Source organism: Lithobates pipiens, unplaced genomic scaffold, assembly GCF_037356315.1.
Source record: "Lithobates pipiens isolate NorthernLeopardFrog02 unplaced genomic scaffold, aLitPip1_a1.2 Scaffold_19, whole genome shotgun sequence".
NCBI lineage: Eukaryota > Metazoa > Chordata > Amphibia > Anura > Ranidae > Lithobates > Lithobates pipiens.
In genome coordinates, this window is record NW_027507764.1 from 42,839,618 (window position 1) to 42,983,796 (window position 144,179).

Here is a 144,179-nt window from a genome sequence, read left to right on the forward strand (position 1 = left end):
TGGCACTGCTTTAAGGCCATTTTTGGTATTTTACTAACCACCCACCCAATAGGAGAATTTTTCAGTAAGGTCCAATGGAAAGAAGGTTTTTTAAAAGAGACATTTCTGAAAACCAATTAGAAAGGAGTCATATTAGGGGCCACCAAACCCCCACCAGTAATGCAGAATTACAGGAGATACTACAGAGTGACCATTGGAACAGGTGGCAAGTCACGGCCAGCACTGGGATTAAGGAAATTAGGAATGTGCTACACAAACTTCTGTCCATCAATTAGAAGCAGGACCAGGACAAGGAGTGGGCAGGAGGGGGGCAAGTTGCCCTGGGTATCATGTGAGGTGTGGGGGAGGGGCACAGTTTGGCATGTTTACCCTGTTAGCACTGATTAGAAGTATTGAAAACCATAGAGAGGTGGCTGGGGGGAGCCTCCATCAAATGATTATTTTGGGGCCTATCATCTCTGGTCTGTTCAGATGTATCCGGAGCCCCCACCAATACGAAACGTCTTGAAATAAAATGATTAATTCTTGTTCAGCCAACTTGTGTGTTACATTGTTCACAATTCTTACCTTTGGACGTATACTTTGTTCTATTTTTGTAGAAAAAAGGCCGGACCCTGCTGAAGAATGACCGACATCTTCCCACAAAGGTGAGAGCCTGCTGGGCAGGGTGGACAGATTCAGTGCAGAGGTGGGGCGCGTCCTCCGCAGGTCCCTCTGGGGTGGTCCGTGAATGTTCTGAGGCAATGTCTGTGCCCTTGGCAACCTCAGCCTCGATTTCCAAGCCTGACACGTTGTCTGTGGCCTTGGTGGTTTGGATCGTGTCTTCTGAGTCCAACACAATGTCCGTAGTAGTGGTGGTGGTGGTCTCAGTCCCGCTTTCTGGGATCGACACGGTCTCTGATGGGATGCGGATGTGTATCCCAACTATTGGGGGAGCCACAGTCTCTACAGAACGGGGGAACTCAGACCCCTCAGCTGGAACACGGATCCTGTCTGAGCTGCTCGTGGTCTGAGTCCCCCTTTCTGCGATGGCCACGTTGTCTTCATGGTTGGTTGATTTGGGAGGGATCACAGCTATTTCTGGAGAAAAAAAAGGAAAAAAATTATTAACTTTCTTTCATATATATTTGTTTTCTATCAACGAATACACAATGATTTAAATAAATCACGAGACTGGCTGAACAGAAATAAGCCCAAGTGTCTGGCTGACGTTTTTTTTAAATCAGTTTCTATGTTCTGTTTGTAAAGCTAAAACTAGAGTGGGAAAGGGTTAAAACCCTATTAATATTATTACTATTATTATTAGTATTATTATTATTATTATTATTACTATTGTTATTATTATTATTGTTATTATTATTATTATTATTATGAGTATTATTATTATTATTATTATTATTATTATTATTATTATTATTACTATTACTATTAGTATTATTATTGTTATTATTATTACTATTAGTATTATTATTATTGTTATTATTATTATTAGTATTATTGTCACTATTGGTATTATTACTATTATTAGTAATTTTTCTGTAAGTTGCAAAAAAAAAAAAGACAAATGTGCTTCCGACTGTCACATCTCCTATGCAGGTTTTAAATATATGGGAAACATGATATATATATATATATATATATATATATATATATATTATATTATATTATATATATCTGTCTATATATACATAGATATATGCATATATATATATATATATATAGATAAATACTATCTATCTATCTATAGAGATATGTGTATATATATATATATCTATGCATATAGATAGATATATATATATATATGCATATAGATAGATTTATTTACTGTAGATGTCTATAGATAGATAGGTAGATATCTATAGATAGATAGGGGTAGGTAGGTAGATATCTACCATCTACAGTATATATATATATATATATATATATATATATATATACATATATATATATATATATATATATATATAGATGGATAGATAGATAGATAGATAGATATATGCATTAATAACACATTTCCGGTTCTGTTTGATGTGACACCTTTAAGGTCATGTTTGGCCCATCTAGAGAGGTCAGGGGTGACGTGTGTAATCCTGGGTTCACACACATGCGGTGCGAGAAATGCAGCGATCCATGCACGTTTCCCGCACATTGCAGTCGTGCGGTATTTGCGATCCGCTGTGGGCGTCAATATAAATTTTAACAGCGCCCCAAAAGGATCGCAAACGCGGTGCGGTTTGCCTTCACTTGATTGCACGGTACAAAACGACCATGCCATTCAGCTGTAGTGCGGCTCCAAAAAAAAAAAAAAAAGGTGTCTGCTCATTTGTGGTGCGATGCAGTGCGATTTGAGCCCATTCAAAGCGAATGGGCTCAGATCGGAAGGCACTGAATCGCATGTGAATTGCAGAGGAATGCGGTGCGGTTCCTGTGAGATTCACATGCAGTTCATCGTGTGATCCGGGGCTTAAAGACCTTTTTCCTCTTATTAAGAATATTTTCTTAATACATTTTTTTTTAAAGGCTTTCCTTTATTTATTTTCACCTAGTGATCTGCCCAGTAAGTCTGTGGTTTTTCAACAGACCAAGCTGTCTTGCAGATTAGAGGTTTGAGTAAACCATTTAACCACTAACAGGGGTGCATAAAGTAATCAGCTTGTATTCATTTATGTAAAGATTTTTATTTCTTTTTCTTTTTTTTTAATCCCAAAAGGGGAAAAAAAAAACAGTTTGCTGTAACTACCTAAAGTTGTGTTAAACCCAAAATAAAAAAATGTCATATATTTCAGCTTTCCAATCATTAGATGTGGTGGCTGCATTCGTTTTATTTTCTTTGGCTCCCCCCCCCCCCCCGTGTTTTTACCTGGTGATCTGTCCAGTAACACACCTCCTAGAGACAACACTCTGGAGGAATTAGCAGAGGACACGGCAGACAGCAGGAAGAATGCAAATGCGTTTTTAAATGTTTTAGCAGATTTGAATACACTAAAATATTGTAGTCAAACTCCCCCTCACATGGGATTTATATGAATGGAAATCTGATCATTGTAAGCACCCCTGCCAGTGGTAAATGGAAGGGTCTCATCCATGTAAGCTGATACATACTGCTGAATCAGAAGATCAAAACATAAGAATGAAAACGAATGCAGCCATCGCATCTAAAAACTGATAAGCTGTAATATAATAATGGTTTGCTTATGGGTTTAATACTACTTTAAAAAGTGTGAGCTGGAATTTGGCTTCAATGTGCTTAGTGTATCTAAACCTGGTAGTACATCTAACGCTCCCCTCCACCATAGAATGACAATGCTGCTGTCCCAAAGGGTAACTGACCCAGAATGGAGGCACTTTAATACTGGAGGTGTGTTACTGGCCAGATCACTAGGCGAAAACAAAGGGGAAAAGGCCTTAAAAAAAATAGAAAGCGAATGCAGCCACCACATCTAATGATTGGTAAGCTGCACTATATTACATGTTTGGTGTTGGGTTTAATCCCAGTTTAAATTGATAGATTTCCATTTTTAATGTCCATAGTCTGGGCACAGGCTCGCATTGAAGTAAATCTGCACCTGATAGGGTTTCCACCTGTCCGGGGTTCAGCCGGACAGTTCGGATTTGGAATAATGCATCTGGGTTTCAGACTGCCTGAAACCCGGACACATGATTCAGACTGGACTATGGCTTCCCAGCAGGGTTGCTGGCTGCAGTTGTCTAAGCTGAGAGTGTCTGTTATGCCGCATACACACGTAGCGGACTATCCGACGGACTTAGTCTGGCGGACTTCCCGTCAGACTGTCCGTCGGACTTTCCCAACGGGCTACTTGTCCACACACGGCACTTTTTCAGCGGACTAATACGGCGTACTAAGTCCGCCATACTATCCACCCTACTTTTGAAATGAACGGACTCGCCCACGCACGCGGAGGAAAGTCCCCTCATTTTGAGTGCGTCTCCAGGTAGGCGGCCCCCCTTCCCCAAGGCACCCCCATGATGAGGGCACGCGGCCTGGTATGGCTCAGGAGGGGGGGGGCGCTCGCTTGCCCCCCCCTTTCCTGGCCGGCCGGGTAGCGTGCTCGGACAAGGGTCTGATGTGGACCTGGGGGGACCCCCACGCCGATTTTTTTCGGTGTTGGGGTAACCCTTTAAGTCCATACCAGGTGGCGGGGCCAGCGATGTCTCCTTCACGGGCCCCGCCTACCTGGAGACCCGCTCAAATGAGTGGACTTTTCTCCGGGCGGGAAAAGTCCGCTCATTTCAAAAGTATGGCGGACTGGCATACACACGGCCGGATTGTCCGCCGAAATGCGAGTCCGGCGGGAAGATTGGAGTGCAAAACTACTTTCTAAGTCCGTCGTACTTTCGGGTCATAAAATTATGCCGGAGGCTACACACGGGGGGATTGTCCGGCGGACTTGAGTTTGCCGGACTTTTCCACCCGATTGTTTGATCGTGTGTACGCGGCATTACACTCTCTTTCATGCTGCCCAAAGCCAGCACTCTCAGTTTCCCCTCCCCACACACAGATGGGAGAGGAGAGAGGGCTTGATCTGCACCTCTTCCTCTCGGCCCTACCCCTCTGTGTCTGCCCCCACTCCTTAGAAAAGGAAAGTGCAGGCTGGAAATTTGAAATCCAGCAGCCTCAGATACATCTGCATGAGAGGTGCTGACTGCCAAGGGGTGAGTGAGCTCACCATCCATCCCTGTCTGTGACTGAAGTCTCCCCCTTCTATCTCCTGCCTCTAATTGAGTACACTAAGGTAAAGAAGTTTTGCTCTTCCCTCAAATGGAATCCTTCTGTATACACTTTGATTTTGCTCATATAAATTAACACACTAAGATGTTGCTGTTGTTGAAAACTTTTGGTATTAAAAAAAAAAAAATTATTTGAAAAAATTAAAAAATAAATAAATCCCATCTTATGAACCAGAAAATAATGTAAATATAAAGTGCTATTCGTAAGTGCCGGTGTGATACCAATGGGATTTATGATTACAGCTCAGTACAGTACTGCATACTCATTGGTGGAGAATCATGGGATCTATACAGTGGAATTATATCTGTTATCAAGCCACTAGGGGGTTAATAGGATGTCATTCTGTGTATAATTCATGAGATATATATACTGTGTATGTGTGTATATATATATATATATATTTATTATTATACACGATTTATATAGCACCAACAGTTTATGCAGCACTTTACATATATTTATTGGCACTGGCGGTGGCACTGATTGGCAGGTGGCACTGGTTTGGAAGTGGCAGGTGGCCCTGGTTGGTAAAGGCAGGTGGCCTTGGTTGGCGGTGGCACTAGTTGTCACTGACAGATGGCACTGATTGGTGGTGGCACTGGTTGGTGTTGGCAGGTGGCACTGGTTGGCGGTGGCAGGTGGCACTGGCTGGCACTGGCAGGTGACACTGGTTTGGAACTGGTAGGTGGCACTGGTTGATGGTGGCAGGTAGCATTGGTTGGTGGTTGCAGGTGGTATTGATTGGCGGTGGCACTGGTTGGCACTAGCAGGTGGCACTGATTGGTGGTGGCAGGTGGCACTGATTGGCGGTGGCACTGGTTGGCACTGGTAGATGCCACTGGTTGGTGCTGGCAGGTGGCACTGGCAGGTTTCACACAGAGCACTCTGTTACTGAAATGTAACAGAGGAGCTGTCAGAATTGAGCTTAATGTCGGAATGGGCGGGACCCAGCCGGGGTGTGAAACTGACAAGTAACAGAGAGGCGGATATGTCAGACTTGAGCTTGATATCGGGGTGGGTGGGACCCGGCCGGGGTGGGCGGGTTCCGGCCGGGTGGGCGGGACTCAGCAGCTATCAAACACCGGCCAACCATTGGGCTGCTTAAGAAAAGGGGTGGGCCACATACACGTAGCGGCCCGCCAGATTCCATTGGCTGGTGTTTGATAGCTGCTGGGTCCCGCCCACCCCGACCGGTTCCCGCCCACCCTGGCCGGTTCCCGCCCACACCGACATCAAGCTGAAATCTCTCCATTGCTTGTCAGTTTCACACACTTAGTGCGGCGCTGAGTGTGGAGGAGGGAGGAGGACGGCAGTCAGTGTTAATGCTGCTGCATGTCTGGGGCATCAATAGTGAGTGGGCTGGTGGCAGCTTAGGCGCCAGGTTGTGATTTCTGGTCTCATTGGCGACCTGGCGCCTGGGGTTTGTGGAGCCCTGGTGTATGTCTTGTGTTGATTGTAACTAAAAAAGGTAATAAAAAACATATGTACCTATGGCAATGTGACCCAAAAAAATGTTTTTGAAAAAAAAAAAAAAATTTTTTTTTTTACATTTTTTTTTGAAAAAAGAAAAAATCTTTTGAAAAAAAAATGTGAAAAAAAAAAAATTTTTGAAAAAAAAAAATTTTTGGAAAAAAAAAATGTGAAAAAAAATTTTTTTGGGAAAAAAAAACATTTTTGGAAAGAAAAAAAATTTGAAAAAAAAAATTTTTTGGGGAAAAAAAAAAAAATTTATGAAAAAAAATAATAATCTTTGAAAAAAAACACATACCAATCTCTGTGTTTGTATCCTGGTGATGTCCATTGGCTTTACAGCCGGAACCGAAACATCCAATGATGGCTCTGAAACAGCCACGCACAAACGCTCGGGTCCTCTTCATCTTGGAGGGCTTTTTGGTTGGGGTATCTGCAGGCTGCTGACTAATACCTCCTACCATGGCCCTTCCTTTGCTGGGTTTCTCTTTGGTGTTTTTCAGAGAAAGAATCTGATTACATTTAAATCGGTTCATTATTAAGAATAAACACGCTTTAAATGTATGACAATAGAAATCGCAATGAAATTGAATTGAACGAAATCAAATCCAATAAAATCGCAAGGTAACTCTCAGGAGAGTTAAAAAACCACGTCCTTACTGGTCAGTGGTCAGTGAGCTTCTGATGCCTTCTGTACCTGCGGCTGACTATATATGGGACTCAGCCGTTTTTTTTCTTGGCTCAGCCAATGAAATCACAGTGACTTTGGCTCAGCCAATCACAGTGACTTTGGCTCAGCCAATCACAGTGACTTTGGCTCAGCCAATCACAGTGACTTTGGCTCAGCCAATCACAGTGACTTTGGCTCAGCCAATGAAATCATGTGGGATTTCACCATATAAGCTCCGTGTTTTATAAAAAGTGTAAAATGTAAAACTCCGGTGGGTGTAAAAAGATGTCCGCCTTCCCCCCCTTCTCGGTCTATCCTCACAGTGGAGGAGTGCGGGGTGTAGCAAGATGGCAGCGACAGATCGTCACTTCCGTTACTAATTCTGAGGGGTTGCGGAATCTGACAGAACACCGGAGCCAGCGCTGCAGCGGTCAGTCCACCCGATTCTTGTATGAAATCTTTGCTCTCCACCCTTCATCTCTCAGCTCCTCCCCCTATCACACAAGCTCCACCCTCCTCTCATTCATCTCCGTGGTAACCGTACACTGCAGGGGGAGGAGATAAGAGACGCAGCCCCATCCCTCATTCCTCCTCTCTGTTTACTAATATGGAGGCTTCCAATCAGCGGCGGGACAAGTGACCAGCAAGGAAGGCGGGGCCGGTAGCGGAAGGGGCGGGGCAGGGATGGAAACGTGCAGCGTCTGGTAGTCATGATCATCTCTCGCCAGGTGAGACCCCGGAGCATCATGGGGGTGAGGGGAGTGTCCCCTATAGAGGGTCCCCCTCCCCCAACACACACAGAGGGCCAATCATAGGCTGAGCTCTACTACCATCCCCCATCATCCCAGGAGGGACACAGGGGCGGACTGACCATTCGGTCACTCGGTCAGGGACCGAGGGCCCGGCCGCTAGGGGGCCCCATCATGGTTGTCAGCCATAATAGAAACCAGGGACAGTATGTAAAAAATCTGTGTTTTTTTTACTTCTGTCCCTGAAATGTCCCTTACCGACATACTTTTAATGTAAAAATCTCGAGATTGTAGTTGCCCCTCCTCTCCACTGCCTCCTCAGCCAATGGGAAAACAGTGCACCCGCCCCCTTCTACAGCGCGGCTTATTTGAGATATGAGCAGGAGATGCCGACAGCTGGAGGAGAGAAGAAGAAGAAGAAGGAGGAGGAGGCGGGGGAGGGGACAGCCTGCAGCCTGATAGAAGGTAAGTAACTGAGCTGAATGTATTATTATGAGTGGTTTACCCTTGTCAGCAAGGGGGGGGAGGGGAGGCTGTGTTTGCTCAAGCAGAGCTTCTCCTGTCTCTGAAGCAGTTAGATGGTTTGTCTGAGGAGAAGTGAACTGCTTCTGGAGGATGTGCTGAATATCTCCCCCCCCATCTCTGCTACACCTCCCTACTCATTACCTGCCCCCCACTACACAGGCACAGTCCCCTCCCATGCATTACTACTTCCTGTGTCTGTGAGCTGCTGGGGTACTACAAGTCCCAGCATGCCAGCAGATGGAGGCAGCAGTGTGTTCCATTAGACTTTTTGGGTAAAAAGTGCTGGTGTGTGTACTGTGTATATGTATACTGTATGTGTACTGTGCATGCTAGTGTTTGTATACTACGTGCACAGTATACTTACACACACACACACACACACAGTATACACACACACACATGCCTGCACAGTATATACACATACAGTATATATATATATATATATATATATATATATATATATATATATATAAAATGTATATACTGTGCAGGTGTGTGTGTGTGTGTGTATACTGTGCACTACTGTGTGTGTGTGTGTGTGTGTGTCTGTAAATATACTGTGCACGTGTCTGTGTGTTACTGTGCATGCGTGTATGTATACTGTGCATGCAAGTGTTTGTGTATATACTGTGCATCTGTGTGTACTGTGCATGCGTGTGTGTATACTGTATGATCCATGTGTGCTCACTGCCACTCAACAGAATTTGATCCAAAAATCCTGTGGCCGTGAAAAATGCCCTTGTTGCCATTCGGAGCCATCTGATTGGTGCACTGCTGAGCTCAACCTCGGATCAGGCAGCGGGGCAGGTCCGGGTGCACACCTGTGCAGTGATAACATGGTGCACAGCTTTTATTCATATGCCCCACGGCCCGATCTGAGGCCAACCACTGCAGTTCACTATTCCGCTGGCTCTACGACAGCAAATGTGCAGTTCAGAGCCTGCAACATGTGGCTTTATTTTTTTTTTTTTTTAAAGGCCTTGCCCGCCAGCTGCCTACCTCACCAAGCACCAAGGTGCAAAGGTGTGTGTGTGTGTGTGTGTGTGTGTTTGTGGATATTCATGGAAGGCGGCACTCTGGGGGCTCTGCTGTAGGGCATGTCAAAAGTGTCCAATCTGTCTGCCATAATGTCGCAGTCCCGCCGTCATTACTAGTAAAAAAAAAAAAATAATTATAATAAAAATGCCATAAATCTATCCCCTATTTTGTAGACGCTATAACTTTTGTGCAAACCAATCAATATACGTTTATTGTGATTTTATTTTTTAACAAAAATATGTAGAAGAGTACATATTGGCCTAAACTGTGGAAAAAAATGTATGTGTGTGTGTATATATCTATGTATCTATCTTACTTTTTTTTTATAGTATAAAGTAAAAAATATTGCTTTTTAAAAAAGATTGTCTGCCTTTTTTCGTTTATAGCGCAAAAACTAAAAATCCCACAAAAGAAAGCTCTATTTGTGGGAACAAAAGGACATCAATTTTGTTTGGGTACAACCTCGCACAACTGCGCAATTGTCAGCTAAAGCGACGCAGTGCCGAATCGCAAAAAGTGCTCTGATCGGGGAGGGGGTAAATACTTCCGGGGCTGAAGTGGTTAAGACTCTCCCATTGACCATGCCCATTGTTCGCCTGGTTCACTATGCATGCCACAGATCATTATCTCCCTGGTATTTTGCCCAGGGGCCCATGATGTTAAGGTGGCACTGCCCATGAGAGGCTCGTGGTGCCTTTACTGGGTCACCAGCTCTAGGTCTCCTGCCACCCAGCATGTCGCCGAGCTTGGTGCCCCTCCTCTACAAAAAAAAAGAGGGTGCCACGTGGCAGCCATCTGTAAGCCTGGGGGCCCCATAATCTCTTATTGCCCGGGTGCCCCATAAGTTGTCAGTCCGCCCCTGGAGGGACCCCAACTCTACTCAGCTATACAGAGGGGGAGGGGCAGTGTGAGAGGGAGGGGTGTCAGGTGAGGGTGAGTGGTGTAAGGTGAGGTAATGAAGAGTATTGATGGGAGGTTCTCTGTCGTTCTTCAGGTGTTGGTGCTCTTCGATGAGGTGGCGGTGTATTTCTCAGAGGGGGAGGGGTGTGATGAGGAGTATTGATGGGGGGTTCTCTGTCGCTCTTCAGGTGTCTGTGCTCTTCGATGAGGTGGCGGTGTATTTCTCAGAGGGGGGGGGGGTGTGATGAGGAGTATTGATGGGAGGTTCTCTGTCGCTCTTCAGGTGTCGGGGCTCTTCGATGAGGTGGGGGTGTATTTCTCAGAGGGGGAGGGGTGTGATGAGGAGTATTGATGGGAGGTTCTCTGTCGCTCTTCAGGTGTCGGTGTTCTTCGATGTAAGGGGTACTCTTATGGGGGCACCTGATGTAAGGTGGTTCTATTACTTACAATGTGGATGTGATTGGCTGATGTTTGTGTTCTTTCTTTGTATTCCGTCTTGTTTCTGGTACAGATAGTTGTTGGTGGAAGGATGGAATAAAAGGGTCCAGCCAGTGAAGGTGGAAGAGCTCAGAGTAATGGAGAAGAGGAGTGTCCTGCAAGGCAGAATCCGGGGCTCAGAGAAGACCGCTCACCATCAACATCTCCAAGGCCAACACACCACTGGAAGCTCTGAGGATCAGCACTAAACAGCTGCCCCGCTAGGAGGTAAAGCCTAACCTACTAACAATGTCTTTGCTACAAGTCACCCCCCAGTATCTGCTGATACCCCACATAGTTACAGGTCACCCTCCATTCTACCCATACTCTAGGCCACCCTCTGGCCCAGTCTGTAAATACTACAGATCACCAGTTATCAGGACCATCAATAGGGGGTACAGGCAGCACTTCCCATTGGGTCAGCAGGTGGTGGAACAGAAGCTGTCTGTGGATAGGTGGGGGCTGTCAGGTCAGCTTTCCAGTGCCCCATCATTTCTAATGGCAGCCCAGTCTTCATCCGGAGGGTTCAATATTGAGTTTTCCCTTTGCAGCTATAACAGGTTCACCTCTTCTGGAAAGGCCGTCCACAAGGTTTAGGAGGGTGTCTATGGGAATGTTTGACCATTCTTCCAGAAGCACTTTTGTGAGTTCAGGCACTGATATTGGATGAGAAGGCCTACCTCGCAGTCTCCGCTCTAATTCATCCCAAAGGTGTTCTATGGGGTTGAGGTCAGGACTCTGTGCAGGCCAGTCAAGTACCTCCACTCCAAACTCGCTCATCCATGTCTTTATGGACCTTGCTTTGTGCTCTGGTGAGCAATCATGTTGGAACAGGAAGAGGCCGTCCCCAAACTGTTCCCACAAAGTTGGGAGCATGAAATTGTCCAAAATGTCTTGGTATGCTGACGCCTTAAGAGTTCCCTTCACTGGAACTAAGGGGCCAAGCCCAACCTCTGAAAAGCAACCCCCACCATAATCCCCCCTCCCCCCACTCCAAAATCCCCCCTCTGACACCATAATCCCCTCTCCACCAATTGGTTTGGACCAGCGCACAAAGACATTAATGGCTGTGTGTTGAGTTATTTGGAGGGGACAGGAAATTTACACTGTTATACAAGCTGTACACTCACTACTTTACATTGTAGACAAGTGTCATTTGTTCAGTGTTGTCACATGAAAAGAGAGAAGAAATGTCACTGGGGGGTGTACTTACTTTTGTCACATACTGTATATTTACCTAGAAAAATGGTGAGGTGTTCTATACTTATTTTACCCGCTGCTACCCACCTCAATACCAGGCACTTACACCCCCTTCCTGTACACACCAGCTTTCAGCGCTCTCACAGTTTGAATGATAATTACTCAGTCATGCAACACTGTACTCATATGAAACTTGCGTCCTTTTTTCCACACAAATAGACCTTTCTTTTGGTGGTATTTAATCACTAGTGGGGTTTTTATTTTTGTGCTATAAATGAAAAAAATGTAACTTTTGTGAAAAAAATGCTTTTCTTTGTTTCTGTCATAAAATTTTGCTAATTAGTAATTTTTCTTCATAAATTTTCACCAAAATTTATACTGCTACATATCTTTGGTAAAATCAGCCAAATGAGTGGATATTATTTGGTGTGTGTGAAAGTTATAGAGTTTACAAAAATTAATGAGATCTGATCAGGCCTTCAGTACATCAGGTGAGTCTCATTTCTGGAGACACCAACAAGTCAGGAAAGTACAAATCCCCCCCAAATGACCCCTTTTTACAAAGAAGACATTCCAAGGTATTAAGTAGCATGGTGAGTTTTTTTAAGTTGTCATTTTTTCCCACAATTCTTTACAAAATTGTCATATTATCAGGTTATTTCTCACGCACAGCATATGCATACAACAAATTACACCCCAAAATACATTCTACTCCTCCTCCTGAGTATGGCGATACCACATGTGTGAGACTTTTACACAGCCTGACCACATACAGAGGACCAACATTGAAGTGGCACCTTCAGGCGTTCTACCAGCAAAAATGACACATCTCATTTCACAACCACCTATTACACTTTTGAAGGCCCTGGAGCACCAGGACACTGGAATTTCCCACAAAATTACCCCATTTTGGAAAGCAAACACCCCAACATATATTCTATGAGGCATGGGCTGCAAATAGGTACTCGGGTACTCTGATGGGCTGAGACAGGTACTCGTGTACTCTGATGAGCTGGGACAGGTACTCGGGTACTCTGATGGGCTGGGACAGGTACTCGGGTACTCTGATGGGCTGTGACAGGTACTCGGGTACTCTGATGGGCTGTGACAGGTACTCGGGTACTCTGATGGGCTGTGACAGGTACTCGGGTAATCTGATGGACTGTGACAGGTACTCGGGTAATCTGATGGACTGTGACAGGTACTCGGGTACTCTGATGGGCTGTGACAGGTACTCGGGTAATCTGATGGACTGTGACAGGTACTCGGGTACTCTGATGGACTGTGACAGGTACTCGGGTAATCTGATGGACTGTGACAGGTACTCGGGTACTCTGATGGGCTGTGACAGGTACTCGGGTAATCTGATGGGCTGTGACAGGTACTCCGGTACTCTGATGGACTGTGACAGGTACTCGGGTAATCTGATGGACTGTGACAGGTACTCGGGTAATCTGATGGACTGTGACAGGTACTCGGGTACTCTGATGGGCTGTGACAGGTACTCGGGTACTCTGATGGGCTGTGACAGGTACTCGGGTACTCTGATGGGCTGTGACAGGTACTCGGGTAATCTGATGGACTGTGACAGGTACTCGGGTAATCTGATGGACTGTGACAGGTACTCGGGTAATCTGATGGACTGTGACAGGTACTCGGGTACTCTGATGGGCTGTGACAGGTACTCGGGTACTCTGATGGGCTGTGACAGGTACTCGGGTACTCTGATGGGCTGTGACAGGTACTCTGATGGACTGTGACAGGTACTATGATGGGTGGTGACAGGTCCTCTTTATTTGGGGGGCAATCAGTGTGATTGATGTGTACTGTAAGCGGTAACGATTGGTGTGTGAGGAGGAGAACCCGGTAACATCTCGTTACCGTGGTTTGTTTACATTTAGTGATCGGCTGTGAAAGGATGAAAGGATCACAGCTGATCACATGGGTAAACAGCTGACCAATAGCTGTTTACCAGTGTCGGTGCCGAGCAATGTTCCCGGGAACATGCCACCATCGACGTGCACGCGCATCGTGATCGAGCGCATGCGCCGCGCACAGTGGGGGTGGAACCATCTGTGATCGGCCGTGACTTCATCACTTGGTAAACAGCCATACCCAATGGCTGTTCACTCCCCTCTGTGGCGAGCGGTGTCTCCGTGACACGCCACCACCAAAGGAACAGGGATGCGCATGCACGATCGCGCACATTTCCTGTTTAAATGGGAGGACGTCATATGACTCCCTCCCGCCACAAGAGCCGCGCCGCCTGGCCGTCATTTGACAGCTGGCGTTTGGCAACCAGTTAAACAATATGGCAATTATTTTTTAGCTGGGAGCTTCCTCCCATTCACTAGACTCTGGGGAAAATGTTTTTGCAAAGTGCAACTTCCCTTACAAAGTGAACAGCCTTTAGTAAATTAAACTCAGTGACAATGGTGTCATCCATAAAATAAATATATGTATATAAGCGCACACAGTCTGCATTCCTACTTACAACTGCTCTTGTTCCAGAACAATACACAGGGATCTTTTAATAAGCGTTTTCACCCAAGATTCACACATCGTTCCCCCAAAATTAAAACATTTTTGCAGAGTGAGTGTGGATTTTGAATGAAAATATTGATACATTGGGGTTGATTTACTAAAGGCAAATAGACTTTGTACGGGAAAAGTGCCTATTCCATTTATTTTCCACTTCTCATCAGTCGCGTATCTCTACTGCCCTCTTGTGTTTATTTGTATTTATTGCATGCTTTGTACAAAGGCAATTTTGGACAATTGTTTTGTACAAAAGCAATGAAAGGCAATTAGACCGGTCACTTTGCAAGGAATTTGCCCCAGAGCTAAGTGAATAAAGGTGAAGCTTTTAGCGCTGTTGCACTTTGAACGACAATTGCGCGGTCATACAACACTGTACCCAAATGAAATTTTTATCTTTTTTTTTTTCACACAAATAGAATTTCCTTTGGTGGTATTTGATCACATCTGTGTTTTTTTTTATTCTTTGTTAAAAAAATAAAAAAAGACAGATTTAAAAAAAAATAAAAAAACATTTTATATTTTAGTAAATTTTGCAAACAGGTAATTTTTCTCCTTAATTGATGTACGATGATGAGTAGAGCTATGCGATTTTCTCCCAAAAAAAATCTGCATTTAAAAAAAAAAAAAACTGGATTCACAATTCGAATCAAGTTTTTTTTTTTGTTTTTTTGTTTTTTATGATGGACACTGCATCGGTCCTGAGGAGCTACGGGCAGGAGATTTTAGGCAAGGCCGCGGCTTTGGGCCTACTCTGCGGCATCCAGCCTCACGAACTAGGCCGAAGCCACAACCTCGCCTAAAAACTCCTGCCCGCAGCTCTTCAGGACCGGCACGGTGTCAGCGACGGTCCGGGTGAATAAAAAAAAAATCAATTTTATTCCCCAGCCCTACTGATGAAGCTGCACTAATGGGCACCAAAAGGCTGCATTGAGGGGCACTGGTAAGGCAAAACTGATGGGCACTGATAAGGCGCCCCTAATGGGCACAAATAGGTGGCACTGATGAGGTGGCACTGGTGGGCACCGATAGGTGACATTAGTGGGCACTGAGAGTTGGCACTGATGGGTGTCACTGAAGGGCATTGGTAGGTGGCACTGATAGTTGTCACTGAAGGGTGGCAGTGATGGGCACTGGTAAGTGACACTGATAGGCAGCACTGCTAGGTGGTACTGATGAGACACAGGTGGGCATTGATAGGTGGCACTTGTGGGCAATGATAGGTGGCACTGATTGCTGGCACTTATGTACTGTGAGCACTGATTGGTGGCACTGGCAGTTGGTATTGGTGGGCACATAACAGGCTCTTCCTCTTCGGGACAGATGTCCCTTCAAACAGGAGCCGGTGATCAGCTTTTTTTTTCTCCTCACACTGTAAGCGTGAGAGGCAAAGAAAAAACTATTACTGATCTTCTGTTTACATCATGTGATCAGCTGTCATTGGCTGACAGCTGATCACGTGGTAAGGGATCTTGGATCTGTGATCACCCAAGTCTCATTGACTCGGGTGATCACAGTGCGCGCCCTTCAGGGGGGCATGGCGAGCCTGCAAAGGGGAGGACCTCAATAGACGTACTCCCGGCAAAGCAGATCCGCGCTGTAGCCGTCATGTTTTTTATGCTGTTAATATATCCATCTTCTTTAGCCTGCAAAATCCCGAGCGCCACCCTCATTATTAGTATGAGCCGGGGCATGTGGCTGGGCATGTTCACAAGTCTGTGCCCGAGCCCGCAAGGAAGCTGACAGCGCGCAGCAGCGCCTCCGCCAATCACAGGCGCTGTGACATTTCCCCGATCTCTGCATCTGCAGTCCGCAGATGCGGGGATCAGGAATAGACACGGTGCCTGTGATTGGCGGAGGCGCTGCGTGCTCTCAGTTTCCTTGCGGGCTCGGGCACAGATATGTGAACATGCCCAGCCACACACCCCAGCTCATACTAAGAATGAGCGTGGCACTCGGGATTTGTCAGGCTAAAGAAGATGAATATATTAACAGCATAAAAAACATAACACACTCGAGCTTTGGGGGCCACAGATGTGTATATATATGCAAATTCCAAGTGGGGGCTACATGAAACCGGAATGCGGACCCCAAAATGGCCCGCGGGCCAGACTTTGGACATGCCTGATATAGACAATCGGAAAAAATTACGAAAAATATATTAATACAAAGTACATAACAGAAAAGTTAAAACAAAGGTGACTTTGTTACTTCCTTTTTATAGGATAGGCGCCTGAGATCTGTGCAGCTGTGAGACTGAACACGTCTCACTTTCTCCATCCAGCACTTTTCTCTATCGCCACTATTGGTATCCATGTACAATACTACCAGCGGGACACCTCTGGGTTCCAGTGGTACTTTGCCAAACGAGGTACTTATCTTATCACTTGTCACATCGGCACCTTAGTCTCCTTTATTTGTCTTTTTTTCACTCCTAATGCTGCGCACACACGACCGGACTTTCCGGCAGAAAAGGTCAGACGGTCTTCCCGACAGAGTTCCGACCGAACGGATTTGGCCACACACGATCCAACCAATGTTGTTTTGAACGCGGTGACGTATGACGGGACTAGAAAAGGAAATTCAATAGCCAGTAGCCAATAACTGCCCTTGCATTGTGTTTGGTCCATCGGACCAGCATACAGACGAATGGCTTTCTCAATAGGAATTGATTCCGTTGGAAAGATTTGAAACATGTTCTATTTCTAGGTCCGTCTGAATTTTTTTTAGAAAATTGTTCGGCTTATCCCAGACACGATCGGAAGATCCGACGGAATGATTCCGTCAGAACTTTTCTGCCAGTCGTGTGTACGCAACATTAGAGGCACTTCCCCTTTCCCCTCACCCTGGATGTACAGTTCCACATACCCTCTTTTTTCACTTTGTTTCCCCCTATTTTTTCTTTCCCTTTCCCTCTTCTTCTTCCCCCTTCTTGTCTTCCCTCCCCCCCTTGTTTCTTCCTCCCCTTTTCCTTCCTTGGCTTCCCCTCTCTCCTCTTCCCGCTTTTCCACCTCCTTCCCTCCCCCTTTTTCTTCCTTTTTTACCCCCCATCTCTTGATTTCCTCCTCCTCGTTCCCCACTCTTCTTGGTTCCCTTCTGTGTCCTTTTCTTTCACATCCCTTTTCCTTCTTTTCTTGCTCTTTGTTCACCTCTTTGCTCTCCAGTTTCTTCTTTGGTTCCTTTTCTTTTCTTTTCCCTTTCCATGCGTTTCACCTCCCCTTCCCTGTGTTTGTTGTCCCCCCCATCTTGTTAATTTTCCCTTTCCTTTTTCCTTCCCTCTCTCTGTCCTTTTCAGAAGTGCGCCAATTTTGTCTTCTTTTTCCAGGTTTTTTTTTTTGCTCACCATTCATTCACGGGTTGCACCATCTTTCCTGGTCACTATCACCCCACTTCAATTCACGGTTTCAGCACCTCCCTGGGACACCTTGCCCTCTTGGCATATTATAGTTTTGGCATTCTCATCTCCTGTATTTCATTTCACCCAGACTACTCCGGCCTTTTGACTTATTCACCCTCCCCCAGTTGCCGCGGGAGGCTCCACTGGGTACGCCCCGTGCCTCGATTGCACCAGATTCTGGTTAAGCAGCCTTATACTTCTATTAATCCTTTCCCCTTTTTCACTTAATTGTATAACTTTTTACTAATGTATATATCTCTGATGATATCGCCATTGACCTTATGTCTTATTTACAGATGTATTTCCTGACGAAGCAGTTTACTCCACGAAACTAGTTGAAGTACTATGTATGACCAATGTCGCGTACACACATAGCCGACTACTTCCCGCCAGACTGTCCGCCAGACTTTCCGAACGGGCTACTTGCCCACACACGGCACTTTTTCAGCGGACTAATACGGCGTACTAAGTCCGCCGTACTATCCGCCGTACTTTTGAAATGAACGGACTCGCCCACACACGCGGAGGAAAGTCCGCTCATTTTGAGCACGTCTCCAGGTAGGCGGGGCCCGCGAAAGAAATGTCGCTAGCCCCGCCACCTGGTATGGACTTAAAGGGGAACCCCAACGCTGAAACAATCGGTGTGGGGGTCCCCCCCAGATCCACATCAGACCCTTGTCTGAGCACGCTACCCGGCCGTCCAGGAAAGGGGGAGGACGAGCGAGTGCCCCCCCCCTCCTGAGCCGTACCTGGCTGCGTGCCCTCAACATGGGGGGGTGCCTTGGGGAAGAGGGGCCAAGTGGCCCCCCCCACCCCAAAACACCTTGTCCCCATGTTGATGAGGACAAGGACCTCTTCCCGACAACCCTGGCCGTTGGTTGTCAGGGTCTGCGGGCGGGGGGCTTATCGGAATCCGGGAGCCCCCTTTAATAAGGGGGCCCCCGGATACCTGCCCCCACCCTATGTGAATGAGTATGGGGTACAATGTACCCCTACCCATTCACCTGTAAAATAAAGTAAAAAAAAACACAACAAACAAGGGTTAAAATAGTTTATTGTACAGCTTCGGGGGTCTTCCGTCTTCGGGGGTCTTCTTGCCGGACTCCTCCGCTATCTTCTTCTAGCTCTTTTTTACTGGCGCTCGGACAAGGGTCTAATGTGGACCTGCGGGGGACCCCCACGCCTATTTTTTACGGCGTTGGGGCTCCCCTTTAAGTCCATACCAGGTGGCGGGGCCAGCGACGTCTCCTTCGCGGGCACCGCCTACCTGGAGACGTGCTCAAAATGAGCGGACTTTTCTCCGGCGGGAAAAGTCCGTTCATTTCAAAAGTACGGCGGACTGGCATACGCACAGCCGGATTGTCCGCCGAAATGCAAGTCCGGCGGGAAAATTGGAGTGCAAAACTACTTTCTAAGTCCCCCGTACTTTCGGGTCAAAAAAAGTCCGCCGGAGGCTACACACGGGGGGATTGTCCGGCGCACTTGAGTTTGCCGGACTTTTTCACCCGATTGTTTGATCGTGTGTACGCGGCACAAGTCACCTTTGTTTTAACTTTTCAGTTATGTAATTTGTATTGATACATTTTTCGTAATTTTTTTACAAGTGTCTATATACTTTATTTTGTGCTTTTCCCACACTGTACTGAGACAGTCCACTTGTTCCTTGCCCCCGGTGAATCCTGGTTGGGGACCAGGTTCCCAAACACCTATTCCATTTAAATTTGAATGATGATACCAATTGCTGCTTTATATTCGTGGTTATTACTTTCAGAGGCCACACATTTTCTTCTTTTATATAATATAATAATAATATAATATATTTTAGCAGATTTTGTTTTTCTTATTGTGCTCTGCTGCCATCTTGTGGCGCAGTCATCATGTAATATTATAAATAAGATTGAAATTGTCTATCTAAAGCCAAACCTTATGGGCAAAAAAACTTGTTAAAATGGATCTAAAAACAAAACCTTTTTATTTTTATGGCTCATTCTTGGGTTCTCTGCAGCTAGAGGAGATCATTGAATAGGTGTTTGCTGATCTCTCCCCCACCCCTCCACCTGGTCTAAGGGCAGGCCCATAGGGGGGTTAGAGGAGCCTGGGAAGAATGGGGATAAGGGTCACACAGGGGTCAGAGAGCACACATCCAGGGATCATAGAAAGTGATCAGCGATGTACATCACCCACCCTGGACCCCTGCACTATGTATATTAACCAAACTGAACCCCTGCACTATGTATCTCACCCACCCCGGATCCCTGCACCATGTATCTCACCCACCCCAGATCCCTACACCATGTACCTCACCCACCCCGGATCCCTGCACCATGTATCTCACCCACTCCGGATCCCTGCACCATGTACCTCACCCACCCCGGATCCCTGCACCATGTATCTCACCCACCCCGGATCCCTGCACCATGTACCTCACCCACCCCGGATCCCTGCACCATGCACCTCACCCACCCCGGATCCCTGCACCATGTATCTCACCCACCCCGGATCCCTGCACTATGTACCTCACCCACCCCGGATCCCTGCACCATGTACCTCACCCACCCCGGATCCCTGCACCATGTACCTCACCCACCCCGGATCCCTATACCATGTACCTCACCCACCCCGGATCCCTGCACCATGTACCTCACCCACCCCGGATCCCTGCACCATGTACCTCACCCACCCTGGATCCCTGCACTATGTATATTACCCAAACTGAACCCCAAACTGAACCCCGGCACTATGTACCTCACCCACTCCGGATTTTGTGTGGCCGCCTTTATTTTCCAGCACTGCCTTAACCCTCTTGGGCATGGAGTTCACCAGAGCTTCACAGGTTCCCACTGGAGTCCTCTTCCCCTCCTCCATGACAACATCACAGAGCTGGTGGATGTTGGAGACCTTGCGCTCCTCCACCTTCTGTTTGAGGATGTCCCACAGATGCTCAATAGGGTTTAGATCTAGAGACATGCTTGGCCAGTCCATCACCTTTACCCTCAGCTTCTTTAGCAAGGCAGTGGTCATCTTGGAGTTGTGTTTGGGGTCGTTATCATGTTGGAATACTGCCCTGCAGCCCAGTCTCTGAAGGGAGGGGATCATGCTCTGCTTCGGTATGTCACAGTACATGTTGGCATTCATGGTTCGACGGTGAGTCTTCCTTCTGGGATGACAGCCATGCAGACTAATTTGATGCAGCGTGCAGCGTATGGTCTGAGCACTGACAGGCTGACCCCCCACCCCTTCAACCTCTGCAGCAATGCTGGCAGCACTCATACGTCTATTTCCCAAAGACAACCTCTGGATATGACACTGAGCACATGCACTCAACTTCTTTGGTGGACCATGGCGAGGCCTGTTCTGAGTGGAACCTGTCCTGTTATACCGCTATATGGTCTTGGCCACCATGCTGCAGCTCAGTTTCAGGGTCTTGGCAATCTTCTTATAGCCTAGGCCATCTTTATGTAGAGCAACATTTTTTTTTTTTTTTTAGATCCTCAGATTTCTTTGCCATGAGGTGCCATGATGAACTTCCAGTGACCAGTTTACGCCCACAAAAGTAATCGGTGTTCAAATCACACACGTGCGGTATCGCCGCGATCGTTAGAGCGAGAGCAATAACTCTGATTATCTGTAACTCTAAACAGGTTACCGTTAAAATTTTTTAAACGTTGCCTATGGATTCTTTTTTAAGCACCGTAGTTTGTCGCCAAGCATGTCGGGCCTTAAAATCGCGCATGCCTGTGGAATCGCAAATAACGATGGTACCCAAAATTCTCCATGGGTGACGATTTGAAAAAAAAAATGGTTTCCAACCCCTAATGCCGCGTACACACGCCCGGACTTTCTGACGGACTAGGAGTTCCAACAGACTTTCCAAATGAACGGACTTGGCCACACACAATCACACCAAAGTCCAGCGGATTCGAACGCGATGGCGTACGACTGGACTAGAATAAGAAGTTCATAGCCAGTAGCCAATAGCTGCCCTAGCATCGGTTTTCGTGCGTCGGACTAGCATACAGACGAGCGGATTTCTCGGTAGGAACTGGGTCCGGCGGAATTTCCGGCAAAAAAATGTGAAACATGTTCTATTTCTAAATAGGATCTGTAGTCAGTGGATCTCACCATCTGCTGCGCATGCTTCGCAGACTCATCCCTTTTATCCCAAAGAATGACAAAGCAGTGGTAGTTGGAACAATCATTAATTCAGGACTGGACTACGCAAACTCGCTTTACATAGGATTACCACAATATCAACTTGCGCGATTACAACTGATCCAAAACACGGCGGCAAGGCTGATAACAGGAAAGAAACCCTGGGAATCCATCTCTCCTTCACTGAGGAGCTTACATTGGCTAACCGTAAAAAATCGGATCACGTTCAAGACCCTTTGCCTCACCCACAAATGCGTGCATAGAGAAGCTCCGCAATACCTAATGGAGAAAATAAATCATTACACACCAAACCGCACTCTTCAATCAGCCAACAAAAACCTCCTCCTAGTGCCCAAAGCCGGGTATAAATCCAAGAGGGATCGGAGATTCGCTGTCCAAGGGCCTCAGCTATGGAATGCTCTACCAATCAACATCCGCCTGGAAGAAAATCACCTGGCTTTTAGGAAAAAACTCAAGACCTTCCTCTTTTAGCAGATGATCAAAGCTCGCCACAGCGCCTAGAGGCGATTCAGTTCGCATTGTGCGCTATACAAGTATTTCATTAATTCATTCATTAACCACTTCAGCCTCGGACCAATAAACACCTTAAGGACCAGGGGTCTTTTTACAATTTTGCACTGCGCTGCTTTAACTGGTAATTGCGCGGTCATGCAATATTGCACCCAAACGAAATTTGCGTCCTTTTCTTCCCACAAATAGAGCTTTCTTTTGATGGTATTTGATTGCCTCTGCGATTTTAATTTTTTGCGATATAAATGGAAAAAGAGCGAAAATTTTGAAAAAAAATGATATTTTCTTCTTTTTGTTATAAGAAAAATTGAATAAACTAAATTTTAGTCATACATTGAGGGCAAAATTTATTCAGCCACATGTCTTTAGTAAAAAAAATGTCAATAAGCGTATATTTTTTGGTTTGCGCAAAAGTTATAGCGTCTACAAACTAGAGTACATTTTCTGGAATTTACACAGCTTTTAATTTATGACTGCCTATCTCATTTCTTGAGGTGCTAAAATGGCAGGGCAGTACAAACCCCCCCCCAAATGACCCCATTTTGGAAAGTAGACACCCCAAGGAAACTGCTGATGGGTATGTTGAGCCCATTGAATATTTTTTTTTTTTGTCCTAAGGGATTGAATAATGACAAAAAAATAAAAATTTACAAAAAGTTGTCACTAAATGATATATTGCTCACACATGCCATGGTTATATGTGGAATTGCACCCCAAAATATATTCCGCTACTTCTCCCGAGTACGGGGATACCACATGTGTGGGACTTTTTGGGAGTCTAGTCGCGCACGGCATCCCGAAAACCAATCACCACCTTCAGGATTTCTAAGAGTGCAAATTTTTGATTTCACCCCTCACTACCTATCACAGTTTCGAAGGCCATAAAAAGCCAAAATAGCACAAAACCCCCCAAAATGACCCCATTTTGGAAAGTAGACACCCCAAGCTATTTACTGAGAGGCATGTTGAGTCCATGGAATATTTTATATTTTGCCACAAGTTGCGGGAATATTACAAACTTTTTTTTTTTTGCACAAAGTTGTCACTAAATGATATATTGCTCACACATGCTATGGGCATATGTGAAATGACACCCCAAAATACATTCTGCTGCTTCTCCTGAGTACAGGGATACCACATGTGTGGGACTTTTTGGGAGCCTAGCCGCATACGGGACCCCAAAATCCAAGCACCGCCTTCAGGATTTCTAAGGGCATAATTTTTTTATTTTACTCCTCACTACCTATTGCCCCGTACACACGAGAGGGATTAAGTCTGACAGACCTCCAAAGGAGTTCCGCCGGAGTTCCGCCGGAGTTCCGACGGAGTTCTGGCGGACTTTTCGACCGAACGGACTTGACCACACACCATCACACCAAACTCCGACGGAGTCGAACGTGATGACGTACGACTGGATTCGACGTAGGAAGTTCCTAGACAGTAGCCAATAGCTGCCCTAGCGTCGGTTTTAGTCCGTCGGAGTAGCACACACACGAGCGGATTTTTCAAAGGGGACCGGGTCCGGCGGAGTTCCGTCGGGAAAATTTAAAGCATGCTTCATTTCTAAAGTCCGTCAGACTTTAGCTTCGCTAAAGTCCGTTGCAGCCCACACACGATCGGATAGTCCGCCGGACTCAGTCCGTCGGAGTTTGGATGTCGAAAAGTCCGCTCGTGTGTACGGGGCATAACACTACCTATCACAGTTTTGACGGCCATAAAATGCCAAGATGGCACAAAACCCCCCCAAATGACCCCATTTTGGAAAGTAGACACCCCAAGCTATTTGCCGAGGGCCATCTTGACACTATTGAATTTTTTTTTTTTTTGTCCCAAGGGATTGAATAATGACAAAAAAAAAAAAAATGTACAAAAAGTTGTCACTAAATGATATATTGCTCACACATGCCATGGTTATATGTGGAATTGCACCCCAAAATATATTCAGCTACTTCTCCCGAGTATGGGGATACCACATGTGTGGGACTTTTTGGGAGTCTAGTCGCGTACGGCACCCCGAAAACCAATCCCCACCTTCAGGATTTCTAAGGGTGCAAAGGCCATAAAATGCCAAAATAGCACAAAACCCCCCCAAATTACCCCATTTTGGAAAGTAGACACCCCAAGCTATTTACTGAGAGTCATGTTGTCTGAACGAAAAAAAAGAGATTGATCGGTGGGTATGCCCACCATTAGATACCTCCCTTCATCCACCCACTTCTAATGATGGACATACATGCACCATTTATATATGCCGAAGCATGGGGGCATCCTCCCGCAAAAAAGTTATGCCGCGTACATACGTTCAAACTTTTCCATGGGCAAGCCCCTGTCGGAATTTTGACCGTATGTACGCGGCATTAGGAGCAAAATCGCTCCTCCACCCCTTATGCCCCCATGCTTCGGCATATATGCTCTTTTTTAACTGTGGTGGTGAAATCACCGCCTACAGCACTGGAGTCACGGCTTTATGTATCGTGGGAGCAAACGCTGTTGCTGTCAAGATAAATAAATCCGCGCTGCAGCTGAATGACGTACCTGCTAAGCAAATTATGGTTAACGTTAAAACAAAGTAACATCCCAGTAAAACCTTACCATACCATACCTGCAAAGCAATTGCCAAAAAAAACAGTAAAAAATAAAACATTTTTTAACACAACCTGTGCCTAAAATATATATATGCCGAAGCATGGGGGCATCCTCCCGCAAAAAAGTTATGCTGCGTACATACGTTCAAACTTTTCCACGGGCAAGCCCTCCGTCGGAATTTTGACCGTATGTACGCGGCATTAGGAGCAAAATCACTCCTCCACCCCTTATGCCCCCATGCTTCGGCATATATGCTCTTTTTTAACTGTGGTGGTGAAATCACCGCCTACAGCACTGGAGTCACGGCTTTATGTATCGTGGGAGCAAACGCTGTTGCTGTCAAGATAAATAAATCCGCGCTGCAGCTGAATGGCGTACCTGCTAAGCAAATTATGGTTAACGTTAAAACAAAGTAACATCCCAGTAAAACCTTACCATACCATACCTGCAAAGCAATTGCCAAAAAAAACAGTAAAAAATAAAACATTTTTTAACACAACCTGTGCCTAAAATATATATATGCCGAAGCATGGGGGCATCCTCCCGCAAAAAAGTTATGCTGCGTACATACGTTCAAACTTTTCCACGGGCAAGCCCTCCGTCGGAATTTTGACCGTATGTACGCGGCATTAGGAGCAAAATCGCTCCTCCACCCCTTATGCCCCCATGCTTCGGCATATATGCTCTTTTTTAACTGTGGTGGTGAAATCACCTCCTACAGCACTGGAGTCGCGGCTTTATGTATCGTGGGAGCAAACGCTGTTGCTGTCAAGATAAATAAATCCACGCTGCAGCTGAATGGCGTACCTGAAAACATAAAAAATGGTTAACAATAACACAGTAAACAGTAAAGTATAAAAAATTTGAGAGAAGAGAGAGAGAGAGAGAGAGAGAGAGAGAACAATAAAATGACAACTATTTTTGGTTTTTATATTTTATATTTTTTTTGGTTTTTTTATTTTACTTTTTTTTTTATTTTATTTTTTTTATACACTTTTTTTTGAACTGTAAACTGTAACTGTAACGGTTCGGGTCTCTCAAAATGCGATGGCATCTTGGGAGACCCTGTGTAAGTGTGCCTAGCCTGTGAAATGCTGTACCCTACGCTAATACTTCACTAGTTCATGGTAGCGTTCAAAACACTCACCCTGACAAAGACCAGGATTGCCAGGACAGCGTGGACAATAAGAACGGGTGTCACGCCTATATCCGCGCTTGCTACAGACACGACATCTTTTTTGGGGGGCTCGTTGGGTAGGGGTACTCGGGAGGACATAAGAATAATGCCTCTCATGCAGCCGGCTTACTGCATTTGGTTGGGAATGGTGAGGTACAGAACCGTCTGGAAACAGAAGCTCTGTGACAACCTCTCTTTGGAAGAAAAGAAAGGTTAATGTTCCGCCTGAAGTTTTGTGTAGCACAAAAGCATTCAGCAAAGCCAATTGAAATAAGTAAGCAGACACTTTTTTGTACCAGCGTCTGGTCTTACGGGAAGTTAGATACGGCGCCAACATCTGGTCATTGAGGTCCACCCCTCCCATATTTTTGTTATATTCGTGGACACAGAGGGGTTTCTCCACAATACCAGTCGCCGTAGAAATTTGGACCGTCGTGTCTGCATGAAGGGAGGTAAGAACGAAAACATTCTTATTATGCCTCCACTTCATAGCGAGCAAATTATTACACCGATAGCAGGCTCTCTCCCCCAGCCTAAGACGGGAATCTACAAGCCACTGGGGAAAGCCCCGGCGATTAGGTCGCACGGTGCCACATGCTCCAATCTGATTATCAAATAAATGACTAAACAGTGGCACGCTGGTGTAATAGTTGTCCACGTACAAGTGGTACCCCTTTCCGAATAAGGGTGACACCAATTTCCACACTATCTTGCCAGCGCTTCCTATGTAATCAGGGCAGTTCTCCGGCTCTACGTAACTATCTTTACCCTCATAAACCAGAAAGCTCCATGCATAGCCTGTGGCCCTATCACAGCACGTATAGAGCTTGACCCCGTATCTGGTACGCTTGTTGGGAATGTACTGTTTGAATGACAAGCGACCAGTAAACTTAACCAGGGTCTCATCAACGCAGACAACTTTTTGGGGAGTAAACAAGTCTGCAAAACGTTGGTTGAAGTGGTTTATGAGGGGCCGAATTTTGTAGAGCCGATCGTATTCAGGGTCTCCACGTGGACAACAAAGTTCATTGTCACTGAAGTGCAAGAACCGCAAAATCATCTCGTATCGTTTCCTGGACATGGAGTTAGAGAACATGGGCATGTGGTCAGCCGGATGCGTGGACCAATAAGCCCGCATCAGCATAAATTTATGTGTGCCCATGTTGAGGGAAAGGCCCAAAAACGTCTTAAATTCGGAAACCGTAACTGGTTTCCAATCTCTGGCAAGAGACGGCAACTGGGGATTAGCGGCGATGCGTTGACCAGCATATAAATTGGTTTGGTCCACAATAGATCTATAGAGATCTTCCGTGAGATACAGAGAATAAAAATCGAGTGGCGTAAAATCATCTGTATCCACCTGAATACCGGGTTGGGCAGTGAATGGGGGAAGTACGGGTTCTGCAGAAGTGGTGGGCACCCAATTGGGATAGGCGAATTCTGCAGGAAGGGCACTATGGGTACGACGGGCCTGTCTTTGTCTTCTTCTTCTTGGTGGCAGCGGGACACTACTTGTGCTTGCCACCTCGCCAGCTTGAACTGCACTTATGGGACTCGCCACGTCACCACGTGATACTGCAGTGCTGGATGTACGTCCAGGGTGTACTAGGCCGCTGGTGCTTGCCAGTTCACCAAAAGGATGAGCGGCGCTAGTACTGGCTCTATACTCCATACGAGGGACTTGCGGTTCCTGCACCTCAACAACATCAGAAAATCGGGGTCGGGTACGCCTGACAATAGCAGGGACCTCTTCTTCGTCGTCAGAGCTATCTGACATGGAGGCGCTGTCCTCTACAGGTTCGTATTCTGAGCCTGAATCTGACAGATCAGTGTCTTCCTCTTCACTATCTGTCATGCTCAGAAACGTGTAGGCCTCTTCACTAGTGTACCTTCGCTTTGCCATTTTGGGCTCTAAATTTAGGGGTACAGTAGTGAGACTCACAGGTAAAAAAGCACCTAGCCTGTCAGCGACTGTATAAAACGCTACAAAAAAAAACTGTTAGCGATCGCAGGGATCAGGCCTGACTCTGCGAATGCTGCAGTTATGTGTGTTGTGTTTTGTAAGTGACAGTGATCGATCGATACTGTACCTGGGTGGGCTGGGCTGGGCTGGGCAGAGGGGCAAAACGCAGGTGCTAGCAGGTATCTGGATTGATCCTGCTAACAATGCGTTTTTTTAGAACCCTAAATTGCTGGGCACGCTAGTATAGATCTGATCAGATCAGATATTGATCTGTTCGGATACTATACCACTAAGGGAGGTGTATGCTTTGCGCGTGGGTGTTAGCGGTGCTGGCACTAACCTAGCACTGCCTGTGGCGACGCAGACCCTTTCTGACCCTAAAACCAAATTTATATCACCCGCCGGGTGATCAGGGGGTTAAACCTTTATTAGGTAATAAATGGCGGGTGCCCTGATGCTATAAAAAGCGAACTACCTAACCAGCGTCACCCGTAACACTTATACGGTGATCACTGGTGAAAGGGTTAACTAAGGGCAATCAGGGGTTAAAACCTTTATTGGGTATTTATATGGGGGTACCTGAAGCTTTATAAAAACCTGACGGGGAACCTAAATAACTAAATAACTAACTGGCTAACCAGCGTCACCAGTGACACTTATGCAGCGATCGCTGGTGAAAGGGTTAACTCTAGGGGCAATCAAAGGGTTAAAACCTTTATTAGGTTATATATCGGGGTACCTAACGGTATAAAAACCTGGCGTTGAACCTAAAAACAAACTAGCTTCCTAGCGGGACCAGTGACACTATTGCAGCGATCAGAAAAACGATCGCTTAGTGACACTGGTAAAAGAGGGTGAAAGGGTTAACTGGGAGGGCAATCAAGGGGTTAAACCTTTATTAGGGGGGGGTAGGGGGCTACCCTGGACCTAAAGGGGCCTAACACTAGCTGCCCTGACACTTTTTACAGTCACAACTGACACTAAATGTAGTGATCAATAAATAAATGAACACTGCATTAGTGACACTGTGACTGGGGGGGGGGGGGGGGGGGGCGGGGGGCCGATCGGGGGGTGACTGGGGTGAAATGTGTGCCTGTGTGTACCTATGTGTCAGTGGACTGTTGGTGCACTTACTTGGACGTCTTCACTCCTCGCTGTCCGGTTCAAAAAGACCGCCACGAGGAGTGTGACATCACTTCCTCCTCCTGTGTTTACATTTTCACAGGGGAGGAAGTTCGTCACTGGCCAGGAGCGATCGAGAGGGGATGGGCGGAAACCAACGGCCATCCCCTCATCGCCGATCGCTCCGGCACCGAAAGGGACCGCCGTATCTAGCGGGAGGGGGTCTGATGGGACCCCCCACCCGCTAGAAGGCATTCACGTACATTTACGTGATTGTGCCTGCCTGTGCCATTGTGTTGACGTACATTGGCAATACGGCGGTCCTGAAGTGGTTAAAGTCCGTCAGATTTTTGGACAGCAAAGGTCCGATGGAGCCCACACACACGATCGAATTGTGCGATGGATTCGTACCATCTGACCTTTTGCTGTCCAAAAGTCTGGCCGTGTGTATGCGGCATAAGACTCTCGTACAAACGAAAAATTGGGCGAACATTTTCATCTGAGGAGCTTTCGTAAGATTTTTGTATAGTGTGTGTACACAACTTTCGACAGCCGATTCCAACTTTTCCTATGAAAATTCCCGATGGGACAAACTTCAACATTTTTCTTGTATGGGAACAGAACAAACGATTTTTGTTTAATGTTTACCTTTTCCATGCGATTTTTGTACAAGAAAAAACGGAAAAGAAAGACGCATGATCAGGAACAATAAATACAAAAAAAAAAAGCCTTTGTCATACAAGAATTTTCGTACAAATTTTAATTCATCAGTTGGCTATGAAACTAGGAAAATCGGACGATCGCTCACCCCATTTTCTTATAGTGTGTACCCCACATTACATACACCCAGTGAGGTGAGTAGCCTCAGGTGATATGCAGAGATGAAACAAATCCTTCTACATAAGTTGTACCTGTTTATCTGCAACCCTCTCTTCTCCACATTCAACGTCCAGCATGTATATAGCTTGTCTGAGATTTCAGAAAACAGGGTGGAGAGCTGAAAAATTACATGTTGCAGAGCTCAGCGAGGAGAGCTCTGAGAGCTGATTGTAGGGAAGGGATACACATGAGATGAGGCTGTCAGCCATAGGCTGTGTGCTGCAGCTCCCTCCCCTGTCACTATTTTTCTCTTGGTGTCTTGTCAGAAGGGACTCATGCAGACAACAGAGGAAGGAAGCAGCAGACAGAAATGACACTTAGTGCTCTGGATTGAGACAAGTATACAGTATAGAGGAATATGCTTTGTTCATGTCTGAGGTTTACAACCACTTTAACTGTGAATTATGGACATAGAATTATTGCTCTCACTCCGACGTTCATGATGAAACCTCACATGTGGAGCAATTGATTTTTATATACACGTGCTCGCCTTGGCCTGCGATTTTTATTTGGAGGGTGCATATATATATCTATATATATATATATATATATATATATATATATATATAGTGCCTTGCGAAAGTATTCGGCCCCCTTGAACTTTTCAACCTTTTGCCACATTTCAGGCTTCAAACATAAAGATATAAACATTTTTAATTTTTTGTGAAGAATCACCAACAAGTGGGACACAATTGTGAAGTGGAACGAAATCTATTGGATATTTTAAACTTTTTTAGCAAATAAAAAACTGAAAAGTGGTGCGTGCAAAATTATTCGGCCCCTTTACTTTCAGTGCAGCAAACTCACTCCAGAAGTTCAGCGAGGATCTCTGAATGATCCAATGTTGTCCTAAATGACTGATGGTGATAAATAGAATCCACCTGTGTGTAATCAAGTCTCTGTATAAATGCACCTGCTCTGTGATAGTCTCAGGGTTCTGTTGAAAGTGCAGAGAGCATCATGAAGACCAAAGAACACACCAGGCAGGTCCGTAATACTGTTGTGGAGAAGTTTAAAGCCGGATCTGGATACAAAAAGATTTCCCAAGCTTTAAACATCCCAAGGAGCACTGTGCAAGCGATCATTTTGAAATGGAAGGAGTATCAGACCACTGCAAATCTACCAAGACCTGGCCGTCCCTCTAAACTTTCAGCTCAGACAAGGAGAAGACTGATCAGAGATGCAGCCAAGAGGCCCATGATCACTCTGGATGAACTGCAGAGAACTACAGCTGAGGTGGGAGAGTCTGTCCATAGGACAACAATCAGTCGTACACTGCACAAATCTGCCCTTTATGGAAGAGTGGCAAGAAGAAAGCCATTTCTCAAAGATATCCATAAAAAGTCTCATCTAAAGTTTGCCACAAGCCACCTGGGAGACACACCAAACATGTGGAAGAAGGTGCTCTGGTCAGATGAAACCAAAATCAAACTTTTTGCCCACAATGCAAAACGATATGTTTGGCGTAAAAGCAACACAGCTCATCACCCTCAACACACCATCCCCACTGTCACACATGGTGGTGGCAGCATCATGGTTTGGGCCTGCTTTTCTTCAGCAGGGACAGGGAAGATGGTTAAAATTGAGGGGAAGATGGATGCAGCCAAATACAGGACCATTCTGGATGAAAACCTGTTGGAGTCTGCAAAAGACCTGAAACTGGGACGGAGATTTATCTTCCAACAAGACAATGATCCCAAACATACAGCAAAATCTACAAAGGAATGGTTCACAAATAAACGTATCCAGGTGTTAGAATGGCCAAGTCAAAGTCCAGACCTGAATCCAATCGAGAATCTGTGGAAAGAGCTGAAAACTGCTGTTCACAAACGCTCTCCATCCAACCTCACTGAGTTCGAGCTGTTTTGCAAGGAAGAATGGGCAAGAATTTCAGTCTCTCGATGTGAAAAACTGATAGAGACATACCCCAAGCGACTTGCAGCTGTAATCGCAGCAAAAGGTGGCTCTACAAAGTATTAACGCAATGGGGCTGAATAATTTTGCACGCCCCACTTTTCATTTTTTTATTAGTTAAAAAAGTTTCAAAAATCCAATAGATTTCGTTCAACTTCACAATTGTGTCCCACTTGGTGGTGATTCTTCACAAAAAATAAACATTTTATATCTTTATGTTTGAAGCCTGAAATGTGGCAAAAGGTTGAAAAGTTCAAGGGGGGCGAATACTTTCGCAAGGCACTATATATATATATATATATATATTATTATTATTTTTTTTTTTTTGCTTTATTGCTATGACAAGCCCCTATCTGATAGCCTGGGCAGGTGACAGGTGCTCTTTATAGAGACATTGGGGGTCTATTAACCACTTACGGACCACCTCACGCCGATGTACGTCGGCAGAATGGCACGGCTGGGCACAAGCACGTACCTGTACATTGCTTTTTAAGTGCCCAGCCGTGGGTCGGGAGCGCGGCGCCGGCAGAGCGCTCCCGACCCGGTCCTGTGCTCCGTGACCGTGGGACCCACGGACCCGATCGCCTCTGGTGTCCCGCGATCGGGTTACAGAGCTGAAGAATGAGGAGAGGTCTGTGTAAACAAACCTCTTCCCGTGCTTCCCTGTGTGGCTGTCACCGATCGTCTGTTCCCTTTTATAGGGAAGGACGATCAGTGATGTCACATGCCAGGCCACGCCCCCTACAATAAAAAAACACATACCGTCATACATAACACTACACTGCCCCCTAGTGGTTAACTGCTTCACTGCCAGTGTCATTTACACAGGAATCAATGCATTTAAATAGCACTGACTGCTGTATAAATGACAATGGTTCCAAAAATGTGTCAAAAATGTCCGATGTGTCCGCCATAATGTCGCAGTCACAATAAAAATCGCTGATCGCCATTACTAGTAAAAAAAATTATTAATAGAAATGCTATAAAACTATCCCCTATTTTGTAAACGCTATAACTTTTGCGCAAATCAATAATCGTTAATTGCGATTTTTTTTTTTTACCAAAAATATGTAGAAGAATACGTATCGGCCTAAACTGAGGAAAAAAATTTTTTTTTTTTTTTTTTTTGGGGGATATTTATTATAGCAAAAAGTAAAAAATATTGTATTTTTTTTCAAAATTGTCGCTCTATTTTTGTTTATAGCGCAAAAATAAAAACCGCAGAGGTGATCAAATACCACCAAAAGAAAGCTCTATTTGTGGGGGTAAAAAAGGATGCCAATTTTGTTTGGAAGCCACGTCGCACGACCGCGCAATTGTCAGTTAAAGCGACAGTGCCGAATCACGAAGGGGCTTGGTCCTTTGGCTGCAAATTGAGTGCTGAATCACGAAGGGGCTTGGTCCTTTGGCTGCAAATTGGTCCGGGGCTTAAGTGGTTAAACTCCCGATATCTCCCATGCCCCTCCGTTGCAGCTGTTCATGCTCGGATGGTGCACTCTGAGCGCCTCATAAAAGTGACTAAGCAGATCTTACTGGAAAGCCCTTCACCGGCTGATGTTATGGTTTGTCCACCACTGCCGCTCACATACCTACCTTTGTAGACAAGCGGTTTATGTTTACCACCCCCCACCCTTATACTCTTCTTCCCTTTCTCGTCTGTTGTCTTGGGTGGCTGCGGTAAGAAAAGGACCCCCATACTTTCAGGTATAGACTAGAGGAGCATGTGACTGATCGCCCTTCACCCCATGTGACAGCTCTGGTGCTTGGTGATTGGGCATTCAGGTAGTCAGCACTGTCACAAAGGGGCGTGGAGAGCATCCTCAGCTCTGTGTAAGCTCCGAGTCAAAGATAAAAGTGGGATTAATAGGAAAAAAAAAATGCAAACGGCTTATTGCAGAAGAGACCTTCCCAATCGACAATCCTCCGCAGAACGAGCATGCGATACTCCGTCACCTTTTTTTGGCACAATACCAGTGTGCCGGGGTGAATGACTATCGTCCATATGCAGGAGTGACATCACCAGCGAATCAAGGGGGCGGAAGACCGGCACCCAGAGGAAGTGTGTGAGAAAATGCCGGCGCCGGCAACGGACATCATGGGCATCGGACTGTTGGCACATAGCTCAGTATTGTTGCATTTGGTTCCACTTTAATATTTTTCTTTTTCAGCTGCCCAAGCCAGCATTAAAGCAGACCTACGTTCACATATGTACTATATTGTCAAAAGTACTGAGACACCTTTACACAAATGTGAACTTTACTGTCTGCTATCCTTCTGGAGAGAAAAGCAGATGAAGGCTTTGTCAGGAAGAGTACTGTGACCTCTGAGAGGTAATAAACACCTGGAGGTGGACGATGACAAATACGGAAAAATACGCTATATTGTCAGAAGTATTGGGACACCTGCCTTTACACACACGTGAGCTTTAATGACATCCCAGTCTTAGTCCTTAGGGTTCAATATTGAGTTGGCCCACCCTTTGCAGCTATAACAGCTTCAACTCTTCTGGGAAGGCCGTCCACAAGGTTTAGGAGTGTGTCTATGGGAATGTTTGACCATTCTTCCAGAAGAACATTTGTGAGGTTGTTGGACGAGAAGGCCTGGCTCGCAGTCTCCTCTCTAATTCATCCTAAAGGTATTCTATTAGGTTGAGGTCAGGATTCTGTGCAGGCCAGTTAAGTCCCTCCAGCCCAAACTCCCTCATCCATGGCTTTATGGACCTTGCTTTGTGCGCTGGTCCAAATCACTTGTTGGAGGGGGGATTATGGTGTGGGGTTGTTTTTCAGGGGTTGGGATTGGCCCCTTAGTTCCAGTGAAGGGAACTGTTAAGGCCTCAGCATACCAAGACATTTTGGGCAATTTCATGCTCCCAATTTTGTGGGAATAGTTTGGGGGATGGCCCCTTCCGGTTCCAACATGACTGCGCACCAGAGCACAAAGCAAGGTCCATAAAGACATGCATGAGCAAGTTTGGGGTGGAGGAACTAGACTGACCTGCACAGAGTCCTGACCTCAACCTGATAGAACACCTTTGAGGTGAATTAGAGTGGAGACTGCGAGCCAGCCTTCTCATCCAACATCAGTGCCTGACCTCACAAATGCGCTTCTGGAAGAATGATCAAATATTCCCATAGACACACTCCTAATCCTTGTGGACGGCCTTCCCAGAAGAGTTGAAGCTGTTATAGCTGCAAATGGCGGAGCCAAATCAATATTGAACCCTAAGGATTTAACCCTAAGGGATTGTAAAGTGATTTTTTTTTTTTTTTAAATAACAAACATGTTATACTTACCTCCACTGTGCAGCTCGTTTTGCACAGAGTGGCCCCGAACCTGCTCTTCTGGGGTCCCTCGGCGGCTGTCTCAGCTTCCTCCCACAGGTTCTTCTTATGTTTATGCGAGCTCCCTCGCATGGTGAGAAGCATCTGCGGGCGCGCTCCCGTGATACAGCCGGCAGCTATAGCTGCTCGCTGTATCACACTCCCCCCCCCCCCCCGACGCTCCGCGTCCGTGGATGTGATTGACAGCAGCGCGAGCCAATGGCTGTGCTGCTTTCCATCTGTCCACTCCAGCCAATCAGCGGCCAGGCTGAACGGTGGAAAGGACGTCGGGACGAGCGTGGGACTTTCGAGGGGTGAGGTAAGTAAAACGGGGGGGCTGGGAGCGCCGGGACTGTCAGATGTTTTTTCACCTTAATGCATAGAATGCATTAAGGTGAAAAAACATTTACCTTTACAACCCCTTTAAGCCTCATACACATGATAGGACTTTGTACAAACTTTCCCGTGGATTTTTGTACAAAGGGCATCGGCCCGTGAACTTGTATTGCATACACACGGCAGGACTTTTTCAGCCAACTTTCACCAAATCACGTGGTTTTTCTGCTCTTTACCGCCACCTTTGGTCAACTTCTGTATTGTTGTCTGATCTTTTGCGTTGGTTCTGAGCATGCGTGATTGTACTTTGTACAAAAGTCCTATGGTTTTCTGTACACGCGAACGGACTTTGCTCCATCGCACTTTTGTTGCCGTAAGTTTGTCCGTTCCCACAGCCAACAAAAGTCAGATGAAAACCGTAAAAGTTTGTCCGATGGAGCGTACACAAGGTCAGATGTTGCCTTAAACAGCTAATTTGCATGTTTGTTGTCAAAAAGTCAGACCGTGTGTACAAGCCTTAAGAGTGGGGTGCCATTAAAGCTCATGTGTGTGTAAAGGCAGGTGTCCCAATACTTCTGACAATATAGCGTATTTTTCCATTTATACTCAGTAATGTGTCATCGTCCACCTCCAGGTGTTTATTACCTCTCAGAGGTCTTCCTGACAATGCCTTCATCTGCTTTTCCTCCCAGAAGGATAGCACCATCTTTGTTCAGGCATCATCCAGGGTCAATATCTACTCTCTGGACTGAGATGACACAATCATGTAAATCCTTGTGAGTTCTTGGATGTGTACACAAATGTCTGACACAAATCAGCCCTTTTCCCAACCTCTCACCTTGTAACGTGCTACAAATTTTCAATTTTACGGCCTGATCAGAGGGGGGGGGGAGAGGAGACTGAGGAAATGCTTCCTCCTACCTGCAGCAAGCATGATGACATCATCCTGACCTAGGTAAAGACCCCGGACTAGTGCTCAAGGATGTCTTTTTAATGATTAAAGGAAAAAAAATGAAAAATCAATCATACTGTTGCTGTAAATTGTGCCAGGAAAGTATTCATTGCGTCTTGTAAATTTATTTAAAGATGAATTTAAACTCACAAATCATATCACAGGGTGTCGGTGGGAGGTTTGTACTGTAAAAACTGGATACAATGAGCTGTAAGATATGAAGAGACTTCTATGAGACCATCAATTCTATAAAGAATCGCCGACACACATCCCCAATAACTTGTGTCCGGCCGACTCCCAAATCAGGACCGTTATCAGCTGGAATGAAGACGGCTTCATAATCCAGACATTATAGTGAGCCGCCTCTTATGGCATCTTCACCTCGTATCTCCTATTTATTCCATATTTATGGGGAAGCTGTTACTGTATTATGCATGTTAACCGCTTCAGCCCCGAAAGGATTTACCCCCCCACCCCCCCCCCCCCCCCCTTCCAGATCAGAGCACTTTTTTGCGATTCGGCACTGCGTCGCTTTAACTGACAATTGCGCGGTCGTGCGATGGGGCTCCCAAACAAAATTTAGGTCCTTTTTTCCCCCCCACAAATAGAGCTTTCTTTTTGTGGTATTTGATCACCTCTGCGGTTTTTAATTTTTGCGCTATAAAAAAAGAGCAACAATTTTGAGGAAAAAAAAAAAAAAGAAAACGCAATGTTTTTACTTTTTGTTATAATAAATATCCCCCAAAAATATATAAAAGAACATATTTTTTCCTCAGTTTAGGCCGATGCGTATTCTTCTACATATTTTTGGTAAAAAATAAATAAAAATAAGAAAATCGCAATAAGCGTATATTGATTGGTTTGCACAAAATTTATAGCGTCTACAAAAGGGGGGATAATTTTATGGCATTTTTATAAAAAAAATTTTTTTGTAGTATTGGCGCCGATCTGCGATTTTTATTGTGACTGCGACATTGATGGCGGACACATCGGACAACTTTGACACTATTTTGGGACCATTGTCATTTATACAGCGATCAGAGCTATAAAAAATGCACTGATTACTGTGTAAATGACACTGGCAGTGAAGGGATTAACCATTAGAGGGCGATCAAGGGGTTAAGTGTGTCTTAAGGAGTGATTCTAAGTGTGGGGGGGATGGGCTTCAACTCACATAACAGTGATCACTGCTCCCGCTGACAGGGAGCAGTGATTTCTGTCCTGTCACTGGGGAGAATGGGGAATGCCTTGTTTATACACCTGCTATCCCCGTCTCTTAAAGGGGACATACAGGTACGCCCATTTGCCCACAGCTACCATTGTGCTGATGTATATCAGCGTGCAGCAGTCAGCAAGTGGGTAATCTACAGAATATAAATAAATATGCAGCAAGATAGTCTAGTATTGCTGGGACTTTGATGGAGACCCTTATATAAGGGGAATGCTAATGGGGACCCCGATGCAAGGGGGATTCTGATTTAAGGCGATACTCTTATGGGGGCTCTGATGTAAAAGGGGACTCTAATGTGGACCCTGATGCAAGAAGGACTCTGATTTAAGGGGAGACTCTAATGGGACTCTGACAGAGGGGATGACTTTGATGGGGACCCTGATATAAGGGGGCCTGTAATGAGGAACATGATGTAAGGAGGGCTCTTATGGGGACCCCAATGCAAGGGGGGCTCTGATTTAGCTTTGATGTAAGGGCTCCTAAGGCAGACTGGGACCCTGATGTAAGGAGGCACTCTAATGGGGACTCTGATGTAAAGAGGGACTTTGATGGAGACCTTAATGTAAGGGGAACTCTAATGGGGAACCTGATGTAAGGGGTACTCTTATGGGGGCACCTGATGTAAGGGGTACTCTTATGGGGGCACCTGATGTAAGGTGGTTCTATTACTTACAATGTGGATGTGATTGGCTGATGTTTGTGTTCTTTCTTTGTCTTCCATCTTGTTTCTGGTACAGATAGTTGTTGGTGGAAGGACGGAATAAAAGGGTCCAGCCAGTGAAGGTGGAAGAGCTCAGAGTAATGGAGAAGAGGAGTGTCCTGCAAGGCAGAATCCGGGGCTCAGAGAAGACCGCTCACCATCAACATCTCCAAGGCCAACACACCACTGGAAGCTCTGAGGATCAGCACTAAACAGCTGCCCCGCTAGGAGGTAAAGCCTAACCTACTAACAATGTCTTTGCTACAAGTCACCCCCCAGTATCTGCTGATACCCCACATAGTTACAGGTCACCCTCCATTCTACCCATACTCTAGGCCACCCTCTGGCCCAGTCTGTAAATACTACAGATCACCAGTTATCAGGACCATCAATAGGGGGTACAGGCAGCACTTCCCATTGGGTCAGCAGGTGGTGGAACAGAAGCTGTCTGTGGATAGGTGGGGGCTGTCAGGTCAGCTTTCCAGTGCCCCATCATTTCTAATGGCAGCCCAGTCTTCATCCGGAGGGTTCAATATTGAGTTTTCCCTTTGCAGCTATAACAGGTTCACCTCTTCTGGAAAGGCCGTCCGCAAGGTTTAGGAGGGTGTCTATGGGAATGTTTGACCATTCTTCCAGAAGCACTTTTGTGAGTTCAGGCACTGATGTTTTAGACGAGAAGGCCTACCTCGCAGTCTCCGCTCTAATTCATCCCAAAGGTGTTCTATGGGGTTGAGGTCAGGACTCTGTGCAGGCCAGTCAAGTACCTCCACTCCAAACTCGCTCATCCATGTCTTTATGGACCTTGCTTTGTGCTCTGGTGAGCAATCATGTTGGAACAGGAAGAGGCCGTCCCCAAACTGTTCCCACAAAGTTGGGAGCATGAAATTGTCCAAAATGTCTTGGTATGCTGACGCCTTAAGAGTTCCCTTCACTGGAACTAAGGGGCCAAGCCCAACCTCTGAAAAGCAACCCCCACCATAATCCCCCCACTCCAAAATTCCCCCTCTGACACCATAATCCCCTCTCCACCAATTGGTTTGGACCAGCGCACAAAGACATTAATGGCTGTGTGTTGAGTTATTTGGAGGGGACAGGAAATTTACACTGTTATACAAGCTGTACACTCACTACTTTACATTGTAGACAAGTATCATTTCTGCAGCGTTGTCACATGAAAAGAGAGAAGAAATGTCACTGGGGGGGGTGTACTTACTTTTGTCACATACTGTATATTTACCTAGAAAAATGGTGAGGTGTTCTATACTTATTTTACCCGCTGCTACCCACCTCAATACAGTGCACTTACACCCCCTTCCTGTACACACCAATTTTCAGCTTTCAGCGCTCTCACAGTTTGAATGATAATTACTCAGTCATGCAACACTGTACTCATATGAAACTTGCGTCCTTTTTTCCACACAAATAGACCTTTCTTTTGGTGGTATTTAATCACTAGTGGGGTTTTTATTTTTGTGCTATAAATGAAAAAAACTTAACTTTTGTGAAAAAAATGCTTTTCTTTGTTTCTGTCATAAAATTTTGCTAATTAGTAATTTTTCTTCATAAATTTTCACCCAAATTTATACTGCTACATATCTTTGGTAAAATCAGCCAAATGAGTGGATATTATTTGGTGTGTGTGAAAGTTATAGAGTTTACAAAAATTGATGAGATCTGATCAGGCCTTCAGTACATCAGGTGAGTCTCATTTCTGGAGACACCAACAAGTCAGGAAAGTACAAATCCCCCCCAAATGACCCCTTTTTACAAAGTAGACATTCCAAGGTATTAAGTAGCATGGTGAGTTTTTTTAAGTTGTCATTTTTTTCCCACAATTCTTTACAAAATTGTCATATTATCAGGTTATTTCTCACGCACAGCATATGCATACAACAAATTACACCCCAAAATACATTCTACTCCTCCTCCTGAGTATGTCGATACCACATGTGTGAGACTTTTACACAGCCTGACCACATACAGAGGACCAACATTGAAGTGGCACCTTCAGACGTTCTACCAGCAAAAATGACACATCTCATTTCACAACCACCTATTACACTTTTGAAGGCCCTGGAGCACCAGGACACTGGAATTTCCCACAAAATTACCCCATTTTGGAAAGCAAACACCCCAACATATATTCTATGAGGCATGGGCTGTAAATAGGTACTCGGGTACTCTGATGGGCTGTGACAGGTACTCGTGTACTCTGATGGGCTGTGACAGGTACTCGTGTACTCTGATGGGCTGTGACAGGTACTCGGGTACTCTGATGGAATGTGACAGGTACTCGGGTACTCTGATGGACTGTGACAGGTACTCGGGTACTCTGATGGGCTGTGACAGGTACTCGGGTACTCTGATGGGCTGTGACAGGTACTCGTGTACTCTGATGGGCTGTGACAGGTACTCGGGTACTCTGATGGAATGTGACAGGTACTCGGGTACTCTGATGGACTGTGACAGGTACTCGGGTACTCTGATGGGCTGTGACAGGTACTCGGGTACTCTGATGGGCTGTGACAGGTACTCGGGTACTCTGATGGACTGTGACAGGTACTCGTGTACTCTGATGGGCTGTGACAGGTACTCGGGTACTCTGATGGGCTGTGACAGGTACTCGGGTACTCTGATGGGCTGTGACAGGTACTCGGGTACTCTGATGGGCTGTGACAGGTACTTGGGTACTCTGATGGGCTGTGACAGGTACTCGTGTACTCTGATGGACTGTGACAGGTACTCCGGTACTCTGATGGGCTGTGACAGGTACTCGGGTACTCTGATGGGCTGTGACAGGTACTCGGGTACTCTGATGGGCTGTGACAGGTACTCGTGTACTCTGATGGGCTGTGACAAGTACTCGTGTACTCTGATGGGCTGTGACAGGTACTCGGGTACTCTGATGGAATGTGACAGGTACTCGGGTACTCTGATGGACTGTGACAGGTACTCGGGTACTCTGATGGGCTGTGACAGGTACTCGGGTACTCTGATGGGCTGTGACAGGTACTCGGGTACTCTGATGGACTGTGACAGGTACTCGTGTACTCTGATGGGCTGTGACAGGTACTCGGGTACTCTGATGGGCTGTTACAGGTACTCGGGTACTCTGATGGGCTGTGACAGGTACTCGGGTACTCTGATGGGCTGTGACAGGTACTTGGGTACTCTGATGGGCTGTGACAGGTACTCGTGTACTCTGATGGGCTGTGACAGGTACTCGTGTACTCTGATGGACTGTGACAGGTACTCGGGTACTCTGATGGGCTGTGACAGGTACTCGGGTACTCTGATGGGCTGTGACAGGTACTCGGGTACTCTGATGGGCTGGGACAGGTACTCGGGTACTCTGATGGGCTGGGACAGGTACTCGGGTACTCTGATGGGCTGTGACAGGTACTTGAGTACTCTGATGGGCTGTGACAGGTACTCGGGTAATCTGATGGACTGCGACAGGTACTCCGGTACTCTGATGGGCTGTGACAGGTACTCGGGTACTCTGATGGGCTGTGACAGGTACTCGGGTACTCTGATGGACTGTGACAGGTACTCCGGTACTCTGATGGGCTGTGACAGGTACTCGGGTACTCTGATGGGCTGTGACAGGTACTCGTGTACTCTGATGGGCTGTGACAGGTACTCGGGTACTCTGATGGAATGTGACAGGTACTCGGGTACTCTGATGGACTGTGACAGGTACTCGGGTACTCTGATGGGCTGTGACAGGTACTCGGGTACTCTGATGGGCTGTGACAGGTACTCGGGTACTCTGATGGACTGTGACAGGTACTCGTGTACTCTGATGGGCTGTGACAGGTACTCGGGTACTCTGATGGGCTGTGACAGGTACTCGGGTACTCTGATGGGCTGTGACAGGTACTCGGGTACTCTGATGGGCTGTGACAGGTACTTGGGTACTCTGATGGGCTGTGACAGGTACTCGTGTACTCTGATGGACTGTGACAGGTACTCCGGTACTCTGATGGGCTGTGACAGGTACTCCGGTACTCTGATGGGCTGTGACAGGTACTCCGGTACTCTGATGGGCTGTGACAGGTACTCGGGTACTCTGATGGGCTGGGACAGGTACTCGGGTACTCTGATGGGCTGGGACAGGTACTCGGGTACTCTGATGGGCTGTGACAGGTACTTGGGTACTCTGATGGGCTGTGACAGGTACTCGGGTAATCTGATGGACTGTGACAGGTACTCGGGTACTCTGATGGGCTGGGACAGGTACTCGGGTACTCTGATGGGCTGGGACAGGTACTCGGGTACTCTGATGGGCTGTGACAGGTACTCGGGTACTCTGATGGGCTGGGACAGGTACTTGGGTAATCTGATGGACTGTGACAGGTACTCGAGTAATCTGATGGACTGTGACAGGTACTCTGATGGACTGTGACAGGTACTCGGGTACTCTGATGGGCTGTGACAGGTACTCGGGTAATCTGATGGACTGTGACAGGTACTCTGATGGACTGTGACAGGTACTATGATGGGTGGTGACAGGTCCTCTTTATTTGGGGGGCAATCAGTGTGATTGATGTGTACTGTAAGCCGTAACGATTGGTGTGTGAGGAGGAGAACCCGGTAACATCTCGTTACCGTGGTTTGTTTACATTTAGTGATCAGCTGTGAAAGGATGAAAGGATCACAGCTGATCACATGGGTAAACAGCTGACCAATAGCTGTTTACCAGTGTCGGTGCCGAGCAGTGTTCCCGGGAACATGCCACCACCGACGTGGGCTGTGACAGGTACTTGAGTACTCTGATGGGCTGTGACAGGTACTCGGGTAATCTGATGGACTGCGACAGGTACTCCGGTACTCTGATGGGCTGTGACAGGTACTCGGGTACTCTGATGGGCTGTGACAGGTACTCGGGTACTCTGATGGACTGTGACAGGTACTCCGGTACTCTGATGGGCTGTGACAGGTACTCGGGTACTCTGATGGGCTGTGACAGGTACTCGTGTACTCTGATGGGCTGTGACAGGTACTCGGGTACTCTGATGGAATGTGACAGGTACTCGGGTACTCTGATGGACTGTGACAGGTACTCGGGTACTCTGATGGGCTGTGACAGGTACTCGGGTACTCTGATGGGCTGTGACAGGTACTCGGGTACTCTGATGGACTGTGACAGGTACTCGTGTACTCTGATGGGCTGTGACAGGTACTCGGGTACTCTGATGGGCTGTGACAGGTACTCGGGTACTCTGATGGGCTGTGACAGGTACTCGGGTACTCTGATGGGCTGTGACAGGTACTTGGGTACTCTGATGGGCTGTGACAGGTACTCGTGTACTCTGATGGACTGTGACAGGTACTCCGGTACTCTGATGGGCTGTGACAGGTACTCTGATGGACTGTGACAGGTACTATGATGGGTGGTGACAGGTCCTCTTTATTTGGGGGGCAATCAGTGTGATTGATGTGTACTGTAAGCCGTAACGATTGGTGTGTGAGGAGGAGAACCCGGTAACATCTCGTTACCGTGGTTTGTTTACATTTAGTGATCAGCTGTGAAAGGATGAAAGGATCACAGCTGATCACATGGGTAAACAGCTGACCAATAGCTGTTTACCAGTGTCGGTGCCGAGCAGTGTTCCCGGGAACATGCCACCACCGACGTGCATGCGCATCATGATCGAGCGCATGCGCCGTGCACAGTGGGGGTGGAACCATCTGTGATCGGCCGTGACTTCATCACGTGGTAAACAGCCATACCCAATGGCTGTTCACTCCCCTCTGTGGCGATCGGTGTCTCCGTGACACGCCACCACCAAAGGAACAGGGATGCGCATGCACGATCGCGCACATTTCCTGTTTAAAATGGGAGGACGTCATATGACTCCCTCCCGCCACAAGAGCCGCGCCACCTGGCCGTCATTTGACAGCTGGCGTTTGGCAACCAGTTAAACAATATGGCAATTATTTTTTTTAGCTGGGAGCTTCCTCCCATTCACTAGACTCTGGGGAAAATGTTTTTGCAAAGTGCAACTTCCCTTACAAAGTGAACAGCCTTTAGTAAATTAAACTCAGTGACAATGGTGTCATCCATAAAATAAATATATGTATATAAGCGCACACAGTCTGCATTCCTACTTACAACTGCTCTTGTTCCAGAACAATACACAGGGATCTTTTAATTAACATTTTCACCCAAGATTTACACATCGTTCCCCCAAAATTAAAACATTTTTGCAGAGTGAGTGTGGATTTTGAATGAAAATATTGATACATTGGGGTTGTTTTACTAAAGGCAAATAGACTTTGTACGGGAAAAGTGCCTATTCCATTTATTTTCCACCTCTCATCAGTCGCGTATCTCTACTGCCCTCTTGTGTTTATTTGTATTTATTGCATGCTTTGTACAAAGGCAATTTTGGACAATTGTTTTGTACAAAAGCAATGAAAGGCAATTAGACCGGTCACTTTGCAAGGAATTTGCCCCAGAGCTAAGTGAATAAAGTAAATAAAATAAAAAAAGACAGATTTAAAAAAAAATAAAAAAACATTTTATATTTTAATACATTTTGCAAACAGGTAATTTTTCTCCTTAAGTGATGTACGATGATGAGTAGAGCTAGGCGATTTTCTCCGAAAAAAAATCTGCATTTAAAAAAAAAAAAAAAACTGGATTCACAATTCGAATCAAGTTTTTTTTTTTTTTTTATGATGGACACCGCATCGGAGCTACGGGCAGGAGATTTTAGGCAAGGCCGCGGCTTTGGGCCTACTCTGCGGCATCCGCCCTCACGAACTGATAGGTGTCACTGAAGGGCATTGGTAGGTGGCACTGATAGTTGTCACTGAAGGGTGGCAGTGATGGGCACTGGTAAGTGACACTGATAGGCAGCACTGCTAGGTGGTACTGATGAGACACAGGTGGGCATTGATAGGTGGCACTTGTGGGCAATGATAGGTAGCACTGATTGCTGGCACTTACGTACTGTGAGCACTGATTTGTGGCACTGTGGGCACTGATTGGTGGCACTGGCAGGTGGTATTGGTGGGCACATAACAGGCTCTTCCTCTTCGGGACAGATGTCCCTTCAAACAGGAACCAGTGATCGGCTTTTTTTTTCTCCTCACACTGTAAGCGTGAGAGGCAAAAAAAAAAACGATTACTGATCTTCTGTTTACATCATGTGATCAGCTGTCATTGGCTAACAGCTGATCATGTGATAAGGGATCTTGGATCTGTGATCACCCAAGTCTCATTGACTCGGGTGATCACAGCGCGCGCCCTTCAGGGGGGCATGGCGAGCCTGCAAAGGGGAGGACCTCAATAGACGTACTCCCGGCAAAGCAGATCCGCTCTGTAGCCATCATGTTTTTTTATGCTGTTAATATATCCATCTTCTTTAGCCTGCAAAATCCCGAGCGCCGCGCTCGTTCTTAGTATGAGCCGGGGCGTGTGGCTGGGCTGGTTCACAAAGTCACAAGTCTGTGCCCGAGCCCGCAAGGAAGCTGACAGCGCGCAGCGCCACCGCCAATCACAGGTGCTGTGACATTTCCCCGATCTCTGCATCTGCAGTCCGCAGATGCGGGGATCGGGAATAGACACGGTGCCTGTGATTGGCTCTTCCCTCTGTCAGCTTCCTTGCGGTGCTCGGGGCACATAGACTTGTGAACACGCCCAGCCACACACCCCGGCTCATACTAAGAATGAGCTTGGGATTTGTCAGGCTAAAGAAGATTATGTTTTTTATGCTGTTAATATATTCATCTTCTTTAGCCTGACAAATCCCGAGCGCCACGCTCATTCTTAGTATGAGCCGGGCGTGTGGCTGGGCATGCTCACAAGTCTATGTGCCCGAGTCCGCAAGGAAGCTGACTGCAGATGCAGAGATTGGGGAAATGTCACAGTGCCTGTGATTGGCGGTGGCTCGGGGCACATAGACTTGTGAACACGCCCAGCCACACGCCCCGGCTCATACTAAGAATGAGCGTGGCACTCAGGATTTGTCAGGCTAAAGAAGATGAATATATTAACAGCATAAAAAAACATAACACACTCGAGCTTTGGGGGCCACAGATGTGTGTATATATATATATATATATATATATATATATATATATATATATATATATATATATATATATATGCAAATTCCAAGTGGGGGCTACATGAAACCGGAATGCGGACCCCAAAATGGCCCACGGGCCAGACTTTGGACATGCCTGATATAGACAATCGGAAAAAATTAAGAAAAATATATTAATACAAAGTACATAACAGAAAAGTTAAAACAAAGGTGACTTTGTTACTTCCCTTTTATAGGATAGGCGCCTGAGATCTGTGCAGCTGTGAGACTGAACACGTCTCACTTTCTCCATCCAGCAATTTTCTCTATCGCCACTATTGGTATCCATGTACAATACTACCAGCGGGACGCCTCTGGGTTCCAGTGATACTTTGCCAAACGAGGTACTTATCTTATCACTTGTCACATCGGCACCTTAGTCTCCTTTATTTGTCTTTTTTTCACTCCTAATGCCGCGCACACACGACCGGACTTTCCGGCAGAAAAGGTCAGACGGTCTTCCCGACAGAGTTCCGACCGAACGGATTTGGCCACACACGATCACACCAATGTCTGTTTGTTTTGAACGCGGTGACGTATGACGGGACTAGAAAAGGAAATTCAATAGCCAGTAGCCAATAACTGCCCTTGCATTGTGTTTGGTCCGTCGGACCAGCATACAGACGAATGGCTTTCCTGATAGGAATTGATTCCGTTGGAAAGATTTGAAACATGTTCTATTTCTAGGTCCGCCTGAATTTTTTTTAGAAAAATGATCGGATTATCCCACACACGATCGGAATATCCGACGGAATGATTCCGTCTGAACTTTTCTGCCAGTCGTGTGTACGCGACATTAGAGGCACTTCCCCTTTCCCCTCACCCTGGATGTACAGTTCCACATACCCTCTTTTTTCACTTTGTTTCCCCCTATTTTTTCTTTCCCTTTCCCTCTTCTTCCCCCTTCTTGTCTTCCCCCTCCCCCTTGTTTCTTCCTCCCCTTTTCCTTCCTTGGCTTCCCCTCCCTCCTCTTCCCGCTTTTCCACCTCCTTCCCTCCCCCTTTTTCTTCCTTTTTTACCCCCCATCTCTTGATTTCCTCCTCCTCGTTCCCCACTCTTCTTGGTTCCCTTCTGTGTCCTTTTCTTTCACTTCCCTTTTCCTTCTTTTCTTGCTCTTTGTTCGCCTCTTTGCTCTCCAGTTTCTTCTTTGGTTCCTTTTCTTTTCTTTTCCCCTTCCATGCGTTTCACCTCCCCTTCCCTGTGTTTGTTGTCCCCCCCCCCCCCATCTTGTTAATTTTCCCTTTCCTTTTTCCTTTTTCCTTCCCTCTCTCCGTCCTTTTCAGAAGTGCGCCAATTTTGTCTTCTTTTTCCAAGTTTTTTTTTGCTCACCATTCATTCACGGGTTGCACCATCTTTCCTGGTCACTATCACCCCACTTCAATTCACGGTTTCAGCACACCCCAAAACACCTTGTCCCCATGTTGATAAGGACAAGGGCCTCTTCCCGACAACCCTGGCCGTTGGTTGTCAGGGTCTGCAGGCGGGGGGCTTATCGGAATCCGGGAGCCCCCTTTAATAAGGGGGCCCCCGGATACCTGCCCCCACCCTATGTGAATGAGTATGGGGTACAATGTACCCCTACCCATTCACCTGTAAAATAAAGTAAAAAAAAACACAACACACAAGGGTTAAAATAGTTTATTGCACAGCTTCGGGGGTCTTCCGTCTTCGGGGGTCTTCTCGCCGGACTCCTCCGCTATCTTCTTCTAGCTCTTTTACTGGCGCTCGGACAAGGGTCTGATGTGGACCTGCGGGGGACCTCCACGCCTATTTTTTACGGCGTTGGGGCTCCCCTTTAAGTCCATACCAGGTGGCGGGGCCAGAGACGTCTCCTTCGCGGGGCCCCGCCTACCTGGAAACGTGCTCAAAATGAGCGGACTTTTCTCCGGGGGGAAAAGTCTGTTCATTTCAAAAGTACGGCGGACTGGCATACGCACGGCCAGATTGTCCGCCGAAATGCAAGTCCGGCGGGAAGATTGGAGTGCAAAACTACTTTCTAAGTCCGCCGTACTTTCAGGTCAAAAAAAGTCCGCCGGGGGCTACACACGGGGGGATTGTCCAGCGCACTTGAGTTTGCCGGACTTTTCCACCCGATTGTTTGTACCAAGTGTGTACGCGCCACAAGTCACCTTTGTTTTAACTTTTCAGTTATGTAATTTGTATTGATACATTTTTCGTAATTTTTTACAATTGTCTATATACTTTATTTTGTACTTTTCCCACACTGTACCAAGATAGTCCACTTGTTCCTTGCCCCCGGTGAATCCTGGTTGGGGACCAGGTTCCCAAACACCTATTCCATTTAAATTTGAATGATGATACCAATTGCTGCTTTATATTCGTATATTCATGGTTATTACTTTGAGAGGCCACACATTTTCTTCTTTTATATAATATAATAATAATATAATATATTTTTAGCAGATTTTGTTTTTCTTATTGTGCTCTGCTGCCATCTTGTGGCGCAGTCATCATATAATATTATAGATAAGATTGAAATTATCTAAAGCCAAACCTTACGGGCAAAAAAACTTGTTAACCACTTCCCGACCGCCGCACGACGATGTACGTCGACAGAATGGCACGGGCAGGCATAGGAGCTTACATGTACGTCCTTGCCTGCCCGCGGGTCGGGGGCCCGATTGGGCCCCCGCCTGGTGCCTGCGGCGGTCGGTATTCGTTCGGGAGCGATCCCGGACGAGGGGGCGGCCATTCATTCATGGCCACCTCCTCGCGATCGCTCCCGACGAATGAAAATCCTCCGTGACATCATTTCCTCTCCTGTAATGTAAACACAGGAGAGGAAGTGATGTAATCTCTCCTCCGTGTCGGTATTTTTCGTTCCGACACCGAGGAGAGAGGATCGGTGAGTTGCACCAACACGACACTACACAGTAGAACATGCCAGGCACACTCACACCCCCCCGATCACCCCCCCAATTACCCCTGCCCCCCAGTCACAGTGACACCAATGTCATTTTTTTTTTTTTTTGCATTGGTGTCATTTGTGACTGTAATAACTGTTAGGGCAGTTAGGGTTAGCCCCCTTTAGTTCTAATGTACCCCCCTAACCCCCCCAATAAAGGTTTAACCCCGTGATCACCCCCCGTCGCCAGTGTCACTAAGGCTGGGTTCACATTGCATCGGTTTATGAGAACGAATGTGATTCGCACCACACTGCAGTGCAAATCACATCCGATCTCTGTGCGATTCGAGTTCAGCCATACAGATAGTATGGCTGAATTCGCATCGCACCCGCCGCACCCGCCGCAAATTCGCACGGGACCCTTTTTTTGGCCCGCAGCAGAATCGGATCGCATGGGTGTTCACACCATGCGATCCGAGTTTGCAGATCGCACTGCGATATGCGAACTGATCTGGGGGTGTCATTAACATTTCACTGACACTCCCAGCAGTTCGCATAGGGCAGTGTGAACTGCCGCCGGGAGGCATGCGATGCGGGAACCCGCCGCGGATTCGTGGCGTTCCCACATCGCTCCAGTGTGAACCCAGCCTAATAAGCGATCATTTTTCTGATCGCTGTATTAGTGTCACAGGTGACGCTAGTTAGGCAGGTAGGTATTTAGGTTCGCCGCAGCTTTTTATAGCGTCAGGGACCCCCATATACTACCGCATAAAGCCCCCTGATTGCCCCCTAGTTAACCCTTTCACCAGTGTTCACCATATAACTGTTACAGGTGACGCTGGTTGGTTAGTTATTTTTTTATAGTTTCAGGGCACCCGCCATTTATTACCTAATAAAGGTTTAACCCCCTGATCACCCGGCGGGTGTCATTTGTGACTGTAATAACTGTTAGGGCAGTTAGGGTTAGCCCCCTTTAGTTCTAAGGTACCCCCCTAACCCCCCCCAATAAAGGTTTAACCCCGTGATCACCCCCCGTCGCCAGTGTCACTAAGGCTGGGTTCATATTGCAGCGGTTTATGAGAACGGATGTGATTCGCACCGCACTGCAGTGCAAATCACATCCGATCTCTGTGCGATTCGAGTTCAGCCATACAGATAGTATGGCTGAATTCGTGTCGCACCCGCCGCAAACTCGCACGGGACCCTTTTTTTGGTCCGCAGCAGAATCGGATCGCATGGGTGTTCACACCATGCGATCCGAGTTTGCAGATCGCACTGCGATATGTGAACTGATCTGGGGGTGTCATTAACATTTCACTGACACTCCCAGCAGTTCGCATAGGGCAGTGTGAACTGCCGCCGGGAGGCATGTGATGCGGGAACCCGCCGCGGATTCGTGGCGTTCCCGCATCGCTCCAGTGTGAACCCAGCCTAATAAGCGATCGTTTTTCTGATCGCTGTATTAGTGTCACAGGTGACGCTAGTTAGGCAGGTAGGTATTTAGGTTCGCCGCAGCTTTTTATAGCACCAGGGACCCCCATATACTACCGCATAAAGCCCCCTGATTGCCCCCTAGTTAACCCTTTCACCAGTGATCACCATATAACTGTTACAGGTGACGCTGGTTGGTTAGTTATTTTTTTATAGTTTCAGGGCACCCGCCATTTATTACCTAGTCTCACTAGTGTACCCCTAAATTTAGGGGTGTCTACTTTCCAAAATGGGGTCATTTGGGGGGGGTTTGTGCCATCTTGGCATTTTATGGCCTTCAAAACTGTAACGCCCTTAGAAAGCCTGAAGGCAGTGCTTGGTTTTCAGGGCCCCGTACGCGGCTAGGCTCCCAAAAAGTCCCACATATGTGGTATCCCCGTACTCAGGAGAAGCAGCAGAATTTATTTTGGGGTGTCATTTCACATTTGCCCATGGCATGCGTGAGCAATATATCATTTAGTGACAACTTTGTGTAAAAAAAAAAAAAATAATTTTTTTTTGTCATTATTCAATCGCTTAAGGCAAAAAAATAAAATATTCAATGGGCTCAACATGTCACTTATCAATTTCCTTAGGGTGTCTACTTTCCAAAATGGGGTCATTTGGGGGGGTTTTGTACTGCCCTGCCATTTTAGCACCTCAAGAAATGAGATAGGCAGTCGTAAACTAAAAGCTGCGTAAATTCCAGAAAACTTACCTTAGTTTGTAGATGTGACAACTTTTGCGCAAACCAATAAATATACAATTATTGACTTTTTTTTTACCAAAGACATGTGGCTGAATACATTTTGGCCTAAATGTATGACTAAAATTGAGTTTATTGGATTTTTCTAATAACAAAAATTAGAAAATATCGTTTTTTTTCAAAATTTGCGGTCTTTTTATGTTTATATCGCAAAAAATAAAAATCGCAGAGGCAATCAAATACCATCAAAAAAAAGCTCTATTTGTGGGAAGAAAAGGACGTAAATTTTGTTTGGGTACAACATTGCATGACCGCGCAATTACCAGTTAAAGCAGCGCAGTGCCAAATTGTAAAAAGACCTCTGGTCATTTACCAGCAAAATGGTCCGGTCTGAAAGTGGTTAAAATGGATCTAAAAACAAAACCTTTTTATTTTTATGGCTCATTCTTGGGTTCTCTGCAGCTGGAGGAGATCATTGAATAGGTGTTTGCTGATCTCTCCCCCCTCCTCCACCTGGTCTAAAGGCAGGCCTATAGGGGGGTTAGAGGAGCCTGGGAAGAATGGGGATAAGGGTCACACAGGGGTCAGAGAGCACACATCCAGGGATCATAGAAAGTGATCAGCGATGTACATCACCCACCCTGGACCCCTGCACTATGTATATTAACCAAACTGAACCCCTGCACTGTGTATCTCACCCACCACGGATCCCTGCACCATGTACCTCACCCACCCGGATCCCTACACCATGTACCTCACCCACCCCAAATCCCTGTACCATGTACCTCACCCACCCCGGATTCCTACACCATGTACCTCACCCACCCCGGATTCCTACACCATGTACCTCACCCACCCCGGATCCCTGCACCATGTACCTCACCCACCCCGGATCCCTGCACTATGTACCTCACCCACCCCGGATCCCTGCACCATGTACCTCACCCACCCCGGATCCCTGCACCGTGTAACTCACCCACCCCGGATCCCTGCACCGTGTACCTCACCCACCCCGGATCCCTGCACCATGTACCTCACCCACCCCGGATCCCTGCACCATGTAACTCACCCACCCCGGATCCCTGCACCATGTACCTCACCCACCCCGGATCCCTGCACCATGTACCTCACCCACCCCGGATCCCTGCACCATGTACCTCACCCACCCTGGATCCCTGCACCATGTACCTCACCCACCCTGGATCCCTGCACCATGTACCTCACCCACCCCGGATCCCTGCACCATGTACCTCACCCACCCCGGATCCCTGCACCATGTACCTCACCCACCCCGGATCCCTGCACCATGTACCTCACCCACCCCGGATCCCTGCACCATGTACCTACCCACCCTGGATCCCTGCATTATGTATATTACCCAAACTGAACCCTGGCACTATGTACCTCACCCACCCCGGATCCCTGCGCTATGTATATTACCCACCACAGATCCCTGCACTATGTATACTACCCAAACTGTGTGCAGACAAACCACGAGGAGACGCCACCGTATGTCTGTACATGTACCAACCCCCCTCCAATGGTGGGTGTGGAAATATCACAGTAGGAGGGGCTTATAATTTGAGCCTATATAGGTGCATGAGTCGGAAGTATGTAATATACATAGTGCAGGAGTCCGGGGTGGGTAATATACAGCATCTCACAAAAGTGAGTACACCCCTCACATTTTTATAAATATTTTATAGCACTACCCCTGAAGGAGCTGCTGGTTAGACTTGGGCTTACCGTTACCTTCTGTTCTCCTCATTTCACGTCTAGGAGTGTCCCGTGCAGGGCCAGACTTACCATTGGGCTTGACTGGGCTCAAGCCCATGGGCCCCGCCGAGTGTACTTGGCTCAGCACTGCTCACAGTCATACCCAGTCCCACCCTATGATGGACTTAACACAGGGACTGGGCATGACTGTGAGCCAAGCCGAGTACACTCGGCTACTCTTGGCTCTGCTCGGGACTGCGAGAGGACCAGAGAGCCGCCGAGAGCTGCCGAGGGGACCCAAGAAGACCCAAGATACAGAGGACTCTGTATCTCGGCGGCGCCATTTTTAACCACTTGCCGCCTGCCCTATAGGGAATTGACGGCGGCAAAGTGGTTTCATAATCCTAACCGGACGTCATATGACGGGATTAGGATTATGAGCCAATGCGCGCCCCCGGGGGCGCGCATCGCGGCGATCGTTGTTGCGGGGTGTTAGTCTGTCACCCGGCAACTACGATCTCGGTAAAGAGTCTCCGACGGAGACTCTTTACCATGTGATCAGCCGTGTCCAATCACGGCTGATCACAGTGTAAATGGGAAGATCCGGTGATCGGCTTTCCCTCACTCGCGTCTGTCAGACGCGAGTAGAGGAGAGCCGATCGGCTGCTCCTCTGACAGGGGGGGTCTGTGCTGATCGATTATCAGCACAGCCCCCCCCGAGGATGCCCACACTGGACCACCAGGGACACCACTAGACCACCAGGGAAAAGGTAATAAAATCCATAATCCTCCCTAGACCACCAGGGATGCCAGTCAGCACAATGGGTGCCAATCAGTGCCCATAATGGATGCCAATCAGTGCCCACAATGGGCATCACTGATTGGCATGCATTATTGTTTGGCACTGATTGGCATCCATTACTATAACACCGATGCCGCCTATGAGTGCCCACCTGTGCCGCCTATGAGTGCCCACCTGTGCCGCCTGAGTGCCTACCTGTGTCGCCTATGAGTGCCCACCTGTGCCGCCTATGAGTGCCCACCTGTGCCGCCTATGAGTGCCCACCTGTGCCGCCTATCTTTGCCCACCTGTGCCGCCTATCCATGCCCACCTATGCCACCTATCCATGCCCATCCATGCCACCCATCCATGCCGCCCATCCGTGCCAGCTATCAGTGCCAATTTGTGCCACCTATCAGTGTCCGTCCGTGTTGCCCATCCGTGTCGCCCATCTGTGTCGCCCATCAGTGCCGCCTATCAGTGCCACTTCATTGGTGCCCATCAGTGCCACCTTATCAGTGCCCATCAGTGTAGCCCCATCAGTGCCCATCAGTGAAGGAGAAAACGTACTTATTTACAAAGTTTTGAAACTGAAACAAAAAAAAACATTTTTTTTTTCAAAATTTTCGGTATTTTTTTATTTGTAGCGCAAAAAATAAAAACCGTAGAGGTGATCAAATACCACCAAAAGAAAGCTCTATTTGTGGGAAAAAAATGATAAAAATTTCATTTGGGTACAGTGTAGCATGACCGCGCAATTGTCATTCAAAGTGCGACAGCGCTGAAAGCTCAAAATTGGTCTGGGCAGGAAGGTGTTTAAGTGCCCGGTATTGAAGTGGTTAAACTTCAAGACTGCAAATGACACTGGACAAGGCTGCACATGGACATTGACAAGGCTGCATTGATGGGCATTTAAATGTAAGTTTTTTACTTAAACTTCCCTCCTAAAAGTTTTTTTCCTTAAAATTCCCTCCTAAACGTGGGGTGCGTGTTATACGCCAGCGCTTGTTAGACGCCGATAAATACAGTAATGTATAGAAGGTAGGGCCCAAAAGTTACTCAAGCCCAGGGGCCCCCACCACCCTAAGTCCTGCCCTGGTCCCGTGGTAAATGGCCCAGTAACTCGGGAGACTGACAACAGATCCACTTTAATGGATTTTATTTGCAAACCGTAGACAATGAACAGTCTCTTAACCACCTTCAGACCGGACCATTTTGCTGGTAAATGACCAGAGGTCTTTTTACAATTTGGCACTGCGCTGCTTTAACTGGTAATTGCGCGGTCATGCAATGTTGTACCCAAACAAAATTTGCGTCCTTTTCTTCCCACAAATAGAGCTTTCTTTTGATGGTATTTGATTGCCTCTGCGATTTTTATTTTTTGCGATATAAACGTAAAAAGACCGCAAATTTTGAAAAAAAATGATATTTTCTACTTTTTGTTATTAGAAAAATCCAATAAACTCAATTTTAGTCATACATTTAGGCCAAAATGTATTCAGCCACATGTCTTTGGTAAAAAAAAAGTCAATAATTGTATATTTATTGGTTTGCGCAAAAGTTGTCACATCTACAAACTAAGGTACGTTTTCTGGAATTTACGCAGCTTTTAGTTTACGACTGCCTATCTCATTTCTTGAGGTGCTAAAATGGCAGGGCAGTACAAAACCCCCTCAAATGACCCCATTTTGGAAAGTAGACCCCCTAAGGAAATTGATAAGTGGCATGTTGAGCCCATTGAATATTTTATTTTTTTGCCTCAAGCGATTGAATAATGACAAAAAAAAAATTTTTTTTTTTTTTTTACACAAAGTTGTCACTAAATGATATATTGCTCACACATGGGCATATGTGAAAAGACACCCCAAAATAAATTCTGCTGCTTCTCCTGAGTACGGGGATACCACATATGTGGGACTTTTTGGGAGCCTAGCTGCGTACGGGGCCCCGAAAACCAAGCACCGCCTTCAGGCTTTCTAAGGGCGTATATTTTTGATTTCACTTCTCACTACCTATTACAGTTTTGAAGGCCATAAAATGCCAAGATGGCACAAAACCCCCACAAATGACCCCATTTTAGAAAGTAGACACCCCAAGCTATTTGCTGAGAGGCATTTTGAGTCCATGGAATATTTTATATTTTGCCACAAGTTGCGGGAAAATTACAAACTTTAATTTTTTTTTATTTTTTTTTCACAAAGTTGTCACTAAATGATATATTGCTCACACATGCTATGGGCATATGTGAAATGACACCCCAAAATAAATTCTGCTGCTTCTCCTGAGTACGGGGATACCACATATGTGGGACTTTTTTGGAGCCTAGCCGCGTACGGGGCCCCGAAAACCAAGAACCGCCTTCAGGTTTTCTAAGGGCGTAAATATTTGACTTCACTCCTCACTACCTATTACAGTTTTGAAGGCCATAAAATGCCAAGATGGCACAAAACCCCCACAAATGACCCCATTTTAGAAAGTAGACACCCCAAGCTATTTGCTGAGAGGCATGTTGAGTCCATGGAATATTTTATATTTTGCCACAAGTTGCGGGAAAATTACAAACTTTTTTTTTTTTCACAAAGTTGTCACTAAATGATATATTGCTCACACATGCTATGGGCATATGTGAAATGACACCCCAAAATAAATTCTGCTGCTTCTCCTGAGTACGGGGATACCACATATGTGGGACTTTTTGGGAGCCTAGCCGCGTACGGGGCCCCGAAAACCAAGCACCGCCTTCAGGCTTTCTAAGGGCGTTACAGTTTTGAAGGCCATAAAATGCCAAGATGGCACAAACCCCCCCCAAATGACCCCATTTTGGAAAGTAGACACCCCTAAATTTAGGGGTACACTAGTGAGACTAGGTAATAAATGGCGGGTGCCCTGAAACTATAAAAAAATAACTAACCAACCAGCGTCACCTGTAACAGTTATATGGTGATCACTGGTGAAAGGGTTAACTAGGGGGCAATCAGGGGGCTTTATGCGGTAGTATATGGGGGTCCCTGGCGCTATAAAAAGCTGCGGCGAACCTAAATACCTACCTGCCTAACTAGCGTCACCTGTGACACTAATACAGCGATCAGAAAAACTATCGCTTATTAGGCTGGGTTCACACTGGAGCGATGCGGGAACGCCATGAATCCGCGGCGGGTTCCCGCATCGCATGCCTCCCGGCGGCAGTTCACACTGCCCTATGCGAACTGCTGGGAGTGTCAGTGAAATGTTAATGACACCCCCAGATCAGTTCGCATATCGCAGTGCGATCTGCAAACTCGGATCGCATGGTGTGAACATCCATGCGATCCGATTCTGCTGCGGGCCAAAAAAAGGGTCCCGTGCGAGTTTGCGGCGGGTGCGACACGAATTCAGCCATACTATCTGTATGGCTGAACTCGAATCGCACAGAGATCGGATGTGATTTGCACTGCAGTGCGGTGCGAATCACATTCGTTCTCATAAACCGCTGCAATGTGAACCCAGCCTTAGTGACACTGGCGACGGGGGGTGATCACAGGGTTAACTGTGACTGGGGGGGCAGGGGTAATTGGGGGGTGATCGGGGGGTAAAGGGGGGGTGTGAGTGTGCCTGGCATGTTCTACTGTATGTGGGGTGTGTTGGTGCAACTCACCGAACCTCTCTCCTCGGTGCCGGAACGAAAAATACCGACACGGAGGAGAGAATACATCACTTCCTCTCCTGTGTTTACATTACAGGAGAGGAAATGATGTCACCGGACATTTTCATTCGCCGGGAGCGATCGCGAGGGGGTGGCCATGAATGAATGGCCGTCCCCTCGTCCGGGATCGCTCCCGAACGAATACCGACCGCCGCAGGCACCGGGCGGGGGCCCGATCGGGCCCCCGACCCGCGGGCAGGCAAGGACGTACATGTAAGCCCTTATGCCTGCCCGTGCCATTCTGCCGACGTACATCGGCGTGTGGCGGTCGGCAAGTGGTTAAATTGGGATCAGAGGGTTGGAGAGGAAGTTCAGGTTCTCTTAGTGTCAAAGTCAAAATGTTGAAGAACTTGCTTACTTTGACTGCATCCAGAGAATAGCCATTCACAACTGGATGATCACTCAGGTTGGACAGTCCCTCTCTCACAAGGCCCAGCAGCCAACAAGCTGCTTTACTCAGGAACAAGTCTCTGCCCCAGACGTTGTTGTAGAACACGTAGGAAAACTAAACTTGAAGAACACTCGTAGGATACCTGGATCTTTCAGCCAGTTTGGCGATATCCATTTAAATAGCACTGACTGCTGTATAAATGACAATGGTTCCAAAAATGTGTCAAAAATGTCCGATGTGTCCGCCATAATGTCGCAGTCACAATAAAAATCGCTGATCGCCATTACTAGTAAAAAAAAATTATTAATTGAAATGCTATAAAACTATCGCCTATTTTGTAAACGCTATAACTTTTGCACAAATCAATAATCGTTAATTGCGATTTTTTTTTTTTACCAAAAATATGCAGAAGAATACGTATCGGCCTAAACTGAGGAAAAAAATGTTTTTTTTATATATTTTTGGGGGATATTTATTATAACAAAAAATAAAAAATATTGTATTTTTTTTCAAAATTGTCGCTCTATTTTTGTTTATAGAACAAAAAATAAAAACCGCAGGGGTGATCAAATACCACCAAAAGAAAGCTCTATTTGTGGGGGAAAAAAAGGACATCAATTTTGTTTGGTAGGCACGTCGCACGACCGCGCAATTGTCAGTTAAAGCGACAGTGCCGAATCACGAAGGGGCTTGGTCCTTTGGCTGCAAATTGAGTGCTGAATCACGAAGGGGCTTGGTCCTTTGGCTGCAAATTGGTCTGGGGCTTAAGTGGTTAAACTCCCGATATCTCCCATGCCCCTCCGTTGCAGCTGTTCATGCTCGGATGGTGCACTCTGAGCGCCTCATAAAAGTGACTAAGCAGATCTTACTGGAAAGCCCTTCACCGGCTGATGTTATGGTTTGTCCACCACTGCCGCTCACATACCTACCTTTGTAGACAAGCGGTTTATGTTGACCACCCCCCACCCTTATACTCTTCTTCCCTTTCTCGTCTGTTGTCTTGGGTGGCTGCGGTAAGAAAAGGACCCCCATACTTTCAGGTATAGACTAGAGGAGCATGTGACTGATCGCCCTTCACCCCATGTGACAGCTCTGGTGCTTGGTGATTGGGCATTCAGGTAGTCAGCACTGTCACAAAGGGGCGTGGAGAGCATCCTCAGCTCTGTGTAAGCTCCGAGTCAAAGATAAAAGTGGGATTAATAGGAAAAAAAAATGCAAACGGCTTATTGCAGAAGAGACCTTCCCAATCGACAATCCTCCGCAGAACGAGCATGCGATACTCCGTCACCTTTTTTTGGCACAATACCAGTGTGCCGGGGTGAATGACTATCGTCCATATGCAGGAGTGACATCACCAGCGAATCAAGGGGGCGGAAGACCGGCACCCAGAGGAAGTGTGTGAGAAAATGCCGGCGCCGGCAACGGACATCATGGGCATCGGACTGTTGGCACATAGCTCAGTATTGTTGCATTGGGTTCCACTTTAATATTTTTCTTTTTCAGCTGCCCAAGCCAGCATTAAAGCAGACCTACGTTCACATATGTACTATATTGTCAAAAGTACTGGGACACCTTTACACACATGTGTTCTTTACTGTCTGCTATCCTTCTGGAGAGAAAAGCAGATGAAGGCTTTGTCAGGAGGAGTACTGTGACCTCTGAGAGGTAATAAACACCTGGAGGTGGACGATGACACATTACTGAGTATGCATGGAAAAATACGCTATATTGTCAGAAGTATTGGGACACCTGCCTTTACACACACGAGAGCTTTAATGACATCCCAGTCTTAGTCCGTAGGGTTCAATATTGAGTTGGCCCACCCTTTGCAGCTATAACAGCTTCAACTCTTCTGGGAAGGCCGTCCACAAGGTTTAGGAGTTTGTCTATGGGAATGTTTGACCATTCTTCCAGAAGGGCATTTGTGAGGTCAGGCAGTGATGTTGGACGAGAAGGCCTGGCTCGCAGTCTACACTCTAATTCATCCTAAAGGTATTCTATCAGGTTGAGGTCAGGATTCTGTGCAGGCCAGTTAGGTTCCTCCAGCCCAAACTCGCTCATCCATGGCTTTATGGACCTTGCTTTGTGCGCTGGTCCGAATCACTTGTTGGAGAGGGAATTATGGTGTGGGGGTTGTTTTTCAGGGGTTGGGATTGGCCCCTTAGTTCCAGTGAAGGAAACTGTTAAGGCCTCAGCATACCAAGACATTTTGGGCAATTTCATGCTCCCAATTTTGTGGGAATAGTTTGGGGATGGCCCCTTCCGGTTCCAACATGACTGCGCACCAGAGCACAAAGCAAGGTCCATAAAGACATGGATGAGCGAGTTTGGGGTGGAGGAACTTGACTGGCCTGCACAGAGTCCTGACCTCAACCTGATAGAACACCTTTGGGATGAATTAAAGTGGAGACTGCGAGCCAGGCATTCTCATCCAACATCAGCGCCTGACCTCACAAATGTGCTCCTGGAAGAATGGTCAAACATTCCCATAGACACACTCCTAAACCTTGTGGACAGCCTTCCCAGAAGAGTTGAAGCTGTTATAGCTGCAAAGGGCGGGCCAACTCAGTATTGAAGATATGAAGAGACTTCTATGAGACCATCAATTCTATAAAGAATCGCAGACACACATTCCCAATAACTTGTGTCCGGCCGACTCCCAAATCAGGACCGTTATCAGCTGGAATGAAGACGGCTTCATAATCCAGACATTATAGTGAGCCGCCTCTTATGGCATCTTCACCTCGTATCTCCTATTTATTCCATATTTATGGGGAAGCTGTTACTGTATTATGCATGTTAACCGCTTCAGCCCCGGAAGGATTTACCCACCCCACCCCCCTACCTTCTAGACCAGAGCACTTTTTTGCGATTCGGCACTGCGTTGCTTTAACTGACAATTGCGCAAAAGAGGGGATAATTTTATGGCATTTTTATTAAAAAGAAATTTTTGTAGTATTGGCGCCGATCTGCGATTTTTATTGTGACTGCGACATTATGGCTGACACATCGGACAATTTTGACACTATTTTGGGACCATTGTCATTTATACAGCGATCAGAGCTATAAAAAAATGCACTGATTACTGTGTAAATGACATTAGCAGTGAAGGGATTAACCACTAGAGGGCGATCAAGGGGTTAAGTGTGTCTTAAGGAGTGATTCTAAGTGTGGGGGGGGGGGGGGTGGGCTTCAACTCACATGACAGTGATCACTGCTCCCGCTGACAGGGAGCAGTGATTTCTGTCCTGTCACTGGGGAGAATGGGGAATGCCTTGTTTACACACCTGCTATCCCCGTCTCTTAAAGGGGACATACAGGTACGCCCATTTGCCCACAGCTACCATTGTGCTGATGCATATCAGCATGCAGCAGTCAGCAAGTGGTTAATCTACAGAATATAAATAAAATGCAGCAGGATAGTCTAGTTTTGCTGGGACATTGATGGAGACCCTGATGTAAGGGGAATGCTAATGGGGGCCCCGATGCAAGGGGGATTCTGATTTAAGGCAATACTCTTATGGGGGCTCTGATGTAAAAGGGGACTCTAATGTGGACCCTGATGCAAGAAGGACTCTGATTTAAGGGGAGACTCTAATGGGACTCTGACAGAGGGGATGACTTTGATGGGGACCCTGATATAAGGGGGCCTGTAATGAGGACCCTGATGTAAGGAGGGCTCTTATGGGGACCCCAATGCAAGGGGGGCTCTGATTTAGGGTGGGACTTTGATGTAAGGGGGGCTCCTAAGGCAGACTGGGACCCTGATGTAAGGAGGCACTCTAATTGGGACTCTGATGTAAAGAGGGACTTTGATGGAGACATTGATGTAAGGGGGATTCCGATTTAAGGTGGTACTCTCAATGGGGACTCTGACATTAAGGGTGACTCTAAAAGGGATCCTGATATAATGGGGGACTCTAATGGGGACTTTGATGGAGACCCTGATGTAAGGGGAACTCTAATAGGGACCGGGATGCAAGGGGAACTCTGATATAAGGCAAGACCTTGATGCAAGGGGGACTCTGCTGGGGACACGGATTGAGGATTAGAGTCAACAGAGGCTGCTTATGGTCTCTACTCCTGATGATATGGCGGACCCTGATGGAGACTCTGATGTAAGGGGGGCTTTAAAGGGGATCCTAATGTAAGGGAGCAGTCTGATAGGGATCCTGATATAAGGAGGGACTCTGATGTAAAGAGGGACTTTGATGGAGACCCTGATGTAAGGGGACCGCTAATGGGTACCCTGATGCAAGGGGGATTTTGATTTAAGGCAATACTCTTATGGGGACTCTGATGTAAGGGGGGACTCTAATGTGGACCCTGATGCAAGGAGGACTCTGATTTAAGACTCTAAAATGAGACTCTAATGGGACTCTGACAGAGGGGGATGACTTTGATGGGGAGGAACCCTGATATAAGGGGGCTGTAATAAGGACCCTGATATAAGGAAGGACTTTGGAGACCCTGATGTAAGGGGGACTCTTATTGGGACCCTAATGCAAGGGGGGCTCTATAGAGTCCGCCAGTCTCGTGGGAACGGTCACAATGTTCGAACCTGCTATTCCCACCTCTTGAAGGGGACATACAGGTACGCCCATTTGCCCACAGCTGCCATTGTGACAACGATATCAGCGTGCAGCAGTCGACAAGTGGTTAATCTACAGAACATAAATAAATATGCAACAGGATAGTCTAGTATTGCTGAACTCTGCGCAATGTACTGTGTGGGTACTGAAAAGCAAATCCACCCAAACAGGGGGGACACTAATGGAGACTCTGATGCAAGAAGGACTCTGATTTAAGTGGAGGCTCTAATGGGAATCTGACAGAGGGGATGACTTTGATGGGGAGGGGCCCTGATATAAGGGGGGCCTGTAATGAGGACCCTGATGTAAGGAGGGACTTTGGAGACCCTGATGTAAGGGGGACTCTTATGGGGACCCTAATGCAAGGGGGCTCTGATTTAGGGTTGGACTTGATGTAAGGGGGACTCCCAAGGCAGACTCTGATGGGGACCCTGATCTAAGGGGGAACTCTGCTGGAGACCTTAATGTAGGGGGGAATTTAATGGGGACCAAAATGCAAGGGAGAATCTGATGGTAATTTTTATTGGCGAACAATTATTTGTAAAATATGATATTAATAATGTGGCCCTCGGGCGTGGACAAGATGGCACTGTGAGCGGCTGCTTCTTTAGTGAGCTCCGCTTCTAATATCTCTATCCAGATCCAGGATTGCCTCTCTCCTTCCATACTCAGCCCCTCCAGAGCCTGGGGTTGGAGTCTGTTAGCCCTGTGGCCCAGCGGGAGAAGGTTGACGGCGCTGCGCTCTCTATATATATATAATACGCTCTTCATCAAATGTGCTTTAAAATGTACGGTTTTCCCTTTCATGAACAAAATAATAATGACGTTATGCTGTTGGGCTGGTATAATAATGCTGTGGGGCTGGTATGAATTTTTTTTCCAGGGCTGGTTTTTATTCCCGGTCTGGCCCTGCCTGTTTGTGCTACATAATCTACACACTCTATAGGTCAGCTGGTCCACTGAGCTCCCCCAGCGCTGCCTGCTGTTTTTTTTCTGCAACAGGGGGCATTGCATACCACAGAGCACAGACAGGCACTTGTGTGAACTGCCCAGCCCAGGGGGTCCTAGGTAGTTCAGGTGTGCATGCATCTTTCTGAACAGGCAGTGCGGTCATACAGGGGGTCTTTCTATGCCTGCTGCTCCCTGCCTTGATGGTGTCCTGTGCTGTGGGGTTGTATTTGGAATTTTGGATGAAAAGCTTCAAGCTACAGTGTGATCTCCATCATCTCCTTGTCCTTGGGCTTCCTGAGGTAACATGGCCTGTTGTAAAGTTCGCTATTTATTATTTTTAACCACTTCCCATCCGGCCAATGTACATATACAGCCGGGTGGGAGCTCTCTACTTCTGATAGGACGTTCAGGAACGTCCTTCAGAAGGAGGGGGATCGTGCGCGCGGGCGCGATCCTGATGTGCTTGTGTCATCCGGACAGGGCGCATCTCGGATCGACAGGAGGGCTCTGTGATTGGCCCTCCTGATCACATGATGGCCGTGTCCAATCACGGCCGTCATGTGATGTAAACAAACAGCCGGTTGCTAGGCAGTCGGCTCCTCATCTCCTCACACAGAAGTCATCACTGAGGAGAGGAGAGCAGATCGCTGCAGCCGTCTGGTGATCAGTTGAGTATGAGCTGTTTTTACAGCTTTTTACTAACTGATCACCAGTCTCTAGTGTAATACACACATCACCACACAGTGTAAACACACATGTCACCACAATACACATGTCACCACACATGTCCCCAAAACACACATGTCCCCAAATAATAAAAACACATGTCCCCCACATATGTCCCACTAAAATCACATGTTCCAATGATTATCTGCACACATACAGTGGTGTGAAAAAGTGTTTGCCCCCTTCCTCATTTCCTGTTCCTTTGCATGTTTGTCACACTTAAGTGTTTCGGAACATCAAACCAATTTAAACAATAGTCAAGGACAACACAAGTAAACACAAAATGCAATTTGTAAATGAAGGTGTTTATTATTAAAGGTGAAAAAAAAATCCAAACCATCATGGCCATGTGTGAAAAAGTGATTGCCCCCTAAACCTAATAACTGGTTGGGCCACCCTTAGCAGCAACAACTGCAACCAAGCGTTTGCGATAACGTGCAATGAGGCTTTTACAGCGTCCTGGAGGAATTTTGGCCCACTCATCTTTGCAGATTTGTCCTAATTCAGTTATATTAGAGGGTTTTCGAGCATGAATGGCCTTTTTAAGGTCATACCACAACATCTCAATAGGATTAAGGTCAGGACTTTGGCTAGGCCACTCCAAAGTCTTCATTTTGTTTTTCTTCAGCCATTCGGTGGTGGACTTGCTGGTGTGTTTAGGATCATTGTCCTGCTGCAGAACCCAAGTTCGTTTCAGCTTGAGTACACGAACAGATGGTCGGACATTCTCCTTCAGGATCTCTTGGTAGACAGCAGAATTCATAGTTCCTTTTATCACGGCAAGTCTTCCAGGTCCTGAAGCAGCAAAACAGCCCCAGACCATCACACTACCACCACCATATTTTACTGTTGGTATAATGTTCTTTTTATGAAATGCAGTGTTCCTTCTACGCCAGATATACTTGGACACACACCTTCCAAAGAGTTCCACTTTTGTCTCATCGGTCCACAGAATGTTGTCCCAAAAGTCTTGGGGATCATCAAGATGTGTTGTGGAGAAATTGAGACGAGCTTTGATGTTCTTTTTGCTCAGCAGTGGTTTTCTCCTTGGAACTCTGCCATGCAGGCCATTTTTGCCCAGTCTTTTCCTGATGGTGGAAGCATGAACGCTGACCTTAACTGAGGCAAGTGAGGCCTGCAGTTCCTTGGACGTTGTTGTGGGGTCTTTTGTGACCTCTTGGATGAGTCGTCGCTGCGCTCTTGGGGTAATTTTGGGTGGCCGGCCACTCCTGGGAAGGTTCACCACTGTTCCATGTCTTCGCCATTTGTGGATAATGGCTCTCACTGTGGTTCGCTGGATTCCCAAAGCTTTGGAAATGGCTTTATAACCCTTTCCAGACTGATAGATCTCAATTACTTTCTTTCTCAATTGTTCCTGAATTTCTTTGGGTCTCGGCATGATGTGTAGCTTTTAAGGATCTTCTGGTGGACCTTACTGTGTCAAGCAGCTCCTATTTAAGTGATGCCTTGATTGTGAACAGGTGTGGCAATAATCAGGCCTGGGTGTGGCTAGAGATATTGAACTCAGGTGTGGACAACCACAGTTATAGTATGTTTTAACAAGGGGGGCAATCACTTTTTCACACAGGGCCATGATGGTTTGGATTTTTTTTTCACCTTTAATAATAAACACCTTCATTTACAAATTGCATTTTGTGTTTACTTGTGTTGTCCTTGACTATTGTTTAAATTGTTTTGATGTTCCGAAACACTTAAGAGCCCATTCACACAGGGGCAACTCCTGATCCGACTTCAGGTCGCCCCTAGTCGCCTCAGGTCGCCTCAGGTCGGACAACATTTAAAAATCAATGTAAGTGAATGAGAGCCGTGTTAATGCACACTACTGAAGTCGCTCCGACTTCAAAAAAGGTTCCTGTACTACTTCTATCCGACTTGTAGGCGACCGGTACCCATTGATTTCAATGGAGGTCGCCTCCAAGTCGGATCTCTGTCTATACGGAGGCGACTTTGACAGAATTATCAGCTCTCAAGAGGGAACTCCACGGCAAATTTCTGAAAAAAATTCGGCGTGGGTTCCCCCTCCGAGAGCATACCAGGCCCTTAGGTCTGGTATGGATTCCAAGGGGAACCCCCTACGCCGAAAAAACGGCGTGGGGGTCCCCCCCAGATCCACACCAGACCCTTATCCGAGCACGCTACCCGGCCGGCCAGGAAAGGGGGTGGGGACGAGCGGGCGGCCCCCCCCCTCCTGAGCCGTACCAGGCCGCGTGCCCTCAACATGGGGGGGTGCCTTGGGGGAGGGGGGGCGTGCGGCCCCCCCACCCCAAAGCACCTTGTCCCCATGTTGATGAGGACAAGGGCCTCTTCCCGACAACCCTGGCCGTTGGTTGTCGGGGTCTGCGGGCGGGGGGCTTATCGGAATCCGGGAGCCCCCTTTAATAAGGGGGCCCCCGGATACCGGCCCCCCACCCTATGTGAATGAGTATGGGGTACAATGTACCCCTACCCATTCACCTGTGAAATAAAGTACAATAAAACACACAACACAGAGAAAAAGTATTTTATTGCACAGCCGGGGGTCTTCCGTCTTCGGGGGTCTTCTCGCCGGACTCCTCCGCTATGTGTGTGTAGCTCTTTTGCCAGCGGAGGAGTCCGGCTTTCTTCCTCCCCGCCGCCGGCCTCTTCTCCCGACTTCGGGGGTCTTGTCCCCCTCTTCGGTTCTTCTGCCGGGCCACCGCGCCTGGTCCGGTGGCCCGGTCTTCTGTCGCCGTCTTCCGTTCTTCTGTCGCCGCCTTCGGTTCTTCTGCCGGGCCACCGCGCCTTCTTATAGCTCTTTTACAGGCGGTGGCCCGGTCTTCCGTCGCCGCCGCCGCCGCCTTCCGTTCTTCTCCTTCTTCTTCTCCTGGAGATGTTGACTCGACGAGCTCTCCGGCCGGAATGCCAGGGACGCGCTCCGCTGCCTCTTATATAGGGACAATGGGGCGGTGTCACATGGGTTGATGTCACATGGGTTGGTCACATGGGTTGATGTCACATGGTGACCCCGCCCCCTTACCATGTGACATCAACCCATGTGACCAACCCATGTGACATCAACCCATGTGACACCGCCCCATTGTCCCTATATAAGAGGCAGCGGAGCGCGTCCCTGGCATTCCGGCAGGAGAGCTCGTCGAGTCAACATCTCCAGGAGAAGAAGAAGGAGAAGAACGGAAGGCGGCGGCGGCGGCGACGGAAGACCGGGCCACCGCCTGTAAAAGAGCTATAAGAAGGCGCGGTGGCCCGGCAGAAGAACCGAAGGCGGCGACAGAAGAACGGAAGACGGCGACAGAAGACCGGGCCACCGGACCAGGCGCGGTGGCCCGGCAGAAGAACCGAAGAGGGGGACAAGACCCCCGAAGTCGGGAGAAGAGGCCGGCGGCGGGGAGGAAGAAAGCCGGACTCCTCCGCTGGCAAAAGAGCTACACACACATAGCGGAGGAGTCCGGCGAGAAGACCCCCGAAGACGGAAGACCCCCGGCTGTGCAATAAAATACTTTTTCTCTGTGTTGTGTGTTTTATTGTACTTTATTTCACAGGTGAATGGGTAGGGGTACATTGTACCCCATACTCATTCACATAGGGTGGGGGGCCGGTATCCGGGGGCCCCCTTATTAAAGGGGGCTCCCGGATTCCGATAAGCCCCCCGCCCGCAGACCCCGACAACCAACGGCCAGGGTTGTCGGGAAGAGGCCCTTGTCCTCATCAACATGGGGACAAGGTGCTTTGGGGTGGGGGGGGCCGCACGCCCCCCTCCCCCAAGGCACCCCCCCATGTTGAGGGCACGCGGCCTGGTACGGCTCAGGAGGGGGGGGGCCGCCCGCTCGTCCCCACCCCCTTTCCTAGCCGGCCGGGTAGCGTGCTCGGATAAGGGTCTGGTGTGGATCTGGGGGGGACCCCCACGCCGTTTTTTCGGCGTAGGGGGTTCCCCTTGGAATCCATACCAGACCTAAGGACCTGGTATGCTCTCGGAGGGGGAACCCACGCCAAATTTTTTTCAGAAATTTGCCGTGGAGTTTCCCCTTGAGCTCATTCTCTGCTTGGCCGCGGCAAAAGTCGCCTGGCCTGGGGCGACTTGTAAGTCGTCCCAAGTCGCGCTTGAAGTCATCACAAGTCGTTTTGAAGTCGTCCCAAGTCGCCGCTGTCAAGTCGTGTCCAAGTAGCCTGATCAAGTCGCCTACAAGTCGTGTTGCCCCTGTGTGAATGGGCTCTAAGTGTGACAAACATGCAAAGGAACAGGAAATGAGGAAGGGGGGCAAACACTTTTTCACACCACTGTATGTACATGATCATTTGCGTACATATGTCCGTAATCACACAAACCAATTATTATACACTTACAGAATTTTTTTTACCAAAAACATGTAGCAGAATACATTTTGGCTTAAATTTATGACAAAATTTGATTTTATTGGATTTCTTTTAAAATAGAAAAAGGAAAATATTGCTTTTTTTTCCAAATTTCCGCTTTTTTTGCGTTTATATTGCAAAAAATAAAAAACGGAGTCGTGAATAACCACCAAAATAAAGCTCTATTTGTGTGAACAAAATTATAAAAATTTAATTTGGGTACAGTGTAGAATGACCGCACAATTGTCATTGAAAGTGCGAGAGCGATGAAAGCTGAAAATTGGGCTGGGAAGGAAGGGGGCGAAAGTGCCCCGGTATTGTAGTGGTTTAGCATTATGGCAGTGGATGGAAACCATAATAAATGACATTATGTTTGCTAAAGCACTCAGTTATAAACAGTTCCCACATCTTGTTCTTTGTCTATTTTTTAACCACTTGCTTACTGTGCACTTAAACCCCCCCCCCTACTATCCAGACCAATTTTCAGCTTTCAGCGCTGTCGCACTTTGAATGTCAATTGCGCGGTCATACAACACTGTACCCAAATGAAATTGTTATAATTTTTTTCCCCCCCAAATAATACAGTCTAGAATTTACCCCCCTTCCTGACCAGAGCACTTTTTGTGATTCGGCACTGCATCGCTTTAACTGACAATTGCACGGTCATGTGACGCTGTAACCAAACAAAATGGAAGTCCTTTTTTTCCCACAAATTGAGCTTTCTTTTGGTGGTTTTTGATCACCTGTGCGATTTTTTTTTCTTTTTTGTAAAAAAAATTTTTTTAAAAAGACCGAATGAATAAAATAAAAAAAAAAATAAAAAAAAAAAATATATATATATATATTTTTTTTTTTTTTATTTTGTTATAAGATTTTAAAACGGGTAATTTTTGTCCGTCATTGATGTACGCTGATGAGACGGCACTGATGGGCATCAATAGGTGTCAGTGATGGGCACTGATGGGTGGCAGTGATAGGCACTGATCGGTTACACATATAGGCAGCACTTCTGTGTGGCACTGATTGGCACTACTGGTGGGCATAGATAGGTGCCGATACAGATTCTCGCCAAGGGTGCTGGTAGTGCTAGGTACACCTCTGCACTAAATTGAGGTGAGGTGGAATGGGAGGAGTGCCTGACTTCTTACATTCCATCAATGATAGCTGCGAAGGACAGGTTTATACAATTAAAATTTCTGCATAGGGCCTACTTCACCCCGCAGAGGCTGGCACGTATCTACCCCCAAAGGGACCCTAATTGTCAAAGATGTAAACAGGAGGTGGGCACTTTCTGGCACATGGTCTGGTCATGTCCCAAAATCCAGCCCTACTGGGCGGAAGTGGTTTCTACGCTAAATAATGTGACCGGGTCGAACCTCCAGGTTGACCCTCAAACCCTACTATTGAGCCATTTGGCAGATGTTGAGGAGGACAGGTACTGCAAACTGTGCCTTGTATTATGCCAGACGCGAGATTTTATTGAGATGGAAACTTGAAGACCCCCCTACCCCTGCCTCGTGGAGGAGATCGGTGAACCTGGTGCTCCCCCTGTATAAGTTGACCTATGAAAGTAGACAATGCCCAGGGAAGTTTGATAAAATTTGGTCCTCCTGTATAGACGCATCTGCTGACCTTGGTTCCCCCTCCTCCTAACTTTGAGTTGGACCAGGACGGTTGTGAATCTCCCCCTCCGGTTGACCGTCCTATTCTCTCTTTCCCGACCATTTCCACCCTGACCTCCCTGGCCCCCCTGCCCCCCCCCCCCACGGGCTCGCGCAAATGTCAAGTACTAGCACCTGCATGATGACTGTGAAGTTCTGCTGAGGATGTCCTGCATCAGGGTACCCCTGATGACATCAGACCTTTGACGAAACCATCGTCGGGTAGCCACGCTCACACCCATTGCGCATATGCGATCGCAATACAAACTCTTGAGGAGTTTTTCATTTTTGTTTATTTTTGCTAGCATCTCTGTTTTTAAACGGTATTTGTACTTTTTTTCTATGACTCGGTGGAGTCGTTTTATGTGCGCTCGAGCATTCGGCTCTAATAAATTTTTGTTGAAACCATATCACACGATTTGGCGCATTTTTATTTCCTTATAGTGACACTTCGTTTGGAGGCCTGCTGAGAGCAGTTGTGCGAATCCGAAGGTTGCGAGACATGCGAAAGATCGGGATAATCTCCGGCATCTGGGTATCTGGACATCTATGGGACCTGAGATCGAATTCGTGCAGTTTGACCTCCCCTAATAGGGGGGTCACTGGGGATCTGGTAAGCCTCCATCTAATAGTGGTATTTAGAGGTGACGGGTCCACGTGGTCAAATACAATTTTGAACAATTAGAGCGGGAGTTCGGCCGTTTTTTTTTTTTTTTAAGTCAGAGGCTACAAATACTGCAGCTGCTGACTTTTAAAATAAGGACACTTACCCGCCCAGCGCGCCCGCGATGTCGGCACCCGAAGCCGATCTCTCGATCGTCTCTCGGGTGCTGCCGCCACCATCTTGGGTATGGGAATCAGGAAGTGGAGCCTTGCAGCTTCACTTCCCGGTTCCCTACTGCGCATACGCAAATCGCGCTGCGCAATAAGGATGGTCCCCGCTGTCCCTGGGATCCGTGTGTTTCCCAGCAGACAGCAGGGGACCCGCAGGAAGTGCCGTAAATATCTGCAGATTCTGCGGATATTTATGCCGGAAGTGGGTGCAAATACCTCTACTGTACAGGTATCTGCACCCCCCTCCCCCCTGAAAGGTGCCAATTGTGGCACTGGAGGGGGGGGGTTCCGATGAGCGGAAGTTCCACTTTAGGGTGGAGCCCCGCTTTAAGTTTCAATTATCATTATACATACACTGGACATTTTATATATATTTTTTTTGTATCAATTCATATATGGACACTTGAGTTTATATTTCACATATTTTTTGCATGCATTTATATATGGACACTTGAATTTTTTGATTCATCTTTAATAATTTTTGTGTATCTGTTTTTTACAATTTTTTTGGGGTATTTTTTCTTTGCACTTTTTCAATGGTCACAGTAATATTTATTGGTTAAGCGCTGCACTTTTTTTCTTTTCATTTTTTTGTGCCTAGTATCTTGGTTATGGTGTTCAGCTGCTGATTTCTTTATTGTTTTTTACTAAGCGCAGATTTTTTCTATTTTTTTTACCTTATAAAGTATATAGTGGTGTATATAGTGGTGTAATACACGTATAAAATACTTGCACATATAGAAAGCATTGTATAGTGCATTTCCACTGTGCGGCAGGTTCTGCAGCGATACTACAAAGAGTGACAAACGCATTTAAAAAAAGTATAACTAGTGTGATAGACCAGTGGCCCTCAAAAACGACAGATTGAAGTGGGGTGTTATATACCTTCTTCCACATACATACTGCACTTCTCGAGAGACTTTTGTCACAGGGTCATTTAAAAAATGACCGGCAGAGGAAGAGGCAGGCCCCTCCGCAGGGGTGGTAGGTGTAGGGCAGGAGCAACAGACTTGAGCCAAAGTGGCAAATTGCAGAAGGTGCGTGCGATTACTTCAAAGGACGCACCAGACTTGGTTGAGTGGCTCACTCAGCCTTACTCTTCTGCACCCTCCTCATCCTCTCAATCTGCACCCTCTTCACTCTCTGCTGTGTACACCCCCAAAGACACTACCACCAACACCACCACCACCATATACCTGTCCCAGCTTGAAGTACTGGTGCCAGCGTTCCAGCCCGGAGTGCCAGAGCCCGCGTTCCAGCCCGGAGTGCCAGAGCCCGCGTTCCAGCCCGGAGTGCCAGAGCCCGCGTTCCAGCCCGGAGTGCCAGAGCCAGCGTTCCAGCCCAAAGAACCAGAACCTGATGTGCCCGTGCCCGCTGCCCAGCTTGATGTGCCTGCTTCCCAATCTGATGTGCCCATACCTGCTTCCCAACCTGATGTGCCCGTGCCCGCGGCCCAGCTTGATGTGCCCATGCCTGCTTCCCAACCTGATGTGCCTGTGCCCGCGACCCAGCTTGATGTGCCCATGCTGGCTGCCCAGCTTGATGTGCCTGTTGCCCAGTTCGATGTGCCTGCCACCCAGCTCAATGTGCCTGCTACTCAGCTTGAGGTTCCTGTGCCTGCTATCCAGCTTGAAGTATTTATTGCTCAACAAGATGTGACTTTGCCCACGGCTCGGCTTGACGCCATGGACTTTCCTCAGCAACCACTAGTTGGAGCGTCCGGAGGTCACTCCTTCGAGGGGGGTACTGTCAGGAAAGGTTCCCTCCGCTGGAAATATCGATCATTTGGCGTGCAGTACTGAGATCCACCAGCAGCTGTCTCCTGGCAGTTTTGAGCTGTCAGAAGAGCTTTTCCCTGCTGGAATTATGTCATCTTTGGGCCGCAGTACTGGTGTCCACCAGCGGAGGGATCCTGGCAGTGTGGAGCAGGTATTACCTTCTGCAATCAAGAGTCACATGACTGATAACAGCCATAGTGTAAATACCCAGCAAGTGCACACATACCTTGCCCTGGTATTGTCCTTGTGCCCTGACCTTCAGCCTGTTTATCTGTTACCTGATCCTGAACCTTGATTCCTGCATCCTGCCTCCTGAACCTGTTGTACCTGATCCTATCTATTCCTGCATCCCTGGAACCTTATCCTGCAACCTGATCCCTTTCTCCTTGTCCCCCATCTGCTGACCTCCTGTTTACGACCCTGGCCTGGCTTGACTACGATTCTGGTACTCCCTTTTGCTACATATGCTGGTTTGTTTGTTTATCATCACTGTTTGGTTGTTTGGTTTGTTCATTCAGTTTGTATTGGTGGTGTGTCACATTTACATGCCTTTACTTTAATAAACTTACTTTCACCTATTTATGTCTGGTTCACTCTGTCGCAGTCACACAGTTCTGGTCACATCTAGTTTATGACACAGAGTATTGGCTGGGTATGGCAGAGTATTGGATGGGTATGGCAGAGTATTGGCTGGGTATGGCAGAGTATTGGCATGGTATTGCAGAGTATTGGCTGGGTATGGCAGAGTATTGCATAGTGTTGGCATGGTATTGCAGAGTATTGGTAGAGTATGGCAGAGTATTGGCAGACTATGGAGAGATGGCTGTGACTGCAATTGTCACAGAGCAGCGCTGTGAGCACTACAGATCCAGCCAACAGCGCTGCTGCCATCCGATTTCTCTCCCCTCCACTGTACAGATCAGTACACAGAGGGGAGAGAGGAACCGGCGTCATGACATGAGCACTCCGCAGATTGCGGTGTGTGCCAATACGAACAGGGGGACCCGTTTGGATCAGAGATCGGTGACGATCCGTTGCACCCCTAGTGCCCTGTGTCCTGATGTGCCCCATGCCCTGATGTGCCCCAATGTCCTATGCCCTGATGGGCCCTGTGACCTGATGTGCCCCGTGTCCTGATGTCCTATGCCTTTATGTCCTGTACCCTGATGTACTGTGCCCTGATTTGCCCTGATGTGTTGTGCCCTGTACTCTGATGTACTGTGACCTTTGCCCTGATGTCCTGTACCCTAATGTGTTGTGCCCTGATGTGCTGTGCCCTGTACCCTGATGTGTTGTACCCTGATGTGCCTTGTGCCCTGATGAGCTGTGCCTTGTGCCCTGATGAGCTGTGCCCTGTACCCTGAGGAGCTGTGCCCTGTACCCTGATGTGCTGTGCCCTGTACCCTGATGTGCCGTGCCCTGTACCCTGATGTGGCCTGGTGTGTTGTACCCTGATGTGCTCGGCTCTGTACCCTGATGTGTTGTGCCCTGGGCCGGTCTGGATGAAGTCCAGGGCCACATTTTTGTCCCAGTCCAGTCCTGTGATATGGTGGTGTTATACCCTCTGCTCATCTTCATTAAGATAATAGATCCTTATTTCTCCAACTTCAGGGGCACTTAGAACTTTAATTTACCTGGTACGGCCCCCCTAGTAGTGGGTTGTCACTCTTTTCACACCCATAATAAAAAATTTTGTTAACAGAAAATTTTATTAGACAAATCAGCATTACATTGCAAAGTACAGTAGATCCGATATTACACAGTTGTAGAAAGGAAAAGAAAAACCACCTTCATCCAGTATCCATTCATATATCAATAATCCAGCAGTACAGATAACAGGAGTATCCAATACCCTATCATAAATGCAGGACATCCCCAGCGGAACTTCACAGCCATCATGCAGGTACCTAACATTTGCGCGAGCCCGCGGAAGGGGGAGGCCAGGGAGGAAATGGTCGGGAGAGAGAGGACAGGGGGGGGGGGAAATCACCACCGTCTCAGCTCAACTCAAAGTTAGGGGGAGGGGGAACCAGGATCAGCGGACGCGTCTATCCAGGATGACCAAATTTTATCAAATTTCCCCGGGCATTGTCTACTTTCATAGGTCAACTTATACACGGGGAGCACCAGGTTCACTGATTTCCTCCACAAGGCAGGGGTAGGGGGGTCCTCGAGTTTCCATTTCAATAGAATCTCGCGTCTGGCATAATACAATGCGAAGGTAAGGCACAGTTTACAGTACCTGTCCCCCTCAACGTCTGCCAAATGACTCAATAGTAGGGTTTGAGGGTCGACCTGAAGGTTCGACCCGGTCACAGCATTTAGCGTAGAAACCACTTCCTCCCAGTAGGGCTGGATTTTGGGACATGACCAGACCATTTGCCAGAAAGTGCCCTCCTCCTGTTTACACCTTTGACAATTAGGGTCTCTTTGGGGGTAAATCCGCGCCAGCCTCTGCGGGGTGAAGTAGGCCCTATGCAGGAATTTAAATTGTATAAACCTGTCTTTCACGGCTATCATTGTTGGAATGTAAGAAGTCAGGCACTCCTCCCAATCCTCCTCCCCTAGGGACGGAATGTCCGAACTCCACTTCTCCCGGGTCTTGGTCAAACTAGTGTCATGTTCCACCGTTAGGTAAAGATATAAGGTCGACAGGGTTCTCCCCATCACCCTGGAAGTCAGTAGGCGTTCAATGGAGTCCGATTCCAGAGTCAGAGGGGCAGGAAACTGAGCCCCAAAGGCGTGCTTCATTTGCCAATATCTGAACTGGAAAGAAATTGGAAGCCCATATGTACGTCTCAGTTCTTGGAAATTCATTAGCCTACCCTGATGAACTATGTGCTTTAAAGTGACGATCCCTCTTTTCGCCCACAGAGAAGGGTCTGGGATACTATTCAGGTGAGGGAGCATGGGGTTGCCCCATAGGGGCATATGTGGGGAGATGTGATTGGGCTTTCCATAGCTCCTCCTTGCCTCCCGCCAGACCCTCACCGTGGTACGCATCAAGCCCGTCATGGAGGAGCTCGCTCTAAGCCCCCGAAATGGTAGGTTGCTCAGAGCTGCATAGGAGCCAAGGATGGCTGCCTCCAGGGTGACCGCCGGGTTTGGTGTGGGCTGGGAGAACCACCACCGAATTGTGACCAAAACGGCCGCCCAGTAGTAGATCTGAAAGTTTGGGAGCGCCAGGCCCCCCCCCCGATAGTGGGAGATATAGTATCTGCTTAGCTACCCTGGGGGGTCTCCCAGCCCAGACAAAGGATATCAACAGACTCTCCAGTCTCTTGAAAAAAGTCCTGGGGATGTGGATGGGGGTATTACGAAAGAAATACAGGTACTTGGGGAGATAGATCATTTTTAACAAATTGAACACCCATAATTAATTAAGTATGTTTTTATCTTCGCATAATTTTACATATAATGGGGCATTTAGACATAATTTGCCCTCAACCCCCATTATCACTACCTCACACCCTTTACCATTCACACCCTCCTTCACAACCATTATTTATTATTTTCATTTTACTTTTCACTCAATTTCTCAGGATGAGTCCTTATTGATCAGTGTTTGGTTTCCTTCAGTTACCCTTGGCACCCTTGCACCCCCAACATCAGTTGGTGGAGCTCAACAAGCAGCTTATTTTGGTCGGGCCTTTCCTGCCTGGCACCCCTACACTACACTTTAACCCCCTTTCCTCCCCCCATTTTCTTCTTTCTCTCTCACTTTCCCTTTCACTCTCCCATTCCTCACCCCCACTACTTATCAATAGGGGTGCCTAATTATCTGAGCGGCTTGATGCCGCACATGACCACCTATTCGCTGAGTAAGCTACTTCATTATTATTATTACCCTTTTATATATGCTGTATTACGATAATTGAACTGATTATGTTTGTGTTTTATTGTATTAATTGTTTCATAGATTGGTCCGGGTCTTGACTAGTTTTGCGGTGTTAGCGCTTCCTCAGGAGGACCATTCTATAATATGTAACATAACAGATATTCCTTGGGGGAATCCTGAGCTTCTGTTTTTTCCATTTTTAACATGTATACTATGCAATTTTCTGTAATGTAATAAACTCCTTCTTTACATAATATGTATGTTATGTTTTATCAGCACCGAGATAGTCCAGCCTTTTATAGGGTGGGAATGTTATGGGGTCAGCATCAGCCACTGTCCCCTTCCCCCCACCCCCGCCTGCTTCACTTTAATGTAATGGAGGACTCCTGATATGAAAAGGGACTCTTGGATTATAAGGGGAGATTGCTGTGTGAAGACGATACTCTGATGTGAAGGGGGAACTGCTGTGTGAAGGGTGGACATCTTTTGTAAGGTGGACTTCTGATGTAAGGAGGGACTCCTAAAGTGAAGGGGCTTTCCTGTAAGGAGGTGCGCTGATGTTTAAGGTGGGCTCATGATGTGAATGGGGATTATGATGTGAATGGGGCTACTGTTGCGAAGGTTGCTAAGTAGTCACTTAATATTTTGTGAATTTATTCTATAAGGTAGGCTTAAAAGCATATTCAATAAAAGCGTTTTTTTTTCGTTAACCACTTGTCCACTTACCACCCCCCCTTCCTGCCCAAGCCATTTTTCATCTTTCAGCGCTGTCGAACTTTGAATGACAATTGTGCGGTCATGCTACACTGTACCTAAACAATTTTTTTAATCATTTTCTTCTCACAAATAGAGCTTTCTATAGGCGGTATTTAATCACTGCTGGGTTTTTTATTTTTTACAAAAAGACATTCCTAGATGTCCCCCTGTGAGGAGATGCCGCTGATCGGCTCTCCTCTCCTCACACACTGTCAGTGTGAGGCAAGGAGAGCCAATTACCGGCATCTCTGTGTTTACATGTGACCGGCTGTGATTGGACACAGCCGATCACATGGTTAAAGAGCCGCGGACCCAGCTCTTTCCAGAGATCGGAGTTGCGCCGTGTCCTAGCAACATGGCGTGGCCGCAATCAAGCGAGGGCCGCACCGCCCCACCATCATTTGAGGGTGGGCGGGCGGCAAGCAGTTAATTATGGGGGCTGAGTGTTGAACATGCCTGTTAGACTCAGGTTTTATTAACTCATGCCCCTATAATACCCTCCCACTCATAGCACAATCTGGCCACACTCACTATTACTACTGAAAATGATATAGTGTATGGGGGAGTGTTTTAAAAAATGTCCATGCGTAGTTGGCTGGAGTTCCCTTATTGCAGGCTGACGGGGGGCCCAACTTATGAAGAAAATGCCCCTCTTGGTTTGTGTAGCCTCCAGCCTTAGGGTTACATCTGGGACCTCCAATACCCCATATGGTGCCACCCCTCCTCTCAACACCCACCCCCAATGTAAGGGCCGCCTGCAAGCCACTGCAGGGAGCATTAGGACCTGATTCTCTGCCCTGGCCCATAGGTGATATAGTACTGATACTGGAAATGGGGCAAGGGTCCTCACCCTGCTGTTATTCATAATTACATTGATCAACAGATAAAAAGAAAGGAGAAAAGAAACTTCACACACAAATATAATTAGAGGACAACCAATTTTTATTTGAGTAAATCCATAGAATGATTTATAAAGCTTTGGAAAACATTGAAGATCGGTCACTTTTATCCTCTGACTCCTCAGAAGTCATTTCTTTTCAGACCCCTAAACCTTCTGATGATTCAGAGGAAGGCAAAAATAACCCCCTTGGTCAGATTGGCTCCAAAGGGGAAAAAATTCCTTCCTGACCCCATAAGGCGATCGGATTGTCCCTGAATCATCAGTCTAGAGCGCCCAAATCATCTACCTGTAAAATGTTATCTATCTGTCTGTCTATATCTCTATCACCTATCTATATATTGATCAGTTAGTGTTATTCTCTAACTTTTCAGTCCCCTAAAACCTTCAGAGGAAGGCAAAAAAATACCCTTGGTCAAATTTGCTCTAAATAGGGAAAAATAATCCTTCTTGACCCCTTAGACCCCTTTCACACTGGGTCGTTTTGCAGGAGCTATTGCGCTTAAAATAGCGCCTGCAAACTGTCCTGAAACTGTTGCTGCTGTCTCTCCAATGTGAACTCCGAGGGCTTTCACACTGGAGCGGTGCGCTAGCAGGACGGTAAAAAAAAAGTCCTGCTAGCAGCATCTTTGGAGCAGTGAAGGAGCGGGGTGTGTAAACCTCTCATTCACCGCTTCTGCCCATTGAAATGGGGCAGCGCGGCTATACTGCCGGCAAAGCGCTGGTTTTAACCCTTTCACACCCCCGCTAGCCCCCCTTCTCTCTCTCCCCCACTTTTTCTCACCCCCCACCCTCCTTTATCTATCAACCCCCCTCTCTCTCTCACCCTCTCTCTCTCCCCCACTCTTTCTCACCCCCACCCCATCCTCCTTTCTCTATCAACCCCCCCTTCTCTCATCCCCCTCTCTGTAAACCCTCACCTTCCCCACTCTCTTTCACCCCCTGCCCCTCTCTCCCCCCTCCTCTCTCTCACTCTCTCACCCTCTCTATGTGAATCCCCAACTTCCTCTCTCACTCTCCTCTCTGTCACTCCCCACCCCCACACTCTCTCACCCCTTCTCTCTCACCCCCTCTCTCTCTTTCTCCCCCCCACTTCCTCTCACTCTCCCACTCACCCCTCACCCCCTGCTCTCCCACTCTCTCTCTCAACCCCTCCTCCCTTATTTATATAGGTATAGATCTAAAGTCAATTTCCGGGTGTGGAGCTCTGTTCTGTATCTTGGCCCAGTCGAAGTTCTTGAAGAACAGGTGCCTTCTGAGGTCCCTTACCTGGATGTTTCGTCTTTCTTGTTTGATTTGTAAGAGCTATAAAAGAGAATAAATAAAAAACAATAAGAATAGCTGAACAATAGAACTCCCCACCCCACTCAGTTTAAATCTGATTCCGTTTCAGCTTCCTTTTGACTTTCAAACCTGTTACTATGCCGGGAATGGATTTATTCTTAGCACAGCCCCTTATTTGTTTAATATTAGCTTATAATAGATTTTAATAGCAATTAATAATAATGTATTCAAAATTATCTTTTTATATAAATCCGCAACTGCCATTCTTTTTTATTAGAACGATGGCAACACCAGAAGTTTATATTCTGTTTAAGGATCAAAAATCAAATTTTCCGCATATGCGCCAGCCCCATAACTTTCTATATTAAACACGCAGACTGCAAATTCAAGTTCTACACATCCTCTACAATGTAATTTTAGGGGGCACAAGGGCTGCTGCTTTGTTTACACAAATGATGGGGCACTATTCCTCCATACCAATGATGGGGCACTATTCCTCCCACTAATAGTAATGATGGGGCACTATTCCTCCCATGAATAGTAATGATGGGACAGTATTCCTCCCACTAATACCAATGATGGGGCACTATTCCTCCCACTAATACCAATGATGGGACACTATTCCTCCCACTAATACCAGTGATGGGACACTATTCCTCCCACTAATACCAATGATGGGGCACTACTCCTCCCACTAATACCAATGATGGGGCTCTATTCCTCTCACTAATACCAATGATGGGGCTCTATTCCTTTCATTAATACCAATGATGGGGCACTACTCCTCCCACCAATACCAATGATGGGGCACTATTCCTCCCACAAATACCAATTATGGGGCAGTATTCCTCCCACTAATAGTAATGATGGGGCAGTATTCCCCCCACAAATACCAGTGGTGTGGAACTATTCCTCCAACTAATATCAATGATGGGGCACTATTCCTCCCACTAATAACAATGATGGGGCAACAAATACCAATGATGGGGCACTATTCTTCCCACTGACACCAAAGATGAGTGCAGTATTTCTCTTCCTACTGACCACAAGCACTGGGGGAGATTTACGAAAACTGGTGCACTTATAATCTGGTACAGCTGTGCATGGCGGCCAATCAGCTTCTAACTTCAGCTTGTTGAATTAAACTTTGGCAATAAAACCTGAAAGCTGGTTAGTTTCTGTGCAGAGATTTTGCCCTCTCCAGTTTTAGTAAGTAATTCTATTAAAATCTTTCCGACCACCAAGCCTGAGACATTGTTAGCCTCTTCCTGCCAATGGTACGCATATATGTGGCCCTATGTAAACACTTTTCTGTGCTGAGAGCGCGCGCCTTGATCGCTCCCAGCACAGTCACCGGCAGGGACCAGAAAGCTCCCGATGCAAACCTGCGATTGGGAGCTTTATGATCAGTTGACCGCTGTGACAGGCAATCACAGCGATCACATGACCCAAATACCTGCCTCCACCTCCCGAAATGTAAATGCTTTTAAAGGGCCAGGAGGCGGCGGCAAGAATGCTGGGGCACTTTCTATTCCCACTGGCAACAGACTGGCCCCCTTAAAGTCTGAAAGACAGTAAACTGGCCCTTTGTTTAAAATATAGAGCCCCCTGATCTACATAAATGTGTGTAGGTAAGAATGTCAAATTATATTTTCTAAAAATCCAAACAACAATATATATAACCTGGAAAGGATTTTGCCCCTTCCCATTAGCTAAAGCCCTACGTATACTTACCCTTTTAATGAGGTCACAGAGATGAGGGTTCATTTGTGGTGGATAATGAACATTGACAGAGAGCAATGCCCTCAGTATTTCCCATGGAGTCTTCTGGCCTTTCCAGAACGGGTGTTTCCCTACAGCCATCTCGTATACTATTATTCCCAGTGAAAAATAATCAACCAGGGTATAGTATGGAATTCCTTGAAGAACCTGTAAAAACATAAGAAAGAAGTATGAGAACATTGTTGGTTGAAGCAACAGACACGACTCCATGTTGGCATATGTGGCGTAGAAAGCCTGCCAGGAGTTCCAAAATCTTGATCAAAAGACATTAAACTGGGGCAGAGCTTGTGAATATTGGCAGTGGGGCTTAAAGTGTATGTATAGTCAAAACTTTTTGTATTTGTGTTGGGTGGAGTAGATAAAATAAATTGGCAGTTTTATTTATTTGATTGGTTGGGGTTGGGTCAGAACTTCCAGGTTCGGACTGAACCCAAGTTCATCCCTGGTCAACATGACAATTAGAGAGAGTGGTTTTGCCCTTTATAAAGGTATGTTGACCCCGACAACTCAATGTTCAGAAGCCTCACTACGTTAAAGTGACTACAGCAGGTGAGCTTTTATCTTATTTTTATGTCTCCATTGGGTCCTACAAAGTAGCTTCAACACTGCTGCTCAGAACTTCCCACCTTTTGTTGGGGGATATAGTTCTGGCCTTGAAACCCACTGAAAACAATTGGAGTATCAGTGGAAAAATTCTCCATTTAGTGAAAGGGGGAGCACCACTTTTTATGTATACAATAAGGATAATTAGTATATCTGAATAGATGATCTAAGTCTAATACCAGGTGAGTTGTAGGCTACTTACCTCTGGGGCCATGTAAAGCAGTGTCCCGCAATTTTCTCGAATTCTGTTGTTTTCTGAAACACCGCTTTTTGACAGACCTAAATCTGCAATTTTGGCACGTCCGGCGTCATCCAATAGAATATTAGCTGGCTTTAGATCTCTGAAAAGAAAAGAAGTGGGTGGTGAGCTATGCATATCAAGTTTACTAAAGATGGAAAAATCTTTTTTTTATGTAGAGTAATGCAATCATTACCTGTGCACGATATTCTTAGAATGCAGGATCTCCAGGCCGCATAGTATGTCCGCAGTGAGATTTCTGATGAAGAAAGAAATATATTAGCATTCAAAATTATCACAGAATAATTAAATGTACAGTTAAACATAGGTGTATGGATGGACGGGGCTAAGTTGGAAGGGCCTGGCTTTGTCACTGCCTGTCCTCAGTGGTCAGCCACCCCCAACTCTAGTGTGAACCAGTCATTGGGCTTACCTTATGGTGTCCTCAGGAAGTGGAGCTGAATGCATGATCAGTTGCGAGAGATCCCCTCCGCTCAGATATTCCATGACGAGAACAAGTTGGTCCTGCGTTAAAAAAAAAAAAAAAAAAAAGAGGTAAGATGCATGGCATTTATATTAGATTTGATTTCCAAAAAAGGCACCATTTACAGAACTATTTTAAGGGGTCAGGATCAGTAGGGGAGTGTAATACAGGAAAGAGATAAAGAAATAGGAAGATAAAATGACTTACCTTTGATTGGAATGAGCCATACAGATGGGTAATAAACGGGTTGTTTCTGACTTGTTCCAGCAGACGACCTTCTATGAGGGAAATGCTGGGATAAGGGTAATTTTTCTTCTCAATTATTTTCACTGCCAGCATCTTGCTAGTGCCGGGATGAGAGGCCAACATCACCTTACCGAAAGTCCCCTGTCCAAGTATCTTCTGAAAGGTGAAGCCTTTTTCCATGGCCAGTCTGTATGATTTGTCCCACATAACATTGGTTATGGGGGCCACTGAACGTGACTGATACTTCATGGCACCAGCTCTTGGCAGCACTGCAGGTAACTGATCCTTTATGGCACCAGCATTTGACCCGCTCTTTATGGCATCGATTTTGCTCAACACTGCATGCGCCTGGGACATTATGTCAATTTTTCTGATCATCGCCGCTGTGGGGGACCAGTCCCTCTTGTCATCAGTATAGGGTAAACAGACCTTCTTGGTTCTGTAAGATTGGACTGCTGAAGATGGCTTATGGTTCATGGTGGTGTTAGTAATGGGGGGTAACACTCTGCGTGACGGTTCCTTCTTGGTTCTACTGGATGGGACTGGCAGAAATGGATTATGGTTCACGGTAGTGTTCCTAAAGGGGTGTAACACTGTGCGTGACCGGTCCTTCATGGCAACAGTTTTGAGGACCTTTGTGTGTGATTGGCCCTTCAAGGTACAGGTGTTGGAGACCACTGTGCATGACCGATCTTTCATGGTACCTGTCTTGGTGATCACTGTGAGTGATCGGCGCTTCTTGGCTGGGACTGGTATAGATGGCTTATGGTTCATGGTGTTGTCAGTGATGGAGGGTAGTACTGTGCGTGACCCGGTCTTCGTGGCAAGAGTTTTGAGGACCACTTTGCGTAATGAGTACTTCCTGGCACGGGTGTTGGAGAGACCTGTACATGACTGATCTTTCTTGGCACCAGTCTTGGTGACCACTGTGACTGATCGGCCCTTATTGGCACTGTTGGATGGGACTGGTAGAGATGACTTATGCTTTTTGATGGTATCAGTGTTGGAGGGTAACACTGAGCTGTCCTTCCTAGGTGTTATGGGGGCCACTGAATGTGACTGATCCTTCATGGCACAAGCATTTTGCAGCACTGCAGGTGACCAATCCTTCATGGCACCAGCATTGACTACTGTGCATGATTGGTCCTTTATGGCACCGGTCTTGTTGACCACTGTGACTGATCGGCCCTTCTTGGCTGGGACTGGTATAGATGACTTATGGATCATGGTGTTGCCAGTGATGGAGGGTAGTACTGTGCGTGACCAGGCCTTCGTGGCAACAGTTTTGAGGACCACTGTGCATAATGGGTATTTCCTGGCACGGGTGTTGGAGAGACCTGTACACAACTGATCTTTCTTAGCACCAGTCTTGGTGACCACTTTGACTGATCGGCCCTTCTTGGCACTGTTGGATGGGACTGATGGAGATGGCCTATGGTTTGTAGTGGTGTCAGTGGTGTAGGGCATCCATGTGGCTAACCGTTCTTTCAAGGCAACGGTGTTGACCACCGCTGTGCGTGATTGGTCCTTCATGGCACTGTTTGATGGGCCTGGTGGAGATGGCCTATAGTTTGTGTTGGTGTCAGTGGTGTAGGGCATCCATGTGGGTAACCGGTCTTTCAAAGCAACAGCATTGACTACTGTGCATGATTGGTCCTTCATGGCACTGGTCTTGTTGACCACTGTGAGTGATCGGCCCTTCTTGGCTGGGACTGGTATAGATGACTTATGGCTCATGGTGTTGCCAGTGATGGAGGGTAGTACTGTGCGTGACCGGGCCTTCCTGGCAACAGTTTTGAGGACCACTGTGCATAATGGGTACTTCCTGGCACGGGTGTTGGAGAGACCTGTACACAACTGATCTTTCTTAGCACCAGTCTTGGTGACCACTTTGACTGATCGGCCCTTCTTGGCACTGCTGGATGGGACTGATGGAGATGGCCTATGGTTTGTAGTGGTGTCAGTGGTGTAGGGCATCCATGTGGCTAACCGTTCTTTCAAGGCAACGGTGTTGACCACCGCTGTGCGTGATTGGTCCTTCATGGCACTGTTTGATGGGCCTGGTGGAGATGGCCTATAGTTTGTGTTGGTGTCAGTGGTGTAGGGCATCCATGTGGGTAACCGGTCTTTCAAAGCAACAGCATTGACTACTGTGCATGATTGGTCCTTCATGGCACTGGTCTTGTTGACCACTGTGACTGATCGACCCTTCTTGGCACTGTGGGATGGGACTGGTAGAGATGACTTATGGTTTTTGATGGTGTCATTCTTCGATGATAAATTTAAATGCTTTTAAAGGGCCAGGAGGTGGCGGCAAGAATGCTGGGGCACTTTCTATTCCCACTGGCAACAGACTGGCCCCCTTAAAGTCTGAAAGACAGTAAACTGGCCCTTTGTTTAAAATATAGAGGCCCCTGATCTACATAAATGTGTGTAGGTAAGAATGTCAAATTATATTTTCTAAAAATCCAAACAACAATATATATAACCTGGAAAGGATTTTGCCCCTTCCCATTAGCTAAAGCCCTACGTATACTTACCCTTTTAATGAGGTCACAGAGATGAGGGTTCATTTGTGGTGGATAATGAACATTGACAGAGAGCAACGCCCTCAGTATTTCCCATGGAGTCTTCTGGCCTTTCCAGAACGGGTGTTTCCCTACAGCCATCTCGTATACTATTATTCCCAGTGAAAAATAATCAACCAGGGTATAGTATGGAATTCCTTGAAGAACCTGTAAAAACATAAGAAAGAAGTATGAGAACATTGTTGGTTGAAGCAACAGACACGACTCCATGTTGGCATATGTGGCGTAGAAAGCCTGCCAGGAGTTCCAAAATCTTGATCAAAAGACATTAAACTGGGGCAGAGCTTGTGAATATTGGCAGTGGGGCTTAAAGTGTATGTATAGTCAAAACTTTTTGTATTTGTGTTGGGTGGAGTAGATAAAATAAATTGGCAGTTTTATTTATTTGATTGGTTGGGGTTGGGTCAGAACTTCCAGGTTCGGACTGAACCCAAGTTCATCCCTGGTCAACATGACAATTAGAGAGAGTGGTTTTGCCCTTTATAAAGGTATGTTGACCCCGACAACTCAATGTTCAGAAGCCTCACTACGTTAAAGTGACTACAGCAGGTGAGCTTTTATCTTATTTTTATGTCTCCATTGGGTCCTACAAAGTAGCTTCAACACTGCTGCTCAGAACTTCCCACCTTTTGTTGGGGGATATAGTTCTGGCCTTGAAACCCACTGAAAACAATTGGAGTATCAGTGGAAAAATTCTCCATTTAGTGAAAGGGGGAGCACCACTTTTTATGTATACAATAAGGATAATTAGTATATCTGAATAGATGATCTAAGTCTAATACCAGGTGAGTTGTAGGCTACTTACCTCTGGGGCCATGTAAAGCAGTGTCCCGCAATTTTCTCGAATTCTGTTGTTTTCTGAAACACCGCTTTTTGACAGACCTAAATCTGCAATTTTGGCACGTCCGGCGTCATCCAATAGAATATTAGCTGGCTTTAGATCTCTGAAAAGAAAAGAAGTGGGTGGTGAGCTATGCATATCAAGTTTACTAAAGATGGAAAAATCTTTTTTTTATGTAGAGTAATGCAATCATTACCTGTGCACGATATTCTTAGAATGCAGGATCTCCAGGCCGCATAGTATGTCCGCAGTGAGATTTCTGATGAAGAAAGAAATATATTAGCATTCAAAATTATCACAGAATAATTAAATGTACAGTTAAACATAGGTGTATGGATGGACGGGGCTAAGTTGGAAGGGCCTGGCTTTGTCACTGCCTGTCCTCAGTGGTCAGCCACCCCCAACTCTAGTGTGAACCAGTCATTGGGCTTACCTTATGGTGTCCTCAGGAAGTGGAGCTGAATGCATGATCAGTTGCGAGAGATCCCCTCCGCTCAGATATTCCATGACGAGAACAAGTTGGTCCTGCGTTAAAAAAATAAATAAAAAAGAGGTAAGATGCATGGCATTTATATTCGATTTGATTTCCAAAAAAGGCACCATTTACAGAACTATTTTAAGGGGTCAGGATCAGTAGGGGAGTGTAATACAGGAAAGAGATAAAGAAATAGGAAGATAAAATGACTTACCTTTGATTGGAATGAGCCATACAGATGGGTAATAAACGGGTTGTTTCTGACTTGTTCCAGCAGACGACCTTCTATGAGGGAAATGCTGGGATAAGGGTAATTTTTCTTCTCAATTATTTTCACTGCCAGCATCTTGCTAGTGCCGGGATGAGAGGCCAACATCACCTTACCGAAAGTCCCCTGTCCAAGTATCTTCTGAAAGGTGAAGCCTTTTTCCATGGCCAGTCTGTATGATTTGTCCCACATAACATTGGTTATGGGGGCCACTGAACGTGACTGATACTTCATGGCACCAGCTCTTGGCAGCACTGCAGGTAACTGATCCTTTATGGCACCAGCATTTGACCCGCTCTTTATGGCATCGATTTTGCTCAACACTGCATGCGCCTGGGACATTATGTCAATTTTTCTGATCACCGCCGCTGGGGGGGACCAGTCCCTCTTGTCATCAGTATAGGGTAAACAGACCTTCTTGGTTCTGTAAGATTGGACTGCTGAAGATGGCTTATGGTTCATGGTGGTGTTAGTAATGGGGGGTAACACTCTGCGTGACGGTTCCTTCTTGGTTCTACTGGATGGGACTGGCAGAAATGGATTATGGTTCACGGTAGTGTTCCTAAAGGGGTGTAACACTGTGCGTGACCGGTCCTTCATGGCAACAGTTTTGAGGACCTTTGTGTGTGATTGGCCCTTCAAGGTACTGGTCTTGTTGACCACTGTGAGTGATCGGCCCTTCTTGGCTGGGACTGGTATAGATGACTTATGGCTCATGGTGTTGCCAGTGATGGAGGGTAGTACTGTGCGTGACCGGGCCTTCCTGGCAACAGTTTTGAGGACCACTGTGCATAATGGGTACTTCCTGGCACGGGTGTTGGAGAGACCTGTACACAACTGATCTTTCTTAGCACCAGTCTTGGTGACCACTTTGACTGATCGGCCCTTCTTGGCACTGCTGGATGGGACTGATGGAGATGGCCTATGGTTTGTAGTGGTGTCAGTGGTGTAGGGCATCCATGTGGCTAACCGTTCTTTCAAGGCAACGGTGTTGACCACCGCTGTGCGTGATTGGTCCTTCATGGCACTGTTTGATGGGCCTGGTGGAGATGGCCTATAGTTTGTGTTGGTGTCAGTGGTGTAGGGCATCCATGTGGGTAACCGGTCTTTCAAAGCAACAGCATTGACTACTGTGCATGATTGGTCCTTCATGGCACTGGTCTTGTTGACCACTGTGACTGATCGACCCTTCTTGGCACTGTGGGATGGGACTGGTAGAGATGACTTATGGTTTTTGATGGTGTCATTCTTCGATGATAAATTTAAATGCTTTTAAAGGGCCAGGAGGTGGCGGCAAGAATGCTGGGGCACTTTCTATTCCCACTGGCAACAGACTGGCCCCCTTAAAGTCTGAAAGACAGTAAACTGGCCCTTTGTTTAAAATATAGAGGCCCCTGATCTACATAAATGTGTGTAGGTAAGAATGTCAAATTATATTTTCTAAAAATCCAAACAACAATATATATAACCTGGAAAGGATTTTGCCCCTTCCCATTAGCTAAAGCCCTACGTATACTTACCCTTTTAATGAGGTCACAGAGATGAGGGTTCATTTGTGGTGGATAATGAACATTGACAGAGAGCAACGCCCTCAGTATTTCCCATGGAGTCTTCTGGCCTTTCCAGAACGGGTGTTTCCCTACAGCCATCTCGTATACTATTATTCCCAGTGAAAAATAATCAACCAGGGTATAGTATGGAATTCCTTGAAGAACCTGTAAAAACATAAGAAAGAAGTATGAGAACATTGTTGGTTGAAGCAACAGACACGACTCCATGTTGGCATATGTGGCGTAGAAAGCCTGCCAGGAGTTCCAAAATCTTGATCAAAAGACATTAAACTGGGGCAGAGCTTGTGAATATTGGCAGTGGGGCTTAAAGTGTATGTATAGTCAAAACTTTTTGTATTTGTGTTGGGTGGAGTAGATAAAATAAATTGGCAGTTTTATTTATTTGATTGGTTGGGGTTGGGTCAGAACTTCCAGGTTCGGACTGAACCCAAGTTCATCCCTGGTCAACATGACAATTAGAGAGAGTGGTTTTGCCCTTTATAAAGGTATGTTGACCCCGACAACTCAATGTTCAGAAGCCTCACTACGTTAAAGTGACTACAGCAGGTGAGCTTTTATCTTATTTTTATGTCTCCATTGGGTCCTACAAAGTAGCTTCAACACTGCTGCTCAGAACTTCCCACCTTTTGTTGGGGGATATAGTTCTGGCCTTGAAACCCACTGAAAACAATTGGAGTATCAGTGGAAAAATTCTCCATTTAGTGAAAGGGGGAGCACCACTTTTTATGTATACAATAAGGATAATTAGTATATCTGAATAGATGATCTAAGTCTAATACCAGGTGAGTTGTAGGCTACTTACCTCTGGGGCCATGTAAAGCAGTGTCCCGCAATTTTCTCGAATTCTGTTGTTTTCTGAAACACCGCTTTTTGACAGACCTAAATCTGCAATTTTGGCACGTCCGGCGTCATCCAATAGAATATTAGCTGGCTTTAGATCTCTGAAAAGAAAAGAAGTGGGTGGTGAGCTATGCATATCAAGTTTACTAAAGATGGAAAAATCTTTTTTTTATGTAGAGTAATGCAATCATTACCTGTGCACGATATTCTTAGAATGCAGGATCTCCAGGCCGCATAGTATGTCCGCAGTGAGATTTCTGATGAAGAAAGAAATATATTAGCATTCAAAATTATCACAGAATAATTAAATGTACAGTTAAACATAGGTGTATGGATGGACGGGGCTAAGTTGGAAGGGCCTGGCTTTGTCACTGCCTGTCCTCAGTGGTCAGCCACCCCCAACTCTAGTGTGAACCAGTCATTGGGCTTACCTTATGGTGTCCTCAGGAAGTGGAGCTGAATGCATGATCAGTTGCGAGAGATCCCCTCCGCTCAGATATTCCATGACGAGAACAAGTTGGTCCTGCGTTAAAAAAATAAATAAAAAAGAGGTAAGATGCATGGCATTTATATTCGATTTGATTTCCAAAAAAGGCACCATTTACAGAACTATTTTAAGGGGTCAGGATCAGTAGGGGAGTGTAATACAGGAAAGAGATAAAGAAATAGGAAGATAAAATGACTTACCTTTGATTGGAATGAGCCATACAGATGGGTAATAAACGGGTTGTTTCTGACTTGTTCCAGCAGACGACCTTCTATGAGGGAAATGCTGGGATAAGGGTAATTTTTCTTCTCAATTATTTTCACTGCCAGCATCTTGCTAGTGCCGGGATGAGAGGCCAACATCACCTTACCGAAAGTCCCCTGTCCAAGTATCTTCTGAAAGGTGAAGCCTTTTTCCATGGCCAGTCTGTATGATTTGTCCCACATAACATTGGTTATGGGGGCCACTGAACGTGACTGATACTTCATGGCACCAGCTCTTGGCAGCACTGCAGGTAACTGATCCTTTATGGCACCAGCATTTGACCCGCTCTTTATGGCATCGATTTTGCTCAACACTGCATGCGCCTGGGACATTATGTCAATTTTTCTGATCACCGCCGCTGGGGGGGACCAGTCCCTCTTGTCATCAGTATAGGGTAAACAGACCTTCTTGGTTCTGTAAGATTGGACTGCTGAAGATGGCTTATGGTTCATGGTGGTGTTAGTAATGGGGGGTAACACTCTGCGTGACGGTTCCTTCTTGGTTCTACTGGATGGGACTGGCAGAAATGGATTATGGTTCACGGTAGTGTTCCTAAAGGGGTGTAACACTGTGCGTGACCGGTCCTTCATGGCAACAGTTTTGAGGACCTTTGTGTGTGATTGGCCCTTCAAGGTACAGGTGTTGGAGACCACTGTGCATGACCGATCTTTCATGGTACCTGTCTTGGTGATCACTGTGAGTGATCGGCGCTTCTTGGCTGGGACTGGTATAGATGGCTTATGGTTCATGGTGTTGTCAGTGATGGAGGATAGTACTGTGCGTGACCCGGTCTTCGTGGCAAGAGTTTTGAGGACCACTTTGCGTAATGAGTACTTCCTGGCACGGGTGTTGGAGAGACCTGTACATGACTGATCTTTCTTGGCACCAGCCTTGGTGACCACTGTGACTGATCGGCCCTTATTGGCACTGTTGGATGGGACTGGTAGAGATGACTTATGCTTTTTGATGGTATCAGTGTTGGAGGGTAACACTGAGCTGTCCTTCCTAGGTGTTATGGGGGCCACTGAATGTGACTGATCCTTCATGGCACAAGCATTTTGCAGCACTGCAGGTGACCAATCCTTCATGGCACCAGCATTGACTACTGTGCATGATTGGTCCTTTATGGCACCGGTCTTGTTGACCACTGTGACTGATCGGCCCTTCTTGGCTGGGACTGGTATAGATGACTTATGGATCATGGTGTTGCCAGTGATGGAGGGTAGTACTGTGCGTGACCAGGCCTTCGTGGCAACAGTTTTGAGGACCACTGTGCATAATGGGTATTTCCTGGCACGGGTGTTGGAGAGACCTGTACACAACTGATCTTTCTTAGCACCAGTCTTGGTGACCACTTTGACTGATCGGCCCTTCTTGGCACTGTTGGATGGGACTGATGGAGATGGCCTATGGTTTGTAGTGGTGTCAGTGGTGTAGGGCATCCATGTGGCTAACCGTTCTTTCAAGGCAACGGTGTTGACCACCGCTGTGCGTGATTGGTCTTTCATGGCACTGTTTGATGGGCCTGGTGGAGATGGCCTATAGTTTGTGTTGGTGTCAGTGGTGTAGGGCATCCATGTGGGTAACCGGTCTTTCAAAGCAACAGCATTGACTACTGTGCATGATTGGTCCTTCATGGCACTGGTCTTGTTGACCACTGTGAGTGATCGGCCCTTCTTGGCTGGGACTGGTATAGATGACTTATGGCTCATGGTGTTGCCAGTGATGGAGGGTAGTACTGTGCGTGACCGGGCCTTCCTGGCAACAGTTTTGAGGACCACTGTGCATAATGGGTACTTCCTGGCACGGGTGTTGGAGAGACCTGTACACAACTGATCTTTCTTAGCACCAGTCTTGGTGACCACTTTGACTGATCGGCCCTTCTTGGCACTGCTGGATGGGACTGATGGAGATGGCCTATGGTTTGTAGTGGTGTCAGTGGTGTAGGGCATCCATGTGGCTAACCGTTCTTTCAAGGCAACGGTGTTGACCACCGCTGTGCGTGATTGGTCCTTCATGGCACTGTTTGATGGGCCTGGTGGAGATGGCCTATAGTTTGTGTTGGTGTCAGTGGTGTAGGGCATCCATGTGGGTAACCGGTCTTTCAAAGCAACAGCATTGACTACTGTGCATGATTGGTCCTTCATGGCACTGGTCTTGTTGACCACTGTGACTGATCGACCCTTCTTGGCACTGTGGGATGGGACTGGTAGAGATGACTTATGGTTTTTGATGGTGTCATTCTTCGATGATAAATTTAAATGCTTTTAAAGGGCCAGGAGGTGGCGGCAAGAATGCTGGGGCACTTTCTATTCCCACTGGCAACAGACTGGCCCCCTTAAAGTCTGAAAGACAGTAAACTGGCCCTTTGTTTAAAATATAGAGGCCCCTGATCTACATAAATGTGTGTAGGTAAGAATGTCAAATTATATTTTCTAAAAATCCAAACAACAATATATATAACCTGGAAAGGATTTTGCCCCTTCCCATTAGCTAAAGCCCTACGTATACTTACCCTTTTAATGAGGTCACAGAGATGAGGGTTCATTTGTGGTGAATAATGAACATTGACAGAGAGCAACGCCCTCAGTATTTCCCATGGAGTCTTCTGGCCTTTCCAGAACGGGTGTTTCCCTACAGCCATCTCGTATACTATTATTCCCAGTGAAAAATAATCAACCAGGGTATAGTATGGAATTCCTTGAAGAACCTGTAAAAACATAAGAAAGAAGTATGAGAACATTGTTGGTTGAAGCAACAGACACGACTCCATGTTGGCATATGTGGCGTAGAAAGCCTGCCAGGAGTTCCAAAATCTTGATCAAAAGACATTAAACTGGGGCAGAGCTTGTGAATATTGGCAGTGGGGCTTAAAGTGTATGTATAGTCAAAACTTTTTGTATTTGTGTTGGGTGGAGTAGATAAAATAAATTGGCAGTTTTATTTATTTGATTGGTTGGGGTTGGGTCAGAACTTCCAGGTTCGGACTGAACCCAAGTTCATCCCTGGTCAACATGACAATTAGAGAGAGTGGTTTTGCCCTTTATAAAGGTATGTTGACCCCGACAACTCAATGTTCAGAAGCCTCACTACGTTAAAGTGACTACAGCAGGTGAGCTTTTATCTTATTTTTATGTCTCCATTGGGTCCTACAAAGTAGCTTCAACACTGCTGCTCAGAACTTCCCACCTTTTGTTGGGGTATATAGTTCTGGCCTTGAAACCCACTGAAAACAATTGGAGTATCAGTGGAAAAATTCTCCATTTAGTGAAAGGGGGAGCACCACTTTTTATGTATACAATAAGGATAATTAGTATATCTGAATAGATGATCTAAGTCTAATACCAGGCGAGTTGTAGGCTACTTACCTCTGGGGCCATGTAAAGCAGTGTCCCGCAATTTTCTCGAATTCTGTTGTTTTCTGAAACACCGCTTTTTGACAGACCTAAATCTGCAATTTTGGCACGTCCGGCGTCATCCAATAGAATATTAGCTGGCTTTAGATCTCTGAAAAGAAAAGAAGTGGGTGGTGAGCTATGCATATCAAGTTTACTAAAGATGGAAAAATCTTTTTTTTTATGTAGAGTAATGCAATCATTACCTGTGCACGATATTCTTAGAATGCAGGATCTCCAGGCCGCATAGTATGTCCGCAGTGAGATTTCTGATGAAGAAAGAAATATATTAGCATTCAAAATTATCACAGAATAATTAAATGTACAGTTAAACATAGGTGTATGGATGGACGGGGCTAAGTTGGAAGGGCCTGGCTTTGTCACTGCCTGTCCTCAGTGGTCAGCCACCCCCAACTCTAGTGTGAACCAGTCATTGGGCTTACCTTATGGTGTCCTCAGGAAGTGGAGCTGAATGCATGATCAGTTGCGAGAGATCCCCTCCGCTCAGATATTCCATGATGAGAACAAGTTGGTCCTGCGTTAAAAAAAAAAAAAAAAAGAGGTAAGATGCATGGCATTTATATTAGATTTGATTTCCAAAAAAGGCACCATTTACAGAACTATTTTAAGGGGTCAGGATCAGTAGGGGAGTGTAATACAGGAAAGAGATAAAGAAATAGGAAGATAAAATGACTTACCTTTGATTGGAATGAGCCATACAGATGGATAATAAACAGGTTGTTTCTGACTTGTTCCAGCAGACGACCTTCTATGAGGGAAATGCTGGGATAAGGTTAATTTTTCTTCTCAATTATTTTCACTGCCAGCATCTTGCTAGTGCCGGGATGAGAGGCCAACATCACCTTACCGAAAGTCCCCTGTCCAAGTATCTTCTGAAAGGTGAAGCCTTTTTCCATGGCCAGTCTGTATGATTTGTCGAACATAACATTGGTTATGGGGGCCACTGAACGTGACTGATACTTCATGGCACCAGCTCTTGGCAGCACTGCAGGTAACTGATCCTTTATGGCACCAGCATTTGACCCGCTCTTTATGGCATCGATTTTGCTCAACACTGCCTGCGCCTGGGACATTATGTCAATTTTTCTGATCACCGCCGCTGGGGGGGACCAGTCCCTCTTGTCATCAGTATAGGGTAAACAGACCTTCTTGGTTCTGTAAGATTGGACTGCTGAAGATGGCTTATGGTTCATGGTGGTGTTAGTAATGGGGGGTAACACTCTGCGTGACGGTTCCTTCTTGGTTCTACTGGATGGGACTGGCAGAAATGGATTATGATTCACGGTAGTGTTCCTAAAGGGGTGTAACACTGTGCGTGACCGGTCCTTCGTGGCAACAGTTTTGAGGACCTTTGTGTGTGATTGGCCCTTCAAGGTACAGGTGTTGGAGACCACTGTGCATGACCGATCTTTCATGGTACCTGTCTTGGTGACCACTGTGAGTGATCGGCGCTTCTTGGCTGGGACTGGTATAGATGGCTTATGGTTCATGGTGTTGTCAGTGATGGAGGGTAGTACTGTGCGTGACCCGGTCTTCGTGGCAAGAGTTTTGAGGACCACTTTGCGTAATGAGTACTTCCTGGCATGGGTGTTGGAGAGACCTGTACATGACTGATCTTTCTTGGCACCAGTCTTGGTGACCACTGTGACTGATCGGCCCTTATTGGCACTGTTGGATGGGACTGGTAGAGATGACTTATGCTTTTTGATGGTATCAGTGTTGGAGGGTAACACTGAGCTGTCCTTCCTAGGTGTTATGGGGGCCACTGAATGTGACTGATCCTTCATGGCACAAGCATTTTGCAGCACTGCAGGTGACCAATCCTTCATGGCACCAGCATTGACTACTGTGCATGATTGGTCCTTTATGGCACCGGTCTTGTTGACCACTGTGACTGATCGGCCCTTCTTGGCTGGGACTGGTATAGATGACTTATGGTTCATGGTGTTGTCAGTGATGGAGGGTAGTACTGTGCGTGACCAGGCCTTCGTGGCAAGAGTTTTGAGGACCACTGTGCGTAATGGGTACTTCCTGGCACGGGTGTTGGAGAGACCTGTACGTGACTGACCTTTTTTGGCACCAGTCTTGGTGACCACTGTGACTGATCGGCCCTTATTGGCACTGTTGGATGGGACTGGTAGAGATGACTTATGCTTTTTGATGGTATCGGTGTTGGAGGGTAACACTGAGCTGTCCTTCCTAGGTGTTATGGGGGCCACTGAATGTGACTGATCCTTCATGGCACAAGCATTTTGCAGCACTGCAGGTGACCAATCCTTCATGGCACCAGCATTGACTACTGTGCATGATTGGTCCTTCATGGCACCGGTCTTGTTGACCTCTGTGACTGATTGGCCCTTCTTGGCTGGGACTGGTATAGATGACTTATGGCTCATGGTGTTGCCAGTGATGGAGGGTAGCACTGTGCGTGACCAGGCCTTCGTGGCAACAGTTTTGAGGACCACTGTGCATAATGGGTATTTCCTGGCACGGGTGTTGGAGAGACCTGTACACAACTGATCTTTCTTAGCACCAGTCTTGGTGACCACTTTGACTGATCGGCCCTTCTTGGCACTGTTGGATGGGACTGATGGAGATGGCCTATGGTTTGTAGTGGTGTCAGTGGTGTAGGGCGTCCATGTGGCTAACCGTTCTTTCAAGGCAACGGTGTTGACCACCGCTGTGCGTGATTGGTCCTTCATGGCACTGTTTGATGGGCCTGGTGGAGATGGCCTATAGTTTGTGTTGGTGTCAGTGGTGTAGGGCATCCATGTGGGTAACCGGTCTTTCAAAGCAACAGCATTGACTACTGTGCATGATTGGTCCTTCATGGCACTGGTCTTGTTGACCACTGTGAGTGATCGGCCCTTCTTGGCTGGGACTGGTATAGATGACTTATGGCTCATGGTGTTGCCAGTGATGGAGGGTAGTACTGTGCATGACCGGGCCTTCCTGGCAACAGTTTTGAGGACCACTGTGCATAATGGGTACTTCCTGGCACGGGTGTTGGAGAGACCTGTACACAACTGATCTTTCTTAGCACCAGTCTTGGTGACCACTTTGACTGATCGGCCCTTCTTGGCACTGCTGGATGGGACTGATGGAGATGGCCTATGGTTTGTAGTGGTGTCAGTGGTGTAGGGCATCCATGTGGCTAACCGTTCTTTCAAGGCAACGGTGTTGACCACCGCTGTGCGTGATTGGTCCTTCATGGCACTGTTTGATGGGCCTGGTGGAGATGGCCTATAGTTTGTGTTGGTGTCAGTGGTGTAGGGCATCCATGTGGGTAACCGGTCTTTCAAAGCAACAGCATTGACTACTGTGCATGATTGGTCCTTCATGGCACTGGTCTTGTTGACCACTGTGACTGATCGACCCTTCTTGGCACTGTGGGATGGGACTGGTAGAGATGACTTATGGTTTTTGATGGTGTCATTCTTCGATGATAAATTTAAATGCTTTTAAAGGGCCAGGAGGTGGCGGCAAGAATGCTGGGGCACTTTCTATTCCCACTGGCAACAGACTGGCCCCCTTAAAGTCTGAAAGACAGTAAACTGGCCCTTTGTTTAAAATATAGAGGCCCCTGATCTACATAAATGTGTGTAGGTAAGAATGTCAAATTATATTTTCTAAAAATCCAAACAACAATATATATAACCTGGAAAGGATTTTGCCCCTTCCCATTAGCTAAAGCCCTACGTATACTTACCCTTTTAATGAGGTCACAGAGATGAGGGTTCATTTGTGGTGGATAATGAACATTGACAGAGAGCAACGCCCTCAGTATTTCCCATGGAGTCTTCTGGCCTTTCCAGAACGGGTGTTTCCCTACAGCCATCTCGTATACTATTATTCCCAGTGAAAAATAATCAACCAGGGTATAGTATGGAATTCCTTGAAGAACCTGTAAAAACATAAGAAAGAAGTATGAGAACATTGTTGGTTGAAGCAACAGACACGACTCCATGCTGGCATATGTGGCGTAGAAAGCCTGCCAGGAGTTCCAAAATCTTGATCAAAAGACATTAAACTGGGGCAGAGCTTGTGAATATTGGCAGTGGGGCTTAAAGTGTATGTATAGTCAAAACTTTTTGTATTTGTGTTGGGTGGAGTAGATAAAATAAATTGGCAGTTTTATTTATTTGATTGGTTGGGGTTGGGTCAGAACTTCCAGGTTCGGACTGAACCCAAGTTCATCCCTGGTCAACATGACAATTAGAGAGAGTGGTTTTGCCCTTTATAAAGGTATGTTGACCCCGACAACTCAATGTTCAGAAGCCTCACTACGTTAAAGTGACTACAGCAGGTGAGCTTTTATCTTATTTTTATGTCTCCATTGGGTCCTACAAAGTAGCTTCAACACTGCTGCTCAGAACTTCCCACCTTTTGTTGGGGTATATAGTTCTGGCCTTGAAACCCACTGAAAACAATTGGAGTATCAGTGGAAAAATTCTCCATTTAGTGAAAGGGGGAGCACCACTTTTTATGTATACAATAAGGATAATTAGTATATCTGAATAGATGATCTAAGTCTAATACCAGGCGAGTTGTAGGCTACTTACCTCTGGGGCCATGTAAAGCAGTGTCCCGCAATTTTCTCGAATTCTGTTGTTTTCTGAAACACCGCTTTTTGACAGACCTAAATCTGCAATTTTGGCACGTCCGGCGTCATCCAATAGAATATTAGCTGGCTTTAGATCTCTGAAAAGAAAAGAAGTGGGTGGTGAGCTATGCATATCAAGTTTACTAAAGATGGAAAAAATCTTTTTTTTTATGTAGAGTAATGCAATCATTACCTGTGCACGATATTCTTAGAATGCAGGATCTCCAGGCCGCATAGTATGTCCGCAGTGAGATTTCTGATGAAGAAAGAAATATATTAGCATTCAAAATTATCAAAGAATAATTAAATGTACAGTTAAACATAGGTGTATGGATGGACGGGGCTAAGTTGGAAGGGCCTGGCTTTGTCACTGCCTGTCCTCAGTGGTCAGCCACCCCCAACTCTAGTGTGAACCAGTCATTGGGCTTACCTTATGGTGTCCTCAGGAAGTGGAGCTGAATGCATGATCAGTTGCGAGAGATCCCCACCGCTCAGATATTCCATGATGAGAACAAGTTGGTCCTGCGTTAAAAAAAAAAAAAAAGAGATAAGATGCATGGCATTTATATTAGATTTGATTTCCAAAAAAGGCACCATTTACAGAACTATTTTAAGGGGTCAGGATCAGTAGGGGAGTGTAATACAGGAAAGAGATAAAGAAATAGGAAGATAAAATGACTTACCTTTGATTGGAATGAGCCATACAGATGGATAATAAACAGGTTGTTTCTGACTTGTTCCAGCAGACGACCTTCTATGAGGGAAATGCTGGGATAAGGGTAATTTTTCTTCTCAATTATTTGCACTGCCAGCATCTTGCTAGTGCCGGGATGAGAGGCCAACATCACCTTACCGAAAGTCCCCTGTCCAAGTATCTTCTGAAAGGTGAAGCCTTTTTCCATGGCCAGTCTGTATGATTTGTCGAACATAACATTGGTTATGGGGGCCACTGAACGTGACTGATACTTCATGGCACCAGCTCTTGGCAGCACTGCAGGTAACTGATCCTTTATGGCACCAGCATTTGACCCGCTCTTTATGGCATCGATTTTGCTCAACACTGCCTGCGCCTGGGACATTATGTCAATTTTTCTGATCACCGCCGCTGGGGGGGACCAGTCCCTCTTGTCATCAGTATAGGGTAAACAGACCTTCTTGGTTCTGTAAGATTGGGCTGCTGAAGATGGCTTATGGTTCATGGTGGTGTTAGTAATGGGGGGTAACACTCTGCGTGACGGTTCCTTCTTGGTTCTACTGGATGGGACTGGCAGAAATGGATTATGATTCACGGTAGTGTTCCTAAAGGGGTGTAACACTGTGCGTGACCGGTCCTTCGTGGCAACAGTTTTGAGGACCTTTGTGTGTGATTGGCCCTTCAAGGTACAGGTGTTGGAGACCACTGTGCATGACCGATCTTTCATGGTACCTGTCTTGGTGACCACTGTGAGTGATCGGCGCTTCTTGGCTGGGACTGGTATAGATGGCTTATGGTTCATGGTGTTGTCAGTGATGGAGGGTAGTACTGTGCGTGACCCGGTCTTCGTGGCAAGAGTTTTGAGGACCACTTTGCGTAATGAGTACTTCCTGGCATGGGTGTTGGAGAGACCTGTACATGACTGATCTTTCTTGGCACCAGTCTTGGTGACCACTGTGACTGATCGGCCCTTATTGGCACTGTTGGATGGGACTGGTAGAGATGACTTATGCTTTTTGATGGTATCAGTGTTGGAGGGTAACACTGAGCTGTCCTTCCTAGGTGTTATGGGGGCCACTGAATGTGACTGATCCTTCATGGCACAAGCATTTTGCAGCACTGCAGGTGACCAATCCTTCATGGCACCAGCATTGACTACTGTGCATGATTGGTCCTTTATGGCACCGGTCTTGTTGACCACTGTGACTGATCGGCCCTTCTTGGCTGGGACTGGTATAGATGACTTATGGTTCATGGTGTTGTCAGTGATGGAGGGTAGTACTGTGCGTGACCAGGCCTTCGTGGCAAGAGTTTTGAGGACCACTGTGCGTAATGGGTACTTCCTGGCACGGGTGTTGGAGAGACCTGTACACAACTGATCTTTCTTAGCACCAGTCTTGGTGACCACTTTGACGTATCGGCCCTTCTTAGCACTGCTGGATGGGACTGATGGAGATGGCCTATGGTTTGTAGTGGTGTCAGTGGTGTAGGGCATCCATGTGGCTAACCGTTCTTTCAAGGCAACGGTGTTGACCACCACTGTGCGTGATTGGTCCTTCATGGCACTGTTTGATGGGCCTGGTGGAGATGGTCTATAGTTTGTGTTGGTGTCAGTGGTGTAGGGCATCCATGTGGGTAACCGGTCTTTCAAAGCAACAGCATTGACTACTGTGCATGATTGGTCCTTCATGGCACTGGTCTTGTTGACCACTGTGACTGATCGGCCCTTCTTGGCACTGTGGGATGGGACTGGTAAAGATGACTTATGGTTTTTGATGATGTCATTCTTCGATGATAAATTTAAATGCCTTTAAAGGATCAGGAGGCGGCGGTAAGAATGCTGGGGCACTTTCTATTCCCACTGGCAACAGACTGGCCCCCTTAAAGTCTGAAAGACAGTAAACTGGCCCTTTGTTTAAAATATAGAGGCCCCTGATCTACATAAATGTGTGTAGGTAAGAATGTCAAATTATATTTTCTAAAAATCCAAGGAACTTCCCTTGTGATCAGTAAAAACTCCAGGTGTTCTGAGAAGCAGACAATTTATTTCTGATGTGGCCCACAACAGGGAGACATGCTTACAGGACAAGCTGCAGAAAAAAGTCCCAACAAAAGAATATCTCTCTCTCTCCTCATACCCTACAAGAATAACACCTCTATGCTTCTATTGGCTGAGGGAACATAAATAACGTTGTCATGGTACAAGATGGTACTTTATTTGCTATTCATGTTCCGTACATTCTTAGGCTATCATATTTAGTTAAATCTAATCATCCTACTTACTATGGAGTTAATTAAGACAAAACAATACAATGAGTTAATACAATAATGTGCTCAGAAGTAAGCTTTTTAACAAATCAGTCTCAGCACTATTGTTTTTCTAATAGTCACACAATAAACATTTAAAACTTTTCTAACATTCCCTCCTCTTTGTGTGACTATTTTATCTCAACACATTTCGATGATAGTCCCTGTGTTATACACTTTCGGACTGTATGTCATTAAGTTGAGCTTCAATGTCCACATAGGTCTCCTCAGAGGTAGAGAGGGTTTGATACGTTGTTCTTGAGACTGCAGTTTCAATGAGTTTTTATGAAAGTCCTCGAATACAGGGAATGCAGCAGCATCCGCAAGTGACCAAAACGGCCAAAGCCACAGCGATTGAGATCAAACATGATGTGATAAATCCAGTCCATTTACCGAACCTTCCTTCAAGCCAAGTTGTGAATGGATCATTAATACCTGAGTTTTCCGCCAATTAATTCGATAGCGCAGTCAGTCCTTCCAAGGCTCTGGTCACTGTCCCTCCAGGAGCTGTATTGTAGGGATAAAGCTACAACACATGCTACCAAACATTTTGCATACCCCTCCTCTTTCAGCTAAGACCATATCTAAAGCCATTCGGTTCTGCCAGGCCATTAGAGATGTGGGGCTAACTGTTCTGCTAGGCCCTTCACAGCATCCCTAGTATAGTTTACAAATCGTTGTTGGTTATAATATATATAATTAATCCAGTCAACATTTTTATTTATAGTCACCCACCAGAGAAGAGACTCAAACCCAGCTGTCACCTGATTCCTGGCTTTAAACTCATCCGGCACCCTGCGAAGAACCCCAATCTCATCTATGTAGATCTGAGAGTCAAATGACCCCAAGGGAGAGGTGTCCCTACGATACTGTCGGTGACTCTTAGTCCACAGGTATTCTGACAGGATTCTCAGGGGCATAGCCAGCTGGACCATAGCGCAATCCCCTTGGGCATTGGCCGGTTGTCTAGCTCGCAGTTTCTTATCCCCACACATCCACCAGACATCAGCTCTCTGAATGTCATGTCCAACCCAGTCACCGTTGTCCGTGTTAATCCTCTCCACACAGTAGTCATCGGGTAGTGACCCAAGATCCACCGCGCTACGGTTCCCTGGGAGTGCAAAACAAGTAAAGTTGCCCAGATAAGCGGTAACTGCTGGAGGTATCTGAGGTCTCTGTACTGGGGGAAACAACAAACTCAATGTGTGACAAGTAGAATTTGCTTCAGGTTTATAGCTCTTATTATACAATTGCAACATACATTTTAAACCTTCTGGATCTGTATTGTGATCTAGAGGAAAAGGAACTGTTGCTAAATGTGATCTGGCTCCGGCACAAACCAAACAGTTTTCCTTTTTTTGAGTTTTAACCTCAACCATTGTAACCACTCATTTTTTTTTTATTCTTGTTCACCCGTCTCCAAAGCTATGGCATCTTCTATTGTTACATTAGTGAATCTTATAGTTATACTCAGAACTTCTATTTTAGTATGGCCTTCTTCTTTCCCTTCTGAGTCTGCCTTTTCCTGTTGTCTAGTTTTATTAGGTGGTAATACCTCAAGGAAAAATGTTCCTGACACCCATGCTCCCATGGAATACAACCGCTGATCTTCCTTCCTCGGCTCCTTTAATGTTATTAATAGTTGGTTACAGTTCTTACTATGTATGCAGGGGGAGTTGGCCGCTTTTGTGATTATGAGTCTCTCCTTTATTCCACTCTTTTTAGCCCCTGGTTGATTATACCCCCAATCTTGATGCGCTGTAGTCCACAGGGCCTGATCCCATGCTTGACATCCTGCCCTATTCCAGAGCCAGCAGATATATTTATCTGCCCATAGAAGTCCTCTAGCCCCAGTTGTATCCCCACAATCTGCAATCTGACAGAAGTCTACCAGTATAGTGCTAGTTATTCCCTCTATAAAGTTTTAGATTTAATGCTTTTCCTGTTCTTTCCTAATTCAAAGGTTCCTCTACTCTTCCATAATGTATAACCCCTCTTATGGATGCCTCTCCCAGAGTCACCAGTAACCCAAGGATAATTACTGTCCCTTTCATCCTAACCAGCTACAGAGCTCCAGCGGATAGGATAGGGGAATTGGAAGGGGAAGGAGACTTCACCGGTTTGAGACAAGTCCCACCTTGTGTGAGACCTCCCTTTGTAGCCGGATTTTCTGAACCTCTTGTAGCCATCTGGCCCTACTCTGCCTGTAAAACCTTTTTACAATGGGACTGGTGAATCCAGGTAGACCTCTCTGCAATCCTTATCACAGTAGGGGTAGTTAAAAGGACTTTGAAAGGACCATCCCACCTTGGGGAGTACCACTGCTTTTTTCTTATTACCTTTTATTGAGACCCAATCTCCCACATGCACCTTTTCATCTTCTTAAATTGGACCTTCTAGACCAGAACCAAAATCATTAGTATGTCTTTGTATTTACAACCTAGACATGTATTCTGCTGGTGTGTGCTCAGACTGCTCACTAGGTGTTTCATTTGATTGTAAGGGTATCTTATATGGCCTTATCATTTCAAATGGGCTTAAATCTTCTTTTGGGGGTATGATATACATACTGGTCACAGCTACTAGTAGGCAATACATCCAATTATTTTGACCTATTTCTTCCATAGCTTTTCTCAGTTTGCTTTTTAGAATGCCATTATGTCTTTCTACTAATCCAGCTGATTGGGAATGATAGGCACAATGGTATTTCCCTTTAATTCTCATCACTTCTGTCAAATGTTGTATATTTTTTAATTACAAAATGGGGTCCATTATCACTGCAAATCCTTCCAGGGATTCCAAATCTAGGAATAATATCTCTTAGTAATGCTTTGGCTACAGTCTGTGCATCTGCACTTCCTGTCGGGAATATCTCCACCCATTTGGTCAGTTTGCCTGGGTACCAAACAATATTTCTTCCTTTCATATTTGTCTAATTCAATAAAATCCATGCAAATGTGTTGGAATGGATATTGCGGTGTAGGGAACTTCCCTTTCCGTGGTCTTATACCTCCCTGAGCATTGTGCCTTGCACATATAAGACGTTGAGAGCAAAACGTTTTTTGAGTAATTTGTGAATCCATAGGCTGTACATACTTTATTTAACATCTCAGTCATCCCCCTGTTTGACACATGCGTTACTCCATGTGTCAATACTGCTGCATACCTAAATAAAGATTTTGGTAATACCGGTTTCCCTTCAGGTGATGTGTAAATGTCATCAATTATTGTGCAACCCTTTGTTTTCCAATATTGTTTTTCCCCAGGGGGGGCATTTTGCTGCATATCAGTAAGGACTGTATGATCTATCACTATGATTTCCTGATCTGTCATTATTTTATGTGTTTCTTGTGCCGCTATTTTGGCAGCTTCATCTGCCCTTTTATTTCCCTTTGAGATGGGGTCCGTATATTTTGTGTGTGCTTGACATTTACAGATTGCAAGCTGTTTTTGGTAACTGTATTGCATCTAGGAGTTCTAAAATGAAGTCCGTATGTGAAATTGGTTTACCACTGGAGGTGACCATCCCCCTGTTTTTCCATTGTTGTGCAAAAACAGGTACTGTTGAAAAGGCATATTGACTGTCAGTGTATATGGTTACAGATTTTCCTTCTGACAGTATGCATGCTCTTGTCAGTGCTACAAGTTCTGCAACTTGTGCTGAATAATGTTTTGGTTGTGGCCCCGTTTCCAAAATCTCATCCTGTGTCATTACTGCATATCCTGTTGCATTTGTGCCATCTGGATTTTCCTTACTAGAACCATCAACAAAAAGTATCATGTCAGGGTTAGATAATGGTACATCTTTCAGATCACTTTGTGGCAGTACCTTTTCAGCGATGGCAGCAGTGCAGTCATGTTTATACCCGTCAGTAGGAAGTGGTAGTAGTGTGGATGGGTTTATTGTAGTACACCTCTGTATTGTTAAGTGAGGTTGTGTCAAGAGTATTGTCATGCAGGAAAGGTGTCGTGCTGGGTTCAAATGTGATACTTTTTGTTGTAACAGGATAACAGACACTGCACGTGGTACCTTTTCAGTTAGTAAAGTTGAATAAAGACACCAGTCCATCCGGTTCAGCCTGAGTGAGTGTCTAGCCCCTACCCCTGTACACCCACATTGGTCTCCACCCCCAAGGATCCAACGTCCCCATTCATATACCAGGGCCAACACGGGACAGAAGCCAATCAACCCACCTGCATGTCCCCGGAGTGCAGGAGGAAACCAGAGCACCCGGAGGAAATCCACGCAGGCACAGGGAGTACATGCAAACTCCAGGCAGGCAGCGCCATGATTGGGATTCGAACCAGCGACCCCCTTCACTGCTAGGCGAGAGTGCTAACCACTACACCGCTGATGCTACCAGTGCTTGTACACAGGGTGGAAGTACTCTCGTTGCACTGTCTAATTCTGTAGAGTAATCCTTCCTCTAAAACACCTGTGCCTCTTCCTCTATGAGACCCCTCTGGTTCTGCCTCAGCAGTGTACTCTTCTGCATCCTCCTCTCCTTCATCACCTTGCACAAAAACCTTTACTTTCACATTCTTTTTTGCCTTTGTTTTCAAATACTTCTCAGAATGCTTAGCATATTGTAAAACATCTAAAACTGATGCAGTTCGGTAAGTAACCATGTTTTTTTAACAATGTAATCCTTATGATCCTGTTTCAATCCATTTAAAAAAAACAATCTTTAGCTGTTGTTAATATGCACTATACACATCCTCAGCTTCGGGGAGCCCGGAGAACACTCTAAAAATCTCTCGTAATTTATTTAGGTAGTCACTGACACTTTCTTTGTCTTCTTGTACTGTCATATTTATTTTTTTGCCAATCAGTCCGTTGTACCCATCTAAGCTGGCATCTGTTCAATAAGGCAGTCAACCTGTTCCCTAAGTCTGGGCTTTCTGGAGGCAATGGATCCCCCCGTCCCTGTGCATTTTCTGGGGCGCAGGGGTATTCCTCACCGTCCTCCACACCATACCTAATAGGAGGTTTACTTAGTCTCTTGGCTCCTACTGGGGCACCTAGTGCATGAGTTATGGCGTCAGTTAATGTTTCAAGGATCGATCTGTTCATCTCCAGGACTGAACTACTGTCTGGAGAGATTGAGGAAGTGGAGTTGGGGTTTTGTTCAGAGGCGGTTCCTTTGACAGGGGTGGATGTCACAGGGAAGGTGTTACTCTGGGCAGTTACTTGCACCTGAGGGGGAGGACCATTATAAGGAGGTGGTCTCTGGGTATAGCAGATGAGATCATCCTCTTTGTCCACTAGGGACAATTGGGCTTGGCATTTTTCCTTTGTTCTTCCTTCTACCCTAATTCTAGCATGCTGAAGCCAATACTCGCCATTTCCAACCCATACCTTTTTTTTTTGTTTTGTTTTGTTTTTTTGTTTGTTTTTTTTGAACTTTGGGTCCAAATATTTTAAGCTTATCCACAGGGCCCCAAAATAGAACTTTCTTTCTTTTAAATTTTTTTAGTATTCTGATTCAGAACTTTGCCTTTTGACTTTATAAATGTACCCAAATATAAACAGCATTGCATCATTAAGGGCTGGTTCACACTGCAGGCGAGGCGAGGCGACACCGACTCGCCTCGCCGCGACCTCAGCGGCAACTTGCAGATGACTTCTGTATAGAAGTCAATGCAAGTCGCCCCCCAGGTCGCCCAGAAGTAGTACAGGAACCTTTTTTCTGAGTCGGAGCTACTCGAGTCGCTCCTCTCAGAACGGTTCCATTGTACAGAACGGGGGCGACTTGCGAGAGCGAGGCGAGTCGTGTCGCCTCGCCTCGCATCGCCCGCAGTGTGAACCGGCTCTAACACTTCACAGTTGAAAGTCTGTGAATTCTAAAAATAACTCCAATCCAATATAAATATTTACTTTAAGACTATTATTCAGACTTTCTTTCCCACCAAAAGTCCTAATATTTTCACAGATGCACAAATTGACCTCTGTCAGGCAATCTGCATTTTCTTGTTTCCGAGAAACAGCTTCTTGACCATCATAGTAATGAAAACATTCTCAGCCTTTTTTTTTTTTTTTCTTTCTTTTCACATTCATCAAGCCACCTGATAATAATTTCTACAATATTCTATTCACTCCAAAGTGCAATCTACCTTTTCCCAGCTACCCAAACTATAAACAATTTCTGCCACTTGCTTCCTGTAACACCATGGCATGCTAAAATAATAAAGCAACCTGGTGTTGTCAGTGTACCTTCTTTTTCTTTTATGCTAAGTTTCAATATTTACAATATAACCCTTCTGTATTGTCATAGCTAATCAAGGGTTAACTTTTACAACTTCTGGCAGGAGCAATCCTTACATGAGGGGAGGGGGAGGGGGAGTTCAGTGCTTTCCTTTTTTTTTTTTTTTTTATACAGACACACAGATCATGAGAACGTGAAGAATGACTTAGTAAAAAATAAATAAATTGCGGCGCTAACCATAAAAGGCATATACAATCAATAATTGACTAAAAAATATATAAAGTGCAATAAGTGTGAATCACCTCACAAAGTGCAAATTGTGCGATTCAATAAATGCAACTAAAGTAATTACTGCGATAATAAATGTGCTCACATAATATATACATGCCCGAAAAGGAAAAAAAAAAAAATGTAAAATCCAAGGACATTAAAAAAATGTGCAAAAAACAATTTTATAAAACCAAACAAATATGTAAATAATAAATGCTCATTAATTCCAGTTCATGCAAATGCTTTGTGAACAATAAACAAAGTCCATGCATAAAGGTGACTTCCACAGTGTGTACTAATCCAGTGATTCAATTCAGTGCCAAGCCAGTGCACCACCTGTTTCCCCCAGCCTCTCACCTCAAATACTTGATAAAGAAGCACAATTTAAAAGCCAAAGCTATTCCATCCACAATCGTCCAGCAGCTAGTATCCAGCTGAATCTTTCTTTCCCAGGTTCTTCACCTCTCACATAAGTATAGAACAAAAGGACAGGGGGGCTCTCATGTGTAGTATACAGATTAAACGATTTTAATAACAAAAAGTAGCAACTTACAATTAAGTAGACAACAGCGAATAGATGTAATATCGATCCGAACTTCCGGTCTCGGCCGCGACCGGAAGTGGCAAGTGCAACACCACAGCTCCTTCCCTGACGCGTTGCGTCACGATCACATGACTTTTTCAAAGGGTAATGGGAGTGTGGTGTGTACGGAGCTATTTATTCGATCAGCGCCGTCGCCATGGTAATCACGGCGGCGCCGTCGCAGGCCAATGACGAATAACTATCTTAATACTAATAGATTGTAGTAGTGTCTTATTCTAAAAACAACATTCGACATTGCAACAAACTAAATATATTCATATCCTAGACATTCTAGATTACTAAGTAACACATTAAAAAATGACATCTAGTGTTAAAAATATAGATCATAACATCTCACATATACTATTAGATGGAGAGTGACATCTTGTGGTTAAATCGCGAATTTCACTTTTTGTATAATTCTACATGGATAGATTCAAATCTATATAAACATTTAGATAAAAATTGCTAAAAAGCATAAAAAAAGGGTTCTTTAAGAAATCTATAATAATTCTCCTTTAATATATAAAAAAATATAAAATATAATTAAAAAATATTATCAAAAAAAGGTTATCAGAAAAGGAGTAATTCGGAAGAATGACTTATCTTCTTAGAAATACGCAGCACAAACATGTAAACGAACAAAGCAATACAAGAGAAAAAACATCAGCACTCCCCACACTATCGAGAGAATCAAAAAGGTTAAACATGAACAAAGATAAAGTAAACACAGAAGAAAGTTAGCCTTGCGATCTTTTTAGATCACTTAACTAAACAGCGCTTAAACAGTCAGGCATTCAACCTCTGACATTCGGTATACCTCAAATCTTTTTGTTATCTGTCCGGACAGCGGGCGACGTAATTTTTTACCTTAGACAACGTCCCCAAGTGTCTCTACGAGCATTGGACCACCTAGAATATTATAGGATCAATACCAATGTCGGCAATTACAACACATTAAACCGGAAGCAAAGAGAAAGAGGAGAAAAGACTCTTAGAAAGAATTAAGAATAATTTAAATTATCTTACCTCTCAAACACCTGGACTGGATCACACAAGGTTCGGAAACAGACAGTGAAATTCAGATCTTAGGCCCCCGCCCCTTTTTCACCAAATAACATTGAATGGGGGGTCGGTAATATTCAGTGAGCTTCAAAGTCCAATACTCACCGAAGTTTTGTCGGGGCCGTCTGATCTGAAAACCAGCGTGTTGCTTCCGGCTCGAAAGGACCAAAAATGTTAGGAACTTCCCTTGTGATCAGTAAAAACTCCAAGTGTTCTGAGAAGCAGACAATTTATTTCTGATGTGGCCCACAACAGGGAGACATGCTTACAGGACAAGCTGCAGAAAAAAGTCCCAACAAAAGAATATCTCTCTCTCTCTCCTCATACCCTACAAGAATAACACCTCTATGCTTCTATTGGCTGAGGGAACATAAATAACGTTGTCATGGTACAAGATGGTACTTTATTTGCTATTCATGTTCCGTACATTCTTAGGCTATCATATTTAGTTAAATCTAATCATCCTACTTACTATGGAGTTAATTAAGACAAAACAATACAATGAGTTAATACAATAATGTGCTCAGAAGTAAGCTTTTTAACAAATCAGTCTCAGGACTATTGTTTTTCTAATAGTCACACAATAAACATTTAAAACTTTTCTAACAGTGGGGAGGTGGGAGGTTTTCCTGGTTTGGCAGGGCGGCCATTCTGAAAATGGCAGTCCTGCCGAGGCTACTCTACTTATTTCATACCCTCCCTATCGACATTCCCGACTCCTTCTTCAAGCACTTAAATAGAATACAGGGTGCCTTCCTTTGGGCAAAAAAAACCTCGCATAAGTCTCAATTACCTGCAAAGACCTAAATCAAGAGGTGGCATAGGCTTACCCGACTTTAGAAAATACTATTTTGCTTCACATCTCGCCAGAATCATTGACTGGCATTGCCACCGAAAATGTAAAGATTGGGTGAGACTGGAGGAAGCGAGTTCGGATCTAAATGTCCGGTTTTTGCCCTGGACGAGGTACTCTATTCCACTCAGCATTAAAGGAAATCCTATCATCAATACCACACTTAAGATTTTGCACAAGACAGCATCAAAACACATGATTTCTTCTTCCCCATTGCCTTCAAAACAATTATTTTAAAGATTTCACAGACCTTAACCACGAATTAGATCATCACCTTCTGAATCCCTGGACTTATACCCAAATTCGTGATTTCATCTTAAATGGTAAAAACAAAAAGGCCTTTTTCAGGCAACTAACTAATTTCGAACACATTTGTGCTGGGAGGATGCCGACGAAAAAAAAGCACCTCTCTTATGTACAAATGGCTTATCCAGCCGGTGTCGGACTCCCCGGACAGGCATAAACTGATGTGGGAAAACGACCTACAAATATAAATTTCTGAACCCCTTTGGGAGAAAGCAAACATCTTTACTCACAAATGTTCCTTGAGCACCCGCATGCAAGAAACCTCCTATAAATTGCACACCCAATGGTACATAACTCCGATTAAAAAGAAACAATGGTTCCCTGGGGAGTCTGACGCATGCTGGAGATGTGGGGAGGAAGGGGGATCTTTTCTTCATATATGGTGGAACTGCTCTAAAATCCAGCCTTTTTGGGCGCAGGTCATACATTGGACAAAACACATCACAGGGTATGAAGGGGACCTTAATGCTGCTTGGTGCCTCCTCCATGTAACACACCTATCATATAAAGCTTACAAGAAATCTCTCATCAGACATTTGTTGAACGCAGCGAAGAGTTTGATCCCAACACATTGGAACTCTCAAGGTATCCCTTCCATCAAAGATTGGCTTACTAAGATAAACTACATTCAAAGTATGGAAGAGATCGTGGCTATAAAAATCGAAAACACTGACAAGTTCCATCAGATATGGGAACCTTGGTGCTCCTTTACCTCATCCAACACCTACACGACCTTGGTCAAATAAACCTCCGAGATTTAAAACCTGGTTAAACTAAACAGATTAATCGATCCCTGTCCTTCCAATTTCATGCCCCATTCATACATTGTCCCTATGATCCGGGTATCTGGTGGTCTATATCTCTAGTATTAAGTTGTCCTCATGTTTTTTTTATATTAGTATTAATATATCTATTTTGAGATTATTATGATTGTATTAAAATCTGACTCGCATTTATATTGTTGCACATTGTAATATTGCCTAATGTCAAATCTCATATCCATGTACAATGCGCTTTATGTTCATATTACCTACCTGTTATCTTTGTTATTACTTATTTTCATTAATAAAACTATTGTGGAATTTATTTGAAAGTATGCAACATAATGAAGCTTTAGTTATGAGCCTGTCAACATTTTTATAATGCATATCACTGATGGGTCTAGCAAAATAGAATATCAGGCAATGCATACTGTACGTTAGAAGTATCGCTGAGATAAAAGAAATATAAGCCTGAAGACTCATTTTTGAGCATGGCAGAGCATTCTGCAGCTGTGCTCCTCACCCCCATCCTTACGCTTCACTGCAAGGAGTGAGGTGACCCCTCCCTTCAGATCCCTGTGTGAGAGACTGTCTGTAGGGATGTTAATGGTTGAAAGGCTGTGAGATTACTGGTATAATGTGATGTTTGCATGTGTGGGATATACAGGACCGGGTTGATTTAGTTATTCTAGCAGGCTAGAATATTAAAGAAATTTTGCAAGTTGAGAAAACAGTAGTTAGACAATGAAACAGTACAAAAGAGAATATATGTTTAGAATGGATGTTATGAAGAAATATGCAAATGTAAATGAAAGAAAAGGCTGAGAATGTTTTGATTACTTTAAATGTAGCAAAGACCACTCACAGGAAACAATAGAAGAGACGGAGAGTTTTCTGCAGGAAAATTAGTCTCCTGATGAAAGTTGCCGAATAATAGGCAGTGGAAAAAAACCCTACTTAGCAGTAATAAGAAATCTAGTCAGTTTATGTGAAATTAAAGCTGGAGGCGCTTACTGGCCCATCATGGAGAAAAGTCTCCGTGATGCAAGGATTGTCGATGACAATACCTTTAATTCTGGTGTGGAATTCTGTGAGTAGCTGTGCGAGTGGGCGGAGGGCAGACTGGCTGATCAAGCTACAAGTATCCAAGATGTTACTCAAGACAAGACGGAGTCAGTAGGAAAGTTTTACACCGGACTGTCACAAGTTTTTTTCAGATTTGGTATTCATCACCCATAATATGGCACACAGCCAGATGCTGTCTTCAGCCTTTGTGGCAGCCCTCAAGGAGTCCATCCGAAAAGGCCTCACCATGGCCCAACCGGAGTACCATGTGCAGCAGCAACAATATCAAAACTCTGGACATCCCACCTTGGAACACCTGGATCTCCTATGCTAGGAATTGGGCAAGCCTGTGTCACTAACCCATGTCAGGGCAACCTCTTCAAAGAACTCAGAAGGCCCATTAGCGAGGGTTACCCTACCCATTGAGGGACATCCAACCACTTTCCTAAGTGACACAGGTGCAGCCAGAAGCGTGATTAGAGAAAAGGATTTACCTGACCACTCCGACGTTTACAGTATTGACATATCTTGTGTGGGCATAGATGGAACTCCCAGAACTAACCCATTGACCAGCCCCCTCCAAGTTGGAAACTACCCAGACCTTCTGGCTCGATTCTTTGTCTCTTCCACCTGTCCACTCAATCTCTTGGGAGCAGATGTACTGTCCAGACATCAGGCTTCCATTGTCTTCTTTGAAGATGGATCTATTACTATCTCTTCTCCACCGGACATTAAGGACACTTCTGCTATGGTCTACAGGAGCTGAGGATGTAGGACATTTAAAGGTGCCACCAGTCATGGTGCAGTTGAAACTTGGAGCTCCCCTGCCCTGGAAACCCTCTAAAGTTATCCCAATCTACAAATCTATTTTTACAGCATGTCAAAGCCCTTATGTCAAATGGCGCCCTGATACCCTGTACATCTCCACACAGCACACTTCTGTTCCCTGTGAAGAAGAGAACCCCCAAGGCAGAACCAGACATGTACAGAATGGTCCAGGACCTCCGAGCAGATAATGAAGCTACGGTCCGGAAGCCTCCTTACTGATGCAACCCATTTATGATGTCCTGAAGTCTGAGCCCTTCCAAATGTCCTCAGAGGCAATATCCAACTTCAAGGCCCTCAAACAAGTCATTTCATTATGTCCGGTTTTAGGGCTTCCAGACTACGAAAAAACGTTCAAGCTCTTTGTATCCGAACGTCAGGGACATTGCTGCCATACTCAACCAGATCCAGCCAAAAAAATCTGTCCACTGCCAGACATTTGAGACTCCAATGTTCCCTCCTTCTACCGGACAACATTACTCTATTACGTTGTCAAACACTGAACCCTTCAACCCCTTTTCCACTTCCCGATGGGGGAATAGAGGAGCCACCCCATGACTGTTTTCAATTAATGCATCTGGAAACCACACATATTCCCAATGTGAGTGAAATGCCCCTGCATAAATTCAGGTCTAACACGGTTCTACAAGCTGAAGCCTTACCACCGGGGATGTCTGCACAGGAGACAGAGCTGCAAGCACTCACTATAGCATATAAACTGGCAGAGGGAAAAAGAGCCAACATTCATACAGACTCAAGATATGCTTTTAGTGTTGGCCATGACTTTGGTGTTATCTGGAAGGCCAGAAGATTCCTGACAGCTGCAGGAGCACTTGTGAAACACAGTCCAGCTATCAATGACCTGATGGACGCCTTACTTCTCCCAACCCAAGTGGCTAATTTGAAAGTAAAAGCACATGGCAAACTGAATTTGAAGGAAGCCGGAGGCAATCATCTAGCAGATTCAACTGCCAAACAGGCAGCCAGCGGTCCACGAGAAGTGGAAAGTAGAGTGGAAAAAGAAGACCACCCGTGCTTTCCCTACAGACTGTCCCAGTGGACAGAGTTTATCTGAAAAAACTACAAGAAGCAGCAAGTCCGGATGAGAAGGAAAGCTGGAAGCAGAGGGGAGCAACCCTCAAGGATGGACTATTCGAGTGCAACAAGAAGCCTTGTCTACCCAGGAATATGTACTCGGGTGTGGTACAATGGGCACATGGAGCTGCCCATCTGTCAAAGACAAAGCCCTTGTACCCTTTCCAGCGGATACAAATTGACCACATCCAAATGCCAAAGATTGGATGATTTGAGTACACCTTAGTAGTTTCACACAGCCTACCACCCCCAAAGTACCGGGAAGGTAGAAAGAATGAATGACACAATAAAGACTTGAATGTTAAAAATGGCCCAAGAGACTGGTATGCATTGGCTGGACAGCCTGCCCATTGCCCTGTTAAGCATCAGATACACACCAAGGGGAGAACACTCCCCTACCCCCTTATGACATTTTGTTTGATTTAGCCCCTAGACTTGGTTGTTATTTTCCACAGTTATAACTGCAGTATGATGTGTTGACTAATTATGTAACCGCATTATCACGAGAATTAACCCGAATACGTGCCCAGGTGTTTTCTTCCATTCCAGATCCTGAATTAGATACAGGAACACACCAACTACTACCTGGAGATTGGGTGCTGGTAAAGACATTTGTGGGAAAAAGGTCTCTTGAACCCAGATATGATGGTCCCTTCCGGGTGCTGCTGATCACAAGCAAATCTGTAAAGTTGGCTGGGAAAAACACTTGAATCCACCCCTTCCACTGTAAGAAAGTTCCCAGTCCGGAGGACAAGAGATTGACTGCACCATGATGTCTGCATTGTATATCCTTTTTCTGTTAAATCTGGTGAGGGCCCAACAGGTGGCTATCACTAAGAGGAGTGCTCCTGAGGGAAGTTTTCACCCACATGTGTATGTAGATGCCATAGGGGTCCCAAATGAATTTAAAGCCCGAGACCAAGTTAAGGCAGGTTTTGAGTCTTCGATTCCCATAATCACTGTCAACCAAAATGTAGACTGGATAAATTACATATATTACAACCAGCAGTGGTTTGTAAATTACACTAGAGATGCCCCGCAGGGGATTGCTGACCAATTAGCACCCACATCTTACATGACATTTCAGAATAGGATGGCCTTGGACATGATTTTAGCGGAGAAGGGGGGTTGTTTGTAAAATAATAGAAGGTACAGGGACATGCTATACATACATACCTGACAACACCGGTCCAAATGGTAAGGTCACCCTGGCCAAAAAATGTTGGAAAGCCTATCAGTAGAGCTGAAGAAGAATTTGGGTATAGATCAGCCAAGGGACCAGTGGTTTGGGTAGTTGGCAGAAGACCTTGGCTCGGATAGGTACTGTAATACTAGTTATTCTGGTCTTTCTAGCTACTATAGTATGTTGTGTTATTCCATGTGTAAAGAAATTCCTAGGCAAAACAGTTGACCAAGCGACCCCAGTGATGATGCAGCAGGACGCAGAAGATGAGGACTATGAAAAGCCCTATGCCCCATTACAGTCCCTCCCCATATCTATAAATTATAAGATCATTCAGCCATAGGGATAGCATCTGACTTCCACATGTGCAAAGACTGTGGCAAGGGGGGTGATGGGTTAGCCATCAACCGTCTAACGTACAGCAAGAAAAAAGTTCCAAGGCACATGAGGACAGATGAGTTAGACCACCTACTAGGGACAGAATAGGAAATAGACATTTCAAGGGGAGACTGTTATGGATTGTTTAATACTTTGATTAAATGACTATTTTCTATTATGTCAAGATATATGCTGAATCTCCTTACTCAAAATGCCTCACCTAGAGACCCCCCTCCCATCGGAGAGAGTCCAGGAGTCCACAAGCCATCAGCAGAAAACCTGGATGAAACTGGCCAGGACCCCTTAGATAAGGGTCCTCCAATCTCTGCTTGACAGCACAGAATACACCTGAGATGATGCTTTGCAAACAATGAGTCGTCTTCTACTATAAAAGGGGGCTATATGCCCAGAGCAATAAAAGGAAGTTTTTCACTGAACAGTGTGTGTCAGCGTACTCCTAAACATGCATGCATGGACATTTGAATTAGACCAGGTGCAGATAACTCGGCCAGAGATTTGTCTGGGATCCAAAACAGCTTGGCAGCTCAACGTGCGGCTCTCGGGTTGCGAACCGGAGGAACAGCCGACCAAGAGGCCACTGAGGAGGAATCGCCACGGGAGGGACAGAGACTGATCAACTCTGAAAATACAGTAAGATATCACATTCCTATCTTGCTAGTATATCCCATTCCCGTGTGGGTCTGTCTCTGTGTCCGTGTCGGCTGCCGAAGGTCGCCAAAAGACAGGTAATACTTGCCCGAGGTCCATTATATGAACCTGTATTCCGATTATCTGCAGCCTGTAAGAACATTGTGTTGTTGTATTATACGAGTCTGTGTTGTTGTGTTGTATGAGTCTGAAGATGCATCAGGGGAGACCCAGGTGGCAGTCGAGCATTGTAGACAAAACCTCTCTCTGTCTTACTATCTTTTTTGTCCTCGTTAACTTGAGATTGGGATATAGTCTGAACCGGTACCAGGTGACGAATAGAGGAATTGCCAGACCCTTTCAGAATCCAAGGCAACCTCGTGACCCGTCTAAAATCCTAAGCAGACACATAAATATCTCAGTCATCAAGACAGAAAATAATGGGGCAGAAATTGGTTAAGCCAGAGAAAGGGAAACACGAGAGAGAGAGGGAGGAATTATGTTAAGAAAGCAAAAAAATTAGCGAAGATTTGTAGCATCACCATTCCTCCAGGGGGTAGATTGCAGCCGGAGGAATGGTGAAAATACTGCAGGAAAAATGAGAGGTGTTACCTGACAATGGTTTACTGAAAACTGCAGAAGCCTAGTATAATGTGTGCAATATTGGAATTTATTTGAGGGGGGCGTGGCCGGACGTGCAACTGAGCAGACGTGTGGATACAGAGCTCCTCACCACCGTGCCCAATCCACAGCCATCCGCAGCCCCAAACGGCTTAATCCAACCACCGCAGGTACCGGGAGGCTGCTGAACAGCTACGGGAGGTATCCGCGGGGAAATGTATGCATTTTACCGCGATCGCGTGGTCCGGACCTACATCGCGGCCCGCCACCATCTTGCGGCCTCTCCAGGAGTAGCAGCGGAGGTACGGGAGACAGGGCAGAGCTGCGACCAACCTGGGGGGCCTCCGCGGGACTTGGGCAGCCACCAGGAGCCTTCGCGCACCCCGGACCCTGCTAGAATCACGCCGCAGAGGATGGCGGACGGCCGCCATTTTGACTAGGCCTAAAGCCCTGACTCCCAGGGGCATGACTGGGCACGCAGGAGAGATGGCTGCTTAAAGACGGAGCTCCGGCGGGGAAAGACTGCTCACACAGCAAGGCGATCACTCACCAACATCATGGGCAAAGCATCTAAGGGGGCACACTACAATCACCCCCGAACTCCGGGACCCTCTAAACCAAAACAGATTCCGGGGATATTCTTGTCGCAAGGGCAGGGAAGGAGAGGGCCCGAGGAAGACAAGATGGCCTGCTCTGACACGAGGGAGGAGGAAGAGGACTTTGAATCCGCCTCACTAACGAACTCCGAGGACACGGTAAGAGACACCTCACCTATAGACCAACCACTCACTCATGCTGCCATGATGGACATAGCTGCTGACATAAAGACATCGCTGTCCACAGCCATTACTGACTTGAAAGCTGATATTCTTATGCTCACAGAGCAGATGGCTGCGGGAGAAAGAGCAGGCAGGCAAAGAGACAGAGCCATCCAGAGACTGGAGGAAATTTCCCTCACACATTCACAACACATGATTAATGTGAATAGGCACTTAGAGGATTTGGATAATAGGGGCAGAAGATGCAACATTAGAGTCAGAGGCATTCCTGAATCTGTGCCCGCAGAACAGATCAGACCTGTCCTATGTTCAATCTTTAACAGGCTCATGGATAGACCGCAGGAATCTCCCATAGATTTCGATAGGGCACACAGAGCACTGAGACCTAGAGCACAGGATCCAGCACCGCCCCGTGATATCATCTGCTGCCTTTCCAGCTACACACTGAAAGAGGAAATTCTGCAGAAAGCGAGGCAAAATGATCAAATAACTTTCAATGAGTCCAACATACAACTGTTCCAAGATCTATCGCCTATCACCCTAAGGAACAGAAGAGCAATCAAGCCTCTCTTGGAAGCCCTTAGGGAGAAGAGAATTCAATATAAGTGGAGATTTCCCTTTGCATTACAAGTCTCTTACAATGGTAAACAATTCCTCCTGCGCACTCCAGAAGACTTTCCTGGTTTTTGCGATAATATCCAGATGGATCTGATAGAACTGCCAGAGTGGTATCAAGAATTCCGACTACCCCCAATGGTGCCTAATTCCTCCTCCCCTTCTCGCTTGCCAATATGTAAGTTGCCCTTCGCCAAAGGAACAAGTGGGAAGAAACAAAAGCTGTTTGAAAACTACCATCCAGCTACCCCTCCACTTAAATCCAGCAGACTGAAAGATAACCGTTAAATACATGTACCTTACAGCAGGATATTAAAATTTGTTTTCATTAACTTCCACAACATGCTGAACAAGTGACCACTTACACCCTCCAAGAAATATTTTTTGTTCCTTTTTTCTTGCTGCACCTTTTTCCACAGCTATTTCTTTTTTCTCTTTTTTTTTTTTCTTTTACCACTAGATGGCACTAATACCCAGTTCAGCACACTGTGGCGCGCTGATAAAACTCTCTAAATGATTTTCTACAGAGACTTTGTTCTGGTCAGCCCGATGACTGCACTTCATTTGTTTTACCTCATTCCACAGGTAGAACACAGGCCTACGGATCTGCGGAATGAGGAGAGACCCTACAGTCTAACCAAACATTAACGCTTGCTAGGCTGGTATACAAAAGAAGAAGTGAAAGACCAGACTGACTGAAAGTTTTCTTTCTTTGGGTTTTTTTTTTCTCTGTTTGGCGGACCAAGATTTGCTACAATGATATCTGCTGGCTGTTGAGGTAATTTAACTCTCGAGAATCAGTGACACTCATACACCAATTTTGGTGTTTTGACTATCTGTTCTCGTATATTTCTCAAAGCTGCGACGAGCTTTATTGTTCACCCCTCACAATCTACCATCACGGACTCAGTCCTAGACTCACCTCCTCAGTTCTAGACTGCTCAGTTGAACTGAACCTGACAATTTCTGATCTCTAGATCTGGGGAGTAAATGAAAAGTTCTCATAACCACTGGTCTTACCATTTTTTTTTTCTCCTCAACAGCTACCCTCCAGTAGAAACTCTATCATCTAAGCATACTTAGCCTCTAATCCTGGTTTGATAGTTATGCTGTCTAAGAGTACTATCTGATGATATTTTAATAAGCTTACAGGTTTTGAGGGGGAAAGAAAAGAGAGAAAGGAAGGTTGGGACAACCATATTAACCACTTATCTGAATAATTTTATTATTTTACCCCTTCTTATAAAGTTCATGAGCCTTATTGCCTCAAATTTCTTATTAATACTCCATCACATTGCCTAAGTATCAGATGCCAATTAAAGCTTTGGCACATAACATGTTGCCCGAGAAAGTCCAGCAGGTGCTAGGAACATGATCCCATCCACCTGAGACTTAACGTACCCAAGGGTGTTTTTACTCTGCTGGTTGTATACCAAAACCCCTCTAGGATCACTACAATATACTCCAAGAACTTCTCAAACTTATATCCCTATATCACAGAGTTAAGTGGTCATCTTATATTAGGGTTGTCTCAACATTCATGGAAGTTCTCTATTCACATATCCTGCTATGTTATTACATTTTTACCTTACCTTATGCTATTTTTCAAAGTTATAGGTTATAATTCATGTCTTGGTTATAAATGTCGCCACGGCCCCAAGGCTTCTACACTTTGATACGCCGACAGGTCCCACAAGACTTGTTGAGGGTGTCGGAGCCGGAAGGTTATACTTCTGTTTAGGTTAATTATAATTATTGATCGCTCGATACACCACCACAGTCTGTTTCTTGGTGAGCAGTCTTTCCCCCCTATTTCCCTAACTCCGTCTACTTTACTTAGACTTTTGACAGGTTTTTAATTCACCGTCTGTTCGGTGCTAATCTATCCACTAACCCCCCAATTTACACTTTAAACATAATAGGATATCTTATTGCCTAACCTTATTCCCACATTCAGTCACAGAGGAGTCTTTCTCATTGTGACAGAATATTAACAGTTCCCTTATCCTCCCCCCCATTTTTCCCCCTTCCCCCCCCCCCCCTTTTTTTTTTTTTTCTAGCGATCAGTCATAGGCATCTCACATTATGGCATTTCAAGGCCTAGGACCAGCTCCCACAATCATCTCACATAATGTGAACGGCCTAAATACGCCTAAAAAAAGAAACAAATTACTTACTGAACTCAAAAAAGCTAGACCACAAATTGTCTTTATTCAAGAAACCCATTTCAAGGGACACCAGATACCCAGACTAACAAATAATTTTTTCTCAGAAGCCTTTCACGCCACGAACCCACATGCTAAGACAAAAGGAGTCTCGATCCTCCTTAGCAGGGAGTCTTCTTTTGTTGCTCAACACCAATTAATAGACCCAGATGGCAGATACATTTTCCTGAAAGGTTCCATACATGGCAAACCAATCACACTAGCCAATGTATATTTTCCAAATACGTCCCATGTCTCTTTTTGCCAGCGGATTATTGACGAATTGAAAAGTTTTGCAGAGGGCTGCATCATCTTGGGCGGAGATTTTAACATCCATCTAGAACCAACACTAGATGCTTCCTCAGGCAAAACATGCATAGCTTATTCTATCCTCAAAAAAATTAAGGCCCTACTTAAATCCCTGACTCTCCTAGACACATGGCATTTACTACACCCTTCGGTTAAGGACTTTACTTTTTTTTCAAACGCACATAAACGCTATTCACGAATTGACCTTCTTTTCATCACCCAAAGGGACTTGCAAGACCTTCAGAAAGCAGAAATAGGATCTATCAATCTATCTGACCATGCACCCATTTCCATCAAACTACAAACGAACATTAATCACAAACGCACATTCTGCTGGAGATTAAATGCCTCCCTTTTAACAGATCCCGTCATTTACACACAAATACATGCAACCCTTACCGATTATTTTGCCTTGAATAACACACCTGACATGTCCCCTCTAACGATATGGGAGGCGCACAAAAGTGTGGTCAGAGGTGAACTAATCAAATGGGGCGCTAGGAAGAAAAGAGAAAGAGAAGAAAATGCAAACAAGCTACTACAGAAAATTACATTACTAGAACTCGCGCATAAACACTCTTTAGCCCAAGCCCACCTACAGGAGTTAATGGGGTCTAGACAGGAATTGCAGGAACTCCTAGATATTAGAACCAGGAAACTATTATTTTTCCAAAAGGCCATTTACTATGATCAAGGGGACAAAAGCGGCAGATTACTAGCCAGGGCGTTAAAAGACTCTATTCTATCCAAAAATATCCATGGGATACGGTCCACGGACGGGAAAATAACACACGACTCTTCCAAAATAGCCAATCTATTTCACTCTTACTACTCATCCTTGTATAACATTCAACCCCCTAATAAGTTACCAACAAACCTCAGGGATAAGGAACAGGCCTTCTCCAATTATCTGTCCAACTGTAACATGCCCGTTCTGTCACAAATAGACACAGACTCTATTGACAACCCCATTTCCCCGTCCGAAATAACAAAAGCCATTAAAGAAATGGCCTCAGGGAAAAGCCCGGGACCCGACGGTCTCACCTCCCAATACTTTAAGTCCTTTACAGATATCTTGACTGAACCCCTAACTAGAGCCCTAAATGCTTTCTCATCAGGACATCAAGCCTCCTCTGAATTTCTTATGGCCCACATAACGGTCCTACCAAAACCCAATAAAGATCCCACCGATTGCTCAAATTATAGACCCATCTCGCTCCTCAACCTAGACCTAAAAATCCTAGCGAAGATCATAGCGAACAGACTTAGACCCATGTTGGAGAAGCTCATTGGCCCTGAACAAGTTGGTTTCATGCCGAATCGCGAAGCGAAAGATAATACCACCAAAACCCTTAATTTAATCTATAGAGCGGCGCGAGATAAGGTCCAAGGTCTTCTGTTGTCTACTGACGCAGAGAAGGCCTTCGATCGAGTCGCTTGGGACTACATGTTTCGAGTATGCGAACACGTGGGATTCGGCACCAATTTGATGAAATGGATAAGGGCTATTTATGCTAACCTGAATGCTAAAATCAAAGTAAATGGGACTCTCTCCAACATGGTGAAAATTCATAATGGAACGAGACAGGGATGCCCCCTCTCGCCACTACTATTTATACTTTCCATTAAACCACTCATCAGAACTATAAATCTTCAAACAGACATAAGAGGTCTTATAATTTCCAGACGAGAGTACAAGGTAGCAGCGTATGCTGATGATTTGCTCTTTTACATAACTCAGCCCCACATCTCAATCCCAAACCTCATTAAGGCCTTTCGAGAATTCCATCTTCTATCAAATTTCAAGATCAACCACAAAAAATGTGAAGCCCTGGGACTTAACCTCTCTCAAGAAACCGAACGGTTGACGAGATCCAATTGCCCTTTTAAATGGGAAATTAATTCCCTACAATACCTAGGAGTGCATGTCTCCTCAAAATTGGACTCACTATACACACTAAATTTCATACCACTGCTTAAGAGAATCGAAGCTGATCTTGGGAGGTGGGAGGTTTTCCTGGTTTGCCAGGGCGGCCATTCTAAAAATGGCAGTCCTGCCGAGGCTACTCTACTTATTTCATACCCTCCCTATCGACATTCCCGACTCCTTCTTCAAGCACTTAAATAGAATACAGGGTGCCTTCCTTTGGGCAAAAAAAAAAACCTCGCATAAGTCTCAATTACCTGCAAAGACCTAAATCAAGAGGTGGCATAGGCTTACCCGACTTTAGAAAATACTATTTTGCTTCACATCTCGCCAGAATCATTGACTGGCATTGCCACCGAAAATGTAAAGATTGGGTGAGACTGGAGGAAGCGAGTTCGGATCTAAATGTCCGGTTTTTGCCCTGGACGAGGTACTCTATTCCACTCAGCATTAAAGGAAATCCTATCATCAATACCACACTTAAGATTTTCCACAAGACAGCATCAAAACACATGATTTCTTCAGTCCCCGGCCCCCTCACGTCTCTGGTCAACAACCCTGATTTTATCCCGGGTTTAAAAAATAAAAAACTCTTTAGAGAATTTCCCAATGAACCTTTAACAGTATCCCATTGCCTTCAAAACAATTATTTTAAAGATTTCACAGACCTTAACCACGATTTAGATCATCACCTTCTGAATCCCTGGACTTATACCCAAATTCGTGATTTCATCTTAAATGGTAAAAACAAAAAGGCCTTTTTCAGGCAACTAACTAATTTCGAACACATTTGTGCTGGGAGGATGCAGACGAAAAAAAGCACCTCTCTTATGTACAAATGGCTTATCCAGCCGGTGTCGGACTCCCCGGACAGGCATAAACTGATGTGGGAAAACGACCTACAAATACAAATTTCTGAACCCCTTTGGGAGAAAGCAAACATCTTTACTCACAAATGTTCCTTGAGCACCCGCATGCAAGAAACCTCCTATAAATTGCACACCCAATGGTTCATAACTCCGATTAAAAAGAAACAATGGTTCCCTGGGGAGTCTGACGCATGCTGGAGATGTGGGGAGGAAGTGGGATCTTTCCTTCATATATCGTGGAACTGCTCTAAAATCCAGCCTTTTTGGGCGCAGGTCATACATTGGACAAAACACATCACAGGGTATGAAGGGGACCTCAATGCTGCTTGGTGCCTCCTCCATGTAACAACCTATCATATAAAGCTTACAAGAAATCTCTCATCAGACATTTGTTGAACGCAGCGAAGAGTTTGATCTCAACACATTGGAACTCTCAAGGTATCCCTTCCATCAAAGATTGGCTTACTAAGATAAACTATATTCAAAGTATGGAAGAGATCGTGGCTATAAAACACTGACAAGTTCCATCAGATATGGGAACCTTGGTGCTCCTTTACCTCATCCAACACCTACACGACCTTGGTCAAATAAACCTCCGAGATTTAAAACTTGGTTAAACTATACAGATTAATCGATCCCTGTCCTTCCAATTTCATGCCCCATTCATACATTGTCCCTATGATCCGGGTATCTGGTGGTCTATATCTCTAGTATTAAGTTGTCCTCATGTTTTTTTTATATTAGTATTAATATATCTATTTCGAGGTTATTATGATTGTATTAAAATCTGACTCGCATTTATATTGTTGCACATTGTAATATTGCCTAATGTCAAATCTCATATCCATATTCAATGCGCTTTATGTTCATATTACCTACCTGTTATCTTTGTTATTACTTATTTTCATTAATAAAACTATTGTGGAATTTATTTGAAAGTATGCAACATGATGAAGCTTTAGTTATGAGCCTGTCAACATTTTTATAATGCATATCACTGATGGGTCTAGCAAAATAGAATATCAGGCAATGCATACTGTACGTTAGAAGTATCGCTGAGATAAAAGAAATATAAGCCTGAAGACTCATTTTTGAGCATGGCAGAGCATTCTGCAGCTGTGCTCCTCACCCCCATCCTTATGCTTCACTGCAAGGAGTGAGGTGACCCCTCCCTTCAGATCCCTGTGTGAGAGACTGTCTGTAGGGATGTTAATGGTTGAAAGGCTGTGAGATTACTGGTATAATGTGATGTTTGCATGTGTGGGATATACAGGACCGGGTTGATTTAGTTATTCTAGCAGGCTAGAATATTAAAGGAATTTTGCAAGTTGAGAAAACAGTAGTTAGACAATGAAACAGTACAAAAGAGAATATATGTTTAGAATGGATGTTATGAAGAAATATGCAAATGTAAATGAAAGAAAAGGCTGAAAATGTTTTGATTACTTTAAATGTAGCAAAGACCACTCACAGGAAACAATAGAAGAGATGGAGAGTTTTCTGCATCACGGAGAAAAGTCTCCGCGATGCAAGGATTGTCAATGACAATACCTTTAATTCTGGTGTGGAATTCTGTGAGTAGCTGTGCGAGTGGGCGGAGGGCAGACTGGCTGATCAAGCTACAAGTATCCAAGATGTTACTCAAGACAAATCGGAGTCAGTAAAAAAGTTTTACACCGGACTGTCACAAGTTTTTTTCAGATTTGGTATTCATCACCCATAATATGGCACACAGCCAGATGCTGTCTTCAGCCTTTGTGGCAGCCCTCAAGGAGTCAATCCGAAAAGGCCTCACCATGGCCCAACCGGAGTACCATGTGCAGCAGCAACAATATCAAAACTCTGGACATCCCACCTTGGAACACCTGGATCTCCTATGCTAGGAATTGGGCAAGCCTGTGTCACTAACCCATGTCAGGGCAACCTCTTCAAAGAACTCAGAAGGCCCATTAGCGAGGGTTACCCTACCCATTGAGGGACATCCAACCGCTTTCCTAAGTGACACAGGTGCAGCCAGAAGCGTGATTAGAGAAAAGGATTTACCTGACCACTCCTACGTTTACAGTATTGACATATCTTGTGTGGGCATAGATGGAACTCCCAGAACTAACCCATTGACCAGCCCCCTACAAGTTGGAAACTACCCAGACCTTCTGGCTCGATTCTTTGTCTCTTCCACCTGTCCACTCAATCTCTTGGGGGCAGATGTACTGTCCAGACATCAGGCTTCCATTGTCTTCTTTGAAGATGGATCTATTACTATCTCTTCTCCACTGGACATTAAGGACACTTCTGCTATGGTCTACAGGAGCTGAGGATGTAGGACATTTAAAGGTGCCACCAGTCATGGTGCAGTTGAAACTTGGAGTTCCCCTGCCCTGGAAACCCTCTAAAGTTATCCCAATCTACAAATCTATTTTTACAGCATGTCAAAGCCCTTATGTCAAATGGCGCCCTGATACCCTGTACATCTCCATACAGCACACTTCTGTTCCCTGTGAAGAAGAGAACCCCCAAGGCAGAACCAGACATGTACAGAATGGTCCAGGACCTCCGAGCAGATAATGAAGCTACAGTCCGGAAGCCTCCTTACTGATGCAACCCATTTATGATGTCCTGAAGTCTGAGCCCTTCCAAATGTCCTCAGAGGCAATATCCAACTTCAAGGCCCTTAAACAAGTCATTTCATTATGTCCGGTTTTAGGGCTTCCAGACTACGAAAAAATGTTCAAGCTCTTTGTATCCGAACGTCTGGGACATTGCTGCCATACTCAACCAGATCCAGCCAAAAAAATCTGTCCACTGCCAGACATTTGAGACTCCAATGTTCCCTCCTTCTACCGGACAACATTACTCTATTACGTTGTCAAACACTGAACCCTTCAACCCTTTTTCCACTTCCCGAGGGGGGAATAGAGGAGCCACCCCATGACTGTTTTCAATTAATGCATCTGGAAACCACACATATTCCCAATGTGAGTGAAATACCCCTGCATAAATTCAGGTCTAACACGGTTCTACAAGCTGAAGTCTTACCACCGGGGATGTCTGCACAGGAGACAGAGCTGCAAGCACTCACTATAGCATATAAACTGGCAGAGGGAAAAAGAGCCAACATTCATACAGACTCAAGATATGCTTTTAGCGTTGCCCATGACTTTGGTGTTATCTGGAAGGCCAGAGGATTCCTGACAGCTGCAGGAGCACTTGTGAAACACAGTCCAGCTATCAATGACCTGATGGACGCCTTACTTCTCCCAACCCAAGTGGCTAATTAGAAAGTAAAAGCACATGGCAAACTGAACTCGAAGGAAGCCAGAGGCAATCATCTAGCAGATTCAACTGCCAAACAGGCAGCCAGCGGTCCACGAGAAGTGGAAAGTAGAGTGGAAAAAGACCACCCCGTGCTTTCCCTACAGACTGTCCCAGTGGACATAGTTTATCTGAAAGAACTACAAGAAGCAGCAAGTCCGGATGAGAAGGAAAGCTGGAAGCAGAGGGGAGCAACCCTCAAGGATGGACTATTCGAGTGCAACAAGAAGCCTTGTCTACCCAGGAATATGTACTCGGGTGTGGTACAATGGGCACATGGAGCTGCCCATCTGTCAAAGACTCTTATGAATGTAGCTTCAGGAATCACTCCACTGACTAGCAATGTCTGTAAGTCATGCACCATTTGTGCAAAGTGTAACCCGGGATGCACAGAGAGGATGCCGCAGAAACACCTGGCAAAGCCCTTGTACCCTTTCCAGCGGATACAAATTGACCACATCCAAATGCCAAAGATTGAATGATTTGAGTACACCTTAGTAGTTTCACACAGCCTACCACCCCCAGAGTACCGGGAAGGTAGAAAGAATGAATGACACAATAAAGACTTGAATGTTAAAAATGGCCCAAGAGACTGGTATGCATTGGCTAGACAGCCTGCCCATTGCCCTGTTCAGCATCAGATACACACCAAGGGGAGAACACTCCCCTACCCCCTTATGAGATTTTGTTTGATTTAGCCCCTAGACTTGGTTGTTATTTTCCACAGTTATAACTGCAGTATGATGTGTTGACTAATTATGTAACCGCATTATCACGAGAATTAACCCGAATACGTGCCCAGGTGTTTTCTTCCATTCCAGATCCTGAATTAGATACAGGAACACACCAACTACTACCTGGAGATTGGGTGCTGGTAAAGACATTTGTGGGAAAAAGGTCTCTTGAACCCAGATATGATGGTCCCTTCCGGGTGCTGCTGACCACAAGCAAATCTGTAAAGTTGGCTGGGAAAAACACTTGAATCTACCCCTTCCACTGTAAGAAAGTCCCAAGTCCGGAGGACAAAACATTGACTGCACCATGATGTCTGCATTGTATATCCTTTTTCTGTTAAATCTGGTGAGGGCCCAACAGGTGGCTATCACTAAGAGGAGTGCTCCTGAGGGAAGTTTTCACCCACATGTGTATATAGATGCCATAGGGGTCCCAAATGAATTTAAAGCCCGAGACCAAGTTAAGGCAGGTTTTGAGTCTTCGATTCCCATAATCACTGTCAACAAAAATGTAGACTGGATAAATGACATATATTACAACCAGCAGTGGTTTGTAAATTACACTAGAGATGCCCCGCAGGGGATTTCTGACCAATTAGCACCCACAACTTACATGACATTTCAGAATAGGATGGCCTTGGACATGATTTTAGCGGAGAAGGGGGGTTGTTTGTAAAATAATAGAAGGTACAGGGACATGCTATACATACATACCTGACCACACCGGTCCAAATGGTAAGGTCACCCTGGCCATAAAATGTTGGAAAGCCTATCAGTAGAGCTGAAGAAGAATTTGGGTATAGATCAGCCAAGGGACCAGTGGTTTGGGTGGTTGGCAGAAGACCTTGGCTCGGATAGGTACTGTAATACTAGTTATTCTGGTCTTTCTAGCTACTATAGTATGTTGTGTTATTCCATGTGTAAAGAAATTCCTAGGCAAAACAGTTGACCAAGCGACCCCAGTGATGATGCAGCAGGACGCAGAAGATGAGGACTATGAAAAGCCCTATGCCCCATTACAGTCCCTCTCCATATATATAAATTATAAGATCATTCAGCCATAGGGATAGCATCTGACTTCCACATGTGCAAAGACTGTGGCAAGGGGGGTGATGGGTTAGCCATCAACCGTCTAACGTACAGCAAGAAAAAAGTTCCAAGGCACATGAGGACAGATGAGTTAGACCACCTACTAGGGACAGAATAGGAAATAGACATTTCAAGGGGGGACTGTTATGGATTGTTTAATACTTTGATTAAATTACTATTTTCTATTATGTCAAGATATATGCTGAATCTCCTTACTCAAAATGCCTCACCTAGAGACCCCCCTCCCATCGGAGGGAGTCCACAAGCCATCAGCAGAAAACCTGGATGAAACTGGCCAGGACCCCTTAGATAAGGGTCCTCCAATCTCTGCTTGACAGCACAGAATACACCTGAGATGATGCTTTGCAAACAATGAGTCGTCTTCTACTATAAAAGGGGCTATATGCCCAGAGCAATAAAAGGAAGTTTTTCACTGAACAGTGTGTGTCAGCGTACTCCTTCTAAACATGCATGCATGGACATTTGAATTAGACCAGGTGCAGATAACTCGGCCACAGATTTGTCTGGGATCCAAAACAATGTGGCGGTGTATTTCTCGGAGGAAAAGGGGTGTGATGAGGAGTATTGATGGGAGGTTCTCTGTCGCTCTTCAGGTGTCAGTGCTCTTCGCTGAGGTGGTGGTGTTTTTTTCGGAGGGGTGTGATGAGGAGTATTGATGGGAGGTTCTCTGTCGCTCTTCAGGTGTCAGTGCTCTTCGATGATGTGGCTGTGTATTTCTCGGAGGAAAAGGGATGTGATGAGGAGTATTGATGGGAGGTTCTCTGTCGCTCTTCAGGTGCCAGTGCTCTTCGCTGAGGTGACGGTGTATTTTTTGAAGGGGGAGGGGTGTGATGAGGAGTATTGATGGGAGGTTCTCTGTCGCTCTTCAGGTGTCGGTGCTCTTTGATGATGTGGCGGTGTATTTCTCGGAGGAAAAGGGGTGTAGTCTAGAGGAGTTTTGATGGAGGTTCTCTGTCGCTCTTCAGGTGTCGGTGCTCTTCGATGAGGTGGTGGTGTATTTCTCGGAGGAGGAGGGGTGTAGTCTGGAGGAGTATTGATGGGAGGTTCTCTGTCGCTCTTCAGGTGTCGGTACTCTTCGATGAGGTGGGGGTGTATTTCTCGGAGGGGGAGGGGTGTGATGAGGAGTATTGATGGGAGGTTCTCTGTCGCTCTTCAGGTGTCGGTGCTCTTCGATGAGGTGGGGGTGTATTTCTCGGAGGGGGAGGGGTGTGACGAGGAGTATTGATGGGAGGTTCTCTGTCGCTCTTCAGGTGTCGGTGCTCTTTGATGATGTGGCGATGTATTTCTCGGAGGAGGAGGGGTATAGTCTGGAAGAGTATTGATGGAGGTTCTCTGTCGCTCTTCAGGTGTCGGTGCTCTTTGATGAGGTGGGGTGTATTTCTCGGAGGAGGAGGAGTTTAGTCTGGAGGAGTATTGATGGGAGGTTCTCTGTTGCTCTTCAGGTGTCTGTGCTCTTGGATGAGGTGGGGGTGTATTTCTCTGAGGAGTAGTGGTGTAGTCTGGAGGAGTATTGATGGAGGTTCTCTGTCGCTCTTCAGGTGTCCGTGCTCTTCGATTAATTAGGGTGTATTTCTCAGAGGAGGAGGGGTTTAGTCTGGAAGAGTATTGATGGGAGGTTCTCTGTCGCTCTTCAGGTGTCGGTGTTCTTTGATGAGGTGGGGGTGTATTTCTCGGAGGAGGAGTGGTGTAGTCTGGAGCAGTATTGATGGAAGGTTCTCTGTCGCTCTTCAGGTGCCGGTGCTCTTCGATGAAATGGCGGTGTATGTCTCGGAGGGGGAAGAGCGTGATCTGGAGGAGTATTGATGGGAGGTTCTCTGTCGCTCTTCAGGTGTCGCTGCTCTTCGATGAGGTGGGGGTGTATTTCTCGGAGGAGGAGGGGTGTAGTCTGGAGGAGTATTAATGGGAGGTTCTCTGTCACTCTTCAGGTGTCGGTGCTCTTCGATGAGGTGGTGGTGTATTTCTGAGAGGGGGAGGGGTGTGATGTTGAGTATTGATGGGAGGTTCCCTGTCGCTCTTCAGGTGTCAGTGCTCTTCGATGAGGTGGCGGTGTATTTCTCGGAGGAGGAGGGGTGTAGTCTGGAGGAGTATTGATGGGAGGTTCTCTGTCACTCTTCAGGTGTCGGTGCTCTTCGATGAGGTGGTTTTATATTTCTGGGAGGGGGAGAGGTGTGATGTGGAGTATTGATGGGAGGTTCCCTGTCGCTCTTCAGGTGTCGGTGCTTGTTAGGTATCTTCTCTTGTGATCAGTCAAAACTCCAGATGTATTGAGAAGCAGACAATTTATTTCTGATGTAGCCCACAACAGGGAGACATGCTTACAGGACAAGCTGCAGAAAAAAGTCTCAACCAAAGAATATGTCTCCCTCCTCATTATCCCTACAAGAATACCACCTCTATGCTTCTATTGGCTGAGGAAACATAAATAACGTTGTCATGGTACGAACTGGTACTTTATTTTGATATTCATGTTCCCGTACATTCTTAGGCTATCATATTTAGTTAAATCTAATCATCCTACAACTTACTATGGAGTTAATTAAGACAAAACAATACAATGAGTTAATACAATAATGTGCTCAGAAGTAAGTTTTTAAAAATCAGTCTCAGAAATATTGTTTTTCTAATAGTCACACAATAAACATTTAAAACTTTTCTAACATTCCCTCCTCTTTGTGTGACTATTTTATCTCCACACATTTCGATGATAGTCCCTGTGTTATACACTTTCGGACTTTATGTCATTAGGTTGAGCTTTAATGTCCACATAGGTCTCCTCAGAGGTAGAGAGGGTTTGATACATTGTTCTTGAGATGGCAGTTTCAATCAGTTTTTGTGAAAGTCCTCGAATACAGGGAATGCAGCAGCATCCGCAAGTAACCAAAACGGCCAAAGCCACAGCGATTGAGATCAAACATGATGTGATAAATCCAGTCCATTTACCGAACCATCCTTCAAGCCAAGTTGTGGATGGATCATTAATACCTGAGTTTCCCGCCAATTCATTCGATAGCGCAGTCAGTCCTTCCAAGGCTCTGGTCCAGTGGCGTAACTAGAACCTTTAGGGCCCTGATGCAAGAAACCATGAAGGGCCCCCCTGAACCCCAGCCAGGGCCCTTCCCTCCGAGTCCGGCGGTGGAACTCCAGGGCATGGTCACAGGTATGACCTTTGTGAGCCCTGTAGTTCCACCACTGGCATCATTATTTCCCAGGGGGAGATGGAGGGGGTATGTAATAGTGTGTGGGGGATGGGGTCCTCTCACTCACCATGACCATGACCAAGCTGACCAAGCTGCAGGCCGCGCACTCATCCATGTTGGCCTGGGCTCCATCCAGTGTGCTGGACAGGTGATCAGCATATCTCCCATAAAGACCTTTCATCATCTGTGTATGACGGGGGAGGAGGGGGGCTGGCAGACAAGCCTGCAGTGTCCTCCGGGGAGCCGGGTCTCATAGGGCTGAACTGCATCTCTGCATCTGTGCGCTTAAAGTTTGTTTACCCGGGAGAAGTATGCAGTGCAGTGTGGGCCGGACTGGGGGGGGGGGGGGCGGCGGCGGTGCTCTGGCTGGGGAGAACAGACATCGGACTGAGCGGCAATGCATGGAGCAGGAGAGGGGTACTCTGAGGATCCGGCCGAGGATACAGGTCATGCAGGGAATGCACAACTAAAGAGCAGCCAGTGCGATAGTCGAGCATGGAGCTCTCCTAGTCACCCTCCACCCATGTACATGGTGCACTGGTACCCCTAGCTGCCTATGCTGCTGCCGGCCATATGTAGAGGGGGCTGCATGGGCCCTCTGCAGCACAGGGCCCAGTTGCGGTCGCAACTGCTGTACCCCCTATAGTTACGCCCCTGCTCTGGTCACTGTCCCTCCAGGAGCTGTATTGTTAGGGATAAAGGTACAACACATGCTACCAAACATTTTGCATACCCTCCTCTTTCAGCTAGGACCATATCTAAAGCCATTGGGTTATGCCAGGCCATTAGAGATGTGGGGGCCAACTATTCTGCTAGGCCCTTCACAGCATCCCTAGTATAGTTTACAAATCGTTGTTGGTTATAATATATATAATTAATCCAGTCAAAATTTTTATTTATAGTCACCCACCAGAGAAGAGACTCAAACCCAGCTGTCACCTGATTCCTGGCTTTAAACTCGTCCGGCACCCCGCGAAGAACCCCAATCTCATCTATGTAGATCTGAGAGTCAAATGACCCCAAGGGAGAGGTGTCCCTCCAATACTGTCGGTGACTCTTAGTCCACGGGTATTCTGACAGGATTCTCAGGGGCATAGCCAGCTGGACCATAGCGCAATCCCCTTGGGCATTGGCCGGTAGTCTAGCTCGCAGTTTCTTATCCCCACACATCCACCAGACATCAGCTCTCTGAATGTCATGTCCAACCCAGTCACCGTTGTCCGTGTTAATCCTCTCCACACAGTAGTCATCGGGTAGTGACCCAAGATCCGCCGCGCTACGGTTCCCTGGGAGTGCAAAACAAGTAAAGTTGCCTGGATAAGCGGTAACCGCTGGAGGTATCTGAGGTCTCTGTACTGGGGGAAACAACAAACTCAATGTGTGACAAGTAGAATTTGTTTCAGGTTTATAGCTCTTATTATACAATTGCAACATACATTTTAAACCTTCTGGATCTGTATTGTGATCTAGAGGAAAAGGAACTGTTGCTAAATGTGGTCTGGATCCGGCACAAACCAAACAGTTTTCCTTTTTCAGAGTTTTAACCTCAACCATTGTAACCACTCATTTTTTCTTGGTCGCCCGTCTCCAAAGCTATGGCATCCTCTATTGTTACGTTAGTGAATCTTATAGTTATACTCAGAACTTCTATTTTAGTATGGCCTTCTTCTTGCCCTTCTGAGTCTACCTTTTCCTGTTGTCTAGTTTTATTAGGTGGTAATACCTCAAGGAAAAATGTTCCTGAGGGGTCAGTTCCTGACACCCATGCTCCCATGGAATACAACCGCTGATCTTCCTTCCTCGGCCCCTTTAATGTTATTAATAGTTGGTTACAGTTCTTACTATTGTGAAGGGGGAGTTGGCCACTTTTGTGATTATGAGTCTCTCCTTTATTCCACTCTTTTTAGCCCCTGGTTGATTATACCCCCAATCTTGATGCGCTGTAGTCCACAGGGCCTGATCCCATGCTTGACATCCTGCCTTATTCCAGAGCCAGCAGATATATTTATCTGCTCATAGAAGTCCTCTAGCCCCAGTAGTATCCCCACAATCTGCAATCTGACAGAAGTCTACCAGTATAGTGCTAGTTATTCCCTCCTATAAAGTTTTAGATTTAATGCTTTTCCTGTTCTTTCCTAATCCAAAGGTTCCTCTACTCTTCCATAATGTATAACCCCTCTTATGGATGCCTCTCCCAGAGTCACCAGTAACCCAAGGATAATTACTGTCCCTTTCATCCTAACCAGCTACAGAGCTCCAGCGGATAGGATAGGGGAATTGGAAGGGGAGGGAGACTTCATCGGTTTGAGACAAGTTCCACCTTGTGTGAGACCTCCCTTTGTAGCCGGATTTTCTGAACCTCTGGTAGCCAACTGGCCCTATTCTGCCTGTAAAACCTTTTTGAAATGGGACTGGCGAATCCAGGTAGACCTCTCTGCAATCCTTATCACAGTAGGGGTAGTTAAGAGGAGTTTGAAAGGACCATCCCACCTTGGGGAGTACCACTGCTTTTTTCTTATTACCTTTTATTGAGACCCAATCTCCCACATGCACCTTTTCATCTTCTTAAATTGGACCTTCTAGACCAGAACCAAAATCATTAGTACGTCTTTGTATTAACAACCTAGACATGTATTCTGCTGGTGTGTGCTCAGACTACTCACTAGGTGTTTCATTTGATTGTAAGGGTATCTTATATGGCCTTATCATTCCAAATGGGCTTAAATCTTCTTTTGGGGGTGTGATATACATACTGGTCACAGCTACTAGTAGGCAATACATCCAATTATTTTTACCTATTTCTTCCATAGCTTTTCTCAGTTTGCTTTTTAGAATGCCATTATGTCTTTCTACCAATCCAGCTGATTGGGGATGAAAGGCACAATGGTATTTTACTTTAATTCTCATCACTTCTGTCAAATGTTGTATATTTTTAATTACAAAATGGGGTCCATTATCACTGTAAATCCTTTCAGGGATTCCAAATCTAGGAATAATATCTCTTAGTAATGCTTTGGCTACAGTCTGTGCATCTGCACTTCCTGTCGGGAATATCTCCACCCATTTAGTCAGGGCGTCTATAATTACCAAACAATATTTCTTCCCTTCACATTTGTCTAATTCAATAAAATCCATGCAAATGTGTTGGAATGGATATTGCGGTGTAGGGAACTTCCCTTTCCGTGGTCTTATACCTCCCTGAGCATTGTGTCTTGCACATATAAGACATTGAGAGCAAAAAGTTTTTGAGTAATTTGTGAATCCATAGGCTGTACATACTTTAACATCTCAGTCATCCCCCTGTTTGACACATGCGTTACTCCATGTGTCAATACTGCTGCATACCTAAATAAAGATTTTGGTAATACCGGTTTCCCTTCAGGTGATGTGTAAATGTCATCAATTATTGTGCAACCCTTTGTTTTCCAATATTGTTTTTCCCCGGGGGGGGGGGGGCATTTTGCTGCATATCAGTAAGGACTGTATGATCTATCACTATGATTTCCTGTTCTGTCATTATTTTATGTGTTTCTTGTGCCGCTATTTTGGCAGCCTCATCTGCCCTTTTATTTCCCTTTGAGATGGGGTCCATATATATTGTGTGTGTGCTTGACATTTGCAGATTGCAAGTTTTTTTTTTTTTTGGTAACTGTATTGCATCTAGGAGTTCTAAAATGAAGTCCGTGTGTGAAATTGGTTTACCACTGGAGGTGACCATCCCCCTGTTTTTCCATTGTTGTGCAAAAACAGGTACTGTTGAAAAGGCATATTGACTGTCAGTGTATATGGTTACGAATTTTTCTTCTGACAGTATGCATGCTCTTGTCAGTGCTAAATAATATTTTGGTAGTGGCCCCGCTTCCAAAATCTCATCCTGTGTCATTACTGCACATCCAGCTGCATTTGTGCCATCTGGATTTTTCTTACTAGAACCATCAACAAAAAGTATCATGTCAGGGTTAGATAATGGTACATATTTCATATCACTTCGTGGCAGTACCTTTTCAGCGATGGCAGCAGTGCAGTCATGTTTATACCCGTCAGTAGGAAGTAGTAGTAGTGTGGATGGGTTTAATGTAGTACACCTCTGTATTGTTAAGTGAGGTTGTGTCAAGAGTATTGTCATACAGGAAAGGTGTCATGCTGGGCTCAAATGTGATACCTTTTGTTGTAACAGGATAACAGACACTGCATGTGGTGCCTTTCATAGTTAGTAAAGTTGAATAAAGACACCAGTCCACCCGGTTCAGCCTGAGTGAGTGTCTAGCCCCTACCCCTGTACACCCACATTGGTCTCCACCCCCAAGGATCCAACGTCCCCATTCATATTCCAGGGCCAACCCGGGACAGAAGCCAATCAACCCACCTGCATGTCCCCGGAGTGCGGGAGGAAACCAGAGCACCCGTAGGAAATCCACGCAGGCACAGGGAGTACATGCAAACACCAGGCGGGCAGCGCCACGATTGGGATTCGAACCAGCGACCCCCTTCACTGCTAGGCGAGAGTGCCAACCACTACACCGCTGCTGCTACCAGTGCTTGTACACAGGGTGGAAGTGCTCTAGTTGCACTGTCTAATTCTGTAGAGTAATCCTTCCTCTAAAACCACCTGTGCCTCTCCCGCTATGCGACCCCTCTGGTTCTGCCTCAGCAGTGTACTCTTCTGCATCCTCCTCTCCTTCATCACCTTGCACAAAAACCTTTACTTTCACATTCTTTTTTGCCTTTGTTTTCAAATACTTCTCAGAATGCTTAGCATATTGTAAAACATCTAAAATTGATGCAGTTCGGTAAGTAACCATGTTTTTAACAATGTAATCCTTATGATCCTGTTTCAATCCAATTAAAAAAACAATCTTTAGCTGTTGTTAATATGCGCTATTCACATCCTCAGCTTCGGGGAGCCCGGAGAACACTCTAAAAATCTCTCGTAATTTATTTAGGTAGTCACTGACACTTTCCTTGTCTTCTTGTACTGTCATATTTATTTATCAGTCCGTTGTACCCATCTAAGCTGGCATCTGTTCAGTAAGGTAGTCAACCTGTTTCCTAAGTCTGGGCTTTCTGGAGGCAATGGATCCCCCCGTCCCTGTGCATTTGCTGGGGCGCAGGGGTCCCAATCCCCCTTTACCGAGGTCCAGTCTGATCCTAATACCGTCCACTGCTCTTCTGACACCATTTACACACACCCCTCCCCCCACCATACACTATACATACACCCCCCTCCATACACTATCCATATATACAGTCCTCCATATATACTGTTCTCCACTCCCCAGACAGCATCCATATATACAGTTCTCACCGGGTGACACCGTCATCTGCCCTACTGACACCGTCCTCTGCCCTACTGACACCGTCCTCTGCTCTACTGACACCATCCACTGCCCTACTGACACCGTCCTCTGCCCTACTGACACCGTCCTCTGCCCTAGTGACACCGTCCTCTGCCCTAGTGACACCGTCCACTGCTCTACTGACACTGTCCACTGCTCTACTGACACCATCCTCTGCTCTACTGACACCATTTACTGCTCTACTGACACCGTCCTCTGGTCTACTGACACCATTTTCTGCCCTACTGACACCATTTACTGCCCTACTGAAACCGTCCTCTGCTCTACTGACACTGTCCTCTGCCCTACTGACACCGTCCTCTGCTCTACTGACACCATTTACTGCTCTACTGACACCGTCCTCTGGTCTACTAACACCATTTTCTGCCCTACTGACACCATTTACTGCCCTACTGACACCGTCCTCTGCCCTACTGACACTGTCCTCTGCCCTACTGACACCGTCCTCTGCTCTACTGACACCATTTACTGCTCTACTGACACCGTCCTCTGGTCTACTGACACCATTTTCTGCCCTACTGACACCATTTACTGCCCTACTGACACCGTCCTCTGCTCTACTGACACCGTCCTCTGCCCTACTGACACCGTCCTCTGCCCTACTGACACCGTCCTCTGCTCTACTGACACCATTTACTGCTCTACTGACACCGTCCTCTGGTCTACTGACACCATTTTCTGCCCTACTGACACCATTTACTGCCCTACTGACACCGTCCTCTGCTCTACTGACACCGTCCTCTGCCCTACTGACACCGTCCTCTGCCCTACTGACACCATCCACTGCCCTACTGACACCATCCACTGCCCTACTGACACCGTCCTCTGCTCTAGTGACATCGTCCTCTGCCCTAGTGACACCGTCCTCTGCCCTAGTGACACCGTCCACTGCTCTACTGACACCGTCCACTGCTCTACTGACACCGTCCTCTGCTCTACTGACACCATTTACTGCTCTACTGACACGGTCCTCTGGTCTACTGACACCATTTTCTGCCCTACTGACACCATTTACTGCCCTACTGAAACCGTCCTCTGCTCTACTGACACTGTCCTCTGCCCTACTGACACCGTCCTCTGCCCTACTGACACTGTCCTCTGCTCTACTGACACCATTTACTGCTCTACTGACACCGTCCTCTGGTCTACTGACACCATTTTCTGCCCTACTGACACCATTTACTGCCCTACTGACACCGTCCTCTGCTCTACTGACACCGTCCTCTGCCCTACTGACACCGTCCTCTGCCCTACTGACACCGTCCTCTGCTCTACTGACACCATTTACTGCTCTACTGACACCGTCCTCTGGTCTACTGACACCATTTTCTGCCCTACTGACACCATTTACTGCCCTACTGACACCGTCCTCTGCTCTACTGACACCATTTACTGCCCTACTGACACCGTCCTCTGCCCTACTGACACCGTCCTCTGCCCTACTGACACCGTCCTCTGCTCTACTGACACCATTTACTGCTCTACTGACACCGTCCTCTGGTCTACTGACACCATTTTCTGCCCTATTGACACCATTTACTGCCCTACTGACACCGTCCTCTGCTCTACTGACACTGTCCTCTGCCCTACTGACACCGTCCTCTGCCCTACTGACACCATCCTCTGCTCTACTGACACCATTTACTGCTCTACTGACACCGTCCTCTGGTCTACTGACACCATTTTCTGCCCTACTGACACCATTTACTGCCCTACTGACACCGTCCTCTGCTCTACTGACACCGTCCTCTGCCCTACTGACACCGTCCTCTGCCCTACTGACACCGTCCTCTGCCCTACTGACACCGTCCTCTGCCCTACTGACACCGTCCACTGTCCTACTGACACCGTTTACTGCTCTACTGACACCGTCCTCTTCCCTACTGACACCGTCCACTGCCCTACTGATACCGTCCACTGCCCTACTGACACCGTTTTCTGCCCTACTGACACCTACTGGTTGCGTTTGATGGGCACAGTGAGCCAGCGTTTGCTGGGCACGGTGAGGCAGTGTTCGCTGGGCACAGTAAGGCGGCATTTTTTGGGTGCAGTGAGGCGTTTACTGGGCACAGTGAGGCGTTTTCTGGGCATGGTGAGGTGGCGTTTGCTGGGCACAGTGAGGTGGCGTTTGCTGGGCACAGGGAGGCGGCGTTTGCTAGGCACAGGGAGGCGGCGTTTGCTGGGCACAGTGAGGCGGCGATTTCTGGTAGCAGTAAGGTGGCGTTTGCTGGGCACAGTGAGGCGGCGATTTCTGGGCGCAGTGAGGTAGCGATTTCTGGTCGCAGTGAGGCGGCATTTTTTGGGCGCAGTGAGGTGGCGATTTCTGGGCGCAATGAGGTGACGTTTGCTTGGCGCAGTGAGGCGGCGATTTCTGGTCGCAGTGAGGTGGCGTTTGCTTGGCGCAGTGAGGTGGCGATTTCTGGTCGCAGTGAGGCGGCATTTTTTGGGAGCAGTGAGGTGGCGATTTCTTGGCGCAGTGAGGTGGCGTTTGCTTGGCGGAGTGAGGCGGCGATTTCTGGTCGCAGTGAGGTGGCGATTTCTGGTTGCAGTGAGGTGGCGTTTGCTTGGCGCAGTGAGGTGGCGATTTCTGGGCGCAGTGAGGGGGCGTTTGCTTGGCGCAGTGAGGCAGCGATTTCTGGTCGCAGTGAGGTGGCGTTTGCTTGGCGCAGTGAGGCGGCGATTTCTGGTCGCAGTGAGGCGGCATTGTTTGGGCGCAGTGAGGTGGCGTTTGCTTGGCACAGTGAGGTAGTGATTTCTGGTCGCAGTGAGGTGGCGTTTGCTTGGCGCAGTGAGGTGGCGTTTGCTTGGCGCAGTGAGGTGGCGATTTCTGGGCGCAGTGAGGTGGCGTTTGCTTGGCGCAGTGAGGTGGCATTTGCTTGGCGCAGTGAGGTGGCGATTTCTGGTCGCAGTGAGGTGGCATTTTTTGGTCGCAGTGAGACGGCGATTTCTGGTCGCAGTGAGGCGGTATTTTTTGGGCACAGTGAGGTAGCTATTTCTGGGCGCAGTGAGGTGGCGATTTCTGGGCGCAGTGAGGTGCTGTTTGCTTGGCGCAGTGAGGTGGCGATTTCTGGGCGCAGTGAGGTGGTGTTTGCTTGGCGCAGTGAGGCGGCAAATTCTGGTCGCAGTGAGGCGGCGATTTCTGGTCGCAGTGAGGTGGCGTTTGCTGGGCGCAGTGAGGCGGCGATTTCTAGTCACAGTGAGGTGGTGTTTGCTGGGCGCAGTGAGGTGGCATTTGCTGGGCACAGTGAGGCGGCGATTTCTAGTCACAGTGAGGTGGTGTTTGCTGGGCGCAGTGAGGTGGCAATTTCTGGGCGCAGTGAGGCGTATTTATTGGCAGAACAATGTACTGTATATGTAGCCAGTGCTATGCACGGGCCCGCCCCCCTCTCCAAGCTCCGCCCCCTCTCTAAGCTCCGCTCTATCTCTCCCTCCCAGCAAGTCTCTGCCCGCTTGAGTCCATAATTTTGGTCGACCGCTGAACAAATATCCCGCGCATGCGCTAATACAGCTTGAAGCCATAATTTTTCTTGACCAGTGAAGAAAATCATGGGGTGGGCGGGGCTGCTGCTGATGGTCTAACCATCTGTTCAGCTCCGCCCACCCATCCACAAGTCTCCGCCCACTCGAGGCTAGAATTTTTCTCCACTGTGAAAATAAATATACAGCGCATGCGCTGTTAATGGCAGGGGATGCGCGGTACAGACCCGCCGTCAGCTGTTTCAGTGACGGAGCCGCCCTGGAAGTGACGGGTGAGCGAATTTCATAGGTCACAGGAAATTTTACAACACCGGCCTATCTGCAGTCTCAGCAGAGATTTCATCATGCAGCGAGTGTGATGCGCGTGCTGAGATCCCTCCCCGTGCGGATCGCTACTCAGCCCCGATCCCTCCGCTACAAAAGCCTCCCCGAGCCTCCTCCTCACAGCTTAACACCCCACACACACCCGGCATGGAGGAGGAGGGTGACCCTGGGGGGGGGGTGGGGGGTATGGGGACAGTGCATAGGGAGGGGGACACCTGGGGCAGTGCATTGGGATGAGGACACCTGAGAAGGATGCTGACACCTGGGGAAGGAGGGTGACACATGGGGGGGTATGGGGATATGGCATATGGATGGTGACACTTGGGGAGGAGGGTGACATCTAAGGACAGTGCCTAGGGATGGGGACAACTTGGAAAGAGGGTGACATCTGGGGACCGTATACAGAGATGGGTACATCTAGAAAGGGTGACACCAGGGGACAGTGCATATGGATGGGGACACCTGGGAGGGAGGGTGACAACTGGGGACAATGCACAGGGATGAGCACACCTGGGGGGCTGAGGACATTGCATAGGGATGGGGACACCTGAGGAGGATGGTGACACCTGGGGACAGTGATTAGGGATGGGGACACCTTCCAAGTGGTTGACACCTGGGGACCGTATATAGAGATGGTTACACCTAGAAAGGAGGGTGACACCCGGGGGGACAGTGCATAGGGATGTTGACATCTGGGGAGGATGGTGATATCTAGGTACAGTGCGTAGGGATGGTGACACCTGGAGAGGAGAGTGACACCTAGGGACAGTGTGTAGGGATGGTGACACCTGGAGAGGAGAGTGACACCTAGGGACAGTGTGTAGGTATGGTGTCACCTGGAGAGGAGGGTGACACCCAGGGGACAGTGCTGAGGCATGGTGACACCTGGGGAGGAGGGTGACACCTAGGGGCAGACTGCATAGGGATGGGGACACCTGGGGTGGAGGGTGACAACTAGGGACAGTGTGTGGGAAGGGGACACTTGTGGAGGAGGGTGACACCTAGGGACAGTGTGTAGGGATGGGGACACGTGGGGACAGTGTGTAGGGATGGGGACACCTGGGGCAGTGTGTAGGGATGGGGACACCTGGGGAGGAGGGTGACACCTAGGGACAGTGTGTAGGTATGGTGTCACCTGGAGAGGAGGGTGACACCCAGGGGACAGTGCTGAGGCATGGTGACACCTGGGGAGGAGGGTGACACCTAGGGGCAGACTGCATAGGGATGGGGACACCTGGGGTGGAGGGTGACAACTAGGGACAGTGTGTGGGAAGGGGACACCTGTGGAGGAGGGTGACACCTAGGGACAGTGTGTAGGGATGGGGACACGTGGGGACAGTGTGTAGGGATGGGGACACCTGGGGCAGTGTGTAGGGATGGGGACACCTGGGGAGGAGGGTGACACCTAGGGACAGTGTGTAGGGATGGGGACACCTGGGGAGGAGGGTGATACCCGGGGGACAGTGCTGAGGCATGGTGACACCTGGGGAGGAGGGTGACACCTAGGGGCAGACTGCATAGGGATGGGGACACCTGGGGAGGAGGGTGACACCTAGGGACAGTGTGTAGGCATGGGGACACCTGGGGAGGAGGGTGACACCTAGGGACAGTGTGTAGGGATGGGGACACCTGGGGACAGTGTGTAGGGATGGGGACACCTGGGGACAGTGTGTAGGGATGGGGACACCTGGGGACAGTGTGTAGGGATGGGGACACCTGGGGGGGAGGGTGACACCTAGGGACAGTGTGTAGGGATGGGGACACCTGGGGAGGAGGGTGACACCTATGGACAGTGTGTAGGGATGGGGACACCTGGGGACAGTGTGTAGGGATGGGGATACCTGGGGCAGTGTGTAGGGATGGGGACACCTGGGGAGGAGGGTGACACCTATGGACAGTGTGTAGGGATGGGGACACCTGGGGACAGTGTGTAGGAATGGGGACACCCGGGGAGGAGGGTGACACCTAGGGGCAGACTGCATAGGGATGGGGACACCTGGGGAGGAGGGTGACACCTAGGGACAGTGTGTAGGGATGGGGACACCTGGGGAGGAGGGTGACACCTAGGGACAGTGTGTAGGGATGGGGACACCTGGGGACAGTGTGTAGGGATGGGGACACCTGGGGACAGTGTGTAGGGATGGGGACACCTGGGGACAGTGTGTAGGGATGGGGACACCTGGGGGGGAGGGTGACACCTAGGGACAGTGTGTAGGGATGGGGACACCTGGGGAGGAGGGTGACACCTATGGACAGTGTGTAGGGATGGGGACACCTGGGGACAGTGTGTAGGGATGGGGATACCTGGGGCAGTGTGTAGGGATGGGGACACCTGGGGAGGAGGGGGACACCTAGGGACAGTGTGTAGGGATGGGGACACCTGGGGAGGAGGGTGACACCTATGGACAGTGTGTAGGGATGGGGACACCTGGGGACAGTGTGT

At 46.4% G+C, this 144,179-nt stretch overlaps 1 long non-coding RNA gene across 1 annotated transcript; it reads left to right on the forward strand.

Annotated features, from left to right (window-relative positions):
• Positions 1–329: 329 nt before the first annotated feature.
• LOC143995926 (uncharacterized) lies at positions 330–71,262 on the forward strand. Its single transcript, XR_013277490.1, has 4 exons — positions 330–647; positions 10,614–10,807; positions 38,615–38,808; positions 71,013–71,262. It is a non-coding gene; the product is annotated as an uncharacterized LOC143995926 (long non-coding RNA).
• The last annotated feature ends 72,917 nt before the right edge of the window (positions 71,263–144,179 follow it).